This window comes from Oryza sativa, chromosome 1, assembly GCF_034140825.1.
Source record: "Oryza sativa Japonica Group chromosome 1, ASM3414082v1".
NCBI classification, from domain to species: Eukaryota; Viridiplantae; Streptophyta; class Magnoliopsida; order Poales; family Poaceae; genus Oryza; species Oryza sativa.
The window spans coordinates 33,071,006-33,209,297 of NC_089035.1; the positions used below are offsets into that span (position 1 = coordinate 33,071,006).

General features: G+C 42.3%; 16 protein-coding genes across 29 annotated transcripts; 4 read left to right on the forward strand and 12 right to left on the reverse strand.

Moving 5' to 3' along the window:
* Positions 1 to 4,885: 4,885 nt before the first annotated feature.
* On the forward strand, positions 4,886 to 11,210 carry LOC4325601 (protein PLASTID TRANSCRIPTIONALLY ACTIVE 12, chloroplastic-like). Of its 3 annotated transcripts, none has more exons than XR_010735113.1 (13): positions 4,886 to 5,057; positions 5,134 to 5,186; positions 5,309 to 5,980; positions 6,867 to 6,979; positions 7,351 to 7,613; positions 8,155 to 8,276; positions 8,528 to 8,605; positions 8,705 to 8,761; positions 8,942 to 9,010; positions 9,255 to 9,353; positions 9,655 to 9,790; positions 10,069 to 10,628; positions 10,741 to 11,210. XR_010735113.1 is itself a non-coding variant. In XM_015765845.2 (12 exons), the coding sequence occupies exons 1-11, from the start codon at positions 5,024 to 5,026 to the stop codon at positions 9,748 to 9,750; spliced, it is 1,656 nt and encodes a 551-aa protein (XP_015621331.1). In that variant the 5' UTR covers positions 4,886 to 5,023; the 3' UTR covers positions 9,751 to 9,790; positions 10,741 to 11,210. The 3 variants fall into 3 exon arrangements, 1 of the variants encoding a protein (XP_015621331.1); XR_001542440.3 differs by having other exon boundaries at positions 10,590 to 10,628; XM_015765845.2 differs by lacking the exon at positions 10,069 to 10,628.
* Positions 9,789 to 13,705, reverse strand: LOC4325602 (wax ester synthase/diacylglycerol acyltransferase 11). The gene is made up of 7 exons (XM_015765847.2): positions 13,323 to 13,705; positions 12,616 to 13,218; positions 11,835 to 11,901; positions 11,632 to 11,708; positions 11,282 to 11,497; positions 10,750 to 10,887; positions 9,789 to 10,209 (listed from the first exon to the last, which is right to left on the reverse strand). Exons 1-7 carry the CDS (start codon positions 13,608 to 13,610, stop codon positions 10,042 to 10,044), a joined length of 1,557 nt encoding a protein of 518 aa, XP_015621333.1. The 5' UTR covers positions 13,611 to 13,705; the 3' UTR covers positions 9,789 to 10,041.
* A 5,120-nt stretch (positions 13,706 to 18,825) lies between these two features.
* Positions 18,826 to 24,693, reverse strand: LOC4325603 (wax ester synthase/diacylglycerol acyltransferase 11). 2 transcript variants are annotated; one of them, XM_026021338.2, is made up of 6 exons: positions 24,306 to 24,693; positions 23,600 to 24,202; positions 21,456 to 21,518; positions 20,577 to 20,792; positions 20,041 to 20,178; positions 18,826 to 19,513 (listed from the first exon to the last, which is right to left on the reverse strand). In XM_026021338.2, the coding sequence occupies exons 1-6, from the start codon at positions 24,579 to 24,581 to the stop codon at positions 19,346 to 19,348; spliced, it is 1,464 nt and encodes a 487-aa protein (XP_025877123.1). In that variant the 5' UTR covers positions 24,582 to 24,693; the 3' UTR covers positions 18,826 to 19,345. The 2 variants fall into 2 exon arrangements, with proteins under 2 accessions (XP_025877123.1, XP_015629040.1); XM_015773554.3 differs by lacking the exon at positions 21,456 to 21,518.
* A 10,929-nt stretch (positions 24,694 to 35,622) lies between these two features.
* On the reverse strand, positions 35,623 to 37,562 carry LOC4325604 (tyrosine decarboxylase-like). The gene has a single exon (XM_015778446.2). It carries the CDS (start codon positions 37,442 to 37,444, stop codon positions 35,843 to 35,845), a length of 1,602 nt encoding a protein of 533 aa, XP_015633932.1. The 5' UTR covers positions 37,445 to 37,562; the 3' UTR covers positions 35,623 to 35,842.
* A 5,469-nt stretch (positions 37,563 to 43,031) lies between these two features.
* Positions 43,032 to 46,663, reverse strand: LOC4324608 (F-box protein At4g18380). The gene is made up of 2 exons (XM_015766690.3): positions 45,134 to 46,663; positions 43,032 to 43,463 (listed from the first exon to the last, which is right to left on the reverse strand). Exon 1 carries the CDS (start codon positions 46,364 to 46,366, stop codon positions 45,176 to 45,178), a length of 1,191 nt encoding a protein of 396 aa, XP_015622176.1. The 5' UTR covers positions 46,367 to 46,663; the 3' UTR covers positions 43,032 to 43,463; positions 45,134 to 45,175.
* A 1,639-nt stretch (positions 46,664 to 48,302) lies between these two features.
* On the reverse strand, positions 48,303 to 51,641 carry LOC4324609 (ABC transporter I family member 10). Of its 2 annotated transcripts, XM_015774459.3 has the most exons (5): positions 51,315 to 51,641; positions 50,693 to 50,779; positions 49,489 to 49,614; positions 49,288 to 49,410; positions 48,303 to 48,680 (listed from the first exon to the last, which is right to left on the reverse strand). In XM_015774459.3, the coding sequence occupies exons 1-5, from the start codon at positions 51,588 to 51,590 to the stop codon at positions 48,471 to 48,473; spliced, it is 822 nt and encodes a 273-aa protein (XP_015629945.1). In that variant the 5' UTR covers positions 51,591 to 51,641; the 3' UTR covers positions 48,303 to 48,470. The 2 variants fall into 2 exon arrangements, with proteins under 2 accessions (XP_015629945.1, XP_066160419.1); XM_066304322.1 differs by lacking the exon at positions 50,693 to 50,779.
* Positions 51,642 to 57,923: 6,282 nt separating this feature from the next.
* On the forward strand, positions 57,924 to 58,777 carry LOC4324610 (copper transporter 1-like). The gene has a single exon (NM_001428141.1). The coding sequence runs from the start codon at positions 57,972 to 57,974 to the stop codon at positions 58,455 to 58,457; it is 486 nt and encodes a 161-aa protein (NP_001415070.1). The 5' UTR covers positions 57,924 to 57,971; the 3' UTR covers positions 58,458 to 58,777.
* A 2,122-nt stretch (positions 58,778 to 60,899) lies between these two features.
* Positions 60,900 to 61,533, forward strand: LOC4324611 (copper transporter 3-like). Its single transcript, NM_001428140.1, has one exon. It carries the CDS (start codon positions 60,939 to 60,941, stop codon positions 61,389 to 61,391), a length of 453 nt encoding a protein of 150 aa, NP_001415069.1. The 5' UTR covers positions 60,900 to 60,938; the 3' UTR covers positions 61,392 to 61,533.
* An 8,008-nt stretch (positions 61,534 to 69,541) lies between these two features.
* Positions 69,542 to 70,678, reverse strand: LOC4324612 (protein LURP-one-related 5). Its single transcript, XM_015779362.3, has one exon. It carries the CDS (start codon positions 70,452 to 70,454, stop codon positions 69,771 to 69,773), a length of 684 nt encoding a protein of 227 aa, XP_015634848.1. The 5' UTR covers positions 70,455 to 70,678; the 3' UTR covers positions 69,542 to 69,770.
* A 2,830-nt stretch (positions 70,679 to 73,508) lies between these two features.
* On the reverse strand, positions 73,509 to 76,227 carry LOC4324613 (uncharacterized protein At2g39795, mitochondrial). 2 transcript variants are annotated; one of them, XM_015772612.3, is made up of 3 exons: positions 75,641 to 76,227; positions 74,261 to 74,428; positions 73,509 to 74,014 (listed from the first exon to the last, which is right to left on the reverse strand). In XM_015772612.3, the coding sequence occupies exons 1-3, from the start codon at positions 76,198 to 76,200 to the stop codon at positions 74,008 to 74,010; spliced, it is 735 nt and encodes a 244-aa protein (XP_015628098.1). In that variant the 5' UTR covers positions 76,201 to 76,227; the 3' UTR covers positions 73,509 to 74,007. The 2 variants fall into 2 exon arrangements, with proteins under 2 accessions (XP_015628098.1, XP_015628106.1); XM_015772620.3 differs by having other exon boundaries at positions 74,256 to 74,428.
* Positions 76,228 to 77,974: 1,747 nt separating this feature from the next.
* Positions 77,975 to 79,803, forward strand: LOC4324614 (fra a 1-associated protein). The gene is made up of 2 exons (XM_015757378.3): positions 77,975 to 78,258; positions 79,184 to 79,803. The coding sequence occupies exons 1-2, from the start codon at positions 78,047 to 78,049 to the stop codon at positions 79,566 to 79,568; spliced, it is 597 nt and encodes a 198-aa protein (XP_015612864.1). The 5' UTR covers positions 77,975 to 78,046; the 3' UTR covers positions 79,569 to 79,803.
* A 7,694-nt stretch (positions 79,804 to 87,497) lies between these two features.
* On the reverse strand, positions 87,498 to 104,326 carry LOC4324616 (ubiquitin C-terminal hydrolase 13). Its single transcript, XM_015757368.3, has 32 exons — positions 104,158 to 104,326; positions 103,881 to 103,959; positions 103,020 to 103,149; positions 102,780 to 102,937; positions 101,741 to 102,006; positions 101,450 to 101,668; positions 101,266 to 101,374; positions 101,052 to 101,167; positions 100,336 to 100,434; positions 99,356 to 99,465; positions 98,575 to 98,649; positions 97,464 to 97,542; positions 97,233 to 97,379; positions 97,081 to 97,161; positions 96,879 to 96,998; positions 95,609 to 95,731; positions 93,750 to 93,827; positions 93,528 to 93,616; positions 93,312 to 93,420; positions 93,149 to 93,217; positions 92,930 to 93,040; positions 91,223 to 91,278; positions 90,940 to 91,117; positions 90,755 to 90,856; positions 90,606 to 90,677; positions 90,474 to 90,539; positions 89,970 to 90,032; positions 89,616 to 89,690; positions 88,486 to 88,602; positions 88,233 to 88,313; positions 88,072 to 88,155; positions 87,498 to 87,996 (listed from the first exon to the last, which is right to left on the reverse strand). Exons 1-32 carry the CDS (start codon positions 104,185 to 104,187, stop codon positions 87,955 to 87,957), a joined length of 3,333 nt encoding a protein of 1,110 aa, XP_015612854.1. The 5' UTR covers positions 104,188 to 104,326; the 3' UTR covers positions 87,498 to 87,954.
* A 10,994-nt stretch (positions 104,327 to 115,320) lies between these two features.
* LOC4324619 (uncharacterized) lies at positions 115,321 to 120,750 on the reverse strand. Of its 4 annotated transcripts, none has more exons than XM_015766977.3 (12): positions 120,561 to 120,750; positions 119,283 to 119,540; positions 118,846 to 119,050; positions 118,673 to 118,763; positions 118,377 to 118,522; positions 117,869 to 118,112; positions 117,684 to 117,788; positions 117,267 to 117,449; positions 116,545 to 116,746; positions 115,906 to 116,389; positions 115,682 to 115,782; positions 115,321 to 115,457 (listed from the first exon to the last, which is right to left on the reverse strand). In XM_015766977.3, exons 2-12 carry the CDS (start codon positions 119,500 to 119,502, stop codon positions 115,444 to 115,446), a joined length of 1,995 nt encoding a protein of 664 aa, XP_015622463.1. In that variant the 5' UTR covers positions 119,503 to 119,540; positions 120,561 to 120,750; the 3' UTR covers positions 115,321 to 115,443. The 4 variants fall into 4 exon arrangements, with proteins under 4 accessions (XP_015622463.1, XP_015622462.1, XP_066161397.1 ...); XM_015766976.3 differs by having other exon boundaries at positions 119,283 to 119,550; XM_066305300.1 differs by having other exon boundaries at positions 119,283 to 119,753.
* Positions 120,751 to 121,498: 748 nt separating this feature from the next.
* Positions 121,499 to 126,656, reverse strand: LOC4324620 (double-stranded RNA-binding protein 1-like). 4 transcript variants are annotated; one of them, NM_001428143.1, is made up of 6 exons: positions 126,158 to 126,656; positions 124,012 to 124,259; positions 123,423 to 123,642; positions 122,972 to 123,124; positions 121,943 to 122,404; positions 121,499 to 121,851 (listed from the first exon to the last, which is right to left on the reverse strand). In NM_001428143.1, the coding sequence occupies exons 1-5, from the start codon at positions 126,399 to 126,401 to the stop codon at positions 121,944 to 121,946; spliced, it is 1,326 nt and encodes a 441-aa protein (NP_001415072.1). In that variant the 5' UTR covers positions 126,402 to 126,656; the 3' UTR covers positions 121,499 to 121,851; position 121,943. The 4 variants fall into 4 exon arrangements, with proteins under 4 accessions (NP_001415072.1, XP_015639215.1, XP_015639140.1 ...); XM_015783729.3 differs by having other exon boundaries at positions 121,534 to 121,851; positions 121,943 to 122,401; positions 122,978 to 123,124; positions 126,158 to 126,476; XM_015783654.3 differs by having other exon boundaries at positions 121,534 to 121,851; positions 122,978 to 123,124; positions 126,158 to 126,476.
* Positions 126,657 to 127,474: 818 nt separating this feature from the next.
* LOC4324706 (LOB domain-containing protein 20) lies at positions 127,475 to 131,886 on the reverse strand. Of its 2 annotated transcripts, XM_066304363.1 has the most exons (3): positions 131,248 to 131,886; positions 129,870 to 129,935; positions 127,475 to 127,926 (listed from the first exon to the last, which is right to left on the reverse strand). In XM_066304363.1, exons 1-3 carry the CDS (start codon positions 131,873 to 131,875, stop codon positions 127,580 to 127,582), a joined length of 1,041 nt encoding a protein of 346 aa, XP_066160460.1. In that variant the 5' UTR covers positions 131,876 to 131,886; the 3' UTR covers positions 127,475 to 127,579. The 2 variants fall into 2 exon arrangements, with proteins under 2 accessions (XP_066160460.1, XP_015630092.1); XM_015774606.3 differs by lacking the exons at positions 129,870 to 129,935; positions 131,248 to 131,886 and adding an exon at positions 128,108 to 128,653.
* An 806-nt stretch (positions 131,887 to 132,692) lies between these two features.
* On the reverse strand, positions 132,693 to 136,420 carry LOC9270266 (transcription initiation factor IIF subunit beta). Of its 2 annotated transcripts, none has more exons than XM_015774417.3 (6): positions 136,049 to 136,420; positions 135,140 to 135,248; positions 133,819 to 133,949; positions 133,645 to 133,719; positions 133,275 to 133,424; positions 132,693 to 133,146 (listed from the first exon to the last, which is right to left on the reverse strand). In XM_015774417.3, the coding sequence occupies exons 1-6, from the start codon at positions 136,286 to 136,288 to the stop codon at positions 133,021 to 133,023; spliced, it is 831 nt and encodes a 276-aa protein (XP_015629903.1). In that variant the 5' UTR covers positions 136,289 to 136,420; the 3' UTR covers positions 132,693 to 133,020. The 2 variants fall into 2 exon arrangements, with proteins under 2 accessions (XP_015629903.1, XP_015629827.1); XM_015774341.3 differs by having other exon boundaries at positions 133,275 to 133,427.
* Between the last annotated feature and the right edge of the window lie 1,872 nt (positions 136,421 to 138,292).

Genomic DNA, 138,292 nt, shown 5'->3' on the forward strand with positions numbered 1-138,292 from the left:
TATCTTGATCTGGCGAACAATTTTTTCTTACTGATGCTTCTCTTCCGTTTGGTAGTTGATTAATTTTCTTTGCAACTGTGTTAATGAGAATTGAGAGGAACAGAGAATCAAACAATTATTCTCAGCATCCACCTACTTTTGAGCAAAAGGTTGAGCAAAAGGACTTCGGCTAAATGTTCACATCTGTCGGAAAAGAGAAAAACTCTGGTGTGATCTGTTTGGCTGTGGTGACAGCCATATCCAGCTAAATATCATCACAATTCGCAACCGCTAAGCTTTGACACTTTGTACCAGTTTTTCTTTTTGTGTGGGAATGGGACGTCCTGAAAATTCATCGCCAACCTGTCGTACCATACGTGCTCTCCATGCATCCAGCTATATCTCATCCTGCAGGAAATTGTGCTTAGAAAAAGAATTGGGCGATGTCAGAAAAATAAATACACCGAATACCTTTTGGTCGTTTCTTCATCATTCGATTGTTTGCCAACCGCCAGAGCTTAGAGATTGCACTGGAAACACAAGGGAATATATCACGGTTTCTTGACAAACGAATATCACGGAGAGGGTTTACCTTTTCGTTTTAAAAGTAAGAACCGTATTTCATCAGTTTATGAAAAACCGACTGAAAATCAATAAAAAATGAAAATCAATAAAACCGATGACTTTTAGTAAACGTCGTACATAAACCGAGTAATACAGGTCGGCTTCCACAAACGGAATATCATTGGTTTTCATGCAAACCGATCGGTTTAGTGAACCTGATCACGGTTAGGACTTGAGAATTACTAGTGTATCCCTATCCTAGACTCCATTTCGTCTGTTCCACTTTCGTCCAGAACGAGCCGGTTTAGGCCATTCCTAACCCAATAACTAAGATGGTGTCTATAACATTAAATAAACTGCCACCTAGAATGAAAAATGATATGGCAAGTGAATAAATGAGGAAAGAGAAGGAAAATGTCTTGCATGCAACATGGTTTCTACACAACATTCAAGACATCATGTGAGATAAGTAGCATTAAATTTAAGTATGAAATAGTAGTGTTTGCATTGGGAGAGTAGTGTAGTTTCTTGATGATGTGGAGTGTATGGAAACTATGTCTAGTGTCTTGGGTTGTGACTGGTCTTAGAGGGCTTGATTAGCATATGCCGAATCCTGTCCCGGCCCATCACAGGTAAAGCCCATAAATTGGCCCATGCTAAACGAGGCCTTTGGAGGAGCGTGGAGACCGGCAGCCTGAATTTGAAGGAATTTTTTTTATTTATAATTTTTTTTATTAAAAGTTTTACAAAAATAATTTTCCATTTTGAAAATTAACGGAAATAGTCGCCTACCGCCCTCTGGGAGGGCGATTTTTAAAAATCGCCCTCCCAGAGGGCGGCGAAAATGACGTGGCAGACGGCCGTTCGCTCTCGGGCGACGGCCGTCAACGAAATTTGCAGGCGGCCCCCTTGCCGCCCTCCGCGAGGGCGATTTTCTACTGTGCGGGGGGCCGCCTGCAAATGGGCGGCGAGGGGGGGCATGGAATTTTGCAGGCGGCCCCCTTGCCGCCCTCCGCTAGGGCGATTTTGCACTGTGCGGGGGGCCGCCTGCAAATAGGCGGCGAGGGGGCATGGAATTTTGCAGGCGGCCCCCTTGCCGCCCTGGGGGAGGGCGATTTTGTACTGTGCTCTATATTTTTTTTATATAAATATCAATAGTTATCAAATCTTTTTATATTGAAAACTATACAAGATTAAAATATCCAAGACTGGTAAAATACAATTTTATTATTTTTTAGGGCATATTTGGAATGTTACCGTACAAATATTTTGTTAATGCCAAAATATAAGCAAGTTTTGGCACTACCAAATATTTGGTAAGGTAAAATTGCATTTGATCATATTTGGTTTGCTGCCAAAATGTAAAATTGTAGTGAATAATGTTGTACATAATCTCAATTCTAGATTACGTATTACCAATTAATAGGCTTCCATTTTCGTGTGTGGTGTGGTAGTGGGAAAGAAGATATGAAGAGGTTGCCTTCAGATTGTCAATTATATAGCGTCGTTTTCACTGCAATATATGTGAACTCAATGAGATACATTATTCATTAGATGTGACAAGACGATCACGCGTGGGCGTGATTCACTTTATGTCAACAGGCAGCGCCGAAAGTTGATAGTGATAACTCGAGCTGCCGCTTTTCATGTGTGCTGTTGTGGACTGTGCGCGCTACTGGATATGGCACTACCGTGAAGCGCCGAAAGTGTGTTGTTGTGAGCATAAGTTGTTCAAGCACCATACGAATGAAAAGAACTACGTAGACGAGACAAACACAAGTAGTACTGCAGTAGTAATAGCAAAAGTAGTACTGCTTTACAAGTTTGTAAGCCAAAAGAAACGGTCACATAAGGACTGAAGAGGTAGAACACTACTGACGATCATGTATAAGGCAAACGTTGGGCCTCATACGCACCACTGCAATGTGCACTCTCTCTAGGAACCAGTACCAGCTTTCAGTGTTCTCACTCTCTACAAATGCGAAAGCCATAGGTAGAACCTGGTTGTTCCCATCACACCCAATTGCTGTCAATATCTGACCTCGGTATTTACCTGTCATAAAAGTTCCATCTATGCATAGAACAGGTCGACAATGCACAAAAGCATTGATGCAAGCACCCAATGAGAAAAAGGCTCTTTGCAGCACACTCTTTGTTCGATCTTCAACCGATGTAAATGTATGTAGGTCATAGTAAGTATTATTATTCCTCTGGGCAATGGTGGCTAACAAACGAGGCAAATTATCATAAGAAGCTTCAAATGTGCCATACCTCATCTCAATGATCTTTTGTTTGGCTCTCCAGGCCTTTGCATAGCTTATGGTGTACTTGAATTTGTTCTCGATGTGCCTAATAATTGATTTTGGTTCAAAGCCAATGTTACCAACAACACTGCTGTACATCTCACTTGCCACAAAAGCTGAAGTGATGTTTCGGTGATACTTCTCCACCCCTTGTAAGTAGCACTTGTGCTCGGTCACAATGCTAACTTTCCAATAATCATTCCATTTACCCTTATATGCATGGACACGTCACGGACATTCTTCCTTCATGCACCTCACTTCATACACATAATTTGTTGACTTGACCACCCTAAACTCTCTCTGCAATGAAACTGCCCAATGCTTCACCGCCTCCTTCATCTCATCCTTATGAGCATACCTTGCACCCTCAATTACCTCGTTCTCCTTATACTCCCAGGGTACATGATCACCCTCTGATATAACAAGACCAGAGAAGTCCTCATTTGCCCAATCAGTGGCCATTACATCACCTTCCTCATCGGATGATGCGTCGTCCTCCGCTTGCTCATTATCCGAATCTTCCCTCTCCATTTCATCAACAATTATACCGACTCTCTCCCCCTCATCCGCCATGCCCATGGCCTGCTCCTCCCTTGGTTGATTTTCCTCATTTTGCATCGATGGTCCAACAACATCCCCTGCATTGCTAGGACCCTCCACATCTTCGGTTTGCATTGAAACATTTGTATCTTTCTCTTGTACCGACACAAATATAACGAGGGGCCATGACCGTTCAAAAGCCATTTCCACATACCGTCTCCAAGCAGCAGTGCTGTCCATCGGCATTAGTTCCCAAAAATAACCTTCTATTGCACGACTCACTACAACAGATACTGACATTGTGTAGACTTCTTGGTCTATTCTAAATCCTCTCAACAACCAACTATAAATTGACTCAAATGTTCTCTCCGCAGGCCTATCGATGCCCTTAGATGTCATTACAAAATCTGACAGATCAACACCATCTGGACCAAATCTAATATTTCCTTCACCGTGAACTATCTGAAATGTGACCTTACTTGACATTGTGCCTGATGAAAACAATAACTGCGTTAACCTCGCATTTCTGTACTACGCCCTAAGTTACATTCTCTACAATATTGTTCTCTAAATTTCTAAAAGTAGGTTACATTCTCCAGATCAAACTAAACTACATCTTACAATTAACACTACTGTCTATGTCTCAATTCATACTATTATATTCTATGCTCTGGATCTACACATATGTGCTGTGTGCTACAGATCTGCTAAAATATATGGAACTAAAACTAAAACGCAACATATGTACTCAAACGTAATATATTAGTACAAATGCAAAAGATGTATGGGAGCATACCTGTGATGAAGTGAGCGAACCAGCAGGGCTTCGCCGCTTCCCTTCTGCTGCCCTCCCCTCTCTCTCTCTTTCGTTTTTTTGGATTTTTAGTGAATATAATGAAATTTCACAGGGGAGGGGCTGGGCTTTATAGGGGGGAGGCAAAAATCGCCCTCCCCCAGGGCGGCAAGGGGGCCGCCTGCAAAATTCCATGCCCCCTCGCCGCCCATTTGCAGGCGGCCCCCCCGCACAGTGCAAAATCGCCCTAGCGGAGGGCGGCAAGGGGGCCGCCTGCAAAATTCCATGCCCCCCCTCGCCGCCCATTTGCAGGCGGCCCCCCGCACAGTAGAAAATCGCCCTCGCGGAGGGCGGCAAGGGGGCCGCCTGAAAAAATTCCATGCCCCCCCCGCCGCCCATTTGCAGGCGGCCCCCCGCACAGTAGAAAATCGCCCTCGCGGAGGGCGGCAAGGGGGCCGCCTGCAAATTTCGTTGACGGCCGTCGCCCGAGAGCGAACGGCCGTCTGCCACGTCATTTTCGCCGCCCTCTGGGAGGGCGATTTTTAAAAATCGCCCTCCCAGAGGGCTGTAGGCGACTATTTCCGTCAATTTTCAAAATGGAAAATTATTTTTGTAAAACTTTTAATAAAAAAAATTATAAATAAAAAAAATTCGAATTTGAAGTCCACCGGATAAACCCCGTGTTCCTCTTCGAAAACCTCTCCTTGTTATCCTGTCCCCTTCCGAAGACCAAACCGGCTACCTGAACTTCGGTGCGCGTCCATGGAGCTCAACCCATCCGCTTCCCTCCCCTAGCTCTCTCTCGTCCACCTCGGGTTCCAACCGCAGCATCGGAGGCGGAGCCATGGCGTCGTGCTCCCGCACTTGGCTCCTCCCAGGTGACCTCTCGCCCCTCATTTCCAACCGCCAATTCGCACGGCTCAAGCGAACTCACCTCCCTCCAATACTCCGCAGGCATGGCGCCGCAGGCCACCGCCCAGACTGTTCCTCGCCCCCTCCAGTCCTTGGTAACTCCTCCCCCATCGGAATGCCCGAGAAAATTGCTGAAATTTTACCGCGTTCCCGTGCTCCCAGTTGTCATGGGTGCTGAGTATTTTTTTATTTTGATTTGTGTTTGGTGCGTGCGCAGAAGGTGTTTGCTGGATTGCCTCACCGGAGAAGGGTGCTGTTTTCTGGTGTGTCGAGCAGAACGCGAAGAGGCAGGATCAGGAGCGTCAAGGACGACTCGCTCCATTTTGATCCATCTAAGATCGAGGCGCCACCGTACTCCAGTTACTTCGACTCCACGTCGGGCCAGCTCGAGCCGGCGTCGGGTGCTCGGGCAAGCATACCTGGGCAGGAGTACTGGCCGGAGGGCACTGCATCCCGCGTACGCGCTGCCCGTGCACCTGCACCGGTCGGGGAATCAGCTGGGACACCGTCGTTTGGTAAGAAGCCCGGGAGTAGAAGGAAAGGGTACAAGGAGCAGGTAGCATCAGCGACGGCAGGGAGAGGCACGGAGACCAGTGGAGATGAGGGAGAGTCGGTTGTGGCCATTGAGGCCTCATCAGATGAGACACTGGAGGAGACAAAGGATTCATTGGATGAGTACGTCGTTTATGAGATGCCCAAGGAAGAAAATTTGAGTGAATATGAGATGGACAAGATGATGGGACGGCCACACCCGTTCGTTGACCCGCAGAAGGCAATGTCTGTAGGGGAACCAAAATCTAGTGAAGAGCTGTGGTGGAACTGGAGGAGGAAGTCTGAGGAAAATGAAATGTGGTCAAGATGGCAGAGGAGGCGTCCAGATGTTGACACGGTTAGTTCTTGATTGGTTTGAACTTAATAAATGACTTATAAGTCTTTTTTACTTAAGTTTTTCTGCCTATTGTCACTTGTTAACATAACCTAGTAGCGAATATGATGTACACAGTATGGTTCTTATTCTCCACTCCTCCTGCTGCATGTCCACACCACAATTTTGAGGGTTTCAATTGTTTGTATGCTAGTCTTCGTATACCCTATTTTGATAGCACAAGGCACAAACACTAAGGTAGTACTCCCTCTGTCCCAAAATATAAGAACCTAGTATTGGATGGGACGCAGGATACTATATACTTTGGTTGGACACATCCCATTCGGTACTAGGTTCTTATATTTTTGGGACGGAGGGAGTACATGTAGTTTTGTGTGTGCCAAAATATCCAACCAAAGTATAGTGTTTGTAGTGCTAATATTTCCAGAAGCCACACAATGTCGTCATGATCATCGTATGCATCTTCTAGTGTATAAAAGATGCAAGCAGAGTAGTGTACACAGTGATGAGCTGGTATTTTTATTCTGGGAGTTCAAAATGAGATGAAATACTTAACCATATATCTTGGGTTCAGACAGAATTAGGTTCTTCATTAGCCTAGACTGGTAACATTTATAAGGATCTTCTGGGGTCATCTCTATTCCACGAATCCTAAAAGCTGTGTGGCTCAGTTGAACGCCTATTCCCCCATACTAAATCCACCACCTGGTAGATACACGTGCACAGCTTGCAGATGTGGCATTTCCTATACATGGCTTATCAATTTAATCTATATTGTTGGTTGATGTTTTTAACCTTTTTCATTATTCAGATTAGTGTTTCTTCTAACTTACAGCTCTGTGTCTTGTCAGTTATAATTTAAATTGTAACACTCATTTCATTATTGTAGGTCTTTGCAAAAGCAATGGCAGAAACTGGGCAGATCAAAATATTTGGGGACCACCCTACCAGAACAGAAGCTGCTCTTGCCAAGGCAAGAAGACATTTATTCAAAGAGGAAAGGTTGGCTGAATACTAGAAATTATTTTCTCAAAATTTAGTGATTTTGCTTTTCGTGGGTCTTCACCATATGTGAAAACCGTGCTTTTAATTTTAATATCTTCACCATATGTGCAATGATACTCTTTAAGCTTATGTAGACTCTTTAACTGACCTTTGGTATCCCCTCGTTGATTTATAACAAATATTTGATGGATGTTATTATGTCTAGTTGCCTACCTGCTGGTTTGTACTTCAATGTTACTTGTTATGACAGCAGAAAAAAATATTGACACAACGTCCTTTCAACATGATATTTTCACAGTATTCTTAAGGTATATAGTTCTATCTTGCCTTCCGTCCATTCTTATATTGGATATACAATGAAAACACAGGTTAGAAGCAGAACAAAGGAGACTAGAAGAAATAGGGCCAATAGCATACTATTCGGAATGGGTTGAAGCGTATAAAAACAAAGACACTTCACGAGAAGCTGTACAGAAACACTTTGAGGAGACTGGCGAAGATGAGAATACTCAACTTATAACAATGTTTCAACACCAAACTGCTGGGGAATTCCGTATCATGATGGGCACTGATGTTCGCATACAACGAGATCCTTTGGCAATGAGGATGCGGGAAGACCAGATCAAACAGAGTATATCTTCTTTTCTCAATCCTGATCATTTTATATTATTGACATCTACAAGCCGCTTTTGCTGAATTTATACATGGTCCATCCTACAATAGCTTCTTTCTTTAATCGTATTTATTCTGTTAAAATATATTGTATGATAAATCCTGGAAATTGAGCACATATTATGATCTTAACTTAGCACAGAAGTAGTGTTGGCATTTACCTGAGAATATATTTGGAACATCCAAACTACTTGTTAACTTCTATGGTTTGTTTTTGAAATAAATATGACAAACCAAACTTTGTTTCCTGTCCTGCTTATAGACTGGCATGATCCTGGAACGGAAGTCACTGGGTTTGAACACAACATGACATGTTTTCTCCAGTTTCACGTGGCACTGTTGTGACTGTTTGTATTTTTATGATATCTACATTGTTTCTGTATAAATGCACCTAAAATGGTCTATTAGAAATGTTTACAACTAGTATATTCAAACAAGTATTTCAGGTATACCCTGGTGCAGTTTACATGGGAATAATCTTTCCATATTAAAATATGCAGTTTGGGGTGGTGATCCTGTTTACCCAACCATTAACTACGTTCATGATCCTGACGAAGTAGCGGACTACAGGGGTCCAGAATTTCATGAGCCTACACCTGAAGTTGTACCTTACTTGATGGAGGTATGTCGTAGTGCTTCCACACAACTTATAGTATTTCACAATGTGCTGCCTAAAATTTACTGGATTCATGACGATGTATGGTTATTGATTTGGAAAGCCATGGCTGCATAAGTATATGTTACCTGTTGTTATTTATAACAGTACAATAGTATAGCACAGTACTAACAATGCCAGTCATGCGACAACTGGCGCTAAGCTGCTAATAGGACTGATGAAGCTCTAACATGATATATCGCCTTTCCCCTTTTAAGCATGGTATAATGATAACAAAGGAAGAGCTATATGCCCGTTTAAATGAAGAGATGGAAGACATCAATCAGGACATTACGGTATACGTTTAACTGTAACTCTGGTTTGGTATTAATTGAATGTTGAGAATAGGCATCACAAATACCTCTTTTACTTATCCTGTCTTACCTTCTTGACAGTATCTTCCTGAAGTCAGAGATCCCATGGCTACTGCTGTTGATATTGGGGAGCATTCTGTGAGTATCCATCCTAAATGCTTCTATTTTTTACCAAAACCTCTCAGTACAGGAGAAATAAAAAAAATGTAAATTCTGTTTCTTTGGGTTCATAACTGCAAAGTAATGCTAGATTATATAAAAGCTTCTCCATACAAACTTACGCGCATTTCACTGTGATGTTTTCTACTTTTCAAATAGTACAACGAAGATAGTGATGACGATGAGGAGGATGCTGACAAAGTTGTTGCGCAGCCTGAGTCACTAGAGGTATAATACTGTACTGTTTACTTGATGGAAATGCATGCAATCTGCGATTCTCAATGTAGCCTTGCGAATTTCTTCTTATTACTGGCAATGACAACAGATCTTTCAGTTCATATACATGCTTATTGGAAGCTGAATGCCTCTCTTGCTGTGCATGGAAATAGTTGATTTATTGATGAGATAGTTATCGATACTTGTCCTACTTGAAAGCTTGTCATTCCTTTGTATTATACTGCTTTACCAATAGGATGATGAAGATGATGGTGATGATGCTGAGGATGCTGAAGGGAAGGTCAGTCGTAATTGGAGTGTTCTAAAAACTACCGGACAGGCTGAAAATCCAAAGGTACCTTTTCATTATTATCAGTTCTGTTCTAATGGAAAAAGTTCAGCCTTTTGGCATTAATAAATGCTGAGCGAGTAGCATTCTTGCCAGTCCAGCAGTCCTATTCACTATCTTGCCTAATTATGTGCATATGGTTTAATTTTGTGTAAATTCATGGAAGTGTCTAATGCATGCATAGAGTTTGTAACTGTATCAACTCCCACTCCAAGCACGTAACGTACCCTGTCGTAAAGGATACATTCGTCAGTGATCACAACTCAGTAACTCACGGATGACTGCTTATTTCTTTCCGTTTTTCTAGGAAAAGTCGAAGAAAGATCAACTGTCGCTAAAAGAAGCTATTGCAGATTCTGAGAACTTGACTGATTTTCTTATGGACTTCGAAGAAGATGAGTAATATCTGGGCATTTACTTTACTATGCTGCACGTTACACATGGTAAGCAAAGTAAAGCATAGCAGACTACCATTTATTCTTAATTTTTCAGAGAATATTTAACCAAAAGCCAGAGCTTGTTCTCTGGAAACTTCTGATCATAAAGCATCTGATGGTTTTTATCTAGTCATTTGACTTTAGGTTTAGTTGCTACAGTGCATACAAATAGATACCACTTGCCAGTAGTATTTGATATTTGGATGGTACAATCATTCTTACGAATACATGCCTGTGTGCAATGATTAAATAGTGCCTTAAGCCTTCGTGTGATGCTTTCCTAGGCTCAAAGCTGCATCCTTTATCTGCCTGAGGGATTCGGAAAAATCATCCAAAAGCTCATGACAATCTGGAAATTGTGCCTCGTCCACGGCAAGATTTACCATCATGGTGTTAACGTAACTTTGAAAATTCACGGTTAAGGCCTGCACAAGCAAACCAAACATTTAGATGTAAACTACGTCTTGCTAATCGCATCTGTACCGAGATTCCATGACAAAGGGAAAAAAAATACTTTCACCATCTACAACGCTGAAGGATTATTCATCACTATGCACTTGTTATCCTTGTTATAAAAGTGTCATACAAGGGCTTAATTACTTCTTTTTTCAACAGATCAAAGCAATTAGTTTCAGTCAGATTACCTTATTTTCGCGATGACTTAGTGATATCTGCTAGACAGCTACCAGGCCATATTTCATGGGAAATTTTTGGTTTTTTTTTTCATTAGCAGATTTTTTTTTTCATACTGTTTTTGCCACTAAGCCAAGGATCATCTCACGTTCGTCATTCATTTGTTTTTTAGCCCTAGCGACAAAAGTGAGATACTCATAGCAAAAACAAGGTATCATCATTGCTTAGTGGCAAAAAAAACCCTTCCCTGTCATAGATTTGAGGATCTGACATACTAACAAGTTAATGCAATTATTTAATTCTATGGCAAATATGCATTTCAGGGAACTTACTTCTGGAGGTCCATAGCCGCTAGGGGCAATGAAGACAACTGGATGCCCACAAAACTCCACCTGTTCAACTGGGCCGATCATGTTGGAGAATGATATGGTAGTATGAGAGATCATACGATGGAAGATAGCAGCTGCTGCCTGTTTGATTCACAAGTTGCAATGATATTGGGAACAAAGAAATCCACAGGGGATGTTTTTTGGCGCATGGCTCAAAATTTGGCGCTGTAATGCTCTTTCTAGGAAACAAGGAAGTTAACCACTGCCAACAACTGGGACTGTACACAATTTCTAGTGAATATCACAATCTTGTACACCTACGATTGTATTTTCTTGATAACTAAATTAGCATGGTTAGACAGCAAATACTAAATCAGGTATTCAGTTATACTTGGAGTATCCTGAAATCTATTGTTTTGTGAACTAAACCAGTGCTTGTCAATAGAAACAAAGTGATTATCGCATTGCCTGCCAAGATAATAATATAAGGATCAAGTTGCTGATGAGGCGATAGTACAATAAAGGACAAATTTACCTTGAGCCCAAAAAGTTTGAGGATCACTTCTGCAGCTAAATGAGTGAATACCACTTCTAATGAGCTCTTCTTCCTATCAACAACCTTCTTTGCTTTCCGAACGTAGTCTAGTGGATCTTTGTGCACGCCTATGAAGAACGGGAGGATTATGAAACCAAGTGCATTTCCCCATTTCACTTCATCCTCTCTGCCAGAATTGATCATATCTACGTATGCCTGGCCATTGAAATGGGAAAGAAATCACAATAGATTTTACCAGTCCAAAATTGCTACCACTACAAGTATAGCAACAACAATGTTCGGTCCTGTGAGCTTAAATTGCCAATCTTGAATCCAAGTATAATTATTACATGCAGGCTTGTGGTTGGCCTCAAATTGACAAGGAGGATCGATCTCAAACGTATATCCTCGTCAGTGTCCATGTCACCTGCAAAGGAGAACAAGCAGCGTGGGAGTAAAGAACTACTGTATCAGCCAGGCCGCAATTTAAGAGCTACTGTATCAGCCAGGCAGCAGCTGCTGGAGCATGATTTTATTGGACGCAATTGGTCACCTGACTTCCGGTAGTAATAGCGCGACAGTGCAGAGTACGTGATCCCAACCAGCACATCATTGACCGTCTGCGAGAGTGCAGGCAAACATAAAGAGAGGAAATAAATCTCCCCAGAACTTTTGCTGAGGGTTCTGTCCTTTGCTACATTCAATTTGCAAGCAGGTGAAGTATAGAAATGGAGGGAAAATGATAGACAGAAAAAAATTCGTGTTTAATGATTATGTATACTAATATTTTATCCATTTTAAAATAAAAAATCTGATAATCGATATGGCATAATCTAGGAATACGAATCTAAAAAAATCTATTATAGAGACGGAGAGAGTAGGTCCTATGTGGAAGATATTATTACTTCTACAGACCGACAGTTTATAAGACAGCAACACTAGACCAAACTAACGAAAAACCATTAGTCTTAAAAATTTTATACTCTCTTTTTTCTTTTTTCACTTGTTAGCAGGATACTTTGACTACATGACTTCTAAAAGAGTATATGTAAAAAAATTTGTATTATCAAAGCATTTTGCATGCTAAATATAACTATACTATTTAAGTTCATAAAAACATCGTAATTTTATTTAAAAAGATACTGGTCAAAGATAATATCATACTAGTCAATATAGTGGAGTACTTCTAATCTTAGATCAAGGCTAGAAAGTGACAAAAAACGAAATTCCGTAAATCAATTCTAAAATTTTAATTTTAAAGTTTTCTGCAATTTATATGCCGCTATATACTCAAACAAACAGGCTCTCTAAGAACTAAAGAAAACATCGCTTACGCAGTTCATGGCGTTCTTGACGAGCTTGACGTCATCAAGGCTAAGCCCCCGGTGCACGATGCGCTTCCGCTGGAACTCCCCGTGCTTCACCCGCTTGAACAGCGTGTGCGGATCCTTGAGGAACATGGTCGTGGCGAAGAAGCTCGCGACGTCCACCACGGTGTGCCACGCCAGCGCGACGAACGACCAGAGCCACGCGGCGAACGCCAGCGCGCCCGCCGACGCCGGCGGCCTGGGCCGCGCGTAGATCGCGCCGGCGCGCGTCGGCAGCGGCGGCATGGCGGGCAGCCTCGCCGGGTCGGCGGCGCTGCGCGTGCACGCCATGAGGAGCGTGAGCAGCGACATGCCGTCCCCGAGGGAGTGGTGCACGCGGATCGCCGTGGTGGCCGCCGCCTCCGACGTCGGGAAGTCCAGCACGTGGAACTCCCACAGCGGCCGCGACTCGTCCATGGGCTTGGTGGACAGCGACGCCACGTAGTCCTCCACCGCCTTGTCCGGGTCGGCCGCCACCGCGTCCATGTCCAACTCCGGGTAGATGATGTGGTCGTCCAGGTTCACCGTCGTCCGCACCCACCGCGGGTTGCCGCCGTCCTCATCCGTCACCTGCACACGCACACACACGTACGTACCGTTCGTCAGATCAGCCCAAGCACCAGTGGCGAGCTCCTGGGCGCGCCGCCCGCGGTACGGCAGGTGTACGGACCGACCTGGATGCTGCGGAAGCGTGGGTAGCGCGCGAGCTGGGCGGCGATGCCGGCGCGGGCGACGGGGTCGTTCACCGGCGTGGCGATGCCGATCACCACGACGATGAAGAAGTCCTCCACGAGCCGCGCGGAGGGGCTGACGGGCTCCGGCGGCGTCGCCGCCGCAGCCCCCTTGCTGCCGCCGCCGCCGCCGTCGCCGACCCGGAACCCATTGCCGCCGTTGCTGCTCGTCGTGCGGACGGTGAGTTGCCGCTTCCGAAGGGCGGTGGCTGCGCCTGCACCCGCGTCCATCTCGTGTGGGCCGCGGCTTAACTGCGTCGCGCTAGCTAGAGAAAGTGTAGTGTAGTGAGCTGGTTTTGCATGGGCAATGCGCGCGTCCACCGCCTAGCTAGACCGAGAAACCTGTTCCGATATATAGGCCAGAAATGAGACGAGCGTTGTGTTGGTGGTAGTGCAGGGTATTCATGTGGGGACTGGGCGCGCGTCATCCGTCCGTGACCAGGGCCGACGATTCAACCAGGGGAAAAAAAAACAGGGCTCCCGTGAGGAAGCGGCATCTTGTCTCCGCCGGAAATAGAGCTCTTTGTTGTTGTAGAGTAGAGATATACAATATACATTGCGTGATCCAGTCTGTGTTTAGTTCACACCAAAATTGAAAGTTTGGTTGAAATTAGAACGATGTGACAGAAAAGTTGAAAGTTTGTGTGTGTAGGAAAGTTTTGATGTGATTGAAAAGTTGGAAGGTTGAAAAAAATATTTGTAACTAAACACCGGCCCAATTGATTTCTTTTATGCATCAAATTGTGAATATGTAATATTTAGTTGTTCGAATTATATGCTCTATAATGATAGACTATGGGCATATTCCGATTACTGCTAAAATATAAATATTTTTTAGAATTTGCCGATGTTAAAATTAGCAAGTTGACTATATTGCTAAAGTTTAATAGGATAAGCTAAATATATTGTTATCAAAATTCTTTAGGCGTTATTAATGTTTGGTAACAAACTTCATCATCCACGTGTTTGTGTTTTTTTTAAATGATATGGTTCAATGTCACAAATCTGAATAGGCTCTAGAACTTCATTGAAATAAGGATGGAAATATTTTTCTCGGCGAGAAATAAATTTTATTATCTTATTAAAGCAAAACCGTAGTTTCATCACCGATCGAACCGATGGACTGGTGACAGAGGGTTGACTAGGAGAACTGTGTCATGAGTCGTGACCGTACAGCCGCCAACTGCCAACGGAATGTGTTAATGCTACTAGCTTTCACGACAAATCGACGTGATTAATTATGCACGATGAGCTCGCCGGATGCGAGCTTGCGGGTCGGATTCCTAAATGTGATAGCGATCTTACATTCAGGCGATGGTGTCCAATGGCAGTTGGTCAAAACTTGCCTAGATGGTTCGAGATTTCTTATTAATGACGTGATATATACTCCTCAGGTTTCATTTTAATTGAAGTTTTAGACAATAACACGGTTTACAAAATATATTTTTGACCTTATTTTCCTATTATAATATACACAATAAATAAATACATGTTTACTTTTATTATATTGCTTTGAAAGACAATCTATACGTTGTTCTAGTTTCTTTAAACTAAATATTTTTAAAGTTATTGATGGTCAAATTTATAAAAGTTTGATCTTCCAAAACATCTTATTATAGAACCAGAGGGAGTATAGAAATGACTTGAATGATGTACCACTGTGCCGTGTGCCAGGTGTACTCGTATTTGTGAACGTACTAATGTTAATTAACGCGTACATCGTCCATATATGCTCAAGTCTCTCAGACTGATCTATACTGCTACCAATCACCTACATGATTTAATATGTACACAGTTCATGCCATGGCAAACGGAGATTTTATTATGGCCCTCTTTATTTAGGCTTAGGTTTATTGGCCTAGACTTTTAAGTTAACTTATTGGCTTATATGATTTATAAGACAATGGATTTAATGTCCTAAGTTTAGTGGTTGAGTCATACATCTACCTCACATAAGCCAAAAAAGCTTCTCCAACCTAGCTTTTGGCTTAATAGTGTTAAAGTGGCTTGTGGCTTCAAACAAGCCAAACGGAAAAGCTGCTTGTTTGTTTAGGTTTAGACTTTTCGACTTATAAATTGGCTTATAAATCTAAACTAAAGGGCTTATGTAGCTCCGCAGGCGTGAGGCTTCTTGTGTTTCCTTAATTAATTGCTAGTGCATCTTTGGAGTGCAAATATCTGCCAGCTTCATTGTGGGACACGAAAAATCCATGAACGGCCCAACGATATATAATTAATTCGCAGGCAAACACCCGTGTGCCTGCGGTGTGATTGTGTTCCTTTCAACTAGAATCAACGACAATTCGTGTTACTACGCGCAAACGAAATACGGAGTTACTAGGTACTCCATCTGGTTATAAATATTGAATATTTTAATTTTAAATTCTAGCCATCTACAATTTCTCAATTACAGCTTTTAAAAATAGGGTATAAGAAAATCGACAAATTTTGCTACAAGACATCAGAAATATGTATAATTTACTGATAGATATTGTAAAAACGTGTCATGGCTAAAAGACATCCTAGAAAATTAGTGATTTGCTGAAAATGACACTTCTGACTCGATTGGAGAGAGAAGTTCTTCAAATAGACAATAATATATCCCCCTAGGGTCACTTGCTTCAAACATGGTGTTGGAGTAAAAATTTAGAATTTATGGAACTCTAAATCTGCCACTACCATAAATACATCACTAGAGCATATATCATATTTCATCTTCAATTCTTTCTCGGGTAAGATATCTACCAACAAATTACACAATTTGAAGTGTCCTATAGCAAAATTTGTCATAAAAAATTGTCTTGAAAAATACTATTCTAATAGCATAAACCTATTATTAGTTTTTATAAATTTATTCTAGTTTAAAATTTATGATTAGAATTTTTAAAAACTTAATCAAATATTGTTCTGAATATTAAATATTTGTGACTAGCTAGAGTGAGTACAAGGAGTACAGTACAAGAGCAAATGTGTTTTACAGAGCATACTATATGCTTGGCCTCCATGCATGCTTATGTCTCAACGTCCTAGAAGGAGGCCTCGGGATTTGTTGGAAATTTGTCTCCCGAAATCTGGAGCTCTCCAAAACCACTTGAGTTTTTTTAATTGAATTTCAAATGAAATTTATCAAAATTTATGAAATTCGTCATATCACTGGCCTAGCACTAGCATCTTGACCCTTCAATGAAAGTGTGAACCTTAAGAGACTTACTCCCTCCGTCTCAAAAATACTCAACCTAGGAGAAGATGCGACCCTCATAGTACAACGAATCTAGACAACTTCTCTGTCACATCATCTCCTAGGTTAAGTTTTTTTTGACAGAGGGAGTATAAAATAAGCCCAAAAAAAGAGTCAGGGGTTAAGAACTCTAGTGAAAAAGTTTGTGGAATAAATAGACTTTATTTCCTAAATTTTATTAAAAATACTATCCTAAAGTACTACTCCCTCCGGTTTCAAAACTGTTAGACATTTTGAGATTTACTTGGTCACCAAAGACTTATTAGCCCTTGCATGTATACATACATTCCCAGGGATGGCAATGCTTCGATCCCCACATGCACAAAATTCAATGGTGGACTCAATCCACTAGACTACATTAGAGCAAGGCTAATAGGAACAAGTTTAAGTTTAATAGTATAGCCAACTACTAGCTCCAATTCATTTATAGTCAATCTAATAGCTCATTCGAGTTCGTGCTACAGCTGACTATAAATCTGTAGTCCGCTGCTCTTCTCTCTCCTTATTTATCTCCTTAAAATATGTTTATAGCTGGCTTATAGCCTGCTATTGTACCTGCTCTAATACAGCCGACCTTTTGGCTATAAGGTTTTTTGTGGTCTTCTCTCACCCACCCATATAATAGTTAGCTCTTTACAATTAATATAGGGCTCACTTGATTCTCTCATAGAGTTTCTTGGTTCTTATGTCCAAGTCGGTTGTAAGTTTACAGCCCACTTCTTCTCTCCTCAACATCAGCATTTAGTCGGCTTATAGCCTACTATTATACTTGCTCTTAGAATTTCAAGTATAATATGCAAACTACCGTATTTAATATGGGCATAATAGAGAATAGGCACCCAAATAAATCCCTCCTTGTATATGAGATCATGTCTAAAACGTTAAGATTATTTTTGAAACTGGAGGGAGTACTTCTCACTCCAACTACTGTCAATTTAAATTTCTCCCCATCTTACTTCTCAACCACCCTCTCTCTTCCAAAGACTGCTTTGTTTAACGAGGACGTATAGATCATTTACCTTCCTTCCCAATTTGTCTTATAAATGCTAGAATTGTTTAACGAGTCTGTTTCTTTGGGTTCATAACTGCAAAGTAATGTAGATTACATACAAGCTTCTCCATACAAACTTATGCGCATTTCACTGTGATGTTCTCTACTTTTCAAATAATACAACGAAGATAGTGATGATGAGGATGCTGACAAAGTTGTTGCGCAGCCTGAGTCACTAGAGGTATAATACTGTACTGTTTACTTGATGGAAATGCATGCAATCTGCGGTTCTCAAATTAGCCTTGCAAATTTCTTCTTATTACTGGCAGTGACAACAGATCTTTCAGTTCATATACACATGCTTATTGGAGGCTGAATGCCTCTCTTGCAGTACACATGGAAATAGTTGATTTATTGATGAGACAGGGAACTTAGCCCCGCAAACCCAATCTGAAATTTTCGCTCCATAGGAGATTTGAACTCAAGGGTATTTTTTTACCCGGCCTCTACATCCAATGGATATATACGGCCATTGAAATAGGGAACTTAGCCCCGCAAACAACCTAATCTGAAATTCGCTCCATAGGAGATTTGAACTCAGGACTTTGGGGTACTACTCAGGTCACTGTAACCACTAGGCTATATGCCCTTTCGTAGTTATCGATACTTGTCCTACTTGAAAGCTTGTCATTCCTTTGTATTATACTGCTTTACCAATAGGATGATGAAGATGATGGGGATGATGCTGAGGATGCTGAAGGGAAGGTCAGTCGTAATTGGAGTGTTCTAAAGACTGCCGGACATTCTGAAAAGCCAAAGGTACCTTTTCATTATTATCAGTTGTGTTCTAATGGAAAAAAGTGCAGCCTTTTGGCACTAACAAATGCTGAGCGTGTAGCATTCTTGCCAGTCCTATTCATGAGTCTTGCCTAATCATGTGCATATGGTTTAGAAAATTCATGGAAGTGTCTAATGCATGCATAGAGTTTGTAACTGTATCAACTCCCACTCCAAGCACGTAACGTACCCTGTCGTAATGGATACATTCGTCAGTGATCACAACTCAGTAACTCACGGAAAACTCGAAGAAAGATCAACTGTCACTAAAAGAAGCTATTGCAGATTCTGAGAACTTGACTGATTTTCTTATGGACTTTGAAGAAGATGAGTAATATCTGGGCATTTACTTTACTATGCTACACGTACGTTACACATGGTAAGCAAAGTAAAGCATAGCAGACCACCATTTATTCTTATTTTTTCAGAGAATATTTAACCAAAAGCCAGAGCTTGTTCTCTGGAAACTTCTGATCATAAAACATCTGATGGTTTCATTTGACTTTAGATTTAGTTGCTACAGTGCATACAAATAGATACCACTTACCAGTAGTATTAGATATTTGGATGGTACTCCCTCCGTACTCGTAAAGGAAGTCGTTTAGGACAGCGACACGGTCTATAAAGCACAACTTTAACTTCTTGTTTCTATAAAAATATTTATTGAAAAGTGATATATGTATGCTTTTATGAAAGTATTTTTCAAGATAATTTTATTCAAACTCAACAATTTGAGAGTTATTTATATCACTTTTCAAACTCAACAATTTGAGAGTTATTTATGATTTATATTTTCAAGGTTTGACTTAAATATTATCCTAAACGACTTCCTTTACGAGTACGGAGGGGGTACAATCATTCTTACGAATACATGCATGTGTGCAATGATTAAGTAGTGCCTTAAGCCTTGGTGTGATGCTTTCCTAGGCTCAAAGCTGCATCCTTTATCTGCCTGAGGGATTCGGAAAAATCATCCAAAAGCTCATGACAATCTGGAAATTGTGCCTCGTCCACGGCAAGATTTACCATCATGGTGTTAACGTAACTTTGAAAATTCACGGTTAAGGCCTACACAAGCAAACCAAACAGTTAGATGTAAATTAGGTCTTGCTCATCACATCTGTACCCAGATTCCATGACAAAGTGAAAAAAATACTTTCACCATCTACAACGCTGAAGGATTATTCATCACTATGCACTTGTTATCCTTGTTATAAAAGTGTCATACAAGGGCTTAATTACTTCTTTTTTCAACGGATCAAAGCAATTAGTTTCAGTCAGATTACCTTATTTTCGCGATGACTTAATGATATATGGTAGACAGCTACCAGGCTATATTTCATGGGAATTTTTTGGGTTTTTTTTTTTCATACTGTTTTTGCCACTAAGCCAAGGATCATCGCATGTTCTGACGTTCGTCATTCATTTGTTTTTTAGCCCTAGTGACAAAAGTGAGATGCTCATAGCAAAAACAAGGTATCATCATTCCTTAGTGGCAAAAAAACCCTTCCCTGTCATAGATTTGAGGATCTGACATACTAACAAGTTAATGCAATTATTTAATTCTAGGGCAAATATACATTTCAGGAACTTACTTCTGGAGGTCCATAGCCGCTAGGGGCAATGAAGACAACTGGATGCCCACAAAACTCCACCTGTTCAACTGGGCCGATCATGTTGGAGAATGATATGGTAGTATGAGAGATCATACGATGGAAGATAGCAGCTGCTGCCTGTTTGATTCACAAGTTGCAATGATATTAGGAACAAAGAAATCCACAGGGGATGTTTTTTTGGCGCATGACTCAAAATTTGGCGGTGTAATGCTCTTTCTAGGAAACAAGGAAGTTAGCCACTGCCAACAACTGGGACTGTACACAATTTCTAGTGAATATCACAATCTTGTACACCTACGAATTGTATTTTCTTGATAACTAAATTAGCATGGTTAGGCAGCAAATACTAAATCAGGTATTCAGTTATACTTGGAGTATCCTGAATTCTCGATTGTTTTTTGAATTAAACCAGTGCTTGTCAATAGAAACAAAGTGATTATCGCATTGCCTGCCAAGTTAATAATATAAGGATCAAGTTCCTGATGAGGCGATGGTACGATAAAGGACAAATTTACCTTGAGCCCAAAAAGTTTGAGGATCACTTCTGCAGCTAAATGAGTGAATACCACTTCTAACGAGCTCTTCTTCCTATCAACAACCTTCTTGGCTTTACGAACGTAGTCTAGTGGATCCTTGTGCATGCCTATGAAGAACGGGAGGATTATGAAACCAAGTGCGTTTCCCCATTTCACTTCATCCTCTCTGCCAGAATTGATCATATCTACGTATGCCTGTGGCCATAGAAATGGGAAAGAAATCATAATAGATTCTACCAGTCCAAAATTGCTACCACTACAAATATACTAGCAACAACAATGTTTGGTCCTGTGAGCTTAAATGGCCAATCTTGAGCCCAAGTGTAATTATTACATGCAGGCTTGTGGTTGGCCTCAAATTGACAAGGAGGATCGTTCTCAAACGTATATCCTCGTCAGTGTCCGTGTCACCTGCAAAGGAGAACAAGCAACGTGGTGCAAAGGAGAACAAGCAACATGGGAGTAAAGAACTAGTACTACTGTATCAGCCAGGCCGCAATTTAAGGTGGTGTTTGATCCAGAGATTTAAATTTAGTCTCTGTATTTAGACACTAATTTAGAGTATTAAATATAGACTACTTACAAAACTAATTACAAAAATGAAAGCTAATTCGCGAGACAAAATTTTTAAGCCTAATTAATCTATAATTAGAGAATATTTACTGTAACATCATATAGGTTAATCATGGATTAATTAGGCTCAATAGATTCGTCTCGCGAATTAGTCCAAGATTATGGATGGGTTTTATTAATAGTCTACATTTAATATTTATAATTAGTGTTCAAACATCCGATGTGATAGGGACTTAAAAAGTTATCAGCCAATCAGCAGCTGCTGTATCAGCCAAAATTGGTCACCTGACTTCCGTTAGTAATATCGTGACAGTGCAGAGTACGTGATCCCAACCAGCACATCATTGACTGTCTGCGAGAGTGCAGGCAAACATAAAGAGAATGAAATAAGGGCAGCTAAAATTGAAAGTTTAATTGAAATTAGAATGATGTGATGAAAAAGTTGAAAGTTTGTGTGTAGAAAAATTTTGATGTGATGAAAAAATTAGAAATTTGAAAAATTATTTTGGAACTAAACACAACGTAAATCTATTATTTTGGAACTAAACACAACGTAAATCTCCCCAGAGCTTTTGCTGAGGGCTCTGTCCTTTGCTACAGTCAACTTGCAAACAGGTGAAGTATAGAAATGGAGCGAAAATGATAGACAGAAAAAAAATTCGTGTTTAATGATATTTGTATACTAATATTTTATCCATTTTAAAATAAAAAATCTAATAAACAATATGACATACATATTCTAATAATACAAATATAAACAAATCTATTTCAGAGACGGAGAGAGCAGGTCCTATGTGGAAGATATTTTTACTGCTAAAGACCTACGGAGTACAGTTTATAAGACAGCGACACTCGACCAAACTAACGAAAAAACATTAGTCTCAAATTTTTACATTCCCTTTGTTCTTTTTTCACTTGTTAGCAGGATACTTTGACCACATGACTTCTAAAAGAGTATATGTAAAAAGATTTGTATTACCAAAGCATTTTAGATGCTAAATATAACTATACTATTTACGTTCATCAAAACAACGTAATTTTCTTTAAAAAGATACTGGTCAAAGATAATATCATACTCCTAGTCAATATAGTGGAGTACCTAATCTTAGATCAAGGCTACACTACTAGAAAAATAGTTTTTACACAGGCGGCCAAAAAGGTTTTCGCAGGCGGGGGAGTCATCCGCGGCTATCCCATCGCCTGTGAAAATAGGTTATTTTCGCATGCGGGTCCATGGCCCGCCTGCGAAAATAAAGCGAGGGAACAAAAAAAATCCGGCGCTACCCGCCGGCGCCGGCATCCTCCTCCGGCCGATGGCTCTCCACCTCCGTCCGGTGCCGTTACCCGAGGGCGAGGGGAGCGCCGCCTTTGCCGCCGCTGCTGGCCGGCTCCCCTCTTCCGTCCAGATCTGGGAGGGGAGTGGCCGGTGCTGTCTGCGCCGCCGCCGCCGTCGGCGTCTGGGGGGAAGGAAGTTGGTGCCCAGAGCCGCCGCCGCTCCTCTTGGCCGCCGCCTCCTCCTTGCGCGCATCGAGGCGCCGACGGCCGCCGGCTGCTCCTCTCCTTGCGCGCGCCGACCAGGCCATCGGTTCCTCTGACGTCGTCGCGGCCCCCTTCCTCTCGCCGCCGCCAACCTCCCGCCACCGCCGCCGCCGCACTCGTGGCCACCGCCCTCACCCCGCCCTCCGGCCGCTGGCCACCGCCCTCCGCCGCCGCCTCCAATGGTAGACGCCGCGCGCCCTACACCGCCGTCAGCGCCAGGGAGAGGAGGAGAGGTGAGGGGTGGGGAGAGGTGCGGGAGAGAGCTGAGAGGTGAGGGAAAGAGGACATAGAAAAAATCTAGGGTATGTAGCCTCTATTTGTATTCGCTATGTATTTTCGCAGGCGGACCATATTTTTGCAGGCGGACCACTTATATGGTCCGCCTGTGAAAGGCGGGCAGTGGGTTTCACCCCGATTTGTATTTTTGTAGGCATCTATTTGGCTCCAATGGTCATACCCGTCTGGAAAAATAAAAGACCAATGTTGCTAAAAATTACTCCCTCCATTTCATAATATAAAGCACAATTACTTTTTTTTAAATGTTCCATAATATAAGGTATGCATACATGTAGGCAATTAACTATGGCCCCTTCTCCATTAAATTATTATTTTTTAAAATCATGCACTCTCATGTTCCCTAATTCTATTAGATTCATGCATTGTATTTATTAGGATGATCCAAACTACAAGATGATAATAATTATTTCTTGGTCTTTTAGTTAGGGGTGGTTATGCCTTATATTTTGGAATGGATGGAATATTTTTCTAGTAGTGCTAGAAAGTGACCAAAAACGAAATTCTTAAATTTTAATTTTAAAGTTTTCTGCAATTTATATGCCGCTATACTCAAACAAACAGGCTCGCTAAGAACTAAAGAAAACATTGCTTACGCAGTTCATGGCGTTCTTGACGAGCTTGACGTCATCAAAGCTAAGCCCCCGGTGCACGATGCGCTTCCGCTGGAACTCCCCGTGCTTCACCCGCTTGAACAGCGTGTGCGGGTCCTTGAGGAACATGGTCGTGGCGAAGAAGCTCGCGACGTCCACCACGGTGTGCCACGCCAGCGCGACGAACGACCAGAGCCACGCAGCGAACGCCAGCGCGCCCGCCGACGCCGGCGGCCTGGGCCGCGCGTAGATCGCGCCGGTGCGCGTCGGCTGCGGCGGCATGGCGGGCAGCCTCGCCGGGTCGGCGGCGCTGCGGGTGCATGCCATGAGGAGCGTGAGCAGCGACATGCCGTCCCCGAGGGAGTGGTGCACGCGGATCGCCGTGGTGGCCGCCGCCTCCGACGTCGGGAAGTCCAGCACGTGGAACTCCCACAGCGGCCGCGACTCGTCCATGGGCTTGGTGGACAGCGACGCCACGTAGTCCTCCACCGCCTTGTCCGGGTCGGCCGCCACCGCGTCCATGTCCAGCTCCGGGTAGATGATGTGGTCGTCCACGTTCAGCGTCGTCCGCACCCACCGCGGGTTGCCGCCGTCCTCATCCGTCACCTGCACACGCGCGCACACACACACTCGTGCCGTTCGTCAGCTCAAGCACCAGCGGCGAGCTCATGGGCGCGCCGCGCGCGGCAAGGCAGGTGCACGGACCGACCTGGATGCTGCGGAAGCGTGGGTAGCGCGCGAACTGGGCGGCGATGCCGGCGCGGGCGACGGGGTCGTTCACCGGCGTGGCAATGCCGATCACCACGACGATGAAAAAGTCCTCCAGGAGCCGCGCGGAGGGGCTGACGGGCTCCGGCGGCGTCGCCGCCGCCGCCCCCTTGCCGCCGCCGACCCGGAACCCATTGCCGCCGTTGCTGCTCGTCGTGCGGACGGTGAGTTGCCGCTTCCGCAGGACGGTGTCGGTGTCTGCACCCGCCGCGTTCATCTCGTGTGGGCCGCGGCTTAACTGCGTCGCCCGTCGCGCGCTAGCTAGCTAGAGAAAGTGTAGTGTAGTGAGCTGAGCTGGTTTTGCATGGGCATGCGCGCGTCCACCGCCTAGCTAGACCGAAACACATGTTCCGATATATAGGCCAGAAATGAGACGAGTGGTGTGTTGGTGGTAGTGCAGGGTATTCATGTGGGGGACTGGGCGTTATCGGTCCGTCTCATTTCTGGTGGTAGTGCAGGGTATTCATGTGGGTACTGGGTGTTGAAAATACTGGACCTGGCCGACGGTTCAACCAGGGGGAAAAAAACAGGGCTCCCATGAGGAAGCGGCATCTTGTCTCCGCCGGAAATAGAGCTCTTTGTTATTGTAGAGTAGAAATATACAATATACCTTGCGTGCTCCAATTGATTTCTTTTATGCATCAAATTGTGAATATGTAATATTTAGTTGTTTGAATTATAGGCTTTATAATGATAGACTATGGGCATATTCAGATTACTGCTAAAATATAAATATTTTTTAGAATTTGCCAATGTTAAAATTAGCAAGTCGACTATACACTGCTAAAGTTTGATAGGATAAGCTAAATATGTTGTACCAAAATTCGTTAGGTATTATTAATATTTGGTAACAAACATCATGCATCCACGTGTTTGTGATTTTTTTTTTAAAAAAAATGATATGGTTCAATGTCACAAATCTGAATAGGCTTTAGAACTTCATTAAAATAAAGATGGAAATATCTTTTTAGGCGAGAAATAAATTTTCGGAGTATTATCTTTAAGCAAAACCGTAGTTTGATCGCCGATCGAACCGACGGACTGGTGAACAGAGGGTTTGACTAGGAGTACTGTGTCATGAGTCGTGACCGTACAGCCGCCAACTGCCAACAGAATGTGTTAATGCTACTAGCTTTCACAACAAATCGACGTGATTAATTATGCACGATGAGCTCGCCGTATGAGAGCTTGCGGGTCGGATTCCTAAATGTGATAGCGATCTTACGTACTCCACTACTCAAAGAAAGTCCTATAGCACAATTTTCAAGTCAAACCTTGAAAAATATAAATTATAAATAACTCTTAAGTTGTTGAGTAAATAGATTTGTCTTGAAAAATACTTTCATAAAAATATACATATATTACTTTTTAATAAATGTTTTTTTATAGAAGCAAGAAGTCAAAAGTTATATCTTTTTAATAAATATTTTTTTATAGAATCAAGAAGTCAAAGTTATATTTTGAAGACCGTGTCGCTGTTCTAAGGGCAAGTGCTATGGTAGATGTGACTATCACCTCTAAATTTATCTATTTTATTCACTCATGAATTAAGAGGCAACACATACAATGTATCACCTCTAACACACAAATACCAATATCTCTAATACTCTCACACACTTCTTGAAATTTGTGTGGAGGTTATCTCTTGATTTAGGGGTGGCTCATCTTCTCTCTCTCCACTTCTCTCCTCTACCTCATCACCCAATCTAATGTGGCATTTTTAGGGGCAACATATGAGATATTATAGTACTTGCTCTAAACGATTTCCTTTAAAAAACGGAGAGGAGTACAGGCTTGGCAGTTGGTAAAGCTTGCGTGGTTCAAGATTTCTTATTAATGACGTGATATAGAGATGACTTGAATGATGTACCACTGTGCCGTGTGCCATGAACGTACTAATGTTAATTAACGCGTACATCATCCATAAATGCTCGAGTCTCTCAGACTGATCTTATACTGCTACCAATCACCTACATGATTTAATATGTACACAGTTCATGCCATGTAGCTCCGCAGGCGTGAGGCTTATTGTGTTTCCTTAATTAATTGCTAGTGCATCTTCGGAGTGCAAATAGACTTTTATTTCCTAAACTTTATTAAAAATTGGTATAGTGGCCCGCGCAGATTGCGCGGCTAGTATCGTTACATTCTTTTATACAATATCATATATATTTTTATATTTTATTATTAAAATATATTAAAATTATAGCATAACTTTTAATTTTGTACCAACTTGACCAAACTAAGGCTGTGTTCGCTACCTCCAGATCCCAACCGGAATAGTAACACACGGAAAACGGAACAGTCCATTAGCACGTGATTAATTAAGTATTAGCTATTTTTTTAAAATGAATTAATTTGATTTTTTTAAACAACTTTCGTATAGAAACTTTTTGCAAAACACACACCTTTTAGCAGTTTGAAAAGCGTGCGCGTGGAAAACGAGGAAGAGGGGTTGGGAAAGGAGACATCCGAACACACCTTAACAGATGTGTAATATTCATATTGTATTTTATATACATGATATTTATTAATTATTTAATATTCTAATTTTAGTTAATTATAAATTGTATTCCTATATAAACTATAAACTCATATTCTAATATTTCTTATTTTTCAATTCCGAAGTCATGTTATTTACAAATTTTATTCCAATATGGACTCTAAACCGTTATTTCAATATTCCTTAGTTTAAAATCTCTAATTTCATTTATTTCTAAATTGTATTTCTATATAAACTCTAGACTCCTCTTTCAATATTTCTTATTTTTTAATTTTAAATTTTAGTTATTTCCAAATCTATCTGTTATATTTTTAAAACAGCTTTGAAAGGAGGCACCACGTTCGCTGTGGGGGCTAGAAATTCCCACATTAATCGGAGAAAAAGAAAAGGAGAGTCCAAGTAGAAATAAAAATTTAAAAATAGCTGAAATTCGGAATTAAAAATAAGAAATAGTGAAAGAAGAGTCCATATAAGAACCGAATATGAGATTAATCAAAATTTGGAATAAAAATAAAATAAAATCTAAAATTAGAAAAGAAAAGGAGAGTCCAAGTAGGTATACAATTTAAAAATAACTGAAATTCGGAATTAAAAATAAGGAATATTGAAAGAACAGTCCACATAGGAACCCAATACGAGATTAATTAAAATTAAGAATAAAAATAAAAATAAAATCCAAAATTAGCAAAAAATAAAAAATAGTTTAAGTATGAATACAATTTAAAATTAGCTGAAATTCGGAATTAAAAATAGGCAATATTGAAAGAAGAATCCATATAAGAACCCAATATAAGATTAATTAAAATTCAGAATAAAAAAATAAAATATTATCCAAAATTAGAAAAATTAAAAGAGAGTTCAAGTAGGAATACAATTTTGAAACAACTGAAATTGACAATAAAAATTTGAAAAAAAAAATTAGAAGAACAGAATACGATATTAATTAAAATTTGGAAAAAAATTCTGAAATTAGAAAAACAAAAACAAGATTTCAGTTAGGAATACAATTCATAAATACTCACTCTGTCCCATAACATAAGGGATTTTGAGTTTTTGTTTACACTGTTTGACCACTCGTCTTATTCAAAAAAAATTTGGAATCATTATTTTTTTTGAATTACTTTATTATCCAAAGTACTTTCAGCACAACTTTTTATTTTTTTATATTTGCACAATTTTTTTTGAATAAGACGAGTGGTCAAACAGTACACAACTTTTTATTTTTTTATATTTGCACAATTTTTTTTGAATAAGACGAGTGGTCAAACAGTACAAGCACAATTTATGTGACGGATGGAGTAACTAAAATTGGTTAAAAAGACTATTGAAAGAAAAGACCATCTAAAACACATGACGAAACCATCTAAAAGTAGGGTGGTGGCGGTTGATACGACATATAAAAACTGTTAATAAAACACCAAATAGAATCCTAATGACGATTAAAAGGAGGGACGACAGGCAAGCCGTGAAGCAACAGGCAAGGCCGTTTCCGGGACTTCTAGAAAGTAAAAAATATAAACCCCATTGATAATCATATTTAATTTTTAAAATCTCAATGACAATAAAAAGGAGAAGCAGCGGGCGGGGTGTAGAGGAGTATAGTTGCAGAGCCACCAACGTTTGGTGGGACGTCTAGAAAATATAAAATGAATTCCAACAATAGTTATGTTCGATTATTAGAATCCCAATGACAAGAAAGAGTAGGCGACGGACGGGCCGTAGAGGAGCGTAGTGGCATCGTTTGATGGGACTTCTAAAAAAATATAAAAAATGAAACTCAACAAGACAGTAAACTCTAAAAACTACAAGGTCCAATTTTTAAATGTTCGGAACTTCTAAAAAGTAAAAGAAAAAACAATGATAATCATGTTCGATTTTAAAATCTCAATGACAATAAAGAAGGGAGGCAACGGACGAGCCGTAGAGGAGTATAATGGCAAAGCTGCTGACGGTTTGGCGGGACTTATAGAAAGTAAAAATGAACCCAAAGGATAATTATGTTCGATTTTTAAAATCCCAATGACAATAAAGAGAAGAGACAGTGGATGGGCCGTAGAGGAGTATAATGGCAACATTTGACTGCGCATCTAGAAATTATAAAAATGAAACCCAACGTGACAATAAATTCTAAAAACTATAAGATCCAATTTTTAAAGGTTACCAGGAGAATGAATAGAAATAGTGGTAGATTGAGCAAGCAAATAAAGAAGGAGATGACAGAAGTAAAGGGTAGCAACTGGTGTGACTGTTAAAAACTATATAATAGAAACACGGGGATGATAAGGTTTGGTCTTTCAAAGTCTTAAGACAACGAGATAGCTATTTAATAAATTTTAAGTGAAATCATAAAAAAATATATGATTTTGTTTAGGTGCTAGCCACGCAATTGCGCGGGCCACCCAGCTAGTTGTGTTCATATATGGACTTTAGACTCTTTTTCTAGTATTTCTTTTTTTTTTCAATTTTGAACTTTAGCTTCATCTAAGTTGTATTTCATATGGACTCTAGATTCTTTTTCTAATATTTTTTTATTTTTAAATTTCTAGTTTTAGTTTTTTCTAAGCTGTATTTCTATATGGACTCTAAATTATACTTTTAATTTTTCTTATTTTTAATTTCGAAATTCAATTAGATCTAAATTTTATATGTTTTTCTATATGGACTCTAAACTTATCTTTCAATATTCTTTTTTTATTTTCGAATTTCAGTTATTTCTAAATTGTATTCATATATGGACTCTAGACTATTTTTTTTCAATATTCCTTAATTATTTCTAAGCTCTATATGGTCTCTCTAACCTCATCTTTTAATTTTTCTTATTTTTTGATTCCGGATTTTAGTTAGCTCCAAATTGTATTCGTATATGGACTCTAGTCTCTTCTTCCGATATTCCTTATTTTCTAATTCCGAATTTAAACTATTTTTAAATTGTATTTCTATATAGACTTTATTTTTCTTTTTCTCTGATTAATGTGAGAATTTCTAGGCCGTGAGAGTGAACGTGAAGGCCCATTTTTCTATTCCTTTAATAAGTTAATAAGTTAATAGATACTATCCTAAAGTACTGCTCCCTCCGGTTTCACAACTGTTGACATTTTGAGATTTACTTGGTCACCACAGAATTACTTACCCTTGTATGTATACATTCCAAGGATGGCAATGCTTCGAACCCAACATGCACAAAATTCAATGGTGGACTCAATCCACTAGACTACATTAGAATTAAGTATAATGTGCAAACTACCGTATTTAATATGGCATAATAGAGAATAGGCACCCAAATAAATCAATCCTTGTAAATGAGATCATATCTAAAACGCTAAGGGCTTATTCGGATCGGAGGGTAAACTCAGGAAAAACATAGGATCTGCATTCCTATGGATTCGGGTACTGTAGCAGCATTCGGATCAAAGGAATCCCCTGTAGGAAAATCAGAGGAAATTCGAAGGAAAATTTCCTTGGCCATCCATTCCACAGGAAAACAAACAATCCACTCCAACCTCTTTTTATTTTTCCTGTGCATGGGAACGAGGCAATCAACAAACTAATCTTCACAAGCTTCACTCCTCTGACACATGATGATTTTAGTTAGTGGGTAGGTTCTTTAAAAATTCCTATGTTTTTCCTACGCTCTATCCGAACGCATGTTTATATAGTATTCCTATGTTTTTCAATTCTCTGTTTTACACGTGCATTCCTATCATATTCCTATGATTTTCCTATTCCTGTGTTTTTTCAATCCTCCATTCCGAATAAGCCCTAAGATTTTTGAAACTGGAGAGTACTTCTCACTCCAACTACTGCCAATTTAAATCTCTTCTCCTTACTACTTCTCAACCACCCTCTCTCTTCCAAACACTGCTTGTTTAACGAGGACGTACTTCCTTCCCAATTTGTCTTATACTTTTTTTTAGATAAGGGTATTTTTACCCGGCCTCTACATCTAACCGGATATATACGGCCATTGAAATAGGGAACTTAGCCCCGCAAACAACCCAATCTAAAATTTACTCCATAGGAGATTTGAACTCAGGACCTTGGGGTACTACTCAGGTCACTATAACCACTAGGCTACATGCCCTTTCGTATTTGTCTTATAAATGTTAGAATTGTTTTTATAACAGAGGCAGAGCAAGTATCAACCAAAGATACTTCAGGGTGAGATATCAGTTTGAGTATATTTTAAGGGCATTAATTGGGATGAAACAAGGGCGCATTTAGGTTGTGTTTAGTTCACACCAGAATTGGAAGTTTGATTGAAATTGGAACGATGTGACGGAAAAGTTGAAAGTTTATGTGTGTAGGAAAGTTTTGATGTGATGGAAAAGTTGGAAGTTTGAAAAAAAGTTTGGAACTAAACACGGTGTCAAATGACAGAATTTTTCTGTGCATGTGAGAGATTAGACTATTATCGCACGTCGTTAAAAACATGGCAGGACCGCACAAGAACCATACAAGTACCCTTTTTTTTTTAAGATAAAGAGAGTTTTATTGATCTTAAACAATTACATCAAGATGATACAATTTCTCTAAGACCACTCTCGGCCTCTGCATAGTTAGGATGTACACAGCCTATCAATATTATAAAAGAAAAGGAAAAAAAAGCGACACAACTGCTACAACCGTGCCGCAGCGACTTACATCTACGAGTAATCTTCATCTCTTATCTCCACCAAAACAACACTTAGACTATCAAACGGACTCCCTTTAAAACAACGCCTCCAATGAGGAAATGACGTGCGCACGCGTCATCATTGTAATGTTCCAATCAACTAAGATCAGACCATAGGTTTTCACCTAGGGAAATTCTGTGAACTCTAGACAATGTCTTCAAGAAGGAAGAACATCCATTGCCAAGTACAACCAACTAAGGACAGACTTAGGGATTTAACCCCGGAGTTAAAGAATTAGTAACAAGTACCGCCTGAATGAAGCCCACTAGTATTGTTGCCCCCTTATTCCGAGACAGAACCTCCATACCCCAAACTTAACATAATCACAAAAGGCCACGAACATAATTACCTGCATCCTTCTATAGATATCCTTCGAAGATAATGTCGCGAGAAGCCAAAAAGGCACACACCCAAAATCCATAGGCCATAGCTAAATACCCTACGAAGATAATGTCGTGAGAAGCCAAAAAGGCACACGCCCAAAATCCATTGGGTAGATCTAAAGGATGAGATATAGATAAGCGATACCTTTAATCGAAGTCAAGCTGACGATGGTCTATGGTAGATCTGAACGCCACTGCCTTATGATGATGAAAACATCATCGCGAGAAGTAGCCACTAAAATGATGAGAAGAAAGTTGGCATCCGCCTCCTTCAATTGTAGCCTGCCATATTACCTTATCGGTCCCAAAATAGATCCCTCCACCACCATCCACAACGAACAGCTAGAGGGTCATAGGAACGAAAGAATCTACGAATCAGGCTGCCGGGTTGTGGCGACGAGTGTACTCTTCACCTCGAAACCCCAGAACACCTTTAGCGATCTGGGAAGCAAGATGAAGAACCACAAAGAGAAGCGTTTGGGGAGACGAGGCTTGCCGTCGACGAGTCTTGGTGGAACCACGCGACGAGGTGAAGGTTGCCATGGAGTCTGAACCCCTACCGGCACCAAGCGCATGGTGAGGAGAGCTTGGCGATGTCCACCTCCGCACTCGATCTTGAGCACGACGTGCCTGTCGCCCTGTTCCTGATGCCGCCACCGACAAATTCTTCCAGAATCGCTGATCAGCGCATGTCTGCATGATGCCCCACCGCCGCCTTCACTGCGCCCCGCACGGCAGCGCGCTCGGGCGGCGGCGAGACGGCTTCACTTAGGTGGTGTTTAGATCCAGGGACTTAACTTTAGTCCCTGTCTTTAGACACTAATTTAGAGTATTAAATATAAACTACTTACAAAACTAATTACATAAATAAAAGCTAATTCACGAGACAAATTTTTTAAGCCTAATTAATCTATAATTAGAGAATGTTTACTGTAGCATCACATAGGCTAATCATAGATTAATTAGGCTCATTAGATTCGTCTCGCAAATTAGTCCAAGATTATGGATGGGTTTTATTAATAGTCTACGTTTAATATTTATAATTAATTTTCAAACATCCGATGTGATAGGGACTTAAAAGTTTTCCCATCTAAACAGGCCTTAGCCGGATCGCCGATCCACGCTCTAATCACGGATCGGTGCGCTCGCTTCTGAAACGGCTACCTGACCGAATAATGACAGGCCCCGCTGTACCATACAAGTACAGTACAGCATGGAGTCAGTCAGACCGCCATCCTCCCTTGCGCCTAGTTCGGACGATTGTAATGAACGAGGATATCATTTGAATTTTGACTTTACTGAAACCGGATAAGGCCTTTGAACATAATCATTGGGGCTAGCAATTTAGGTCTACGTTTCTGATTGACCGCCTGATCCCGGCGGTTTCACCGTCTTTGACAAATTTTGAAAAAAAATTCCTGTTTTCGAAATCCTTCCCGAAAATTGATTTCGAGCCATATAGTAGACCCTGTTTAGTTCTAAAGTTTTTTTTTTAAACTTCTAACTTTCCATCAAAACAAACATTTTATACACACATAACTTTTCAGTCACATCGTTTCAATTTCAATCAAACTTCCAAACTTCAGTCTAAACTAAACACAGCCGTAATACCAAAAGATCGTGAAAATCAATCAGTTTTTGTCGGTAAAGTAAACCCTCAGCTTTTCTTCGTCGTTTTGACGTTTTGACTAGGAGCTGTCAAGTCTTTTTTATTTTTTGAGAACTAGGAGCTGTCAAGTCTACTCCGTCCATCTCAAAACAAGACAAACCATGGGTTTCCGTATCCAACGTTTAGCCGTCCATCTTATTTAAAAAAATATGAAAAAAATTAAAAAGACAAGTCACGCATAAAGTATTAATCATGTTTTATCATCTAACAACAATGAAAATAATAATTATAAAAAAAATTCATATAAGACAAACAGTCAAACGTTGGATACGGAAACCTAGGGTTTGTTTTTTTTAAGACAGTGGGAGTACTCGGCAAGTCGGCAGTAGCCAGTAGTACGACTAGCAAGTCATGAGGGTGTGGTTAGATCAAGGGTCTAAAGTTTAAACGTGTCACATCGGCTATTATATAGGATATCGTATAGGGTGTTCGGACACTAATAAAAAACTAATTACAGACTCCGTCAGTAAACCATGAAACAAATTTATTAAGTCTAATTAATCCGTCTGTTTACTATAGCATCACATTATCAAATCATGGAGCAATTAGGCTTAAAAGATTTGTTTCGTAAATTAGTCGCAATCTATGTAATTAGTTATTTTTTAGCCTATATTTAATACTTTATGCAGGTGTTCAAACATTCGATGTGACAGGGTAAAAAATTTTGGGGTGAGATCTAAACAAGGCTAGTTAATAAATAAAAAAGAAAACTATAAAGCGACCATGAAGGGGGTGTAGGATCGTAAAAGTAAACAATTCTATGCACGTCAACCATATCGGCATGTTCATTAGATCTGGCTGCGGCTGCAGCTTCTCTGCAGCAACAGTAGCTATTTACTGACAAAGCGAACATGGATATACATCGATAGAACAACTTGATATATGAGGATTAATTAATTTCATAGTGAAGAATGTTTTGGTGTCATAGGTGTTGATGGCCTTTGCCTATATTAGGGGATGCTCTTTTTTTTTTCCGAGAGGGGATGATCAAGTTAGAATGGAGAAAGTTCATCTTTTAGATTTGTTGATAATTTTTTTAACAAATATGTGAAGCTGACTTGATGCTTGATAGAATCATCCTACTAAAAGAATAATTAGTGATGAATATGAGCATCCATGTTAATTCTAATACTTAAATCCAGTGAACATATTCCACCACAAGAAATCTAACCAACCAGTTAAATTACACATACTTTTCTTATTTGAGCCAATTTCATCCGTAAAAATATTACAGTATATTTTTAGTGAGCTTATACGGAAAGATGGGAACAGTTGCGATTTTAATTCATTTACTAAAAAAATAAAATATACCGATGGTATTACAACTTAAAAAGGATGTAATTTAGTAGTTTATTCTTACAGGTTGTTCAACACGAATGTTACAAAACATATAGCGCATGGCCTGTACTCATTGCTAAGCTGGTAGATTGCCCTAACATTATACGCTCGTGAGCAACAGGGGCATGACAAATTTATGTGTCGAGACCAGCAATGAAAATGCAAATCAACTCCTATATTCTCAGTGTGTTGCTGCTGGTGTGTTTTTCAATCAACACATCTGCATAGTGGTTAGCACTAAAAAGAAGGTTCATCTTATATCAGATTTACTATCAATAGTGCTAGTAGTAATTATTGCACGTACCGTTGGTTTATTTGTAGCTTATGCGTGTATGACCGTGTTAGCGAAGTGATCAACGTGACGCATGTACATGGAACATGTTTTACGTTATTCGCATATTCGGAAAAGATCATTTACTTGTTTGAGTATTTTGCTAGACAAGTGACAAAAATATACCCCTTCCGTCCCAAAATATTTAACGCCGTTGACTTTTTTAAACATGTTTTACTGTTCGTCTTGATTATTTTTTTAAATAAGTAAAACTATATATATACATAAAAATATATTTAGTAATGAATCAAATGATATGAAAATAATTAATAATTACTTAAATTTTTTTGAATAAGACAAACGATCAAACATATTAAAAAAATCAACGGCGTTAAATATTTAAAAAAGTCACCTTGTAAAATTGTGATACAATCGGTATATTTTACTTATTTATAAATTATTCTATAATTCTTTTTTTAAATAATGCAACACAATTAATCTCTCTACTAATTTAGTCAAGAGATTAAGTGAAGAATATAATACGCAGCAGGATTATTTTGCCGTGTCAATCCGAAAAGCATAGTTTATCAATCTGCTTGGAGAAAACCATGCTTAATTTGGATCAAACCTACCGAGATGTTTTAGCCACGTTTACGAAGGATTGACGTGGCCCGCTCCTGGACAACCTTCCACGCTTCGCGGACATGGCGCTCCTCGGTGAGCGTGCTCCCGATGGCGCACCTGAGCATGTACACGCCACCCACCATGGCGGAGCTCATGTACGGCCCCGAGCTCGCCGCGTTCACCTCCTCCAGGAGCCTCCTGTTGAGCTCGTTTGCCGCCTTCTCGCCTCCGACGCCGACGCCGACGCCGAGTCTCTCCGGCGGCGACCGGAGGCGGAAGCACACCAGCGCGAACCGCCTCGGCGCCACCACCTCGAACCTCGCGTCGCCCCTCACCATGGCCTCGAACGCCGCGGCCATGGCGACGTGGGAGCGGACGTGGGAGCGGAGGCCCTCCACGCCGTAGCAGCGGAGCACGAGCCACACCTTGAGCGCGCGGAACCGCCGCGTCAGCGTGGTGCCCCAGTCCTTGTAGTCGACGACGTCGTGGCCCTCCGCCGCCGCGTCCCTGAGGATGTACTCCTGCTCCGTGCCCAGCGCCGCCACCAGCGCCGACGGCGCCGCCACCCACACCGCGCAGCAGTCGTTGTTGGCGAGGAGCCACTTGTGGGCGTTCATGCTGAGCGAGTCGACGGCCTCGGCGCCGGCGATCACGTCGCGGAACTCCGGGCACACCAGCGCCGACCCGGCGTACGCCGCGTCCACGTGCACCCACACGCCGCCGTGGCGCGCCGCGACGGCGCAGAGCTCGCGGACGGGGTCCACGGCGGTCGTCTGGGTGGTGCCCACCGTGGCGCACAGGAACAAGGGGACCAGCCCGGCGTCGACGTCGGCCTGCATGGCGGCATGCAGCGCGGTCGGCGAGAGCGCGAACACGTCGTCGCGGCACGTCGGTATCTCGCGGCAGTGCTCCCGCGGTATCCCGGCGATGCGCGCGGCCTTGCGGAACGCGAAGTGGGTCTGATCGGAGCAGTAGACGACGAGGTCGCCGATCCTCCTCGCGCCGATCTCCGCCAGCTTCCGGTCCCTCGCGGCGACGAGCGCGCAGAGGACGGCCTCGCACGACGTGCCCAGGATCGTGCCGCCGCCTCCGCCGGCGAACAGAAGGCTCTCCGGCAGGTGCAGCGCCCTGCCGAGCCAGTCCACGACCACCATCTCGAGCTCGGTGGCGGCCGGCGAGGCCGCCCACGTGAAAGGCACGACGTTGATGCCGGCCGCGAGCGCCTCGCCGAGGGCGCCGACGGTGCTGCTCGACGCCGGGAAGTGCGCGAAGTGGCGAGGGCTCTGCCAGTGCGTCACGCCAGGCAGGATGAGGTCGCGGACATCCCGCAGCGCCGCCGCAAACGCCTCGGGCTCCGGGCGGGACGGCGCGTCGGCGGGGAGCTGGCGGCGCAGGAAGCCGGGAGTGACGCTTGGGTGGACGGGGTAGTCGCCCAGGCCGGCGTAGTAGTCGGCGATGAAGTCGACGACCTGGTGGCCGAGCCGCCGGAACTCGTCAGCGTCGAGCAGTAGCGCGGTATCTGACGCCGCCGGCGTCGACGTCGTCGTCTCCACCTCCGGGATGGCACCATTCCGTGGGGCACCGCCATTGATGGTGTGGCAGTGCGAGGGTGGTGCCATCTGCGGGAACGGGCGTCGGTACGTGGCGGAATAGGCGGTATTAGCTACCAAATTTATTGGGCTCGCTAGCTAATGCTCTGGTCAATAATGTTAGCAATAGCTACACCAGCGTCGATCTACCCGTATAACTGTATCTCTCTATCTATCTCTATACTTAATGAGCAATGTGTGCCACATTAATTGGGAAAAAAAGTCAGATTATCGATTTAGGTCCTATTTTTTATCCCTCTCTCAAATAGCCAAATAGCCAAAAAAAAAATCTAAAAGGTGAGCTATTTGAGAACTATTTGAAAATAACCCATCTAAAAAAATATCCCACCCAAGGAGTGCTAATTTAAACTATTTTGGGTGGGGCCCACTAAAAAAATGCCTTTTATCTCTATCTCTTTTCATGGGAAGGTATATTAAAAGCCAAATAGCTCTCAAAATAACCCTTTGATCCGAACAACTTAGGGCTATTTTTTTTGGATGGCTATTTTCTTGTGCTAAAAAATAGCTCTCAAAATAACTCGTGACTAGTTCTCCAAACATGATCTTAGTTGGGTCACATACATTGTATTGCCATAAATGCACGTTAATTACTTCCTTCGTCCTAGAGTACCATAATAGAAGATGCGGTATCTATAACTTAGAACGGTATCTAAAATTCATTTTTTAATTTTTTATTATATTTATACTTTGTAGCAATAAAATTATAACCATTCTTGATAAAAAAAAAAAGATCATAACCATGTGGAAATCAAATGCCAATTATGCGATGCTATTTTTTTTTATCAAATGTGTCTCCAATTATAGCAATCAGCTGAAAAATATGTCAAAAAATTATAGCAAAACCGTTAAAAAAAATGAGATTAAAAGAAGCTTAGGTATAAGTGTGACCTACTACTACCTCCGTCCAGGGTTCACAATTCCGATGAAAACCGACGAATTTGCGGAAAACCGAGGTTTTGACGTGGCTCAAAAGTAGAAGCCATTTGGAATTTCGATGGGTTTCATCCAAATTAAAATTTAAATTGATAAAAAAGGAAAAAAATCAAATCAATTCCTATAAATGATATGATATTCATAGAACCTATATGGGTATAAATTTTCCAAAAAAATTAGTGTATTCCGTGTATTCTTGAACTTTACTGTAGAAAAGAGAATAATAACAATATTTTTAAAAAAATGAATACACTTTCTTGGACCGAATTCCATGTATTAGGCCTACTTAGTACATAGCCCAGATAATGATGTATAATAGAGAGAGGATGTGGTCTTGCACCTGATTTCGCTCGGAATTTCGCCCAAGCCAACCGGTTTTCGTGAGCATATCGATAAACTCAGGGAATTTGTATTCAAATTTTGGTTTATGAAATTTGTTCGAAATCTACCGGCTTTTCACCGGATTTCGCGAAAAACGTCATACTACCAGAGCCCGGAACGGAATGTCATCTCGGAATTGTAAACCCTGCCTCTATCCCAGCAAGTCACAAACAAAATAAATAATTATTCGATAACTTTTTTTAATAAGACGAATGATCAAAGGTTACAAACAAAAACTCAAGGCGGCAAGTATTTTGGGATGGAGGTAGTAACTAATAGTTCCCATTTTTTACTATTAATCATGAAAAATATAATGGCTCTAAACCGGGTAAAACATTGTCGACGTTTTAGGTCTCGACTACGGTATTTGTATGGTATGAGAATCGTCGGTACCAAGGTATATGCGAGATTGAGGTAAAAGAGACAGAGATAAGGATTTTATATAGGTTCGGGCCCCGTATGTGATAGGTAATAGCCCTACTCCTGTTGGCCGAAGCCGGTGTTGCTCTTTATTCATCTGAATCACACAAGTACAATATGTGAGATAACCTATCTATCCACCGTCAACTTGGTGGTATGGATAACCAACATGTAGTCGACGACAGGGTAATCTTCCTCCTCGAGTATTAGCCCATCGTAATCAAAGATGGCGCTAGATCCCTCTTGTTGGCCTCCGCAGGCACCATAAGGGGTCTGTTTAGGTTTATCCCTGATGTTAATGTCTAGTGACGTGTGTTGGCTTGTGTATTGTGTGTCTATCTATTGTTGTGTACTCTCTCCCCCTATGGGGTCTTGTATTTATACCCATAGATGTCCCTTTGTCCAAGTAGAACTAGGCAGACCAATATGGATACAATCTGAGTTGTCCTTATCATTTCCATATAGAACTCTACTTATCCTTCCTTATCCGGAACTCCTTCTATATACGAGGTATGATTTCATATAGGACTTAGTATATGGTGGGCGTCGCCGTGTTTACTCAACTACTATTAGATATGCGGTATCTATAACCGTCACAAACATGATGTTTGCTAATTCAAAATTTTGGGATAATTAAATGTTTGGGAAAAGTACTACTCCACTCTAAAACTCAGACCCCAAAAGGAGAACAATAATTGGTAGTACTAATTAATTCTCGAGTTTTGAAATATAACTAAATCACGAAGCATATTAAGGTAGTTTTTCAAAAGATTATTCACCAGATTATTACTGCAGATATTACACTTGTTTGTTAGATTAACTTAAATATTTTGAGAAATAAACTTTATAAATAGCATAGAACAAGTGGCATAATAAGCATTAAGGTGGAAGAATGTTTTTTTAGAAGTCATATGTTTAGAAACATGGAGTAAATAAATCAGGACAATAGTCCGGTCAAAAAGCTGGAAACAACGAGTCCAACACAAATACAACCAGAGACTTATTAGTTGCAAATTTTATAAATATTAATTAAAAATTATAATGGAGGGCGCAGTATAGTGAACTTTTTTTCCAGAGAAAGGTATTTTTTTTACCCGGCCTCTATATCCAACCGGATATATGCAGCCATTTTAATTTAGTAACTTAGTCTATCAAATAGGGAACTTAGCCCTCAAATAACCCAATCTAAAATTCGCTCCTAGGAAGATTTGAACTCATAACCTTACGGTATAGTGATCTGTTTGGGGGAAGTTATTATCTATAGTTAGTTTTTATGGTAGAACCCGTTGGACAGGCTTGAGAGGTAGTGGTTTTATTTTGTGGAGGATATCATAACACCAAAATTTGCAAATTTGAAGTCTACGTGTAATTTTGTACTCTGTCACTGAAAAATATAAGGCATGCATGTATTTGAAAAGTTGGTAGTTTTAAATTTGAAAGTTCCTTAATATGATGTTAACTTAATAGTCATTGATTATTACAAAAGAAATTAACAACCAAAGTTTAAAGTTGGGACTATTTTACACACTAATATGTCTTATATTTCTCGTTGGAGAGTAATCATTAAATTTATAATTATTGATAAAATAAAATTGTGCCTAGCACTTCAAGAAAGTAGATACATATACAACTTTCAATATAACTTAGATAAAAAGTGGAAGAAAATAACTGTACGAATGCACAGAGTACCTACCCGCCAGGTGATGGTAGTAGTAATTCAATAGAAGTGTTTGTTTTTCCGTACGTACACCCATTTAATATATGCAAAGTTCACGACAAAGATCTGAAACATTTTACTAGTAAGATAAATCAACATATATATGACATATCAATTTACAAATATGTAAATTCAAATTCAACTTATAGAAATAGATAATAAAAATAACAAATATCAATTGCCAATAGTATGCACTTTTTATAGTTGTATTTATTATTTTGCGGAGTAATATATTATATTTTTTAGTAATATATTATATATTAATTTATGTTATTACTTTTTTAAAAAATAATGACTTTTTGGGTGGCACATATAACCGAGTGTACGCTTTGTCGGCTGAAAAAAATAAGTTTCATTCATTGGTTATTTCCATATATGAGCATGCATTGTACCACCGCGACTGGTATGAGACATGATCAACTCTGAAAACCCATTTTTTTATACATATGGAGTGCCACTAGAGTCTGGACCATGCACCGATGCACAGGACCGGAAGCGGGTAGTGGTTATCTGCCTAGGCATCGAGCATGAATTATACTCTCTCCATCTAAATATTACTTTTTGGTTTTTTCTTTCAAAAGTTTAAGATCTATTTGTAATATTTATGAGCTAAATTAAATCAAAATCCAAGAAGTTATTTTAGTACTTATTGGTTTTTATCACATGGTAAATGAGTTAATTATATTTTAGTTTTGGTGACAAAAGAATAAATAGATTTTAGACATTTGGATGGAGTAATAAATAAATGTTCTCCTCCTAACTAGACGATGAAAAGCGGTCGAGTGGAGTGGCATTGAGTTGCATGCGCAGAGAGCCAGATCAGGAGATCGAGCTAGCTACTTCCTCTATCTTATAAGGAATTTAGGTGAAATTGACACATCATAATACTACGAATATGGACATCAAGCCTCTTTCAGTGGCCCGAAAGGTCTCGAGAATAGTATGTAAAGTACTCCAATAAAATTACGGGTGCCATGCAGTGTCTCCAGCAGGTGCAAGTGCACAAGATAAAAGAGAGAAGTGAATAGGGTGGCGCACGATCTTGCTAGAATAGCAATGAGTACTAGGTCTAATGCTGAGTGGAGGCTATGTGCCCCAGCACAAATCCTAAACTTATTAAACCAAGAATGCAACCCTTTATTCCGTCATTAATAAAGCTCTCTCTTTAATGTAAAAAAAAATGTAAAGTACTCCAATGGAATGCCCAGTCCCCGATCGAAATGTAGTTATCGCGTGGTTGTGCCTGTGTCCCGCCGGCAGAGCACGAGCGACACCGGAACGAAACGAGAGGCAGCGCGTGTGAACAGTTGTTCGTACGTGCCGTCATGCGCAGGTCATACCTGGCGTGATCACTTCAACGTTACTTTGGGAGGTTTTTGCTAATTAACCATCGTTCGGCGCCCAAAAAGGTTTTTACCAAAGATAATCGAATTTTACTGAGTTATACTGCGGCTACCTAGCTACGCCTCGTTCGGAGTAGAAGTAAAACGCATGGCCCGCAGGCCATAGCCAGGTTGGGCAAATTATCTATCGCCAGGTCAAGTGCCCAGGTCATCACTCCTCAGGTGGTGCACTGGTGCTCGATGCCTCGATCCAATGCCAGTACGGGTATACTGCTCAGTGCTTGCCTGTAGTTGAGCATGCAGCCGGCCGCTCTGCCAGGCTCATTCAATTGGGTCCGGCCGGCGTGTCGGCTGACAAGTCTGCAGCACTGTACATCTGGGCCAGCTTCAATTCGGTCAAGAGTTGCTGAACTAGATCCGTCCTGCGTTTCGGCCTTTAGGCCTGTCTTGCACAGACAGAAAACCCGTCCCGATGGCACAGGATTTATTTGGTTATCTCCGACTAGATGGCACAGAACGGCAACAACGATGTCAGATTAGTTTTCGCACGACCCGTTTCACGAGTGCTGGATCTGTTGCAAGAGTGAACGCTATAAATGTGCTATTGACGTACTAGAACTAGAAGAACTGCGTAGTAGCATACTCATACCATTACCAGTGACATTCTGGGTCACCCGGAGCTACCCCACTCATCATTTCATCAACAAATCCGTAAATCTTGATACGGCACTTGCTCGATTCAAGAAATCAGGAGTTCAGCGCACAAGGCACGTAGGTTTCTATACTGTAGTCACGCACTCCCTTTTATCCAATAAAAGAAAAAGTCAGTCGGGAAGTAACTTTGTAGTCTGATACACAAAAGGTTACAAGGTCACATGAGGCAGCACGGCTCAAACTTTTCTGGAAAGCAGAGCATGTTTTGTCCATAATTTGATACAGAGCTAACAGCACAGTGCGGGCAACTAAAAGCAAAAAATGACACTATTAAATCTAATAATCGATGGGGCCTCCTCGTAGAAGAGACAATCAACAGATGCGTTGTCTGCATGACCGGGCACTCCAACCTCATGTGTAGATGTATTTCATGGCATTTCTTCAGGGTGCTTTTGCTGCAGATAACACATTCCATTCCAACTCTATGCCAAACAGCCCAACATAAACAGGTGTATATACTTACAGATGCCTGATGTCCACCATGACTCCTAGATACGTCTCAATAGCATCCCATCATATCCTGGAAGTAATGGTGAAAATGAGTTCAGTAAAACATTCCAATGGAGCAAACTAACAATCACAAAATTTTGCACTAGCAGAATATAACAAGGCCTGTAAAAAATAATGTATCGTCTTCACCAAGAAACACCCCAGTCGTTCTATAATCTGGTAAAGGACACCCTGACACGCATAAGCATGAAATGCAGTAGGAAACGAAATTATCAATTGCAAACGTGCACCGGCAATATCTAGGAACAGATCCTTGCTTGATGTCAATAATGATGAAGAACCTTAGTCTGACTGGCATACTAACAAGATGAAGGCATTGCTAGCCATGTTCAAAATGAAGGATTTTAGAATAGTCATAATGAAGGACTTCAGAATATCGAGGCACAACAGATTAGGGTTCTGATTTTAGGATATCGACCCACAACATAGTTGGCTTCTGACTTCAAGTCACCAAGCACTATCTCGCTACCCCAATGAGAACACAACCTCCTAGCACTCACAAGTAATCCCCAGTTTAGTCCTACAAGGTAACAATTCAAAAATCTTCGAATACTTGGTAAAAGTGTCCTGCTCATGATATCAAGGAAAATGAAAGTAAAATGGCATATCAGAATATCTGGAGACCACATGAACAATCCTCCATATGATAACCCTCCTATATCTTGTTACTTTTTTTTCTTTTTGGCATCAACCATGCCAAGTTGCCAACAGGGTTACAGGGCAACGTCAAGCACATGGTGTTTACTGCAAATTAATTAGGACCAGCTCAGTACATAATCCAGGCAAGCCTGCCTTAACAGAAGTAAAGCTCTGCCCTATTGTGCTGTTCTAACATAAGTATGTACTAGACTACTTTACGAAAATGTTTTCCATCCTGGTCAATCCAAATTGCCTCATCTCTTATATCACAAACTACTGAAACTACTCTGTTCATAAACCAAATAGAGTCAAAACACCAGAAAACAATTAAACTTGACAAGTTAAATATAGGGAACCGGTCAGTTGGCCTCAATGCCTGAAAACAGAATAGGAGAATTCATAATTAGCTATTTTGTTGGCACATTTCATTTGTAGAATATTAAATCCCCAATGTTGTTTCCGTTGATCAAGAATTCATGCATGTTGCAGTTACATCATCGAGGACTGGTTAGGCTATACCCATGGATCAACAAGCCACTACTCATGGTTATATCTATAAGACTTCATTGATTAAAACTAATTGGTTATAGTCATCATTGATCATGTATAATAGGACCTCACAATACTTTTCACATCAAAAACTGAATACTGGATATCTTTTTGCAAAATTTAGTGCCAACTAGAATATAGGTTTTCAAGAATTAGAGTATGATTCAAAGTAATTGGTCAGAATGAGCACAAAAAATTAATACAACATGTTGTTTGATCAGTCAAAGGAATTTAACAGAATCACTTGTATAGCTTGTAAAACAGAATTATGATCCTTTATCTCTGAAACTAATCCAGAAACCCATAAATAGAGACATAAACTTAATATAATGACAACTGACTCTCACTTCAAAATTTTCTTTAGATAAATAAAGTAGCCAACTAGTCATGCATTAGATAAAACAGAGTAGTTTCTGGAATATTGCGCATCACCTATATGTTGGTAGCAATTCTATTCCATAATCACATCAAGTGGTTTAAGTGGTAATTTACCTCCCCAAAGTGTAGAGCTCTCTGAAGCTGCCTCTCTGATGGTCAGAATGAGTTCATTTCAAGACTATATGTCCGCCGCTTGAGAAGCACCTGTGCCGCTGTTCGATATGGCTCCTCAAAGGCATCTAAAATCCAGCTAGCTCCTGTCGGGCCAGCAACCTCAATTCCTCCCCCTTCCCTTAGAACATCCTCGCTTGGTCTGATTGCTACCAGTGTAGCACCCTTAAGCAGTTGGCCCCCAGGAAGCTCAATATGCGGAGCGTACCATAGCCGCATACTAAGTGCTGGCATGAGTGTGCGGTGCGAGTTCCCAGAAGCTGACACAGGCCGCACACGCAGCTCCTGCAGCTGCCTCTTGTCCATAGTGAGGACGCCCTGCCCATCAGCATCCGTCAGGTCCAAGCTCTCGAGTGTTGAGTGATCTGCGATGATTGGCTGCAGCAAGTAATGCCGTGCCGAAGCAGCGATGAGTGAGCTGATCGTCCAGACAACACGGAGCTTAAGCCCTCCATTCGTATAGAGTGACTCTGGGATGTTCCCTAATTCATCGGGCTCTCTGCTGGAATCGGGAGAGGCAGCCGAGCTGTCTGCAGCAGTTGGGGGCGGCGCGGCCGGTGGTGGGGGTGGCTTCGACGTTACAGATGACGCGCCGAGTATGACACAGCTGCCGAGGGTGGAACCAAAGTCAGCCTTCCACTTGAGGAGCACGCCGTCCTCGATGCCGAGCTCGCCGGTGGGCAGCTCGATGTGGAGGCGGCGCAGCTCCTTGAAGGAGCGGAGGACCTCAGACGGCGAATGGTGGGAGACGTCCGCGGCGGCAGGAGCCGGTGCGGCGGGCGGGGCAGCGGAGCGACGGGAGACGGTCGCCGCGGCCGGGGAGAGGATCTGCCCGAGTGCCTGGATGGGCCTGACGATGCCGCCGAGCACCAGGCGCGCGAGATGCGCGAGCGCGCCGCGCCCCCGCGCGGCGGGAGGTCCCCCCTCCGCCGCCGCAGCGGCCTGCGCGGAGCCCGCCGACGAGGGGGGCGGGTCGTCGGATATGACGCAGTCGACGCGGACGAACACCGAGTCGACGAGGGGGACGAGCGCGTGGAACCGCCGCGAGACGAGCGCGCATCGCCCCAGCGCCTTCACGTCGCCGATGCGGCCGAACACGTCGAGGAGCACCTCGTCGGGCAGCCGCTCGAACTGGTCCCCCAACCCCTCCTCCTCCCCACCCTCGTGCCCTTCCATCCTAAACACCGGCAACAGCAGCAGCGGCGGCGGCAGCTCGCAGATCGGGATCCGGAGGCTTCGGCGCTGGGCTTGGGGGGGGGGGGGGGGGGGCGTGGCGAGTGTGTGAGCCTGAGCCAGTCGCGAGAGAGCTGGAGAGGGGAATTTTTTTGGTGGAATCGAGCGAGGGTGAGGAGGAGTTAGCCACGCACGCACACCACACGCACGGCACACCACCGGCCCACCGCACGGCACGGCGGCTGAGCGTGAGGCGAGGTGGGGGTTTGGCTTTGGCTCGTGTGGTGTGGTGTGGTGGGCGTGGGCGACGTGTCCGCCTCACCCGCTGTGGGCTCACGGCCTTTTTTCCCCCCCGGTGCGCGCGTACTACGGGAGCACGGCACACGGTGACACAGGGCACCGCGTCTCGTGGGACGATGCGAGGTTTCCACCGGGAGGAAAGATCTACTAGTGGCTACGTCACGTCGCCTTCGGCCGAAAATTCCGACGGCAACTGCTCCGTCCGTCCGACCCACCGCGACCAATTGGGGTTGGGTGTTGGATCCGTAGCCGGTGTTCCGTCGTGGGCTGTGCGCGCTTCACATCGTCGACGTCGAGCCGCGCGAGGGGAGCAAGCAACGGGTGATCTCGCTTCTGTCGCTCGCTGTGTGTGTTGTTTTGTGGTGGCGTGCAAGGAAGTACAACTCGCGGCAAACCTGATAAAGCGATGGAGACCGGACTGGACGGGGTGTGGTCGGTAGATCCCCACGGAGCCGTCTGATCTCCACACCGACGGGGCGGATGTACCTCTCTCTCTGTGAGAAAACAATTTGTCTGATGCATCTCATCCTCAGGTGCTTGGACTTTCTTCGCCTGGATTGGTGGGAGGAGGGATTCTTACTCTTAACAGCGAAGACCTGATTAAATTAATCCATGTTGTTGTCGGAAGGAACCATCAGCTTAATCATCGGAAGCGACTAGTGGCCAGCTTGCGAGCATCTCCACAGTTGACGCTGCAGCTCATCGCTCGAGTCGACCTGGCAACGTGCTGCCGATCTCTGCATCCGTGCAAAGCCGATTCATGCGAGGGAACAGCCGTCAAAAATGCTTACCGCTGCGGGGTACCGGATTAGGCATGATTTGGGCGCACGAGATGTGTAATCATGCGTAAATGTAATCGATGGAGGCTTCGGCGTCAAGCGACCTATAGTAAAATGGAGTGGATCTTCTTTCTTTTCCCTTGTTTTTTTTTCTTTTTTGGCTTCAGGGGTCAATCGTGTGCGTCAGCTCGAGTGTGATTGGAGCATGCGTCCAGAGAATGAATGAATGAGTGAATACTTGATTAGATTTGCCTTTGGCTGTGTTGTGTCATCTGTGTGACGCAACGCAATGGCGACCACGCCAGATAACTTCCCGGACTTATCACACACGTCTCTAGTACCCTACTACAGTATTTCTCAATTTTGCGAAAGAAAAAAGGTAGAATAGGTGCCAGCTTTAATTTTGCCAAACAAAAAGGTAGCACCTTCCAAGCCTCTAGCTTATTTCTCAATTTTGCCAACCAAAAAGGTAGAACAACTTCTCAATTTTGCCAAAGAAAAAGGTTGGCCAATTTCTCAATTTTGCCAATGAAAAAGGTAGAACAGGTGGTAGCTTCTTAGTTTGGCCACCGTGCTACGTGAGCAGCTATTGTGCCGGTCCTCATTTGTAATTGTACCTTGGGTTGGATCTCTCAGCCGGGAAGAACAAAATTGGCTCAGGTATTCTGCTGCTTCAGTGTGAAGTGAAGTGGCACGTCAACATGACACACACCACCTCACTGGGGTCATGTATGTAACACAGGAAAACTGCTGCTTAGGCAATTCCCAAATTTTCCAGGCTTAACATACTCAAACGTGAATTGTGAAACCCAGAGCTGTGGCAGAATTTGAACATCTAGGCCCTACATGACAACTCAAAATGCCCAAATCGACATTGCTATAAGTAAAGAGCAAGAGAGTAGAATACAGCTTGGAATTGAGGTAAGAAATTTGCGGGGAAATAGCCTAAAAAAATAAACTGATTTTCAACAATATGATGTGTACAGGAGTAGGCAAATTTCCCCATAGCTTCATATTCATTCCAAGTATCAAAGCTCAAAGTGACCGAAGTAGCGGGCTTGCTTTTTCTTTATATATTTGGATATTGTAGACACATCACCTTGAATAATTGTCTGGCCATCTTCCATATAAATAGCACCATCAGCATATCTGAGTTCTTCCAGTCGATGGGTCACCCACAATGCTGAAACCTCCCCACCAGCACCTACAGATTTCCTTACCGCCTTGATAACACCCATCTACAATTTGATGAAAGAAAGAGTAGAACGCTCATTTTAGTCACAGTGTCATTACCAGAGCGGAGTAATACATGCTACTAAAGAGTACATATTAGAAACAGAAAAATATGAATCGAGATTTCAACAAGGGGTAAAGTTGTGTTTAGCCATAGCTTTTGAGGTATGATGGCCACTCAACAAATGTGAATAAAGAAAAGAAAATTGCATTTGTAGAAGCAAAGCTACACAATTGTTTAGTTGTTTAAATAATAAATCGATCTGGGGTTTTTCAGTGATGTGGTTAATCATTGTTCTCCTCAGCATAATATTTAGTTACCTCGTGATCAATTACTACCTCTGTTTTTTAATATATGACGTTGTTGACTTTTTGACAAGCGTTTGATCATTAGTTTTATTGAAAATTTTTGTGCAAATATATAACAAATTAAGTCATTCTTAAAGAACATTTGACGATAAATCAAGTCATAATAAAATATAATTACATAATTTTTTGAATAAGATGAATGTTCAAACGTTTCTCAAAAAATCAACAACGTCGTATATTAAAAAGTGGAGGGAGTATTTGAGTACAACTGATTAGAAACAAGAACATGCATTATATTTATACCTGGTCGTATTCATCCAAGAATGTGGTCAGCTCATCCAGTAGTAGTACTTTGGATGCTTCAGCTAAAGCACCGGCAATTGCAACTCTCTGCTTCTGCCCGCCACTCAGAGTTTGGATTGGCCTCTGTGTTGGATGAAGGATGTTTGTGAACCTTGTGCAGACAATAGATTATAATCCAAAAGGAGCATGTCAGCTGCCTACTTGAGAGTAGCTTAACATTCCCACAGCATCCAGTGATTGTGATACTCTTGACCTAACCTCATCCAACGAAAGGTTGAGCTTACCAAGACCAAATGCAACATCTGATTCCACTGTCGGCATCACAACCTGCATTCAAAGAACGTAACTTAATATGTACCAGAAAGCTTGATCTAATTTGACATGAATGTGTCATTAAGCAATCTTCCTCCAATGCATCAAGAGTCAAAAAAATAACATTCTATAGTTGCTAGTAATATGATGCAAATACAGTCTAGCAATATCTTAATGAACATTTATATGTTCAAATTTAGTTCAGGGGAAACTCAGCAAACAGCACAACTGTATAGTTTTCAAAGGAACTAAAATATCAACACCTTATGTATCCAATTAGCTATAAAATTCTTAGTCCAAAGAGTTTACTAAGTTCTGAGTTAGGAATTACTTTCACACCCAAGTTTGTGAATGAAGATTAATGAGGAACACAGAACTAGATTCATTAAGACAATCATGTAGCACAAAATTTCTTGCTTGGTGAAACTAAATCTATTATGGGCAACAGTTAAGAGTGAACTCATCAGATTACAGTACAATTTACGAATTAGTATGTCTATGTATGTCGTTTCTTTTCAAAGACTTATATAATGTTGTCGAACTTAGTAGGATAGTTAACTAAGCTCTCAAATACTCCCTCCATCCCAATATAAGTGCAACCTAGTACAGATGTGACATATCCTAGTACAAATGTCTGTCCAGATTTGTAGTCGTGGGATATATCACATTTGTACTAGGTTACACTTATATTGGGATGGAGGGAGTATGAGTATTACCTTAAAATACATAAAGCTGGATGAGTTATATTGGTCGGTGAAGTAAAGCCTAAATATTGCAGAAGTACTTATAAAGAAAAACTGGACCTTGGTACTTTAACCGATGAATAGTTATTCAACAGGGTTACTAAGACTATGGCCAACATGCTTATACAGTCCAAAACGAATATGCAAGCAAGGAACATTGGAACCGAGACACTTCAATTTGCTGCAGAGTATCAATAAATACCAGATAGAAAAGAACAAAGATTTTCATGAATTCCATTTTCTAACTAGCATAATACACGTTATGTGAATGCAATTTTAACATTGTTGTATTCCATTTGAGAACGGAGTGAAATTTCAGATAAACACTAAAGCAGAATATAAGTGACAACCTGGTGATCGGGATTTTGGAAGACATAGCTGCATGGCCTGTTAATATACACTGTACCAGAAGAAGGATTTAAAAATCCTGCCAAAACCTAGAGAAAACATTCGGTTAACATCCCATTAAGGAGCTGTACTAAGAAATTCAGACCAATTTTGATAGTCCGGTAGCCTAATTAGGCAAGTAAATATTGTACAGCATTATAATAAAATTTATAGAACTTCTCCTCTGTCTTTTTTACTTTCTCATCCAGTCATCCTATATCATTCTATTCTGGGTGAGCATATCACAAAAAGTTGCTAATCTGATTGTGCCATCTGGTCCATTCATCCAAATAGTCAAATGTGCTTGATGCTCCACTCCTGAGATTCTATACAATGCTCACTCACTGGTTAGCCCAAGATACATACTAGTGGTTCTCGAATTAAAACATCCATCGGCTCCTGACGGTATACGAAAATTTCCTGGAGCAAGATATCAAAGAATGTGGTCCATGGGCACAATCTAATACTACAACTAAACTTTTGCCTACTCCATGAGCAAAAACGCTCAGGGCACGAACAAAATACACATGAAAAGCACAAGGACGACGCCCTCTTCAGTTCAGGGGGGTAAAGAAGATGAAGAACCTTGAGAAGGGTGGACTTGCCGCAGCCGTTGGGGCCGAGGAGCATCCAGAGCTGACCCGGAGGGACGCGGAGGGAGCAGTCCTTGAGCACCGGCAGCACCCGCCCCCGCCGAGTCGTCACCGACAACTCGACGCCCTGGCCCTCGATGGCCGGCGTGGGTAGGGACGACGCGAGGACACGGAGGCGGTGGCGAGGGCGGGATACGAGGGCGGCTCGGCCGGGGTCGTGGGGGCAGCGGCAGATGGCGGAGGTGCCGCCGGCGAAGGCGTGCGCCATCTCTGCGAGAGAAGTGAGAGCGGTAGATGGAGGCTTGTGGCCTTGGGGGCCCGGTTCTCCAGAAGACCAGAAGGCTATAAGGCCAGATGCCCACAAGTCCATTGGTTGATGGGCCGATTTGGGGCTTTGGGGGCAGAGAGTGCGGATACCATCCTGTGCTCCTACTGTAGTTCGTGGAAACGGATTCTCTAACTTTGTTTAGGGCCTGTTTGGTACAGCTCCAGCTCCACCCCTCCTGGAGTTGGAGCTCAGCCAAACAGTTTCAGCTTCACCAAAACTGGGAGTGGAGTTGGGTGGAGTTCTCTCACAAAATATACTAGAGTTGTGGAGCTGGGTTTAGGCAGCTCCACAACTCCACTCCAGACTCAACTCCTGGAGCAATATTTAGGAGTTAGAGCTGTACCAAACAGGCCCTTAGTTTACAGTTGTGCCACTTATATGTGGGCTCCACTTTGTTATGATCCACATCTCAGTAGTACAACTACAAACTGTACAAAGTTAGAGGAGTCTTTTCTCTAGTTTGTGTATTTGCGGTTCCTCTTACAAGAAAAACACAGCCACAGAGACCATGTGGTACATTTTCCATTCACAAAAAAGAAAGAGAATAAACCATAAAAAAAGAACGGGCTTTTTATTACCTGAAACAAATATGTGAAAGATTTCCAATCATGTAATCTCTCCGTCTCAAAATATAACAACTTTTAGCTCTTATGATTTGATGTGACCATGGCTACTACGGATACATCCGTTGCTCACCTCATGGATGGACAACAAGATATCAAGTTCGAGTCCTCCAAGTCTCAAAATCCAATTCGGCCACCTACTACCCTGCTGACTTCAAACGGCCGCCGAAGCTCCATACGACCTCCGTTTTCGGCCCGTGAGTACTTGATGGAAAGCTCTCGGAGTCCTCTTTCCAATGCATCAAGCCTCATTGCCAAATTCCATCTCAGTCGGCAGCAACTGAAGAAACAAGGTGCTGCGACACCTGTAATGGGACTATGGGCTTGTAACTTCATTTGGGACCCCGGCCCAGGTGGGGCCCATGTGGGGTGCGCCCCAAGCTGGTGGAGCACGACCCTAGGCACCCCTAGGTCATCCTCCCACCCCTATATATAGCTAGTTACCCCTTCAGGGTTTCTGGGGTTTTGTTAGAATAAAGTTTAGCCATTGCTACTTGCTTGCAGCGCGCGTGTCGGCTAGACCGTCCGTCTGCTTGTTCTTCGGAACCCCAACTTATCATTTGTATTGAATTCCTATTTGCAATATCAGATTGCTTTTATCTTGTTCTTGCTTGTTTCTTCGATTTGCTTGCAGGAATAGGGTTGATCTGCACCGGCAAGATCAACAACCCACGGAGAGGTGTATCGATCGCTAAGGCGCAACACAACGTCTCGTACGGTTGTAGTCGGATCGTCAACGTTTCTCCCAAATCGTAGTTATCACAACTCACCGAAAGATCGGGCCAACAACAGCCTTGAGTGTCGAGAGGAACTCAGGGTTCATCAGGTGGTATCAGAGCTTTCGTTGCTCGGTGAATTTTTATCTTCCTAACCAGAAAATAGCCATACAAAAAAATCGTATCATTTACCTAGCCATATTGTGCCATTGCATTGTTCTTTTCAGTTTTTGCTTTGTTGAATTTTGTGTTGCATTGTCACATCGTGTTGCTGGTCTTAGCGTCTAGTTTGTTTAGAGTTTCAAGTTCTGGTCACGTTTTGTACCACAATCGTCGCTGCCACCGTGTCTCTGTTGTTGTCGGGACCTACGAAAACGGAATCGGCCCGCTGCCACGGTTTTGTTTTTGTAGTTTTCAGAATTTTTTATCGGTCAGTTTTGGAGTTGCCTTTAGGATTTGCTTGAGTTTCTGGTTTGCCCGTGAATAGATCGGCCTGCGCTTGTTGCCGGTGTAGAGAGGAGGAAGAAGAATTTCCAAATCTGTTTTTGGAAGTATGAGAGTTTAATCTGGAAAGAAATAGTAGATCAGATTGATTGAAATCAGTTTCCCTTTTTCTCTCACCATAACCGGACTCCTAGGTAGTGCCGCATCCTTCCTTTCCTCACCCACCACCACCCCGGGTCCGCGACCAGGCCGAGTCCGAGTGTCTCCTCTCGGTCACGGTTTCAATCTATACCGTGATCTTGCATACTGCTTGGTGAAAATTTTTCGAGTATCGGATTGAAAATCCTTTTGCAAAAACGGAACCTACAGGACGAGAGGATTCCATTATTGTATAGTTCTAATTTTGGGTTTTAACTTTTACATTTGAGTCCCTATAAATTTTGTATTTATGTTTGAGTCCCTGTAATCTTACATTGAGGTCCTTGAATCTGTTTTTGTAAAATAAAATCAAAAAAAAAGAAAGAAAAAAAAAAGGCAGAAAGGTGCATAAAAAAAGAAGAAAAGAAAAGCCGCACCCAAAAAAAAAAGAAAAGGAAACAAAAAAAAAGAAAGAAGAAAGAAAGAAAAGAGAAAATATTGTTATGTTTGAGCTGAACTTCATATATCAGAGTTGTGCATGAGTTGTTCCTAGTGCTATCTTGTGGTATCATTTGTGTCTAGGCTCGCGTCTCTAGTACGTTCTAGCCTAGGACCAGCACGGTGCTTGACTTTGAACAATTATTCAATTTTGCATTCTCTGATTTGAGCATTTGCTATTCCTTTGCTACATATTTAAGCCTACCCAGAGCTCCACAGATTTGATTGCAGCCGTACAACAAGTGTTCGCCAAGGCATCGATACATCCAACCTCCATTGGGGTGCTTGGTTGAGTCGGTGTATGTCACCATTCCGCTTGCATTGGTAAGATCTTGTAAGAGCTTGGTTAAAAGCTTGAGTGTGTGTGATTTTTGAGCTGCCACTACCTAGTAGTTAATAGGAACGCGCATATTTTTGTGTATGTTTCTTGTTTTCTACTAACAATGGCAGGGATACGCAAGATAATTGGGGATAGCTGTGCTCACCATCGACATCTTCGTCGAGACATGAGGAGTGATCAACATGACCTTTATGAGGTAAGTGACGATGTTCTAGGTAAGATCAAATCTGCACTGCCTTATTTCGAGGGAAACTATAATCCTCATGCTTACATTAATTGGGAGCTAGCGGTTGATAGTGAATTTCAAAAGCATGTCTTGTCTGAGAAACAAAAGGTTATGTGTGCCTCTAGTGTTTTAGTTAAACATGCTTCTAATGATTGGAAACATCTTTGTAGGCATAACAAAATACCACAATCTTGGAAAGACCTGAAATGATATTTTAGAGATGTTTATGTTCCCATGTATTATGCTGATATTCTGCTCAACAAACTGCAATGTTTAAAACAAGATACCAAAAGTGTTACTTCATATTATCATGATATGCATGCTTGTTTATTACGTTGTGGCTTAGATGAATGTGAAGAAGCTACAGAATTGAGGTTTTTATGTGGACTTAACAAAGAAATTCAGGACATGCTTGCTTGTGAAAAGTATAGATCTCTTTCTCATTTGTTACAATTTGCTTGCAATGCTGAAAGTAAAATAGAGGAGGATATGAAAAAGAAACACGCTATGTCTTTGCCTCCAATTACTAACTATTTGTAGGAAGTGCGTAATCACGAAAAGGAGGAGAGAGACATGAAAGAGCCACCAATTCCATTGTTCACACTCAAGTTTGAGACACCTCCATCATCTAAAGAGGACATCCAAGGTAAAGTAAATGGTACTGAAATTAATCAAGGTGAGTGCATTATTAACGAAGTAAATTTGTTCACTTTTCATGCAAAAGTAGAGCAACCGTTAGTGGAACCAAATGCTGGAATTCCTTTGTCACAAGTTGATTTACTCGCTGTTCCTTGTGATAAAGAAGAGTTGTGTGATAATGCTTCACTTATATCCATGCCACAACTAGTGAATGAGCATGCTATTCCTAGTGTTTCTTTGTGTGCTGATTTTAAGCATGCTGTTCACATTGCTAATGAAGTTGAGGAACGTAAATTGCTATCTTCTTTAAATACTTTGGGCTATGTTCAGTTTGATGATTTTTGTGAGCTCGATAATTTGAAGGAGAAATTATTTGCTAAGTCTGATTTGCCACGTCCAACTAATGCTATTTTTCATATCTTTGGCAAATATAATGATAGAGGAATATATTTGGTGCATAGAGTTTTCATTTGTTCGGATTTAGAGAAACATGTTATTGCTAATCACACTACTTCGAGTTTCTCTAGTTTTGATTGGATGAAACAGGTTATTTTGAATGGACTATGTGAAGAACACCATATGGAAAAACCGAGGACGGTTTTCCGTGAAGAAGGGGAGGATGATGTGACCATGACTACTACGGATACATCCGTTGCTCACCTCATGGATGGACAACAAGATATCAAGTTCGAGTCCTCCAAGTGCCAAAATCCAATTCGGCCACCTGCTACACTGCTAACTTCAAACGGCCGCCGAAACTCCATACGACCTCCGTTTTCGGCCCGTGAGTACTTGATGGAAAGCTCTCGGAGTCCTCTTTCCAATGCATCAAGCCTCATTGCCAAATTCCATCTCAGTCGGCAGCAACTGAAGAAACAAGGTGCTGCGACACCTGTAATGGGACTATGGGCTTGTAACTTCATTTGGGACCCCGGCCCAGGTGGGGCCCATGTGGGGTGCACCCCAAGCTAGTGGAGCACGACCCTAGGCACTCCTAGGTCGTCCTCCCACCCCTATATATAGCTAGTTACCCCTTCAGGGTTTCTAGGGTTTTGTTAGATTAAAGTTTAGCCATTGCTACTTGCTTGCAGCGCGCGTGTCGGCTAGACCGTCCGTCTGCTTGTTCTTCGGAACCCCAACTTATCATTTGTATTGAATTCCTATTTGCAATATCAGATTACTTTTATCTTGTTCTTGCTTGTTTCTTCGATTTGCTTGCAGGAATAGGGTTGATCTGCACCGGCAAGATCAACAACCCACGGAGAGGTGTATCGATCGCTAAGGCGCAACACAACGTCTCGTACGGTTGTAGTCGGATCGTCAACGTTTCTCCCAAATCGTAGTTATCACAACTCACCGAAAGATCGGGCCAACAACAGTCTTGAGTGTCGAGAGGAACTCAGGGTTCATCATGATTTGTCCTAAAATATAACAACTTCTCTACCAACATTCTCTTTCCAACCAATCACAACCCTTAACCGTTCACTTTTCACACATATCTTCACTACTCATCCAATCATAACTTTCCACCATTCACCTCTACCTACTTTCTTAATAACCGTACCCAACTCTATAACTTCTTATATTCTGGAACGGAGGGAGTATAAGAAGAATGTAAGATGTTACTCTCTCGATTCTAAAATATAGTAACGTAGAACAATGGTTTTATTCATAATACTATTATATATCTAATCTAATCTTAAATTACTATATATTTGGGACTGAGGGGGTATTACATTTTTATGGCTCTTATATCACCTAGTAAAACTAAAATGAGCGGATAACAATAAGGTAAGTATAGTTTAACTGATTAGGTTTTTTTTTTTTAAATCTGTTTACCCTAGTTCAAGTTTTAAACTTGATATGAGTGTTCATATATATTTATGTCTAATTAAATTATCCTGTTTCGGAGGTGATTAACTAGAACCCGTGTAGAGCACATTATTTTTCCTATAAAAAGGGAACAGAATAGTATCAGGTACATTTTTGCTAGAGCGATGTTCAAAATTTCCAACGTTTATGTTGAAAGTGCACGTTCGTCGAAAGTGCGAAATTGTCATTTGCAAACCGCAAAATTCTTCGACACGGTGCAAAGAAGTCCATATGGCTTACATAAGATTATGTGACGACGCCGTTTTGCAAGTATAGATCATATCGCACGCTTGCTTAAGTCAATGTACATCCTTCCATTTTGATGAAGAGAGACGATGCATTAACAGTTCCAAATATAGTTCAGTTAGTTATCCCCTCAGCTGAGAAGCAAAGGTCAACTCTTTCCTAATTAAAAGATCTTCTCTCGATCGGTTCTCGCCATTCATCCCAGATCGGAGATTCCGTGGCTATCATCCCACTGTACCACTGGCTGCTTATTAATCGGCAAGAGAGGCTCGCAGCGGCTCAATGCACCTGGTCCACCCAGCCTAGCCACAACCGGTCCAATCCAAACTCTCTAAACACAGGAGTAGCGGCGTGTACATGCGCCAACTGCCCACGCGGCCGCTGTCAAGTTGTTGGCCGCCAACTCTTCGCCTCGCTCCCGTGTGTAGTACGGTAAACGGTGTACTACCACTTGCCCTGACGTACGTACTACACGCGCCCCGGTGAGCCGGTCCAATATATACACGTCGTACTCCCGAGAGGCCGAGACGCGCCGGCAGAGAGCAAGCAGATCAATTGCCAAATATCTCGCTATCAGCTATGGACATGGGAGGGCACGACATGGGCGGCATGTCCCCGCCGGCGGCCGGGGCGGCGGCGCAGGGCGGCATGGGCGCCATGAAGTCGATGAGGTACACGCACATGACCTTCTTCTGGGGCAAGAACTCGGAGGTGCTCTTCACCATGTGGCCCGGCACGAGGGGGGGCATGTACGCGCTGGCGCTCATCTTCGTCTTCGCGCTGGCCGTCATCGTCGAGTTCCTCGGCAGCCGCAGGGCGGACGCCTGCCTCGCCGCACTGGCGCGGCGCGCCCCGGCGGCGGGCGGGCTCGCGCGCGCGGCCGTGCACACGGTGCGCGTCGGCGTGGCGTACCTGCTCATGCTCGCGCTCATGTCGTTCAACGGCGGGGTGTTCCTCGTGGCCGTTGCCGGCCACGCCGCGGGGTTCCTGGCGTTCCGCGCCGGCCTGTGCGGCGGCCCCGCGCAGGTGGAGGAGGACCGCAAGAACGACCCGGCCTGCTGCTAGTAGCCGCCTCGTCGACGTTGGTGTGTACTGTGAGCGATCGATTCGGTTCGGTGGACGTTGGTTTGATGCTTGCATGTGTTTGTGTAATTGTGTATATTGTTCGCGGTCGGTTGGATGAGTTGTTTGGCTGGTTTTCTTTCGTCTGTATCATTGTATGGCTCAAAAACGTGACATGAAAAAGGCTCCTGATGGTCCATCTCTCAAGTTGAAATCTGAAAAGTTCCGGTGCCGTGAAACTGTAATCGTGCAATCCGCTATCTATCACTTGTTTCATTGATGATTCACCCTGGCTGTAATTTCAATTCTAATAAATTGATTATGGTGCGCTTATGTAAATGTCCTTGTCTTTAAAAAGAAATGTAAATGTCCTTCAAACAATTCTTGTTTTGTTTTGCATCTGTATGTGCTAGTTGGCACAAAACTGTTCTGCATTGGTTTGTTTCTACCTTCCTCTTTTGTGTTGCTGACCCAAAATTGCTCCTCTGCATGCACCGGAGTTCATGTTGCTGAATTTCTCATGCCACTGTATTGTCCATTTTTTGCTGGTAAAAAGCACTGAACTACTGACTGGATTGGCAATTCCATGAATGATGATTAGCTCTACCGAAACAGTATGCTACCCTGAAAGTACTGTCTTACTGCCTCTATAAGTTTGCTTTGCTCCATCGATTTGACGCTCTATGGGTTATCCTTCACGTTCTCCCATCTTCTTTCCTGCTGCACCATGGGCCACCGCCAGTGGTAAATTCTCTGAGACGCAAAACAGAGCGCATATGCAGCAAACATTTCAAAAGGTTACCGGTAGATAGATTGGTACTCCATCCAAAAGACAGCACCCTTAGTGCTTTAAGTCTTTTTGTTTGCTCCGCTCGCGTCACCACTTTTAGTAGTACAAGAACACACTTTACTTCCTATGTAGTACTACCATCTCCTTTTTCTCCTTTTGAAGATCTTCATGTTTCTATGGCTGCTGTTGAAAAGCACAGGTGTTCTTCCACATGTGGAAGAACAAAAATCTCTCAAAGTTGAGCTGCTAAAAAAAAATTAAATCAAAATATATCAAACCGGAGTCTGTACAATACTATTACATACTCGAGTCCAGTTGATTCTTAAGCTGCGTCAGAGATTGGCTGTCAACCTGCTGCTGTTTAATTTGTTACATTATCCACCGCTATATTTTAGAGATAATGCACTGCTAAACAACCCAAATAATGGTTTTTTATGCACCCAACTGAACAAAAGTTAATCAATTTCACCACATAATTGTACTACTAAATCGGGCTGAACACTTCGCGGAGGGGCAATTATAATTGGTCAGTTGTGTGTGGTTCAGACTTAAAATCTGGCCACTTGTAAATTCTACAATTTCGTCTTGACAGTGGAAGCCTCCGAAGGAAACCTTTTTCCGCCCATGCCGTACGATGGATTTTCCTCGTTGACATTCTGCGCCCAACGCACAGCATGGCATGTCGTTCTCCATAAACGTACACACAAAAAAAAGCACCAAATTGGCTTCAAGATAAGGTCGTGGAAGCGTGCTACGGGGGATGATTTGTCTGGTGGAATCTAAGGCCTCCATAAATGATCTGTTACCAGAATACCTGCCGTACATAGGATGATTAGAGCAGGTACAATAGTAGCCTATAAGTCAGCTATAAACATATTTTAAAGTGATAAAGAAAAAGAGAGAAGAGCAGCGGGCTACATATCTGTAGCCAGCTGCAGCACGGGCTCCAAGATGTAATGCGTGTATAACAGGTGGGACCAAGTATTAATAGTATAGTAAGCAACTATTGTATGAATTAGCTATTATATTGGCTATAGATGATTTAGAGCTATTAGTGGGCTGCTATATTGACCTTGCTCTTATTCCTTCATTCAATTGATCCATCCATAAGACCATGATTATTATCCATCTCAAGAGGGAAAATGGCCAGTAAGCTGTAAGCCCAATCAAGTCCAAGCCCGATCATCTGTTGGGCCTAATTTGATCTCACTTTTTTTTTTCATCTCTAATGGTCCTGTGACAATAGCCAGATTCTGCAACTCATGAAAACCTCGAATTGCGAGGTCCTCGATTTGCGCACCTGTTCAGTTATACTAATCCATACTTATAAAGGAAATCATTTAGGACAATGTTTAAGTCAAACCTTAGAAATATAAATCATGAATAACTCTCAAATTGTTGAGTTTGAAAATATAAAAATTATATATATAGATTTATCTTGAAAAATACTTTCATAAAAGTTTACATATAGCACTTTTCAATAAATATTTTTATAGAAATAAGAAGTCAAAGTTGTATTTTGTAGACCGTGTCACTGTCCTAAACGACTTCCATTACGAACATAGAGAGAGTACTACGTACCAGTACGTACCTGTACTACACGCTCGCCGCCGCATATATCTATACTTGCACGGCGTGTGGATGACGGATCAAACCAAACACACCCGTGCACGCGGAGATCAGGAGCATCTGCAATGGCGGACATGGGAAGGCACGGCATGGCCATGGCCATGGCGCCTGCGGCGGCTGGCGGCGCGGGCAGGAGGAAGCGGTACATGCACATGACGTTTTACTGGGGCAAGAACTCGGAGATCCTCTTCACCGGGTGGCCGGGCGCCAGCGGCGGCATGTACGCGCTGGCGCTCGCCGCCGTCTTCGCTCTGGCCGTGCTCCTCGAGTTCCTCGGCTCCCCCCGCGTGCAGGAGTCCTCCTCCCTCGGCAGCAGGCGGCGGCGCGCGACGGCGGCGGCGGTGCACGCGGTGCGCGTCGGGCTGGCGTACCTGCTCATGCTCGCGCTCATGTCGTTCAACGTCGGCGTGCTCCTCGCGGCCGTCGCCGGGCACGCGGCGGGGTTCTTGGCGTTCAGGGCGGGCCTGTGCGGCGGCGGGTACAAGAAGGGAGAGCTCGCGCCTGCGGCGTGCTGCTAGATGTGGTTGCCATGGCGCAAGACAAAAGCGAATATATTTGTTTTCGAAAATTTAGATAAGGATTTTGAGTGCGGATCTGCTCTTGAATCTACGCTAAAATCTATATTTGTTATCCTCACAATGGAAAAGAAAATTCAATGTTAGGGTAGGGATGTACTCGATCACGTCGATCGTGAACTGATAGCCCCCGTTGTTGGATTCGGTGTTTGCATGTGTACCTTCGATCCTATTTGAAGAATCCATAACCCTAACTGTTAAACCCCCAAGCAGTGCTTCTTTCATATTTCCCATTATCTGCAGAATTAAACCACAGTGGTAGCCCAAGAGGCCGAGAGGCCCGAGAAGGCAAATAAGTGGAGGCCCGTAATAAGTCGAATTTCTGATATGTTGTCCCGACGAACTCATGACGACATGAAAGCTAACTACTGGAGTAATTAGTTGCATTGCTGCAAGGTACTTTGGTTAGCCAGGCCCACAATCTGAGTCACATGTCACCTTCTTTTAGCTCTTTATTAATACTTTTCATGCATTTGTGTTTGTACTTTTCTTTATAATGAAATATATACCGGTCTTAGTTTCAAAGAAACTATAGCTAATTGTTAATTTGTTATAGAATTTGTAAGACGAATGACTTCGCTTGATAAAATCGTAGCTTAACTAAAAAAATTACTTATTAGAATACCACCTTAAAGACATAGGTTATCTCTATTTATAGATGGTAAGATCTGCATAACCATTGTTTTCCCAAACGGTTTACTCAAACCAGGAACATAATCTATGAAATCAATGATCGATTATTGTGTCGACTGAATACCTCTAAGAAGGTCACAACAACTACGATATTGCTATCGCCATTCTAAGCATCTAAAACTATATTTTTTTACTCGGACAGTTCACCCCAAGGCATTAAGGTAACGGAGAGGATGTTAGCAACATTGCCCATAGACATTGTCAATGTTGGTGCTCCCAATATTGACGGCCTTGGTCCCATATCTACGACGATCTGAACTCAACCTCCTCCCCTACGTTTAGTGGCATCATCAACTTTCCTAAGCACAATGACGGCGATGATGGTCGAACCTGAATTGGAGGGGCTAGTGATGACGTGCATGGGCAAATGTTGTCCAGATCCATATGGTGCCAGTGGCAAAGGAGACCTGCAGTGGTAGAGATGATCACCTAGATGATGTTGGAAGCCTGACAGGCAACTCAGGCGCAAAGGAGTCGCAACCTCCCCCATCTCCTCCCTGCCTTCAACGCGCTAGACAAAAAGGGGTCGTGTTGCCTTCGGATCATCGATGGCCTTATATATGTACATGTATTTGTATGAATTAGAACTTAAATTTTTTAAAACCGGTTTACAATTATCATTATGTTGAATGTTGATCCCTTTGTATTTTATATGTTTTAAACTTTTCGGTTTTCTCATAATTTTGGTTCGTCATGATAGGAACATGGCTTTTATATTTATTTTAAGCTGGTACCAAGCATATGCAAAACCGTTTGGGTCACCTAATACCAATCTCCAACGGTTTCGTTGATAAATGTTCATTTGGTACTGCCCAAAACCGGTATAATTCAGATAAGATTTTACTGAAAATTTGGATTTTGGTTTGATGACATTTAAACTTGGTTTGTTTATCGAGCGGTTCTTGAATCTCGATTTAAGTCGAGTACTCGCGATAACTGAGTAATTACAGCCTCAAGGCTCACAGGCTCACAGTCCTCACCGTACTAGCACTAGTAGATATAAGTTTCTCATATATCTATTATCTATCTATCTATCTATCTATTTCTATCTATCTATCTATTATATACTAAAAGTCCATTAAACTTCCTACAAATACTCTCAAGCTGCCACGTGGCACTACTATAAACGATCCTAGACCGCCATGTGGCAATGTCTAATCTCGCCGTCGATTCCATTAGATTAGATTAGATGTATTTTATTTAAAAAGAAACTAATACCTTACTGTTGGCAGGGAAAAAAACATAAATACTCCATAAGTACGTACGTACTATATAGAAAACAATAAAACTTAACTTCTCTTCATCGGTTCGCTTGGAAAAGAGCGGCTTACTTACGAATCTACGATTTGTGAGGGAGGAAAAAAAACGTACCAGCGTATTTACGATAAAATAAATAAAGCCAAAAACCACGTGACACTGCTACAAACGTTCCTAGACCGCCATGTGGCAATATCTAATCTCGCCGTCGATTTTCACTTAAATTGGTGGACCCGATAATTTAGACCATTAGATTAGATTAGATGTATTTTATTTAAAAAGAAACTAATAGCTTACTGTTGGCAGGGAAAAAACATAAATACTCCATGAGTACGTACGTACTATGTAGAAAACAATAAAGCTTAACTTCTCTTCATCGGTTCGCTTGGAAAAGAGCGGCTTACTTACGAATCTACGATTCGTGAGGGAGGAAAAAAACGTACCAGCGTATTTACGATAAAAAAAATAAAGCCAAAAAATATACGTATATAGTACCATCGAAAAAATCAAAAATAGAATTTTCTACATATAAAAATAAAATATATTATTCCACAAATATGCATCAACTAGACCCGTCATAAAAAATATAAAATATCAAATCTAACCGTCGATTTTCACTTAAATTGGTGGCTCCTATACCGTCACATGCCACTCTAATAAATTTATAATTCTAAAATAAATTTAACAATCAGTTTTCTTTTAATCTGGTGGACCCATTATTTTTTACCATTTAATTTATAATAAAAATAGCCAAGCCAATTTATCTCAAAAGGCCCACATAACCCACATAGGTGCATGTAAGTACGTACGTACTTCATGCATGGTCCCACGTCCATCTTATCTCTTTTCTTTTCTTTTTCGCTCACAACAATAAAAACCAAATTAATTATTCCAACTCATAGATATTAACTCCAGCCTATATATATGCAAAAATATATGTACGTACCAGTAATATATTATATTTTTTATATATTATAGATATTATTTAGTACGTTGGGCCACACATCCCTTTTTTTCTTTTTTCTTTTAGACTCACATGACATAAAACCCAAATTAATATTAGTAATTATATATAAAAGTCTAATAGACTTTCTACAAACGCTCCTAAACTGTCATGGGGCATCTTCAAATGCTCCTAAGCCATCACGTGGCACTCTAATAAATTAAAAAAAAATATAAATCCTGAGAAAAGAACATCTAACATCCACTTTCACTTAAATTGATAGGCTAATTATTTTAACCATCAGATTTAATCTCATATAAACAAAGAGATGGAAAGAAAGACCACGTACCTTCCCCACCTCTCTCCTCAGTCGTTACGTTCGCCCTCTCCCCACGTATGCCCCTCTCTCTCTCCCTCCCCTCTATGTATAATTCATTTTTCCTGTATTAGCTAACGGGGGGAATTTGATTAAAAATTTTTTAACATTCGTAACACCTAAATCATATACCTAAAAAATAAACATCTAACCTTAAATTTTTTTTATTAAAATTAGTGGACATAACACTTCAAGCCATTAGATTAGATTTAATTTTTCTCATCCTTAAAAAAAAGACGTCCATCCTCCCCTCCGTTTTCTTTTAGGAAATCCTCTACGTTTTTTTCCTTCCATTCTCTCTCTATGAAAGATTTTGCAACAATAAATTTTAAATAAGTATACTTCTAAATACATATTATTTGCAACAGTAAATTTTAAATAATACTAACTTTTTAACTTTAAAATTATACGTTCAATTTTTGATCTATTTGTACCATTGTGTTATTTATGATTAAAATCACAATTAGAATTTAAGACACATGTTGACTATATTTTAACTTGTAAAATTATATTCATTTAAGTTTTGTTGAGACCCTTTACATGTTATTCAAACATATATGAACAATTATTAAAAGAAAGTGACATTATATATTATTTCATCATATATCACTTCACTGGCATGCATAACTAAAACAGATTTATGAACTTCAAAAAGTTCTAAAAATTCTGAATTATGAGAAAAACAAAATATAGATTATACCATAATTTGATGCATCACAAAACATGCATAACTAAATAAGATTTACTTAAAAAATAATCAGTCAGATCCTAGCTGTTTGTCCACCTATATACATTCCGAGCTTAAGATAGAAATGACCTATTATGTACCAAATTCTACTTGATAAGGAAATAGAAATTATATGGAAGTAAACATAAAGCTAAATTTTCTTTCTGTATAACATGATAATATAACGGTAATGTTCAACTTCGGAACAAGCAAGCAAAAGCTGCATGTGTATTTGTCCTGTGTATCTATATATTATATATGAAAAATCCATTAAACTTCCTAGAAAACTCTCAAGCCACCACGTGAGACTCCTACCAATGCTCCTAAGCTGCCACGTGGCACTATAATAAATTAGATAAAACCTTACAAATTTTGAGAAAAAAGAAAAAAAAATCCAACCCTCGATTTTCATTTAATTCGGCAGACCCACTATTTTTAAATCATTAGATTAGATTTATTTAAAATGCATCTCATTCTCACATGTACAATACGTACTACTATCCACCGGATTGAGAAAAAAAATCTCCCGAGCATGTACATACTACGCATCGTCCACCCGTCCCTAATAAACTTATCAATAACTAATAAACTTATCAATAATGTTGGATTATTTCTTGAGAAACAAAGTGCGCTCACAACGCACGCACACTCACCCCTACGAACGCACACATGCACACTCTACCCCCTATGAGTACCTCTGAGAGATTGTGCCGACATATTTTGAGATGACAAAGTCACCATGATTGTCTCGCTGTCGATGGGTACGTTGTCTACCACTGAAAGAATTTATCAAGTCTGGGATTTGAAGACAAGTGGGCAATTTCCACCACAAGGAACCTAACCAGTTAAGCTATGTTCAATTCAAAATAATGTTGGATATTAAAACAACCATGATTTTTAAGCTACACTTTTAGAATACTCCTATGCCTTTTAAACCAGTGAAACTATTATTTTTAATCATTAGATCTATCTTATATAAGAAAAACAAGCGTGTATTCATGGTACATCACATTTCAAAAATATTATTGTGCAATTGTATTCACGTTAGATTGCGTAGAACCTCTTACCCACTCTACATGAAATGTTTATAGATGGATTGTCTCTCAAACTATATCAATTATATTAGGCTATATAAAATTTAGTGGAGCTTTATGTCCCACCAAATTCATCCTCTAATAAACCAGGATAATATATGTGCAATAAAAAAAATAAAAACACACTTCTTTTGCTTTACACTTACTTTTACTTTCGTTGAAATATTTTCAAAAGAAAATAAGTCTACCTTCTTTTCAAATGATGAAGAAGATTATAAATAACTAATATTACTTAAATATGATATAATATAAAACTAATAGGTTAAAAATTATAAAAGTAACTAATGCTAACAAAAACAATTTACGGAGAAATTGGGGTAGATGTTCTCCGGTTAATATATCGCTTTTAGTGTCTCAAACTTAGCGTAAGACGCATGCCCATGCATTTGCGCGGGCTACCTTCCTAGTTATCTATAAAAAAAAAGGTAGAGAAGTTTCTAGCAAGAATCCTAATGCTAAATCAAAATGAGAGAAGAAATGAAACAAGCATGACACTACTAGTTTATAATTAGGTATACTGACGTAGTGACAGAGTAATTCTGATCAATGCGCATGCAGATCACATACACAATACCAGTTGCTTATGATCTATTATTTATATATAAAAAAAACATATCAACGGTTTACGTAATGCGAAGTCGAGAACACGTTTCTTCTGGACCACGACTTGGAGCCACTTTGTTCCTCAGGTAAACTCAGTGTCCACGTGAAAGTATTGACAAGTTGTCAAGCAGGAACAAAAGCTGCAGCGTACATACGAGAACAACGAACCATTTCCCCACTTTTCACTATCTCCAAGCGCATCAGTCCCGCCGGCCCTTTTCGATAAAGTTCAAGTCGTTTTCCATCGCATTTTGCACCCATGAATGCGTTAACCCAACGAAAATATGGCTCGTGGCCGTACGTGAGCGCATGACCTGCGTGCGCACGCATGTCACTGCCCGATCGATCAGTCACACACTCACACGGTCACACCGCGCGCGGCCCCGGGCCACCCGCGTTGCCATCGACCCCGCCGACCTGCCTGCGTGCGGTCTACCTCGAGGGCGCGACGCCACCCCACCCATCCGTCCGTCTCGCTTGCCACGACGCGACGCGACACAACGATCTACCGATGCTGCCGGTTGCCTCTCGCTCGGACGCGCGGGCGGAGCGGCGCGTTGGCCATATATACACCGCGATTGGCCGGGCGGGGGGTCACCAACCCACCCATTCTCCTGTACACATGCGGTGCGCGGCAGCGACCGATTAAGCAGGAAAAGCGGGGTACCGCACGCGCGAGCGGCGCGACACAATAATTGAGCCGTGCCGTGGCGCGCGCTGGCGCTGGCGCCGCTGTGTCTGTCGCTGGTGTGATGTGAGCGGTGGGTGCTCGTGGCCTCGTGGGGTTTATCCGGGTCCGCGCGCTACAAAAGCTGTAGCGGAGATTGTGATGTAGTACGATCTACTTCAGTACTATCACAAAAACATTATCGCCATGTGTTAGCTCAAAAAAGGGAGATCAGACCGTATCATCTTGTCGAGAGCATATGTGGAAAGACAGAGTGTACATGCATAGAAGATGCGAAATTCGTGTTTTTTAAACGTGGGTAGACGATCGATTTGGTCAGTGCAGGGATTTCAGGCGAATAATGGAGTGTCCAAGCTGGTCGTGCATCGTATCGACTGACGTGAAAAAAAAGGGGTGCAGAAAAAAGAAATTCGCGTGCACATTTGCATGTGTGTATAAACTAATGAAAGTGTGTTCCATATGGTTAGTATATTTGCTGTATTTTAGTGTATTATAGGTTCATCAATCTGCTATAATGGTCGTTTTTTATGCCAAGATTCTCCGCAATGCGCTCCCATGCATGCCTGATTTCAGCGCTACAGTCGACAATGCTCTCTGCCATTGTTTTTCTTTTTGTTGGGATATGGTCATTGCTATTAAGGAGTAATAACGTATTTGTTCGTCGCAACGTGGCTCACGAAATTGAGACATCATACGTGCAGTCTGCATCGTGCATTTTTCCTACCGTGGGATCCATTTGGACCTGCTCGAGCAATCTCTGCCACGAAAAATATTCTCTGTCGGAAAAAATCCATGTCATCCTAAACTTTGAAGAGAAGTTTGTTTAGTATCTTAAACTGTAAAACTAGGTATATATGACCCTTTAAACCTTACAATATTAATAATATTGTTCATATAGCCAGACGGTATTATTTTGTTTTCTAAGTGTCATAGATGTTGTAAAATTTTTACTATATGACTTGCACATTGGACATATATGTTAACAATTTAAAGGGTTATGTAGATGGTGTATTGCATAATATGTAGGGTTGTCTAGTTTGAAGGTTTGGGGTGATGGATAGACTTTCATTCGAGAAAAGCACAGGGCACGTGCGGAACTTTTCCTTCTTCATTCCACAACTTGCAGGCTGCAGCTCGCAAAGGGTGACTGGCTTCAGTTCACTGCCACACAATGTTTTCTACCATGTTGACTTCAACGGAAGCCTTATATTCTTGTGCTCTCAGCAAAGCTGTTGAGGTGGATCACCAAAGTGGCCGGTGAACACAAAGTCCAAGCTAGTATTGAAAATGAACTGTGCCCAGATTCCAGAATAGAAAAACGAAGCAGGGATGCATAATCTGATGAACAAGAAAGCTCGAAGAATCCATCAAACCCTCAATGAACATCCCGGTCGCGCACCATCGCTCCATTTTTTGCTTTGCCTCTGGGGCTGTGGAATCACAGGCATAGGTAGTTTTCAGAAATCAAGACATCTGTCTCCGTCGTCTCCTGCGCCGATGTAACGATGATGCAACCCTCTGGGTAGAAACGGCTCAAGCGATCTGATAGGATTGTCGCTATAGCTTGGAAATCCCGCCCTTTAAATTCCGATAATATGTAATGGCACGCCGCTTGCTGTGCCCGATCCTCTATGTATGAACCTTTAATTTGCTCACTTTCAATGGAAAATTTAGGTGGAGAATCTCTCTCCTCCGGTGATTACTCCAAAAAAAAAAAAAAGGCTTCAAGAATCCACACATTCATCTGCCATTCTGGCGATTGCTATGTATACAAACTAAAAACTTCGAAATAAGTTGCATAACACGTATTGCACATTGCCGTTTTCTCCGGAGCAAAGGCGTACACACCAACACGCACAAACAAAACAAAAGAGGAAAATTGCGATCAGCAAGAACGCAGCGCTATACACAAAAAGACCAAGAAGCGCACGGTTCGTTCCATCACCAAATCATGGCGCGGTTGGTTTCCTCTCCGGCGTTGCCGTCGGCCTCGTCGCCGGCGATCTGATCGAGCACGAGGACGATCGCCATGGCGAACGCCGCGTCGAACCCGGCGCCCACCCGCAGGACGAACACGTCCCTGCCCATGACCACCCGCGCCCCCTCGTCCACCTTCCTCCTGATCTCTGCCACCACCGCCGCCTCCCCGCCTGACTCGGCCTTGGGCGCCACCACGCGGCAGCACCGCCGCGGGAAGGAGCCATCGACGCGGAGGAGCTCGGCGGCAGCAGCGTGGGTAGACGAGAAGGAGGCGGGGAGCGGGGCGAGGAGCTCGACGACAGCGCCGGCCGCGGCGCCGCCGAGGATGGAGGAGCGGCGAGCAGAGAAGAGAGGCTTCTGGCCGTCGGCGCGGGCGCCGAGGTAGCCCTCCCAGCGTTGGTGCAGGGACGGGCGGCGGCGGCGCACGGTGATGAGCGCCTCTCCGGCGGGGCCGAGGAGCGCGAGCTCGCCGGCGGAGGCGGCTCCCCCTCCGTGGCCGCGGCCGTAGGTGTCGGCGCGGAAGGCGAGGCCGCCGGTGCGGTGGTCGTAGGCCGCGAAGCCGTCGCCGGGGGAGAAGTGGGAGGTCTTGCGCACCGTGAGCACCCGCTCCTCCGCGGAGCAGTACTCCTCGCCCACGATCGCCATTGCCGCTGCGCTAGCTAGCTGCTTGCTTGCTTGCTTGCGTTGCTCTGGCTCGCTCGCGTCGCGTGCTTGTCTGCGCGGCGAGGTTTGCAGGCTTAAGTAGAGAGATGGAGTGAGGAGCTCCTGTATCGCTTGATACTGTAAATTCGTATGGAAGCCACTTACGAAAGTAGTGTTTCACGTGAAAACGTGAAATATCCAATATATATATATTAATTAGCCCTGATTACTTTCACTTCGAATGCTTTCCAACAGAAAAAAAAAACCGGTGTTGTCTCATGCCCATGCATACGTGAATGACGTGTATGCATAATGCAGGCTAGTTTCTCCGTGCCAGCTGTTGGCTTGGCTTGAGCTTTGAGCGACGACTCGCTCGCGCGCTTGCCAAGATATCCAACTAGGCGTGGCCGTAGAGTATGGGACACAGAGCACGGAACGGAACAGCGGCGAGGTACGAGGTGCATGCCGTGCGTAGCGATGCGGTACAGTGTACGTATGTACGTGCGCCCTGCGGAGACCATACCCTTCCTCCACCGACTCGATCCCATACCGTCGAGTGCTCGCGACGAGGTCGATCGGCTGCCGCTGACTTTAGTTTTAGACGAACGGCAAGGTCGATCAATACGTTAACGGGTGCGCGGGGGTGCATGCATCAGCATCATTGTGCGCGCGAGCTTAGAGATAGTATAGCCAACTACTGGCTCTAAACCATCTATAGCTAATCTAATAGCCTATTTATATAATAGTTAGATATAAAAATATACTATACCATTAATACTCGGTTCCACATCTCATATACACATAATGTCTTGAAGTCCGTATTGCAGCCGGCTATAAATTTGTAGCCCGCTTTCTTCTCTTTCTTCTCTTTTTTTCTCGATATGTGGTTATAGCTTACTATTGTACCTGCTTTTAGAGCAAGTTTAATAGTATAGCCCACCGCTAGCTCTAATTCATTTATAGCCTATCTAATAGGCAATTCATACAATAGTTGCTTACTATACTATTAACATATGATCCCACCTGTTATACACACATTGTGTCTTATAGTTCGTGTTGCAGCTAGCTACAGATCTGTAGCCCGCTGCTATTTTCTCTTATCTTTTATCTTATTAAAATATGTTTATAGCTGGTTAATAGTCTTTTATTGTACCTGCTATAGCTCCACACCGAGTCAACTATCAACGACATGGACGTGATTTTATAGCTAGCCTGGCCTGGTAGAGGTAGGCTCGATCGGGTCGCCCGTAGCGGGAGTGAGTGTGAGTTGCATTGGGTATGGAGTACAGTACTGTACTTGTGCAGTGTGTGGTGGTGCGTATATTTAGGTGATCTAGTGGATGAAGAACGACCGAAATTGACGTGAGTTTTTGGCTTATGTGTATGGAGATTGAACTTTTGCGCGTCGAAAGATGTTGATAGGTGGAATCGATGATAAGACGATGATGCGTATGCTTTGAACAAACTCGATCGTTCTCCTTCGGTAGTAGTGTCGCGCTCGAATTTTATAAGAGTTCCCTAGCCAGTTTCCCATAGTACTCATAATTCTACTCTCCTACAAAAAGGAGGTACTAGAATTCAAGGCAAAAACTGATTACACTTCATAGTAATAATCCAATCCAATCCAATATCGATGAAAGCATAAGCATACTCCGTATATGACACGTGATGAATCTCCCAACGAAGACGTGTACTCCCTCCGTTTTATAATGTAAGTCATTCTAGCATTTCTCACATTCATATTGATGTTAATGAGAAATACTAGAATGACTTAGATTGTGAAACGGAGGAAATGAATCTAGCTAGATATCTCGCTAGATTCATTAACATCAATATGAATGTGAGAAATGCTAGAATGACTTAAGATTGTGAAACGGAGGAAGTATAAAAGTCGTCTCCTGCATGAATGTCTCCAGAAGTCTTCTGCATGGCCACCGGATACGTGTATCGTCGATCCAGATACACAGTATGGTTCCCTGCTTCGGTGACACTGACGCGCCTATATCACGCCAAAGATCTCCGTTTTCACCCTCACGCGCGGTCCCACGTCCCAATCGGTGGCTGAATCAGCAACACCCGATCACGTCACGTCACGTCCTCATCACCGGCCGGCCGAGGCTTGGCTCCCTCCCAGCCCCATATCCCAGGGGTCCCCATGCCCCCCGCGCAAGCTCGGAAATATCGCGGCGAAAAGCCACCAAACTCTCGGATCCGTCCGTCCTGGCGCGGGCGTCTCTCTCCTTCGGGCAGGTTAGATTCGAGCTGACGCGAGCGCGATACATCCCCCGCACCGCACGCACGCACGCAGCTCCCCCGCACCGCACGCACGCACGCAGCTCCCCCGCACCGCACGCACGCACGCCCTCTTCGGCTACGCGCCACGTTCCCGCGCGAGCGGTGAGCGAGACGCTGCCACGAGGATACGGCTACGCGAAGCAGGCGTGGTGCGATACTGCGATCCCCTAGGGGGCCCGATGCCGTTCTAGTTGCCCGGACATTGGGGGGCAGTTAGGAATTTAGGGCCTACAACTACAAGTAAAACGAAGGAAAAATCTCGATTTCAATTGTCAAACGTGCCTGTGGCAGCTGATTACGTGGTGGCATGGAAAGCAACACTTATTTGAACCTTTTCTCGAACTCATCTGCAACTCTGCAAGGCTGTTCCTGGTCACTGTAACCTCTTCTCATTGTTTCGTTCATCAAGACATCAACGTTCACCAGTGAGCAAATCCTAGAGACGGGCGGATCTACCAGAGTAGACTACAGCATGGCATATGTACGGGCCGAAGTTTTGGATTGTGTGGGCTGCCGGGCTGGGTCGAGAGGTCGAGGTAAGCCAGGAGATTGCCCTCTTTTATATGGCCCACGCTCCAAGAAATCCAGGCATCCAACCAAGCTTCAGCACGGCAGGTTACGGCTTACCAACCAATCGACCTCCATCTCCTGCCGTGGATTTTGTTGTTTCTGCCTGCAAAGACCCAGCATGATACGGTTCATTCCTTCTCTACACCACGAGTATCATCGGTGCAATTGGAAATAGTATCATCATCAGTGTAATTGGAAATGGAACCGAAAGGAGTCATATTCATCTGTAATCTTGTACAGTTCTCTATACCCCCAACTCCCCAAGTGATTGTGTTGTAATCATCTAATGATGGCCTTTCTATAAAAGTTGGGGATGTGCTCTCTTACAAAAATTACCAATAGTTTCCGGCTCCTTCAGGCTAATTTTGTAACCCTATAGCCATGATTATAGGAAGGATGCATAAATTGTTCAAGTGCATGGTTATATCGTAATGCACAACTAATGGTAGAGCATCCAATCACAGGAATATTGAAAACTCACGCTAGTAATCCTACACATCAAGCCCTCCAGTGACGATCTACTCCCCAGGGGCTTAGTTAAACTAAACAGAACGAAGAAACCCCCACTAATGCAATATCGTGTGCCGCATTTGCTTTATTGTAGCATAGCTCCAAATCTTCTGGGTTTTCTCAAACAGGCAAGAAACATTCCTAGTATCGCCTCCCCGATGTGATCTTCAGCAAGATGTTATTAACATCTGAAAAGTATAAAATTGGAGTCAGATCTTCACACCACATGATGCAACAGTAACGACTAAGTTTATATTGAGACAACTATTTGTTTAACAGAAGTGCTACTTTTCTTTTGTGAAAATACAGATAAAATTCCATAACAGCCTAATATAGCATATGCTGTACAATCAACTGCAGCTTTCCCTATCGATAAGAAACTTGTACAAAGCAAAAAAACACACAAGATTCAACAGATAATGTGACGACCTTACTCAGACTTTGGCTCACTGATCAGTGTACCCACACTCTTGAACCAGCGTATGAGATTGCGGTGATCCTTCACATACAGCCAAGCTTGTAGGAAAGGGAAGAGTTTCTCATTTATACCACGGGCCTCGATGTAATGATGGAATGCATCACGCACATTCTCATCCAATTCTCTGTCAATCAAAGAGAAGATAATTATTCATGATCAGTAAAAAGCAGTACATCAACATCCAGGGCTAACATATGTGTTTGTACTGTATCGTCCAGGACAAGCACCATACACAGCGGACTTAGTCTTATACATGTAATAAACATCAAATGAATTATTGATACCCATCCATGAGAGAAACAAACGACCACAATCCAAATAGCTAAGCAAACTTTCAGTTATTGCAAGATAGTAAAAGGCTTTTAAAGATGTGCTTGGATCACTGGACTTATATTCGGGGTTTTAATATTACTTTTAGTACTTTTTGTGCATTGTGCACTGCACAACTGAGCCAAACTGTGAGGCATGTGCATACATATTTAAGGCACATGATATCAGTAACTTAACCAATTATGCAACATGTAAGATTCATATTACTGGGTAAATGTAGCCACTGTTACATAGATCAAAACATTTTTTGGTCATGGTACCTAAGCATCTATGACGTATCACTAGCCATTTGATAAGTGTTTTAAAAGGATTTGTTTTATTTAGCTCTCTCAACATGTAAACATCTCTGTAAATTATGGTGATCATTATTTGTATGCATATATGGTAACCGGTGTAGTGACTGAGAAAATTGATTTAACTGATAGGAGAAACTAAATACCCATAGGAGTACAGAGTTTTGAGCATGCTAGTACATCTGAAATTTTACATGTTTCAAACTCAATTAGCACTAGTAAGGACAACGAAAATATTCTTCCTTTATACACATTAAACAATAGGTAATCCACAGCTTGAGATAAAATATTTACGAACACCACCTGAAAGGCTGAAAGACTACTGTTATACTTCATAGACCTTAAAAGTTAGTACACATCATAAACTCCCACACCTCAAGTGAAAGTATTACAGAACATAAAACACTGGGCACCTGAACTGCCACCATCCTTCATGATTAGGCTAACGCAACTATTTTTACAAAACTATGGTATGCAACAGCTAACAAAATATGCCCTAAAGCCCCATTCTAACCACTAAATTAGTATTAAGATCGCACCTGCTAGGCATTCACTCATTCTAGATCAATTGCTTTCTGATCAGGTTATACTAGCGCCACCAGTCAGATTACCCAAAGCCCCAAAAATTTACTAAAATGCTTGCTTACAAACTGAACCAAACAAGTAATTCACAGAATGAGAACGAATTTCGCTGATTTGGAAGAAAAACTCACTGGAAGATACGGCCCTGGTACCCGTCACCGCCCTTCCCAGCCAAACCCGCCGTCCCAGACTCGGCAGTCTTCGGCCGGAGGCAGACGGAATGGATCCCCACGGCGTCGGGGTACAGCCCGCACAGGAACTGCAGCGACTTGCTGCTCCCTGGCCTGGAGATGTCGACGTGGAGGAAAAGCTGGCTAATCGACTCGCTCACCCCACCCCCGCCGCCGTCGTCGTCGTCCGAGTCGTAGTCGGCGCCGGGGGGCATGATGTTGGCGAGCCTGGCGACGGAGATTGAGATCTCCTCGCCGGCATCCCCGTACCCGCGGCGGAGCACGGGGCCGGATGCCTGGTCCAGGGCGCCCTTGACGATCGTGTAGGGCTTGGGCGGGCTGATCTTGGGCGGGGGCGTCATCTTGGAGACCTCGAGGAAGTGCTCCTTGAGGGAGCGGAGGATGATGGAGTTCACGGCGGAGGAGGAGGCGGCCGCGGCGGCGGCGGCGGCGGAGGAGGAGTATGGTGAGGTGGAGAGGGCATGGCGAAAGAAGGTAGACGCGGCGGCGCGGCGGAACATCGTGAGAAGGGAGGAGCCGAAGGGTTTAGGAGGAACGGGAAACGGTATGGAAGCTGAGGTTTTTAGGTTACCCGGGGTTTCAGATCAGTTTTTTTTTCCTCTTGAACCTACTCTCTCCCCGTCCAAAAAAAATCAAACTCGCACAAGTATCTGGACATCCCTCCTAGGTTATTTTTTTCTTTAACGGAGATAGTACAGTATAAACACCAGATGCAGAGACAAGCACTTACCTTAAAAACGTATATATACACATCCTATCCTTACAAGCATCTTAAAAGACCACGGGCATATTTGAGATTAACAAAGTCACCGCGGGCAGATCTCTCACTGAAACACACACGAGAGCATCCCCGAAAGATTGGGTCGGCATCGCTTGAGAGTTGAGATTGTCGAAGTCACCACGGTCCCCTCGTTGAAATGTACATGCGCACACCTTAACCTTATGAGGTGCTCCGGAAAACTGGGTCGATATATTTTGAGATCGACGAAGTTATCACAGGCCCCTTGCTAGAGCACACACGATCACCCCCAGAAGACTGGACCGATATATGTATTGATGAAGTCATCATGGATCAACATTGTTGATGGGTACGTTACCTACCGCTGAAAGAATAATTAGCTGTAAATATGATCACACATGTCAAGTATAGTACTTAACCCAGGTAAGTTAGTCCCACCATAAGAAACTAACGAGTTAAGTTCGTATTTTATCATATCAGTTCATTTTGGTAATATCAATTGCAGTTGTTGCACGAAAATTAGTACTACTTTTGTCACGGTTAAAATTTGCAGGTTACACTACAATGAATTCGGAAAAATTTAACTAGAACAAATACTTCATATGAAAAATAGGTCAATTTCTTTAAAATTCCCATGAAATTCGTCCAAATCGAATAGGCTCTAAAATTATATAGTGCGTTTCAGACGGTGAACTCACCACACACAACATGTCATTTGTTCTACATGGATTTATAGCCGACCGTATGCTTTCTAGAGTTAACAAATACTTCCTCCGTTTCACAATGTAAGACTTTCTAGCATTCCCCACATTTATATAGATGTTACTGAATCTAAACATATATACGTTTCTAGGTTTATTAACGTATATATGAATATGAGTAATGCTAGAAAGTCTTACAATATAAAACGGAGGGAATACAATATAAAATGTTCGCCGATTTTATTTAGACGGTACGAACTAGTCAATGTCACACTAAAATAAGATTTTATGTGTAGCCATTGCCTATTTACAAATTGTAATATCAGATAGAAACCCTTCGGTGTGTTCAGCAAATGGGTTATGACTTATGATTGGTGGGATTGAGAAGAAAAATAGATAAATGTTTAGGATTAAATGTGTTGTAAAGAATAGATGACTAAGATACAGTAATATTACCTTTAGAGTGTCTGATATTATTCTCCTGTCCTATTTACCAAACAATCCCTTTGAGTGTGGTTTTCAGTAACCCTACCTTTTTTTGGTTAAAGAAAAAAAAATGAAAACTAAGGCTGTGTTTTTAACTGGATCCAAAGTTTGGATTTTGATTGAAATTGAAGATGATGTGACTGAAAAGTTGTGTATGTATGACAAGTTGATGTGATGGAAAAGGACTGAAGTTTGGATTCAAATTTTGGATCTAGACACAGCCTAAGTAGTAGGAGAAACGTGGTTGGTCACGATGTGCATACGCCTCCGGCCTTCCACATCCTTCCAGAAACGAGCCGGCCGGATTGCTCTCCAAGCCAAACACGGCCCAGAGAGGCGAGAGCCCCCACACCGCCAAACCCGACCCGGAAATCAACTGCACACGCTCCGATCCCCTCTCTCCAGATCGATTCGGACCCCATGGGTTGGCGTTGGCACGACGACGGCGATGACGGCGGCCGCGGCCTGGGCGACATCCCCGACCTCGCCGGCGGCGGCGGAGGCGGAGATGGGGAGCGCTGCGCCACGCGCCGGGTGGTGCAGTCTCGGTGCCACACGGAGGAGGTGGAGCCCGGCCGCTTCGTCCGCAAGTGCGAGAAGACCGAGCAGCTCCTCCGCGACTGCGTCGGCAGGTATATACATATACTCCATGGCCTCGCGCTTTTCCCTGATCTGTTCCTTCTTTTCCTGCGAGGATCCCCTCTTTGCATATTACTGTTCGTTGTTTTAGTGATGAATTGGTGATAACATGTCATGCGCAGTTGTGTTACTATTAGTCCCGTGTATGATTGTGAGCTGTGTATAGCCGCCTCTCTGTGGACGATTTTCGTGAGTCTGTCCTCGCTGATTTGATACAAACACGAATTCATTAAGAATGGGGAATGTGCCGTGATGATCGAGACGTTTGAGTTCTGTGGTGAATAGTATGATCAAATGTGTGTAATAACTTGGGCTTTTGAATTTTGGTAGCTAATTAGATATGGAATTTCTATCCAGTTTTAGGTGCCCGTGCCATCGACATGGGTTAAAAGTTATTGTGGGCTATTTTGCGCTCAACTTGTTAATCAACAAATTTTGGACGGAGGCAGTACTTTGTAGGCATGGGGTAAATTTGTATGATACACTTGTTGCTTGAAGATGTTCGTGAACTCATGGGATTTCTAGACACCTACAACCAATTACATTACAGTGTTATTATATTCTAACGATATGTAAAGAGCAGCTGTGTTCGTGTTGTCTACACTAAAGATTCAACAACTAGTGGTCATCATCAAACCGATAGCATATCCTCATTTTGCAGGATTTTGAAAACTCACATCTCGTTAGCATCCTTCCTTTTATTTCTTCACATGCCTCATGTTAAACTTTTAAGTGCATGAAACCCAAATTTCTGTATTTCGTAGCTCCTTGTAACCAATGTACAACACTATGATTAGTATTCTGGATAGATTTTGTACTTCCCAAAGTATTTTGGTTGTTGACAAGCTATTACAATAATCTGATGGATAACCTACCATACATTATTTCTCCTAACCGATCACAATAATCTTCTTCTAGGCCCTCTGAACTGGTGGAATCAAAAACTGAAAATACTGAAGAAGACGTCACAGATGAAATGAAAAGCGGGTCACTATCTCTTGGTTTTCCGACCAATGAGCCCTTTGCATTTCCTGGACTTCGCAGTGACATAGAAGCTCTTGAGAAAGGCCTTTTCGGGAGCATTGGTAGCTTTCTGGATGATGCTGAGAGGATGACCAATGATTTCTTGAAGTCTTTTGGTGTCCCTTCCATCAATGAAAGGGAGTCGAGCTCATTTGATGGACAACCTACAGGCAGGCACATTGGTGGACAACCTGCAGGCAGGCACATTGAGGAAGGTACTGCAAAGGACACTAAACAGAACGACTACGCAGAATTCAGCAGCAAGATTACAGATGTGTAAGGATCTACAGTTAGCTGACGCACCTTTGGGAGCAGCTTGCCAATTTTGTATTTTGAACATCTCCATGGTTGTAATTGGAAGGGGAAGGATCAGTTTGACTGTTTTATAAGCAGAGTCGTCTGAAGTCTGAAGTGTTGCGCTTATAAGAACAATTGTGTATATTACTGTTTTAGATAAGCCTGTTTGTGTTCCTCAACAATGAGATCAATTATGGATGGTTTTTTTCTCTGCTTAAGTTTGGTCATGGATAATGCAATGCATTGTTGTTTCTGCGTTCTGCTGCTCTTGGCTTCAACTGAAATATTTGGGGGCCAAAGGGGCAGAGACTCTGGCACCCTGATGCGCGATTGCCCATGCCCATCCTAGCTAATCCATTTGTGCGTTCTTTCAAAGGAGATTGGGGAGATTGTGACTCGTTTTCCACGCGCACGCTTCCCAAACTACTAAACGGTGTGTATTTTGCAAAAAATTTCTATATGAAAGTTGCTTTAAAAAATCATATTAGTCTATTTTTAAAATTTAAAATAGTTAATACTTAATTAATTATGCGCTAATGACATATAAGTCTCTTCAGGATGGGCTGGGGCCTGGGGATAGGAAATTCTCCGATCCCCTGTTTTTCTCAACTTTACCTTCACGTGGTCTTCGAAGCAATTTCAAGTTGCTATGATGCTTCTAGATATCTGAAATATGGACCTGCACAGTGTCACGGTGAACGCTCCTCTGATATTTCGGTAAAACTACGAAAGCTCGTAGCTACTTCCTCTCTCCTAAAACAAATCCACTCTTAGCATCCTATCCCAAGACAACTTTAGTTGTAAGGATAAAATAAACAAAGTGTCCCTTATTTATAGGAAAATAATATTAATAGATGGATAAAGGGTATTAAAATATGGTGAGATAATCCCTTATTTCTCTATGGTATATGAGCTGCAGATGCTAGATGCCTGGTGAGGTATGTACGCTTTCTTATTATGAAACATGTATATCATCTCGATTTTTCGATGTTTCTATGCCAATAATTCGAAACAGAAGATTTCTCCTCCGTTCATTTGAAAGTCTGGTTTCAGACGTAAGCTACCAAAAGGATGAAATTTTTTAAGATAATACCAAAAGGATGAAATGCTTGGTAACTCGGGCTAGGTGCTTAGAGTAACCAGAACCTGCACACTACTTTATCCTACGCTTTCTATATAAGTACAACCACTAACTAGTGAGGATAAGACATCATCAAAATAAACCTAACCTGGGAATATAGGGTAGGTTTGGTTTGCTACCTATCAAAGATTTGGTAGTACCAAATGTTTGGCAAATTTTGGTATTATCATTCTTTTTTGGTATCCTTGGTTGGGTAAATATGTTTGGATTACTACCAATATGAAGTCAAAACTAGAAATTGAGCACGCCTATTGGCGCACTTGTTTTAAACCCCATGAATTTGTTTTCGTGTTATTAAAAAATATTATGTTTGTTGAAAAAGCAACGTCCTCAAATTTTGACATCTTAAATTATTAAATTGTAAATATCATATTAATAGATTTTTGATGAAAACTCTTCTATATAGTTGTGTTTTAATTTTTATAGTCTAGAAAACAATGATAAAATATGTGTAATAGAGTCTGTTGATTTTTAAAATGATATTATTTTAAATACACAGGTAATATAAATTTTGCAAAGTTTTATAAGAATTAGTTAAATTTTATTGAAACTTGAGAAAAAAAAAGTACATTCGAATAAAATTTCAATCAACTTTTAATTTAAAATTTAGGGGCAATTGTATTTTTACCCTGTTTTAATGTCTAACTTCCAATTTGACCCTGTTATTTTAAGTTTGCTTATTTGACCCTCTTTTTAAAAAATAAAGATCAAACTTGACCCTATTCTGTGAAAGCAACTTAACGGTGTTAACTCATGACAAAAGTACCATTTATACCCTTGCTTGTTTGACCCTTCTTTATTGAAAGTTTTTGTTTATTTATCCAGGTTTAACAAATTTTGACCTAGGTTTGATAAATTTAACATAGGTTTCACAATTTGTCTTAAATTTGATGAATTTTGACATATATTTGATAGCTTTTTGAAAATTTTGACTTAGATATGATATATTTTTTTACAAAATTGACATACACTTCACAGATTTGATAAAATTTTGACAACATAAATCTCAAACTATATATTCCAAGAAAAACACAAACGCCATGAGGCTAACCAGATGTGTCTCGAGTCCAAGCTGCTCAATCTACCGCAGCTGCTACGCGCCGCCGTGAGAATACTCACCGTGTTGCCGTTGCGGCCGCACCTGCGCGTCGTCGTGGCCGCACCTACGCGCTGCTGCAGCTCCCACATGCCGCTTTCGCTCCCTCCGTGCGCCGTCGCCGCTAAAGTTCCCACTACGTGCTGCCTCCGCCGCTGCTGCACTCGCGTGTAGCCGCCGCAGCTCCTGCGCACCATCGCCGTCGAACTCTTCTCCGCGCGTCGCCTCCGCAGCTCCTGCTGCCGCCGCCGCCGGTGAAGACCACTCCGCGCGCCGCCGCCACAGCCCCCACCGAGTGCCGCCTCCGCATCTCTGTCTCCACAGCTCCTGCCGGCTGCCGCCGCCGCCGCCGAAGTCCTCTCTGCGTGCCGCCACCGCAGCCCCCACCGAGCGCCGCCTTCGTAGCTCCTATCGCGCGCCGCCGCCACAGCCCCGCCGCGCAGCGCCTCTGTAGCCCCCACGCGCGCCGCCGAGAAGGCCCGGCCGGCTGGGGTGAAGTAGACTGGTGAGAAATTTGGGGATATAATTGATTTGGTAGTCAGGGGCATTTTAGTCAGTTCAGATTATAAAATAATTTTTTTCGGTGCACTAAGTAAACCCTAACTGTACAGTGAAAATAGGGCCAAACGGCAGTTCCGATTTCTAAAAGTAGGGTCAAATAAGTAAAGTTGAAAAAGTACGGTCATATTAGTAGTTAGACTTTAAAATAGGGTCAAATGAGCAATTGTCCTTAAAAAAAGTAGCAAATCACATTATTACGGAAATCCTTAAATTTCTGTTTTTTCTAACCACATTATTTAGGGTTTCTTTCTTTTTGTAAAATTATAGTTGAGTTTTCTATTAAATGATAAAATTGATCATTGATATTTTTTGTAAAGGTGTTCTAAAGGAGCTACCGTACTCATCATTTTTTCTAGTACCACATGAAAAGTTACAATCGTATAGATTTTGTGCCATAAACACTTACTCCCTCTGTTCCAGAATATAATAAGTTTTAGAGTTGGGCCCGGTTATTAAGAAAGTAGGTAGAAGTGATTGGTGGAGGGTTGTGATTGGATGAATAATGGAGGTAGGTGGGAAAAGTGAATGGTGGAGGATTGTGATTTGTTGGGAAGAAAATGTCGGTTGAGAAGTTATTATATTTTGAAACAAATCCTAAGGGTTAAAAGTTGTTATATTTTAGGACGGATGAAGTATTTACCATCACGCACACGGGAGGGTTACCTTTCATCTTCTTTAAAAGCCAGGTAATCTCTCAAATGACCAGGCAATGTATTGAGTTTTCTAGAGATTTATTATAGGTATATGTGCACAGGAGACATACTTTCCAACACACATATACTGCACCTCTTTACCTTTAAATGAACACATGGCAGTTTTCTAAAGAAGCCTTTACTAAATACTAGCCAGTAAAGTCGTGCGTTCGCATGACTATGCCTTCCCACCTATTAAATGCAATATATTGATTATAATTATATTGTAAATAAGTTCTTAAAGAACATATTTTGTAGGAACTAGGAAGTTTATCTATTATAAACAATATTTGTGATCATAAATAATTAACATGCCTAGCATGTAAAATTTGTCGTAAATATTAATATTAGCATATGTTCTCAACTTTGTATATTATTAGCAGGTATTATATTTTAATTATTAGTCCAAGTAATTTTTAAACATTTATATTAAAGCATTAATTTCTGAACATTCGAAGAACCGTGTTCTGTATTGTTGGAAGGGAACACACCACGCTTGGAAAAAGCATTAGTTTTTTTTTCTAACATTCTTTTTCGAGCTTAACTCCAGATGCTCCCCTTTTCTGATCAAAGTAAAATGACTATGCTTTTATTATTCCCATGTTTTCTTCCGATCCTTCCATTGGAAGTGTCATGAATCTTCTCCTGCCCTCTATATTTCTAACCAATCCTTTCCAAATCCAACGGCACATCTTAAAAGCATACCTGGCTCAAATCAAAATGCGAATAAACATTTTACGTTCATTGTATGATGACGACGACGACGACGACGACGACGATGATTTAGTGTGCACGTGGCTCAATAGGAGGCTAGATATTTGGCCCTTAAATCGGTTATAGAGATTTAATATTACAGAGGAGAAAATTTAGATTAGTGCCAAATTTACTTGAGGCATTACCGATTTGTTTGCTACAATCCAAACACCTAACATTACTATTCAAGCTGCCAATAAATTGGTTGGACACATTTTGGTAGTAATCCAAAATAGCTAAATTCAATTGTCGCTATATAGTTCTGTATTTTCACCCATCTTTACGTGACGCTAGACAAGTCGGCAGCAACATCACACGAGTTATTGTCACCACATTCATTCTTACGGTTTTATATGAATTCCTGTAGTAAAGCGTGAAGTATCATCGGGTTTACTTTTATTCTGAAGTGAGAAAAAATTGCCCAAAAAAGATAGCAACCAAGCAACTCGACTTAGCAAAGGGGGGGGGGGGCATGTTTGGGGCACGCATTGCGCTTGCAACAAAACTTTGGCTGCTGCTATGTCTGCTGCTATGTCTGGGATAATCAGTTGGCACAAATTGATGAATTCGAAAAGGAGGCCCCATGAGCTGCTAGGATACTATGTTAGATTGTAGGAAAGAGATCCTATGAGATTTTTTCAGTTTAATTTAATAGTTGTATAAATTATATGTAGCTATTCTATAAGAAAACATGATAATAATAATAGAGTAAATTGTACCAGCGGTCCTTAAACTTGTAAGCAGATTTCACCTAGGTACACGAACCTGCAAAGCGTGCATCGAGATCCCTAAATGTAGTTTATTGTATCATCTCGGTCCAAAGTCCTGTTTGACCGTGGTTTTACCAGTGTTCACCTAGTCGCTAAACGCTAGTCGGACGGCCACCTACTGACTAGCGACTAGGCTGATTAGGCGGCGACTAGACGGATTAGGCGAATTAGACATTTTTTTCTATTTCTTTCACGCAAAAATACTGATTCTAGATATTCGGTACTCGGTAAATATAGGCATTTAGGCAAATAGCATAAATCATAGTTAAGTTCAGAAATCATCAAGTCCATACAACGCACTGACACTGCACACGAAGCATTGGGTTTAGTACAAATCTATAGGGATAGCGAACACATCAGTATAGCCACTGTACATGCACATCATAATTCATAAATCATAACTTTATAGATCTGAGGGGCTGGAGCTAGGAGAGAGGAAGAAAAATTTATCTAGAACTGGAAGAACAGAGAAGGTGAGGTGGTGGAGGGGAGCCTGATCCCCTGATGGCCTGATCTAGGGTTGGCGTAGGCTGCTTGAGTGGTTCCGTGCTTGACTGCTTCAATCGGTGTGTTTGCCACCTTCCATTGACAGCAAGGATGAAGGATGAGATGGAGAGCAGGAGCAGCAGAGGAGGGGGAAGAACGTGGAGCAGCAGAGGAGGAGAGGGAAGAACATAGCGGCGCGGTGGAAGATCGATGGGCACGGCGACGGAGCCGTCGCTCGTGGCGGTGTGAAAAAAGGGGGTAGGCAGGGATTGCGCTCTCTCTCCAGGCTCTCAAATAAGGCAACCTAAATCCCCTTCTATACCGAGTCGGTCCCGCGTGGCGCTTCTAAATTTTATCACGCCCAAATTTTGATTTCTATCGCCTAGTCGCCGCCTAGACGCACTGTCCCTTTGTCTAATTGCGCTCAGGCACCGTCCTGTCCAGGCCGCCTAGAACCGTCTAGGCGGTAAATCGACTAATTCACTGCCTAAGGTGTAAACTGGACAAATTGTCGCCGACTAGCGATTAATCACCGTTTAGACAGGCTAGGCGGCCGTTTAGGCGAACATTGGGTTTTACTTACGTGGCATGCTACATGGATGGTGATGACATGGCGAAATTTTCCCTCCTTTTTTTACCTGCTCTGCCTTCACTATGCATGTCGAGTCGCCGGTCGGCTTTGCCCGTAGGCCAACGACGGATGGATTCGGCAGGACAACGGATTCTGCAGCGGCAGTGTTCGGCATGAGTGGATCCGGCGTCAGCCAGTCAACACGTTGCGCGGACCAAGCCGAAGGCGCTAAGGCATGGGGGCTCGGTTCCAAATGGAGGTGCTCCTATCTCCTATCGTCCCTAGTGGATTTGTAGCCTCCGTCCCTCAAGGAGGGAGGATCCGACGCAGGTGACACAAGGAAATGACATATCCTATGTTGTTGTTCCGCTAACATGAAGGGATGACAGATATGGCAGCACCAGGGTCGGACGGGACCGACGTTGCTGTCAGCCACAAGCGCTCCGATGTGAGGCTCCACATTGCTCTGCGTCGTGTCCTCATCCGTGCCATCCATGCCGCCACCTAAACCGAATCGAAGGGAAAGAGATCTTAGCCAAGTTGGAGCGGCAACGCTCGCAGAGGAGGGAGTAGAAGCAGCATCCCAAGAAGAAGTAACATGCTAGTAGCATCACCATGATGCCCGCCAGTGCAGGCATCCGCCGACACCCATCTCTCCGGTCGCGAGCTCCTCCATTAGCTCAAGCCCGTCACTCCTCCCAGCTTAAATCATGTCGGATCAAGCCACAACCTATCCGAAGTCATCATCCCCAGCCACCGCTCTGCCGTTGGGCCAACCCCGTTGCTAGCGCATCTACCTTCGGTGGTCGGCGTCGTCTCTCTCGCTGCCTCCCTCTCCCTTTGCTGTTGTCGTCAATGCGGTCGTTGCTCATCATCACAGCCGCCGTTGGTACATCCAGCAGTGAAGGAAGAAGAGAAGAAGAATGGGAGAATAAGAACAGGAAAAGGAAAATTTGTTCGTGTCATCGTTCACATAGGATGCCACGTAGGCAAGCCACAGTCAAACGAGACTCTGGACCAGAATTAATACAATAAACCAAGTTTATAGATCTTGATGCCATGGATTAGCCCTGCACAAAAATTGCAATGGTAACTCATGTATACTCTTATTTTGCAGTCGTCGCTAAAACCTATCTTATGCAGGCAAATGAAGCCCAACAACACTTAATTTAGGAATAACAGCACTTCATAATCAATTCGTAGCTAGCACGCAAATGAAGCCCAACAACACTTAATTTAGGAATAACAGCACTTCATAATCAATTCGTAGCTAGCACTACCAAGATAGGTGAAATGTGGAAAGACAGCCTACTCTGAATACCGTACTCTACCACAACGTTTTCTACTTCATTTTGCCATCAGCAAAACACACACTGCCTACAAGGGCAAAACAAAATATTGCTTGCAAACTATGCACGCACACGGCGTTTCTGAATTGTGTAGACTAATCACATGTGTGTTTTTAGGGTAACACATCAAACTATTCACCGACTCTTACAATCGTCTACTAATAAAAAAAAATAAAACCAAGGGAACCGAAACCAAGATCGAGATACAATTTTTTTGAAACGCTTTCTTTCACAAGTCTGTGTGCTACCATATTCGCGACGAACCCACCTCAGTTTCACCTCAGTTTCAAACCCTAGAAATAAAGCCAGGGGAACCGAAACTTGACCCCTGGTCAAGATACAATTTTTTGAAACACCTTTTTTTCGCATGTCTGTGTGCTACTATATTCGCCAAACCCACCTCAGCTTCAAACCCTAGAAGTCATCAAAATGGCTGAGATCTTGGATGATCACCCCATGGACCGACCTTTTAAGCTCACTTTGTTTCACCATATTGGCACCCTCCCAAGGAGACAATTTTCTCAAAATGTGTAGTTTAACGTTACAAACGAAAACAGATTCCCCTTTCGATTTAAACCTGAAATAGATTTCGATCATATTATGTGGGCATCAACAGTTATCCCACAAAACCCCATGGTGAAACAAAAACCACTGGGATGATCAGCCCATGCCCAATATACAGCTTTCAGAATCTACCTAAAAACAACTAAGAATTCCAACATTAAAGAACCCTGTACACCCAACCAGATGGAAAATTTCTTTCAACCGACCACACCAGACTGTGCAACGCCTTCTTGCGCAGACCAAAATAATGACTATATGTCTAGAAGAAGACAATGAACTTTGCCGGGTGAGGAATAAATTAAGGTGCTCTTGATGATCTCATTAGCTTGTACTACGGCAGGTGAGAGCTCTGGATACATCACATAAATGTGATAATTTAACCACCTCTAGTTGAAAATCTTCACAGCCTTATCGAAAGAATTGCGGTTCTGTAATTTATTCAAATTGTTGTCAGAAAATGCCCACTGTTCACATGTCAGTTAGTAGGAGTCATAAGCGTATACCTGATTGGACAAGCATGACCTTTTTGGGGTGACGTCTGAGTGCTCAAGTCCTAGGCATTGTTCCCATGGTCCATAAACATCTTTCTATATTAAATAAACAAGGCAGAAAAAAATTATTTGAGAATAATCCGACTCAACTCTTAAAAGAGAATTTAACCCACCTGGAATCGGCTCAATACGATATCTGAATCTTGAAAGTATTCACCAGCCAGGCGATTGTGAGCAATATAAGCAAATTTCCACTGATCAAAGTAGCTCACGTCAGATAGTATCCAATATATGATACAGCAGAAAAGGTAATTGAAAAGATCACTAAAGGTTTACACTGTAGCACCAGCCTCACCAACAGTAAACAAGCAGTAATAAAGTAATACAAAATCGATCGTGTATGAGATGAAAGGTTGAAATAATTACCTTCGCAAACTGCTCATCAGAAACCAGAAGTTTCTTCTGAATACGCACTTTGATATCTGATAATGTCTCACCATCACGGATAAGAAAGAAGAAAGGTTCTCCGTAGTAATCAATGTGCTGGAAAGATTGAGACAAATGATTCAATAAGAGAAATCCCAGGTCGCCGTTGCTTCTCTCAAATGGCACGCAAGAAAACAAACGTCACAAAAAACAAAGAATTGGAGCGAGAATCAGAGATGCACTCTGAAGAAAATACAGAACATGCTCAGGCAAATGGAACGATGCTTCATAATAGAACCATAAACCAGCATAGGAATTGAGAGGCACTGATCATTGAGGTCAGCTTAGTAAGTGACGTTACACCTTTAGGCAGCATTCAGTTGTGTCCATTGGAGGACTATATAGTGGCCCATTATTACAGATAAAATGCAACGACCTGGTTGTTTACAATGAAATGAAATGACACAATAAATGCTTCAGTCATCTCTTGACGAGACAATGCCTAAGAAAGTACCAAACAGTTTGAGCTTATCCAGGAAGACAGTTAAAACGTGGATAGATATTTCCAACATTGACTGAGCATGTTCACGCTCAACCCTTCCAAGGCCAAAGCCATATTTCCCATTACACGTTTCCCATGTAAACAAGCTAAAGTACAACGACTAGTCAGTCCACCATGTAAAGTAGCAAACCTCAATAATTTCTACTATGTTCTTAATCACTGTGACAAGTGGGACAGCTAATACTTTAGAGATGACTGTTTCATCACGCTTAGATCAAAGAAGGCTGAAATGGGATTTACTCTGAACTATATCCAGAATCATGATGTCGTGAACATTGACATGTTCCTCAAAACTGGTCTTAAATATATGACACCATTGACTCTAATTCATTTGATTATCCATCTTTTCTAGAAATATCTGTGCAAATAGATAAACATTCGAGGCACACTTAAATTACTTTGATGACAGATCAAGCGGTACTCTTCACATGACTTAACTAAGTAATTGAATAAATATTGCTGGACATAGTTTGAGGACGAAGTCAATTGTGTTGTATATTAAAAACCAGAGGGAGTACCAAATGACTACAAGCAGTATTGAAACATTAGGTTCTAAATATATAAATACCTGTTTTTCTATGATGAAGTGACAGACATGAACCAAACGGTCTCGCACACCAGCATTTTTCTCTTCTTCAGGAACCTGACCAACAGAAAAGGAATATGTGGAGAAAAGGTAGCTAATTATGTACACTAATTAACAACATGTTCAGTTTGAGTGGGTTATTCCATGGATGATTTATTCCAACATGAGATGACCACATTTTATTGTGTCATCTTATTACAGGGGATGACGTGTTGATGAGCCCACTCATTTTAACAAAGCATGCCCAACTGTAGGTCATTTGCTTTGTAGCCTGAACTTCAGATTGCTTAAAGGACAGAACATCTCAATAAAGTTTCCGTATAAGCAAATGCTTACCTCTTCAACACATAACAGTCCATTGAATTCATTAACTGAAATTTTCTCCGAAGGTTGATACACCTGAAAAATTAACGAGGCAAGTGATTGATCATGCATAAAAGAGGTATTTTCAACCACTATTAAGTATACGTGTACCTTGATGAAAGAATAGAAAATATTGTTTTCTACGATGAAAGCAGGGATGAAACTTTACATGGTAAAATGAAATCATGACGTGAGCATTATGTGTTTTTCTTAAAGAGCATATGACGTGATTTTTGGTAAAACTTGGAAGAGTCAGGCAAAACCTGCCAGGTTGACTACCTTTCGTAATCAAAGTGAAAGAAAAAATCTATCAACTCAAACAGAGAGATCTTTGTTATTTTACAGCAGGAACTGATTTTCTACAACAATACAACCCTCCAGTTTCAGAAACGAGCTTTGCAGTATTTTTTTTTTGTGTGTAATGGTCTCTACCCTAAGAATAAGCCTTTAAGAATTACAGAAGAACTGTTGAAATACCTTGCGTATCTTGTTTTTGTAGACCTCAAATAACCGGAATTCAGCATCACTATAAGATAACTCAACCTGAAAAAAAATCATTAAATTGCCATGCACACACAACACTTGAAAGAAAACTAGCAGTTGATTCACCTTGGATTTCATGTCCTCAATCAAATCAGACATAGTGCTACCTTTTGGCAACCGTATAAAGTGAGATGACACCTGATAAGTAAGCATTAGCACAGGACATGATCAGAAATATAGAAGTGGTTACAAGCACAAAACGAGTTCAAACAAACCTCATTGTTTGTAGCATGATAAAAGGCAACTCTCAATGTTATCAGATCTTGCAGTACTGGCAAAGGGATGTCCAGTATCTCATAATACAATATGTCAGACATCTGCCAAACCAAAGGAAGCGCAAGTAATTTCATGTAAAAGGCACAAAAGAAGTTGCTCAGAATACTCCATAAAGCTGCCAAACCTGATTGCCATTCCTTAGCATGTCCGAAAGATGATCAAGACCTCTATACTTAATGTAGTGAGATTTGGGCATCTGTGAATACGGGAGGTGTTGTGTAAGGCGGAGTTTGGAAGGATCATCGAGTCCAAGTTGATTAGCAACTTTTTCAACAACATCATCATACGTGAAACGCTTTGAACTTCACAAATATGAAAATAGGAGGGGAAAAAAACAGTGAGTCATATCACAGACAAAGGAGGTATGTCAGTTATTATATGTATGTTCAAATATTCCTGGCACATACAGCTCCAAAGTGAAGTCATCATCTTTTGGATTCTCAAGTAATCTGAAGTGGACAACCTGTAGATAACAACAATAAATTCCACTTGTGGGAAATAATAAATGAAATATACAGAAAATTCAGACAGGAATCTGTTTTTTTGCGAAAAGGAATTATTTGAAAGGGTAGTTGTTCCATGTTTCACTACAGATACCATAAACCTTAATGAAGCAGCGCCCAACACCCTACAGACACACATATTTCTTCCATTGCACAATGTCATTGACTTTTCAGGAAGACCACATATATATTTAAAATCATACAGCCTTGCCAACATAATTCAGCTTTCCAGAAAGGGAAAAATAACTACATGGTTCTGATATTCTTTACTCTCTTCTTACAGCTCCAATCTAGAGCTCTACGCTCAAACATGTTAAACTTAGGGATGAAGTGTGACTGAGAATAGAGATCCGACAGGAGCTATCGGATGTGAATACATAAAACATATCTATTTTTAAGAGAGTATTTTGTAATGGATGGAGCACTGGAGCATGACACAAGAAAACTGTTTGCTCCATATACCAGTATGCTTACATAGTGAACAAAATAGACATTACAGTGGCTAGTGGCACAAACCACAACAAATGAATTGCATAAAAAAAAAGGAGGAATAAAAAAAATCAAAGGAGCTAAAAGAAATATAGCAGTGTATCAAGACAGAGAATGTATTAGCAGAAAAGAGCTAAAAAAGAGAAGCTATAGATATTAGAATTTGATCACATTTAGGAGGCTTGCACTGAAATATGGTCACAACAATTCTCTTTGTTCAAGTGATAAAGTTAACATAATTATTTGTGTGATTACACATATTTCATTCCTTAAAATTAGCTGGCGGTTATGGTGTAAAGTGCCTTTCTTTCTCGGTTTCTCCAAGCAGGCCATATTGGTTATATTGGCAAATGGCAATGTACACACCCCAAACCATGTCACCCACAAGCACACCCAACATGCAAACAGGACAGCACCATACCACCAACTTGGGCAAAGGTATGTTCCCTATGGAAAAACATACAAGACAAACAAAGCCAGACTACTCTACTGGTAATATTCTAATCCATGAAGAAGTAAGGAATTCCATGTTCAAACGTATCAATCCAAACAAAGATTATGCTAACAATTTAACAGGGCATAGAAAAAAAATGATAATACGACTACCCGAGCTAACCGGCTGTTCTGCACTGTTCTTTACTTCTTTTTCTTTCCTTTTGGCTCGGTGGGTCAGAGTGGCTAGGCTTTGCCAGAAGGATCATCGTTTTGGTAAGCTTGCCTCACCAACTAGCTAATCAGACCGAGGTCTTACTCCTCACCAGCTGAGCCGTTATTTTCCTTTTAGCAATCCTAATATTAGAAGTAGCTTGACTTTACTCTTTTTTTTTCAATTCTGAAATAGCCTTCAGCCCACTGGTACCAGTGGTGCCTTGATCACTTGAAAGTGAGGCTGTTGGAAAGTTTGTCTCTAGTCTATCCCATTATCCCATTCGCGAGTTATTCGACTTCTTTTTCTTAATTAGCAGATTTTAGTTATTGGCATCCATAAGGATAATGGGGAAAACAGAACAAGCAAAGGTCTGTTGCAACTGTTACTGACTGAAGGACAAAAAAAGAAGATAAGATAACAGTCCACAGAAAAATGAAAAAGCATCAATTCATCCCCAGGACAGATATATTTACCTGTCTATTTTGGATATATTCAAAGAAAGATGGCACATCGGCACAGCGATAGTGGTCCAACTTTTCTGGAGAACAACGTTTTTGGTAGCATATAATGTCACCATCTTCAAGCTTAAATCAACACCAGACAGTCAAACAGGATAAGTAAAATGACAACTAAAACTCTTGGAAAGCTAAACTAAATCTGTTAGAAAAAAACAAAATATTAATAGAACAAACCTGGCTTGAAAGGAAGGAATCATTAATGTTAATAGGTTCACACATTACACTTGGCTCGAACATTACTTCCTACAAAAAATTAGGGAAATAAATTGCAGTTTTACAACTCCTCAAATGGTGCCTAACTAAAATAGTCAAGTAGAACCAGTAACTAAAAACTAACCTCATACAGTTCAATATCTTCATCTGACTGAAACCCTGCCATCTCTTGCAATTTTTGCACTATATCAGCTGGCTTCCCTGATGCTTTCACAAGAAGTTTTCCAACATATCTATTTCATAATAACAGGGATAATATCCATGCAGCTTGGTCAGGTAACCCATAGAAGTAAATTAAATAAATAAATAGCTATATGCATATACAAGAGATAGGAACAACCTTAGCTCTTCCTTTTCAGGATCATACAGCTTGAAGAATATTAATATGTCATCCTTTGTCTTTGGAGGCACAGAAATAGGATGATTTTCCTGTACACATGTCATAATCTGGGTTAAATTGTCCACAAGTAAACCAAGATCAATGAACTTTGGCTAAACAAGTAGCACAACACAATTGAGTAGATGACTTAGCAAATAAAAAGCACTTTAGTAAGTAGTTAACCTGTCCCAATGCAACCTCCAAGAACAGTTTCAACTCAGAATTGAGTGATTTATTTGATGGATCTGTAAGGTGTCCAATCTGCAGAAACAAAATTTATTAATTGCGAGTCAAGAGAGCTGATAGATGAAATAAATGGAAGCTAAAGACAAACACAAAAACAAAGTAGATCTCTAAATTGAATCAAGTAATGTTAATAGGTAGATAAGCTTAATCAAAGTGCAATATCCACACGCCTGGTTGGTTGGTTGCACTATTAACTCATAAATCTAACCAAGATATAATAATATACCTGAATCCTCGCATATAGAAACTGTCTGTGTATTCTGTATACATAACTACTAGTTCCACAAAATGAGTGCAAGGTACCAATCTCTGTTTCAGTACACTCAAACCATGTATTTCACAAGAGTTCTTTACTTGAACAGTTTAAAAGAACAGAAAATGCCCGCTGCTCCTAGGGGCATCCCCTCAACTCCAACGTTGGAGAATTGGGAAAACTGGATAAGTTCCCTAAAAAGCAACTTTATGGTGCAAATTATGTTATGTGCGCATACCAAGTTTCACAGGCAAATTCAACCATACTATGAATAAACTGGACTATGAAGTTATGCATATGTGGAACACTTGATGACCTACAGCCAAGAAACTTTTGGGGTTAGGAACAGTGCACATCCATTATCCACAAACTGGACTATGGTGCCTCCCATATGAAATCATATTTGATCTCTTATATCCTCTTACCCAGTTTATCACTCCCACCACTGACACCTTACTTAACCAAACTTCATCTATTCTATACTCATTTAAAAAGACCATGGGTCTTTAAATGGTAATGAAGTGCCACATACATCCCTAAACTTGAAGATATAAGTTGGCAAGCATTGTGATCTGGCTCACTTCAGTCATCACTTTGGACATGGCTAAAAGTGTTGATGTGGGGATGAAATAGTGTTGTGAAGTCAACAAAGTACTCCCTTGTTGCACAACACTTTAATTGTGGTTTCGCATAGTTTTAGTTTGACCACTCCCATTTTATAAATACTAGTACCAATATGCCCTTCCATTGTAAGGGGCGAGGCTCATATAATTAAGGATGGGTTAGGAGGGCAATTGAACTCGGAGCGTGCGGTGGGAGTAGAATGAAAGGAGTGGAGAACAACTCCACTTTTAAAGTGGTAGAGAAAACTATACTCCCTCTGTTTCATATTATAAGAGGCTTTGACTTTTTTCCTAGTCAAACTTTTTTAGTTTGACTAAATTTGTAGAAAAATATCATAACATTCCCAATACAAAACAAACATATTATCAAAATATATTCAATGTTATATTTAATGGAACTAATTTGGTGTTGTAGATGTTGCTAAATTTTTATAAACTTAGTCAAACATAAAGAAGTTTGACTAGGAAAAAAGTCAAAACAACTTATTATAATATGAAATGGAGGGAGTAGGTATTAAAAAGTACACCATATTGCTAAAGTGTGTTACATGGTAAATATATAAAAAAAAAATAAGCCCACTCATCACAATCAGACGATTTAAAAGATCATACTCCCTCCGACCCAAAATAAGTTAGATCTCCAGAGTTCAAACTTTGTGACAGAATGAGTTCATTTCTACTCTGTAACCTACCCTCGGTCCACAAATACAGAAGTTTTACTCCTTCAATACCCCTTGCCTACCCAATCACCAATACCCTAAAGTTGCATCGCAATGCGAGGAATGCTTTTATTTTGGGACACAGGGAGTAAGTTCATACATAATGGAAGAAATCAAGGCTGATGATTTCATGTAGGTAGCATGGACAGTTACTGTCAAGCAAGGTAATATGATGTTAATTAATGCCAATATTGCACTTACACTAGATGCTTCCTCCTGGAGAGTCAACGGGCGTACGGGTCTAAATGTGTGGTTCTGTCGCTTAGCCCATAACCAAAATCGTTGGGATTGTACAGGAATACCAAATTCTTTTGATAAATCGACCTGTCAAGAAAGCATATTTCAATCAGAACACCACATTTTTTGCTATCATGATAAAATTCCAGTATGAACAAAATGTTCAGATTTTGATGCAACAAACACCAAGCAGATCCCCAACAAAGCAACTGAAGTCAAACAACAGCGCAATATAATTTGTTCCAGTTTTCTACTTGCAATAAAGAAATAATAATAACAGCATACACATATTCAATCAAGTAGACATTATGTTTTCAGTAAATAATATATTCCAAACATGGGACTTCAAACAATTTCTCCGAGAGACTGGTTATAACTGAAAAGAAAATGAGCTAGTCTGTTTCTTATACTATTTTGATTTCAACACTGTATCAGATCAATAATGGAGATTACATGTATTCCAGAGAGCCAGCAAAGATAGGCAACCAAAGAAAGAAATCTTTGACCATGTTATTAGGCTTATGAATATAAGAATCTGATCTAACCCAGTATGAACTCTCTTCATAACTCATTATTTGTTAGAAAATCATATTTGAGGCGTATATTTGTGTGTATGAAAAATCTAAAGCACAGCTGTTTGCTTCACCTATGGATAGTCAAACCAGCGAAACTCAACATGCAATTAGACTTAACTTGTTTGTTTATTGTCTTTTGGGGTTTGTGTTTGTACTGTTTCCAGTTTTCTTTCTTCTTTAATGAAATGATATGCAGTTCTCCTGCGTATTTGAGAAAAAAAAAATCATTGTATTGATATATTCAAGTTATCTTTGGTGAATGGTGTTGAATAGCATTTCCATGCAACAAACATATACATGTAGGTTCGACAATGTGTTGCTCTCACAGAATATCCATAGACTATGTTTGTTGTACTCTTAGTTGGTCTATTTTTACAGAGTCAACAAGATCGATCAAAGCTAAACACCTGTGAAAGATTCACCAAACTACACAATCGGGCTTATAAGCTAATAATGAAATAATGTTACTCACTTTAAATTTAAGAATGGAAAACTAAAATACCAGAATTCAAGAAAGTACTGGAAAATAAAATAAAATAAATTGTAGCGTAGTTATGGGGCATCATCAATGCAATACAATTCTGTGCATATCGTATATTCATTAGATATACACATTTTGATATATCATGGATGACAAATGAGGCTCAGCAAAAAGTTACCTTGGCCTGGTTTATTGTCAAATGTTTAGGTGCCCGAAGGCTTTGGATGTTGTCATAATCCACAAGATCAAAATATATATGTTTTCCAATTTGCTCTGCAAAATCAGAATCTCGGGCAACCTAGAAAATGAAGCACTAAGTGAGGAGCAACTAGAATGATAGCATTTTCAGATAATGTAACGTATCAAATAAAGAGGTAAACCTTTAATGCAGTGAACATGTGGGCCTCTGCTTTCTCCTTTTTCTTATACTCTCTTTCTTCATTTTCTTTTCTCAACCTAATCTGGTAAAGGTTTTCATGACATCAGAACAAGTTCTGTGATACCCAAGAAAAGAAAAGGGAAGAAGTATTACCTTAAGGTGTTCTGGTATGTCGTTTTCATCTAAATTGCAAATAATTTTTTCTCTGTCACTTTCACGAATGTACACAAGCATGTAAGCATTTGAATGCTTAGTAAACCTAAGCGGGGTGGTATTCAATCCAGGATTGGTATGTGGGAGCTGTAACAGAAAAAAAAGACATTAATAAAACTAATAGAAGTAAAAGGCCGACTTGGGGCTTCCAGTGTTCATGTGTGTATATACCTCTTCCTCGCCACCGTATTGCTCCTCTAATGCCCGCTTCATGTCTTCTTTTGTCACTCGTTCATCATCAAACTTGTACCTAAATTGTGAAAGTACAAAACATTACATAAATTCATCAAATGACTGTCCAATGGAATGCTAAAAAATTGAAGATAGAAAGGCAGGGCATTATTAGCAACAAAGCAATCGTCTAACAAGCTTATCTTCAAACTAATGTTAACAAAAATGGAATGATCCTTTACAAAGTCATTAAGGATATTCATGCAAATCACATCAATCCATAAAAAGAACTCCTGCAAGCACAACAAAAATAAGATATCTCTTTTTAAGCCTAGTAATGTAGGTCTTGCCCTCTAATGCGAATCAGATGTTCAACAAAAAATATTAGCCATAGAACTGATTCAGCAACAAGTCACTGACTTGCCAAAACAGTACCTGATGTGCATTGTGTATTCTTGCTTCATTGGAACAAATTAATTATAATATTGATGTACGAGTAATATTTTTTTGTTTCTGAAAAAGTTACTACCCAATACAAGACGACAGCAGTCATGTCAACAGGGGAAAAAGAAAATAGGAAAGCGTATACCTATTTTCTAGTAATACGTTCATGCTAATTATTGACCATTTATGTATACCTATTAATGCAAAAGGATCAGATTTTGTATTCTTATGTTTTTTATGAAGAAATAAACAAGAAATTATTTGCTAGGAGAATCAAAAAATATACCTATTCAAAAAGTTTAACATCTAAAGCTACAGAACATACCGTTGTGATTCACAATGTCATTAAAGCATAAGTCCTTTTCTAAATAAATAACATTTGACTATGACTAAAATGAAGTAATGAACTGCTGTGAATGATAAAACACAGCATACTGTATTACTGTTTCACAACGAGAAAGAGAGGATATCATTAAAATAGGATATCATTGCAGCCATGTTTAAAAAAATGAAAAGCAGGGAGTAGGTTTTTATATCATATTTCATGGATCAACTTATCCGTTGATGATTAGCCAACTAGGATGAAAATAAGACGATTAACTATAAAGGAATATCTCAAGTATGTTATAAAGTTCATAGAGCTTCCACTATTTAAACTTAGATGTACCATATATCTGAAAGTGCCGGGCGTATAAAGGCGTAGTAGTGTCCACCATGACCACCACCACTATGAACAAGTACGCTGCATTCAAAACAAGTTGTTAAGACTAGTGTAAGGGTCCAAAGCACTTGTCGATAACAACAGAAACTCCAATGTATGCTCAGCCAGGACAAGCTAAACTGAGAAATGCTTCCTATACACAATCCAAAAACTTCACAAGTAAAGGGTGTAGAAGAAATTGTCTAAGTTCTCTGCCTGAAAATAGCATGTGACATGACTGACCACTGACATTTGTAACAGCTATGTAACACAAATTGCGTGTCAATGCACAAACAAGACATACAAGGGACCATATCAGTATATACACACTGGCCACAACTTCAAACTGGAACGAGTGAGACCAAAGTAATTACTAAAGAAAACAAGGTGGTCATTCCTAACATTGGTTGCAGAGTTTAAGCGCAGCAGGCTGGCTGTGGGCCATAGGATACAGGAGAAAAACAGCAGTGCAGCTGAAGCCTCAGCTAGCTGATGCATGCACTGCAACAGTCTTGAACACATGTCTTTGATAGTCTTTTTTTTTTCCTAATAATATGTTGGTGTAAAAATATGGTGATATCATGGTACTTTAATTGTCAAAAATATATTTCTCTGTGACAACTTCTACATGTGCCAGTAATCAAAATTTTAGAACATCAACAGCAAGCAAGTACAGGATAACTGACAGAGTATAACATACTACAAAGCAAAACAGAAAACATAAATCACATGGAGAGCTTGGAACTACCTGTGTAGAGTATAGAGGTTACGCACCCTCCTGTCAGCTTCTGGAGAGAGGTATTTTCCATCATCCTTGTCAAGATCTAATTGTAATGGGAACTCATAGCGGTCATTTATCTACATTGTCCAAATTAGTTTAGTTTAACCAGTGCAGGAAAAAATTGTGTGTATAAAGTATTTTGCATGTTTCCCTCAAAAGTAAAAGATACAGTTGAGCCTCCAAACTTTAGCAAGCCTACTTTTAAGCAACTAAATAAGGAATTTTCAAGCCAGTGAGAAGATATTAATCCGAGATATTGCAAGCGAACTCCCTCGTTTTCAACATTTGAAGCACCAGGTTCTATCTAATTTTTAGCCTTAAAAAAAGGAACTTCCTGAGGATCACCCAAGTAAATAAACAAAATAAGGTGTCAATGGCATGTGCAGCACTGTAGCAAATTTATTTTCTGCTTGTTTTGTTGCTCACACTTTCATCAAGAAATATAGAAAGTACTCCTAGCCTACAGCGCATCTAGAAGGTTTTTCGTGTGGAGATGGGATATTCAGGAGACAAATTAAAATATGTTCTGGTGCATGTAAGCCATTGACCATTATGTTGAAATGAGGACACACACATAAAAAAAATACAAGAAGCGGAAACCATAATTGCATTAAGAAAGATCTTCTGTTACAAAAGGACATTGCAAATGCGACATCATTATTTGTCCTCTCATGGCTGCCCATGTTATATTTCAGAATTTTAAAAGCAAGTCAAGGAAATGAAGCTAAATTTCAAGGGGGAATTCTCCATATCTTGACAGCTAAGGCTCTTATCATGCAAAACACAATTTGGAAAATCTAGTTTTCCATGTCCTTGATATGTGAGACTACATTATGAAAAGTTCGTTTGTAGCCTATGTTAAATATTAGCAAGCGCCACAATGAAAAGGATAAATCATAGATGAAATCTAGAAACAAGCCAGAGAAAATATAGAGTGAATTTCAGACCTTAACCATGGTATCCCGCACAAAATCATATTCAAACCGCTTTAATTGAACTTGCAGGACTGGAGGGAAGTCAATAAAAAGCATCCCTTTCTTGGCATCCTGAAAAGAGAGGACGAAAATGTTCTGAAGCACACAATCTAAAAAGTCACTTCATTACCAAGTAATTTGTATGTGTCAAAGCACATTTTCCTTATCAAGAATCTAGCATTAAAGTATACTTAAAAAAATTATAGATCAACCAGAGGTGGAAAATAATATTGATGTGCTATGTCACTGGCATGGTCACATTCAAATATGATGACACTTTTTCAATTGATACATCCGTGCACGCTGGGGATAGTGAATAATAATACTACCCAACCACTCAACATAGATTCAACAATGTGCAACTCAGTGGGTGAGCCATGAGCATATGATATTTACATAAGTTACCCTTAGGATGGGAAAACCAACATCCTAGCTTGTCCTTGTGGATGTGCCAGAATTTAACTAAAAGCCAGGCCTACCCACATGGATGGGCTGGGACCAAATCAAACCTTAGATAATATATGAATAGGTTTAACACAGCTCATGTGAAAGATCAATATGGAATTGTGCATAACAACATAGGAAAAGTGTTGCCTAAAATGAATTCAGCTGCAAAGAAATATTTAAATCCAAACATTGGTAAATGTGGCATTTGAAGGTTCTAGATCTCAAATGTCAGTGGGACCAACCTGCAAACCATGTTTCTCAGACTGGTATTTATTATCACCTTCCAATCTCTCTACTTCAACATACTTATCAAATGATGCATAAACATCTGAACAGCCCTTGACATCAAGTGCAAGATCTAGAAAAGAGTTACGAAAATACATGATAAATCTACAATCATGATGAATAGATAAAAACAATAAAGAAACAAGGTCCAGATTTCACCTTGTCACCTACCATAGAATGATTCTTTCCTTGTAGATTTGTAGTCAACATTAATGCACTCAATATAATTCATATGATGACCTTCAAATAGCTGTTGAATTGTCCCTTCCACAGTAGTTCCCTGAATCGAGAGAGTAGTTGTACATTGATGAAACACTATTTATTATCTTACATATAACAAAAATAAATGTCCAACCTTCATTTTGTTTTCCAGTTTTTCGCAGAGAACACGATTCAGTTCTTGAACATCATGCTGCAGGAAAGAATCAACGGTATCCCATCCAAAAGATTTGGTAAGCTCTTTTGTAGAAACACTATTGTCACTATGCTGAAGTTTGCAGAAAAGACTTTGCAAAGCCAAAGGGATGCTCCCGCAAGGTGTATCATTCTCTGTAGTTGGCATATGGTATACAGCCTAAAATATCATTCTCTGTATCAGCCTCGCATCATAGGATTCATTTAAGAGAATTTACAAATTTAGCCTCACCTTTCGGAAGTACGGAATATGGTAAAGCGTCTGAAGAAGAGAATTCATGTAGCATGTAGCCCCTTGATTCTTAAGGCCAACATAGCCAGTCTCCTTTTTGGAATCATAATTCCAGAAATCAACTATTTTACGCACAGCAACCTCAGCCTCAATAATGCATTTATCATTCACAATATAACCTTTAGTCGGATCATATAGATCTCCTAAATGCATAAAAGAAGTGAAGCCCCAATCACTTTCCCGAGTACTGAAATGATGTGCTGCTTCTGTGGAGGGGAAGGAAACTCATGAATAACGACTGGTGAAATTCATAAAGTATTGTGCTTAAAACTAAAGCTTTATATGTAAGTTGAATTAAAAAACTATTGCACGCAAGCAGAAAATTTCTCTCAACTAACATGGAGAAGAAAAAACTGGCAAGCTAGTTTATTTAATATCTTATTTTCTCAATTTTTCATGCTGATCTGAGGGGGATTAAAAACAATCCTGTGACATACATTTCAGGAGAATATATCTATGTGATTGTATATTGCATCAAAATATATTAACTTTCAGGGCATAACATAAGATAGTAGAGCAGCCGTTTAAACGTATCCTCTCAAAAGGCCATCTGTTTTACTTTAGGAAAACCAAGCTAGATTAATCCTATATATAAAGTAGTTAATGCTAATCTTCTCTTCTCTCATGAAGCCACATCATCTCAATTGTTTCTAGAGATCATTCATCTACAGTGCAATTCCATCTTCTCTCATGAAGCTTATCACATCACCTCAATTGGTTTTAGCATTTGGATCATTGATCTATTATTTCTCTTCTCTTATATACACGATCTTAATACTTCTAGCATTGGAGGATCTAAGATAAATGTAATTATTTGTAAAGCACATGAAGTCAATTTGTTAATTTGGCTACAAAGCAAATTCAGTTTGTACCACACTTTTACTTTTTATATCATACAAAATATTGCTAGCAATCTCAAACTAAACAATAACACTTTCAGATAAGCATATCTAATCAGGCAAGAGATAACAGGAATTACCTTTTCTTAGTGAGTACTTGCTGTCTAACTGGTTGATCACAGCAAGGCTGAACTGTGCATATTTACTCCATCCATGAGGCTGTTCATTTGCGTCAGCAATATCTAGGTACATCGAAAGGGACTGTACACTGTTTCCAGTTGGAAAAACTAACACCCGCCTGCAAGGAGGTATAGGAGCACCAAATTAAGCTACGACTAGTGGTGCATGATAAGAAGCAACAAAAAACCGTTTTTACTCACCATTTGTGCCCCCCAACCACAAAAACATCAGAGTACAGCTTTCTGTGATTCGAAAAATCTTCAATGGTCCACGTAAATCTGGACGTAGAGGTTTCTGGTACCTGCTCGTTCTCAACTGTTGATCCAGAGTCTGCAAGATGAAATAAATATGTTAAACAACAAAAGTAACATGATAAACAATTGCATGACTCTAGTGTCACATGCACCGGTGAAAATTAGCATATGCCCATTTTTCAATGACCTGATAACGACAGGTATACCAGTACCACCACAAAAAACAACCAACACACAACCAGGAAAGAAAAAAAACAAACAGAGCATGTTCAGTAGATTGGAATATTACTCTTTTCAAGTTCCAGGTTTCTTAGCCAGCATCTGGAATTCTGCATTGTTTTTTTTCCTTAGCATCAACCAATAGTACAGGACTACAGGACATGTTTATCACCTTATAATCAAAGAGCTAAAACCATCTGGAAACAAACCGCACATTCTTCAATAGTTAACTTACAAACCGCACATTCTTCAATAGTTAACTAGACTTATTTTTTGGGAGAACAAGCCCGAGGACTCCTACTGACCCTGGCGACCTCCCAGTAGAGTTCAGTAATTCTTACAAAACCTATTGTTTGCGAGTACCGAAAAAACTAAATACCAGAAGTTTGCAAGTACAGCGTGAATGCACGATTCATAATTAATGTTTTGGGCAGTGGTTCTAGAGACTAGTCGCATCCCATGAAACATACTATGAAAAAATGGCCTGAGTTAACACCCTAAAAAAATATAACCCAATTAATAACAAAGCTTGACAAACAGATCAGATTAAATTCAGAGGAAAAATATAAAAACACAGAGAAATCTCACCTTCCATCGGCTGAGGTCCCTCAACAACAACATCCTGGTCTGGCACCAGCATCTCCTCATCCTGGTCCTGCTGCAGGAGCTGCAAACAACAGGACATGCAACCAAAACCCAAACCTTTGTAAATCTCCACCGCATCTCAGTAAAAAAAAACACCCAAACCCTAATAGAAACCATCTCGAAGCGCACAACCATCTACGCCTACCGAACCGCAAAGCACTCTGACCAAACGCGGAGCAGGGCAATGGTGTGCGAGTCGCGGGGAGATGCCAGGCTTTACCTCGGGTGCGCGCGGGGTCACCATGGTCATCTACCACGGCGGCGGCCCGGCGAACGGGGGTAGAACCGGATCGCGGCGATCGCCGCGCGGGGGGAGGGGATCTCCTCTAGGGTTTAGGGAGATTTAGGGAGAAGCGCGGGTGGAGGATGCGGAGAGGGGGAAAGAAACCGGAAGGGGCGCGTGCTAACCCTGCTTTATAAAGCGCGTGTGACTGGGACGCGGGGAGGTTTCGGTCTTTTGGATGGGTGGTGTTGGAACCTGGGAGTCGTAGGTTACTAGGAAAGTTGTTTGCAACCGAGAAAAACATTACTCCCACCGTTCAAAAATACTACGAGTATTTTTAGATTTTGACACAGTTTTCAAAATGTTACTATAACCAACAATATATATAAAAATAAAATATTTTAAATAAAAAGAGCTGTATATTATGTTAGTTTGTTTAATGACAAATCTAGTAACATCTATTTTACATGATTGATGTTTTTTATTTTTTCTATTATAATAGTCAAAGTTAAAAATGTTTGACTTGACACTATGCTAGAATTGCTTATGTTTTGGGACAGAGGGAGTACTAATTTCGTTACAAATTATTGATACATGATACTCCCTTCGTTCTATAATATAGCAACCTACTACCGGATATGACACTTTATAGTGCAACGAATTTAGACATGTTTCCTACCAGATTCATTGTACTGTAAAGTGTCACATCCGATACTAGGTTGCTATATTATGGGACGGAGGGAGTATCATTTATATGTGCAGATGGTTTAATAATAAACTTCACGGAAAGTTGTTAATATCGTTCATAATTTTATTCAGGTCGTGTATTGCAACGTGACGGAGCGTGGGGCTCCTCACCGGGAGACCGCGCTGGCCCCCCTTTGCCGGTTCGGCCGGGGACCCTGGGTGAGACTCTAAGCTCCCAATCTGTGGAAGGTTCGCGAGACAGGAAGCACACAAGACGCCGGCGATGTATACAGGTTCGGGCCGCTGAGAAGCGTAATACCCTACTCCTGTGTTTTGGTGGATCTGTGTATGAAGAAGCTACAAAGTGCGAGCCAGCCCCCGATTGTTCTAGGATCGTTCTTTTTCTTCTTTTTTCCTCTCTAAGTGGGCAAGGTCCTCCTTTTATATCTCAAGGGGATACCACATGCACCATCTCTCCCTCTCTTTCTTTTGTGTGGGGACTCATCCTCTCTTCCCTCCAACTTGACTTCTCTTCATTAATGGACGGAGATTTGTATGGCTGCCGTCCGAATGACCTTCTGATGGGACGGCCCATACCTACCTCCACTTCCGCCGGAAGCAGGCGCGACGTGGGAACATGGCTGTCTGCTGACGACATGACCATTGTTAGACCGGTCACAAATCGGTCATTCTTGTCCACCACGTGTCAGTTTAACAATCTGCATGTTCGCCCTTCTTCATACAATATCTTGCCTGTAATGGTTAGGATGAAGCCTGGCATATATCTGACCGGAACCAACGTGCCATCTCCAGGAGCTAACACGCCGGCTCCGGCTAGGGACGAGTGCTTGGAGGCTCTCGTCCTGACGGGATGGGGCAAGGCGTGCGTCAGACCGCCTGTCGCCACCTAACCCACGATCTGACCGGTCTGTGACTGGTCACTGACCGGATAAACGAGCGCGCTGCACTGCGTTACATGCGGCGTGACGCGCTCGTCCAAACCGCAATAAATGTGGTTAGGTGAGCCCCGCTATGCTCACCTACCCCATATACGCGGCGCAAAACCCACAAGGGGTCGGGGCGCCTCGGCCCTCGGGGCCGAGACGGGAGCGGTCCGACCCCTCGGGGAGACAAAGAGAAGGGCGGCCGTATCACCCTCGGGCCCGACCCCCCCGAGGGTGCCAGGCCACGTGGGCGATTGTGTCTGCCTCAAGCCTCTAGCCATGATACTCCCGGTCCCATGTCACCGACACAACGGATGAAAGTTATTTTAATCGTATTATTGTTAGAATTTTTTTCCTAAAAAGTATATGAAATTTTTAATTTAATAGTATTGGTATCTAATTCGGAACCTTTATTGGGATGATGCCAGCATCTTGTATGTTGCTTTCTTATGGCTTGGCGAGAATTCTGAAGTAATTAGGAGTCCGACTCTCATCCTAAGTTAGCATGTGAATTTTTTAAAAAGGTTCATTATATAACTTCTTATGTATTTCCAAAGGGACTATCTAAAAACTGCTGCAAGTTTTTTAGGAAAAAAAATTAAATATAACTATAGTATAATTGTATTATAATTCCATTGTAACTATAATATAACATGTATATAAGTATTAGAATAATATATGTGTCGACGTTTGATATCACGACTACGGTATTTTGCATAGTATGCAGATCGTTGGTACCAGGGTATGTGCGAGATTGAAGTAAAAGAGATGGAGACAAGGATTTTTATACAAGTTCGTGAATCTGACAGGTATTAACCTACTCCTGTTGGCCGAAGCTAGTGTTGCTCATTTATTCATCTGAATCACACAAGTACAATAATTGGGATAACCCATGCGGCATGGATAACCAACTCGTAGTCAACGACAGGGTAGTCTTCCTCCTCGAATCCACACTCGGCCAGATCAGAGATAGCGCTAGATCCCTCTTGTTGGCCTCCCCAGACACCATATTAGGTTTGTCTAGGCTTATCTCTGATGTCGATATCCGGCGGCTTGTCTTGGCGTGTGTTGGCTTGTATTGATCTATGTTGATCAGTTGCTGTTGCGTGCCCTCTCTCCCACTAGGGGGTCTTGTATTTATACCCATAGATGCCCCATTATCCAAGTAGTACTAGGGAGACCAATATTGATACAATCCGGATAGTCCTTGTCATTTCCATATAGAACTATTTGTTCTTCCTTATCCGGAACTCCTTCTATATACGAGGTATGATTCCGTATAAGACTTAGTACATGGTGGACCCTGCCGAGCTTAGTCAACTACTATTAGGTATGTGGTATCCATAACAATGATAATATGCAACTTTATATCTAACTTATATAGATATTACAATGTAGTTACAGTGCAGCTATGCTGTAGGTACAATGTAACTATAGTGTAATTGCATTGTAGTTACACTATAACTACACTATAGTTACAGTCCACTAATGCACCATCATATCAAATTGATGGAGAAAATTTCTGGCCTAAAATCCTAACCATCGAAATAAAAAGGGTGAATAACCAACATGGTCCTTCAACTTTCGATTAAGGATTTAGTCCCTGACATTTCGTATTGTCCAAACAAATCCCTAAAATTCATTGTGTGATTTACTATAGTCCTTGGACCCTCTAAAAATGACATGTGTACATGCCGCATCATCTATGCATGCAAATTAAATTTTTAAATGTCCATTATACCCTTACGTTTTCACAGGAAATAAAGAAAAACTATTGAGAAAACAAAAGGGTTTTGACCATTGCCAAAAAGATATAGCATTGGTAACCACATTGTTTTATGATTGCATCTTCGTATTTTTCCCTTTGTTTTTATTTTCTTTTTTTTTCAAGAAAATGTAAGGTTAAAATTGACATTTAAATGTTTAACTTTACATGCATGAATGACGCGGCATTTTCACGTGGCGTTTTAAGTGGGTCCAAGGACTATGTTAAGTCATGTGATAATTTTTAAGGACATGTTTGGACATTATGAAACATCAAGGACTAATTCGACATCTAAGCAAAAGTTGAAGGACTAAACTGCATATTCACCCAAATAAAAAGGATGATCAGATTGTTGGAGACATGCTACGAGGATTTATACATGATCAGCTCGTAGGGCGCCGCTTGGTCAGACTTGACAATGAAGAAAATTACTTATTTTTCCGTGTCATAATTTTTAAGGACATATTTGGACATTATAAAACATCAAGAACTAATTCGACCTCTAAGCAAAAGTTGAAATACTAAACTGCATATTCACCCAAATAAAAAGGATGATCCGATTGTTGGAGACATGCTACGAGGATTTATACATGATCCCAGCTCGTAGGGTGCCGCTTGGTCAGACTTGACAACGAAGAAAGTTACTTATTTTTCCGCGTCATATATAGTTTCATGCGATTAACACCCGTGATGTACTTTAATTTGATACATTTTAACCTGAGACGTATAATAGCTATTTGGTGGCTTGAAAATATGAGCGATTTTCCAGGGAAAATCTATCGAATAATTTTTAGATAGTCCTTTTGAGAATTGCAAAAAAAAGTGTCGTAAATTTTTTAGAGCATATAGACTGATAATAGACAAGGTACTTAATGACAATTTCTTTTGGAACATATATATACAGCTGCAATATAATAGTAACAATTACATCTATACCAACCTAGTAATATAATCTTGGTGGACGAGGTTCGCCATCCTTCAACATAGGGGAGACCTTGCAAAGGAATGGCCCCTGTGGCTGGCCATGTACCACAGCCGTGCGCCACAGCATCACAGGTAGTTGACCGCAGCAATCATCCAATCTCACCTGCACCTCCAACGACACCCGCTCGTGCCGCCGCCGCTGGCTCTCCATACGCTCGTAGAGCTCGCTGGGTATCCCCAGTCCGTCGCTGGTCGCCACGATTGGCACGGAGCTGACCACCTGCCCCGGCACGCAGAACCCGCCGGGGAGGTCGACGTGGCCGAGCTGCACGCCTGCGTACGACACCGCCGCGCTGGCTCGGCTGGTGCAGAACGGCCGGCGCGTGGCTTCGTTATCGACGCGGAGGGTGACGTTGAAGACGGGCGCGGCCAACGCGCTGGGGCCCCTCTCGAGCCCCTCGATGCCGGGCACCTTCACCCAGAAATCGGGCGTCTTGTAGCCGTATACGCTAGCCCAGCACCCGTACACCGGGAGCGCTAAGCAAATCGCCATAAGGATCACCGTGACAGCGCATTGTATATGCGGATGGCCGTCCAGGCAATCGCGGCGGCGATCCTCATCTTCAACGAGGCCGGCGCCCATGGGTGGCAAGTAGATGAGACCTCGGCGAACAGGAGAGGCAGGGAGATATAGATCGAAATCAATCGAGGACGTAGCGTACCAGACTTGGCTTTTGATGGGTACACGTACGTTTGTTATTGCAAAAAGTAGATCGAGCACGTTAATTTGTTTGTTCATGGTTATCATGGTAGTAGTTCGCAAGGGACAAGAACTTCTATGCACAAACGTAATCAAGGCCATAATTCGGTTGGAACTGATCAAATCAATCATCGACTCCGATACAAACTGATCGTTTGAAATTATCCCATGCCGCCAAATCGCCAATACGGCAATACCACGGTAACAAAATAAACCAATTACAATAACTCAAACCACGGGCAAGCCGACGAGTCGGATCCTTGCTCATCCAACGTAACTTTACAAATAATTAATCTGTCAGGAACGTGTCTGGCAGCGTAGGCTGGCGAGGTGACTTCGTCGAACGCCTTCACGTCGATGTCGAGCACCAGCGCGCCCGACGAACGCCACTCCGAGGCCATGCGGCCGCGGAGGCGCTCCGACAGCCCCACGCCCTGGCCCCGCGCCACCACCTCCACGTCCCTCTCCCGCCGCCCCGCCGCGCAGTCGCGCGGCTCCGCGTGCGCCCACCCGAGAGCCACGCCCGAGTACAGCACGGTCACGGCCGCGCGGTCGACGCACGCGCCGTTCGCCGTCCCGAGCGTCACCCTGAACGCCGGCGAGACAGCGGCGCCCGCGCTGCCCGGGTCGATGCCCTCGTAGCCGGCGATGCTGACGGAGAAGGCGTCGTGGTCGTGGTAGTACCTCCCGCCCAGCGTGGGCGTCGCCGCCGGCCGCGTCGTGGTGGAGAAGAAGGCGAACGTGGAAAGGAACATGGTTAGCCCCAGCAAACCAAGTGTCCACAGGAGGCAAGCTTGGGAGCAACGACGGCCAGACGCCTCGTCGTGTTCGCGCAGATCGCCCTGGAGAGCATGGTATGGCGCCGCGGCCTCCGCAGCTTGGAGGTCGAGGTCTTCCCCATGAGCCATGATTAGCATGCAATTAGCACGTTCAACAATGCTACCAGGTTTACGTTCGACTGGAGATTTTATAGTAGAGTCCAAGAAAATTAGGGTCTATTTAGCCGGTTTTATATTCGATTCCGTGATTAGTTCCGAACTTCCGATCGATCGAACAACAATTTGATTCCATCCATGTATGGAAATCCTTCCCCTTGCGATATATGATTACCGCAACCATATACCTCAAGACGTGCTACAAGTTAACGTGTGTACCAATCAGAGTCGGGACCAACTTACCAAGGCGTCCAGAGTTTCTTGTGCCATGGCGTTTTACTAACCAAAGTCCTGAGTTCTGGGTGAAGCCGTGAAGGTACCCCGACATCGAGGCCTCGAGGGGCTCGAGACGGACACACACGTTTCCATCGGCGCGGCCGCACCTCACAATTCACAAAGCAAAGGTATAGTACAACAGTAAGCCAGCTATAACCACATATTGAGAAAAAAAGAGAAGAGGGAGAAGAAAGCGGGTTACAGATTTGTAGCCGGCTGTAACACGGACTCCAAGACGTTATATGTGTATGAGAGGTGGAACCGAGTATTAATGGTATAGTATATTTTTATAGCTAACTATTGTATAAATGGGCTATTAGATTAGCTATAGATGATTTGGAGCCAACAGTTAGCTACACTATTAAACTTGCTCTTAGTGCGGATCGATGTGATGGCTGGATTTAAAGTAGAAATAGAAATTCCAGGGATTAATGTGAGGTAAATTTGTTTGGTTTGCTTTTGTTTTAAGGCTGTCCTCGGTAGGGAGAGTGAACTCTCCCTCCAAACACGTAAAAGGAGGTGGTTCATTAGAGTAGGTACAATAGCAGCGGGCTACAGATCGTAGCCAGCTGCAGTACGGACTCTAAGACGTAACGTGCGTATGATAGGTAGGACCATATATTAATAGTATGGTAAGCACCTATTGTATGAATTGACTATTACATTGGCTATAGATGATTTGGAGCTAGCAGTGGGCTATTCTATTAAACTTGCTCTAAGAGCAGGTACAATAGCAGGCTATAAGCCAGCTGCAGACATATTTTAAGGAGATAAATAAGGAGAGAGAAGAGCAGCGGGCTACAGATTTATAGCCAGCTGTAACACGGACTCCAAGAAGCAATGTGTGTATGATAGATGGGACCATGTATTAATACTGTAGTATATAACTATTGTATAAATGAGCTATTAGATTGGCTATAGATGAGTTGGAGCTAGTAGTTGGCTATACTGTTAAACTTGCTCTAATAGGATTTGACACCGCATCACATACACTGACCACGTGGGTGATTTGAAAGGAGAGAAATGATAAAGATCGGTTTCAACCGCCGTACTTCCTCCGTCCAAAAAAAAAAGAATCTAGAATTGGAGATGATCGTGTGATACATAATAGTACAACGAATCTGGACAACACTAAGTTAGTTTTTTATGAGACGTAGGGAGTAGGTCTGTGGCAACAACTGTTTGAAGCGATTGCGGAGGAAGCAACACAATGTCAATTACTGGAGTACTACTTCTATATAGCTGAGGTTGAAAGCTCACGCCGTGGCGCGGTGAGGTGTGTAGCGAGGTTCACCTCGAATTCGAGGTGTGATGAAATCGCGTTTTTTTGGACGAAGGGAGTAGTTTCAACTTTCACGTCATCAGCTAGTGAGAGTAGTAATCCGGCGTTGTCCTTCGGTCTCACTGTAACACTATTTGGGTCATGCACTCATGTGGGCTGGTGTCTAGTTTCATGTGACCGGTGTGGCGTGGCGTGCATGCCGAACACACGCAATCACAAACATCTCACGCATCTTTTAGGGAATAAATGAAATGATATATTTGCAAACAAAAAATAATTTATAAATATAACTTGTATACATGTTCTTAACAATTTAAAAACAAATACTGAAAAATAAATTTCGATGAAAAAACCCCAAAATCAACTCCAAAATTAAGGGTGTATTTAGTTGGGAAAAGAAAATTTTTGTGTGTCACATCGGACGTTTGACCGGATGTCGAAAGGGGTTTTCGGACACGAATGAAAAAACTAATTTCAGAACTCGTCGGGAAACCGCGAGACGAATCTTTTGAGCCTAATTAAGCCGTCATTAGCACATGTGGGTTACTGTATCACTTATGGATAATCACAGACTAATTAGGCTCAAAAGATTCGTCTCGTTATTTCCCCTATAACTGTGCAATTAGATTTTCTTTTTATTTATATTTAATACTCCATGTATGTGTCTAAAGATTCGATGTGATGTTTTTGGAAAAACTTTTTGGGAACTAAACGGGCCCTAATAGTGAAAATTTCAATTTTGGCTGATGAGCCAGCATAAGAAAAAGGTGAGGCCCAACGGTCTGATGCTCGCTTTCTCCAAACTCATCAAACGTGTATAAATAAATCGAAATAATTTGGTGATTGTATGGTGCAAATTAGCAAGTATCTCGCAAAAAGAAGAAAAACTCAACCGAGTATTCCAGTTGTACGAGGGAAAAAAAAGATAGAAGAAATTCCGATACATCAACGCAATTTTGTGGAATTTTACCAACAACATATTTAAACTACGTAAAATAAGCATGAATGTATGGTCGATATATATGGTAAGAGATACTCACATAGGTAAGGTGTGCGTCTGTACGGGTAAATGTGCTTGCGTGCATTCATAGGATGAATATATCCACATTATGAACGTCTGCATTCATACTGTGTATTTTTAAAAATATGTCCACTTGAGAATCCAAGTTCAAGTTTAAAATCTTTTTTAGATAATGGTAAAAATTCAGGTTTAAAATCTGACATGGGTTACTCATATTTATGGTTAAATTATCTTTTTAGTGATTAAAGACATACAGTACCTGTCAAGAACCAGATGTATGTGGTGATTGAAGGTGTTCATAGTGGTAAATGTGCACACATATATAAGCGTCTCGCTTTGTAACTTTCTTTTATGGAAAAAAAACATATGCGGACTTTGTTAAAAAAAATAGTACAAATGCACAATCTACCAATCTTAATATATGGACTTTGTACACAAACAACAGTAGTACAAATATACAATCTACTAATATTAATTAATCAGTTTGCAGTGTGCCTACTAATTTCTATGCGAAAGCTAAAGTTATCGGCGAAAACCAAGGGCAAGACGGCGACTCCGACCCTCGCCCATCCGTCCTCACCTTACACAGCATCACCCTGTCAGGGATGTGGTAGGTAGCGTGCACCGGGTAGGTGTCCTCGTCGAAGATCTTCACGTCGACGTCGAGCTCCAGCGCGCCCGATCGACGAGCGCCGCCATTCCGACGCCATGCGCGCGCGGAGGCGATCCGACAGCCCCACTCCCTGGCCCCGCGCCACCACCTCCACGTCCCTCTCCAAGCGCCCCGCCGCGCAGTCGCGCGGCTCCGCGCGCGCCCAACCCAGCGCCACGCCCGAGTACAGCACGGTCACGGCCGCGCGGTCCACGCACGCGCCGTTCGCCGTCCCGAGCGTCACCCTGAACTCCGGCGACACCGTGGCGGCCGGCCTGCCCAGGTCGATGCCCTCGTAGCCGGCGAGGCGCACGGAGAAGGCGTCGAGGTCGTGGTCGCGGAACATGCTGTTCCACTGCCCGTACGCCATGAGCGATAATAAGAGAGTGGCGAGGAAGGTCGCGAGTAGAAAGTACCGTAGACATGGGCGCCTGTCCAGGCAATCGCCGTGGCCGTCGTCATCTAACGCTATGCCGGCGCCCATGATCTAGCCGCTAAGACGTACTAGGATGCAGCGAGAAAAAAGTCAGGACCTGTCCTGGATTTGGTACGTTACTTATAAGACTCTGTGGGACATGGTGATCACGTTCGGTAGTGTTGCCGTTTTGTGATTGGATTCAACGACCCTATTATATTTGATCCATTGGAGATCTTGTCGAACGTAACTAGCTAGTATTAAAGCATGCATGCATGGCAGCTCATGGGCTCATGGCGATCAAGACCAGTCGAAGCAGCGGCGGCAGCGACGTACCATGCTGTCGAGGGCGCCGATCCGCGCGAACAAGAAGCGCCTGTGGTAGTCGTCGCTCCTCGCGAGCTTGCCTCCTGTGGACACTGGGTTTGCTGGGGCCAACTGTGCTGCCCTGCTGCTATCCACGAGGCCGGCCACGACGACGCTGCGCGGGAGTACGGCTACCGGAGGCCCGAAGTCTGGGTACGACCAGTCTTACCTTTTCCGTTACGAGTTACGACCAGTCTTTTATAAGTAACGTACAGGTGTACGTGCCTATCCAGGTCCGGTCCTGATACTGTTAATTTCTCGCCGCATCGTTTTAGCGGTTAGAGTCATGGGCGCCGACATGGCGGAAGATGACGACGACCACGGCAATTGCCTGGACAGGCGCCCATGTCTACGATACTTTCTACTAGCGACCTTCATCGCGACTCTCTTATCGCTCATAGCGTACGGGCAGTGGAACAGCATGTACGGCTACCGGAAGCCCGACTTCTGGGTGAAGGTGCCCGGCATCGAGGGGCTCGAGAGGGCCGGCGCGGCGGCAGCGGCGCCCGTCTTCAACTCACCCTCCGCGTCGACAACGAGGCCACGCGCCGCGCGTTCTGCGCCGGCCGGGCCAGCGCGGCGGTGTCGTACGCTGGCGTGCAGCTCGCGCACGCCGACCTCCCGGGCGGGTTCTGCGTGCCGGGGCAGGCGGTCGGCTCCGTGCCGATCGTGGCGACCAGCGACGGGGTGGGGATACCCGGCGAGCTGTACGAGCGCATGGAGAGCCAGCGGCGGCGGCGCGAGCGCGTGTCGCTGGAGGTGGAGGTGAGGATGGAGGATTGCTGCGGCCGGCTGCCTGTGACGTTGTGGTGCACGGCCGTGCTGCATGGCCAGCCAGAGGGGCCCTTCCTTTGCCCCTTCGCCTATATGGCCAAGGGTGGTGAGCCTAGGCCATGTCTTAGTTGTGGTTGTTAACTTATTATTACGGTGTTTAAGGGCATTTGCAATGTGAATATCATAATGCAACAAACTATTCTAGATAGATATATATTCACAATGTAAGTCATTCTAGCATTTTTCTACATTCATATTGATGTTAATGAATCTAGATAGATATATATGTCTAGATTCATTAATAACAATATAAATGTGAAAAATGCTAGAATGACTTACATTAGGAAACGGAGGGAGTATGATTCAAACCCATCAATTTCTTACCCACATTTTAATATTCCTTTACTTTCTGTGGAGTGTCACATGGTACGGAGAGTAAAGAAGTGCTGTAGGCCCATCAGTATTTGCAGAGCATAATCCATCTACTTTGTCCTCCCTAGATAAAAATGCTCTATTATAACCACACATAATTTGGTAAAACCGTGAAAGAACAAATCTGCTTATCACCCACTGACCCACCTAGCTTTAGGGATAAATGCATCTTTGCAATCAAAAAATCTCCATAGAGCTAGTACATACAACGTATAACGATGGAGGCATGGAGCACTTGATGTGGAACCATACTACGACTAGGAAAGGGCAACTCGAGTTAAAATATACCTATGCCCGAAGCATGCATCAGTATTACTGACAGTACCAAACTCAACACAACGTATATCATCCCCCCATTCCTATCTCTCAGTCTGTCAGCACCAGAGAACCTGAAAACATGAAACAATATGAAGGTCAAACCACAAAGCATTGATTCGAACTAGTGTGCCTTTCAGATTTTTAGGATTAGATTTTGAGCTGCATTAGTGTGGATGATTGATGAAATTACTTACCCTGGCTGCGATGAATTTATTGTCAAACCAAAACCAAAAGGGAAGAGTGGATCATAGTGTAGGTCACCAACATTCATGGGCAGCTGGTCAACAGACTTGAACCAAGTGCGTGGGAGCTTCCCGGTGAAGCCATAGTCCCCAAACAGTACATCCGCAACACCCTGACCTTCTGTTCCAGGAAGCCAAGCTGCGACGAGCGCTTCCATCATTGGAAGATATGGTTCAATGACAACAGGCCGACCAGAGATGATAACCACTGCACACTTAGCTGTGGAACACACTGTTCGGATTGTGTCTGTACCAGGGTCTAGGATGGTGAGTTCTGGGTCATCACCTGTTGTTTCAGCATATGTTCGCTCACCAACAACAACAATAGCGAATGAGAAGTCATTGTTTTTCATGAAGCTTTCATCAGGGTTCTCAGAGTAGACAACATGTGTTGAATCAGCGACAGTGGACTTTATGGCCTCAAGAATTGTTGTACCTGAACAGAATAAATGCATTTAATTATTACAGTAAGGAAAAAAAATCAAAATAGCTTTTCTTAAGTATAGTTGAATTTAGCAAATAAGAACCTGAAATAGTAGATTTATTCGTTTTAAAAGAAAAGAATATATGATATATAGAAAAAACACATACCTACAGTAATATCTCCACTACCTCCGATCCATTCAATTGACCACCCGCCACATTGGTAGCCCAAATTGCTAGCATGGCTTCCAGCTACAAGGATACTTCTAGCTTTCTTTGGTAGAGGCAGGAATTGTTGATTGGGAGAGTTGCCGTTTTTTAATAGAACAAGTGATTTCCTGACGGCTTCTCTAGCCAAATCTCTGTGCTCCTGTTAAATTAGTTACTCATTTACTTGGATGATTTCCAAACTTGTCAATTGTGTAGAGTAATTTTCACGAAACTACAGATACTTTGATCAAATTATCAGAAAACTACAGATTTAACTTGATACATCACAAAACTACAGATTTAACACTAAATTTATCACAAAACTACAAATTTAAGGTAGAATATCACAAAACTACAGATTTAGTAACAAAGTTATCACAAAACTACAGGTTTAATGATAATTTAATCACAAAATTTAAAACAATTATAAGTCCAACATAACATTAGTGCTAAGGATTTAAACCCCAAAATTTGTAGTTTTGTGATAATAATTTTATTATTAAATCTGTAGTTTTGCGATACTTAGCCTTAAACTTATAGTTGTGTGATAAATTTATTGTTAAATATGTAGTTCTGTGTTACATCACTTTAAATCTATGGTTTTGTGATAATTTAACCAAAGTATTTGTAGTTTTGTGAAATTTACTCTGTGGAGTATACAGCATGTTGTAGTTATCAACCTTCTTTCCAAGCTGATCTGCGAAGCTAAGATCAGCTAAAGGGTTCTCGAATAGGCCCATTATAAATTTGACTCGAAGGATACGCCTGACAGCATCATCAATTCTGCTCATATTGATAATACCCTTCTTAACAAGAGATGTCACATCATCAATGTATTGGGTGTAATTGAATGGCACCATGACCTGTTATGGAGATGAAATGATGTATTCTTTTTTTCTGAATAAAAAGAACGAAATAAACTTCCAGCTTAATATTGGTATAATAAGTATTAAGACTTCCCCCCACAAAAAAAAAGTAGTAAGACCAGTTCCACTTCCAGTATCATGATATGAATGTTGACTAAAATTAAACTAAACCATGCTTATTGTAGCTAGTATGAAAATATGAACTAATCTTCTTGAAAGAAATTCACATACCATATCAATACCAGCATTTATTCCAGCTTGCACAGAGTAAGTATAATTTGCATCAGGTGGTGACGTTATCCTGTCTATTCCTAGCCAATCTGATATCACAAATCCCTGCGATCAGAGAGCATGAAGAGTCAGTTTTTTATCACATAAGAGGAATTTTAAATAAGTTGCTTATTATTAATACTAACTCTAAAATGCAATTTGGATTTCAGGTAGCCAGTAACCAGATCATGATTGGCATGCATTTTGACACCATTCAAGCTTGAATAGGAAACCATAACAGTAGCAACACCCTTTATAATAGAGTCATAATATGGGGGCATGTGAATGCCTAGAAGCCCATGTTCATCAGTGATCGTGTTGTTCTCATTGATTCCATTATGAGTTCCACCATCACCAACAAAGTGCTTAGCACAAGCAGCAACTTTATCCCTGTTAAAAGCCATAAGCTGAGACATAAGACAGAAAACCTTCACATTGCAACTTGACATTGACATTGATTATTTTCCTATAGCTTTTGCAATGTAGATGTGCCACTAACTATTACATACGTATGTATGTAAAAAGTATATTGTTAATAAAAGGTGCTCATTTAGGCCGATAAGCTTTACTTATTTAGGTCAACATGCACATGCTCCATACAATGGCCTACATCTACAATATCATTTATAGCACCAATGAGAAAAAATATCTTACTTCCCAGCAATATAAGGAACTCCCTTGGTATGATTTATTGGGATATCTCCTTGTAGACCAAGTATAATGTCTGTCATCTGCTGGACTACCCTGTGGTCTTCACTGTAGCTCTCATAACATCGGCCCCATCGTGGATCTCGACAAACCTGAACCAAATTGTATGAAGCATTTTTGGTCAACAAAGCTCTTAATGAATCAAGAATGGTACATATAGCCATATACTCATGCAATTGCAACATGCTCCACTGAAGATCCAATGCATAACAGCAACAATACTACAGCGTGCGTGTGCTTACTGCAATACATGGAGCAAAGGTGTACGGAATGCCTGTTGCCCGTACTTCAAGAGCAGTTGCTTCGCCGATCCTCCTTACGAGGTCAGGATCCCTAATACAAAGAAAGATAATGTTTGACACGCACTCACACAACAAAATGAATACACGAAAGTATAGATTATTAGAACACATGCCTTGTAGCTCCAAGCCCAATGTTGTGAGGAAATAGGGTGGCATTGTAGACATTGTTATTACCATGAACTGCATCAATGCCGTAGATCATAGGTATTCCTAGACGTGTTGACAAGGCGCCTTTCTGGAATTCATTTACCATGTTCACCCAAACTGCAGGAGTAGCCTGGGGAGCAGGGACACTTCCACCACCACTCAATACACTACCTAGAAAACAACACAAAAAATTATAATTGAGGTGCGCATAGCCACAACTTTGCAGATGACAATGCCATAATGGTAGCTTTAGCTCAATAGTGTCAGAAGAAGGCTTCACTAATCATTATTCTTCTATTTCAAACAACCTCATCAGAAGCAAGACAGCAAATATTCCACATGTCAGTCAAATAAAGTTCACTTACGTACAGATCTACTTAGTAAGAGTTGATAAAGGACTTACCTATGAAGTAGTTTTTCATGACATCTGCAGATGCAACCCCACGTTCAATCTGTGTCATTTGGCCAATTTTTTCTGCAAGAGTCATCCTACTGATAAGGTCCTTGATTCTAGTGTTGGTGGGTTGCTTTGGATCCAGGTACTTCATGTATGCTGCATCTCCCGTTGAGGTAAACCATAGGAGCAGAAGAACGCATGCCAAAGAAATTTTGGGACATATCATGCCTGAGAATTTCCAAATATTTCTCCCGAATTCTTAACCTGATAGGTCCTGGTGAAAATCAACAAAAGTAGCATGGCAGAAAGCTAAAATCAAGAAAGAAGATCGGGAAATGAAGTGCCTCAATGTGAATTTGCAAAACTAGGACTAAGCCCTGACTAACTTCCTAGAAACAAGGCGCATTATGCGTTTTCTCTGTGGAAATAATCAAGGACTGAGGCTGACACAGCACCAATCATGCATTGCCGTTTCACCTTGAATTCAGAAAAAATACGGTTAGTTCTTCCAGCTTATATTAGTCACATATCATGCATTCTGTTTGCATGCTTGGTCTTCCATAGAGGGGAAATAAAACATGGAGCGATCGCATTCATTTTAGCCTCTCTATTACTGTCCATACATGTGCAATTCCAGGTCTATGTGCCATAATGCACTTAAAAACAGATGTAAGTACATTGAGAATTTGCATTCACTTTAGCCTCCCCACCCCCAAATCAGAACTACTATCCATACAAGTGCATTTTACATGTCCAAACATCAATAAACAGGCTAACAGAGGTACCTCAGGTACTACACTGGGCACAAAAGGCGTTTTCGGCAGGTCAATGATCGTGACCTTCAGACCATGCATGTGAAGAACTGTATCACTAATTCCCACTTCCCAGCAAAATATATTAAAAAAGCTAAATTGATACTCCTAGCATCATCACCCGTCGCTGTGCTCAAATAAACCCCAAATAAACTAACTCAACAGATCAATGGACATGACCCAGCGACCAAAAAACCATCAATGTCAAAAACATTCCCTTGGTCTTTAAAGACAGAATTCCCCCATAGCCAACCGGAGTATCTTCTACAGACTGTCACGGCCACCGCCAAATCCATAGTAGAAAAAAAAAAGGGCGAGAAGTGACACCGCCCAAATCTCACTCCTAGTACAATATTAACCGATCTAGGAAGGCGAGCAACATGCAGCAGCTGTGGCCGGCGGCCGTGGTGATTGCTTGGAACTTGGAAGCGAGGTTAGAAGAGTAAAGTTGGGGTTTTTTTGCTCCCCTTACCTCGGAGCAGCGAAACGCGAAGGGGGGCGATGCGGCCGGCGTCTGCTCCCTACTGCGAGCTGAGCCTGAGCTGCTGAGCTCACCACCTTCCTCTCATACACGACGTCAGTGACACGAGGCCGAGCTCAGGGAGAGAAGCGGAAGAGAACAGCGGCGCTCTGCTCGCTGTGGTGTCCGGTGGTTAACGCGCACCGTTGGACTGGGTAGACCGGCGTCATTAATGCTGCTGTGTTGTGTTGTGAGCTGGAAGGCGGGATATATGGAGGCGTATCCACGTTCGTATTACGTATACGACCAAAGTCATATATAACCAGGGAGAATTTACTATTTGCCACTCTCTCAAAATGCCAGTGCTCAAATGCCACTCTCCCAAATTTTCATTCCCAAATGCCACCCGGGCCCACATGTCAGCCTCACTCATCATCGGGTCCCGCATCACTTTTGTTTGAATAGAGAGTGAGGCTGACATATGGGCCCGGGTGGCATTTGGGAATGAAAATTTGGGAGAGTGGCATTTGAGCACTGGCATTTTGAGAGAGTGGCAAATAGTAAATTCTCCCTATATAACCACATTTTTTTAGAGAAAGATATTTTTTACCCGCCCTATTTATCCAACCGGATATATGCAATATAGCCCCGTTCGCACGCTCGCCAGTCGGCACGGTGTTTTGGGGAAAGTAGAAGAAACATGGCAAAGCAATAACGGGGACTCCTTCCAGGCACGTTTAGAACATTATCTTGCATAGGAAATTCATGCAAACGTCCCTTAAAACAGGGATCGATTTCTAAACTGGAGCCCTTTTTCCTCTTGGAAATTGTCTCTCAACTGGAGGCTAGAGAAAATATGAAGGAAAAAAATGCCCTTTGACATGCCTGCATGGAAGTTTCATAGGCATATCAGCAACTCAGCGTCTCAACAAAATGAAAAAAATGATGTATTCAGCAAGGAAGCACGAAAACCTCAAACAACCGATAGTCCAACAAAGTTAAGTTGTTTTTTTATATAAAAAAAACATATAACACGGTTAATTAAGGTTGGGAACTATAATAGAAGTTCAATTCACGTTGCTGCTAAGATAGTTGGGCAACTAATTAGGTAGATACGATACAAGAGTTCATCCGTCTAAACATCGAAGCTAATAACCATGGTTCCTGCAGCATGGACATGTTCCGTTTGCCAGCTAGCACTACGCCTGAGGTAAATTAAACTTGGCAGAAGCTACAACTTCACAAAAGCACCGGCTCCAGTTCTTGTCTACCGCAACGTTCCTAAGGCGTAGTTTTCTTCTGCCTGCATTTGGAGAGGGAACAACTTCATTAGCGAGCAGACAACGGACAGGAACAAGTTAAAATTTGAGGCAAAATTGCGAAGTTCAGAATACCTTAATGGTTGAGAGTAGGTAGGCTGACTGCCACCCAAACATCGTCACTGAAAGGAAGAACGGTCGCGCCCTCCGGCAATACCAGGTCAGGACGGCGTGGATAGACCTGGACTCGGTTAGTTAACAAGGAGCAGCCGCATCCAGTAGAACTGACAGTACTGGCTGAGGCTAAGGGGACAGAGCCGCATCCAGTAGAATTGACAGTACTGGCTGAGGCTAAGGGGTCAGAGCCGCATCCACTAGAACTGACAGTACTGGTTGAGGCTACAGGGGCTGAGTAGGCATCTTCCAACGGTGTGAGCTCCGGAGACGAGTCCATTACTTCAAGCACGGTCTTTGGCTCTGGAAAGGCCGGTTTCTCATCTTTGAACTCACAAGGTTGGATATGTACATCAGCGCAGTTTGTAGACTTAGCAATTGGAAGGGGATTAGTGGAGCCAAGGGAGTGATAATCACGATCTGCTGCAAATTAACCATACAGAAAAAGCACATAACCACAATAGTCCAAGAGTTTCATATACGCAAAATGAAGCATACAAGATCACTGATTCACAGGCTCACAGCATGCCAAATGCACATAAGAGAACTAACAACCATACAAAAGTAGAACAAAAGCAAAGGTAAATGATTTATATGTGTTTCGTGGCATGCAGAACTTGTTAACTAATACCATGACCAATTGCAGCAGGAATGCATGATCACTGAAGAAAAGCCACAGCAAAGCAGAAGAAATTAAGCTCATGCCAATGGCACAATAAAGAATATGGGATGCATTCATGCATATACAACAATTCTAAAACCAGACACAGTACATTAGTACCTCCTAAATGAATAAGATTCACAATTAACTAAGTATGTAACTAGATGTTGAATACTTGTATTGAAATATAACATTCTTAAACAGTACATCGAACCAGAAAATGGATTCAAAAGAAGACCCACACTAAGCTAAGTTTCTGCATGCCAATTATTTTAAGTGCAAATATAACATGAACAGAAGGGGAAAAGGAAGGTAGCAAGAAAGCTCACTAGCACCAGTTGCACTGTGGCTTGTAGCTGTTGATGCTAGGGGAACTGAAAAAACAGGTTCTGCAATCTTGACTTGTCCAGCAGATATGTGCACTGTTCCTTGTCCCAAATGCGGTCCTCTTAGAACAGTGGAAGAAAGAGCATTTTTTCTTCCTAAAAGACACAAAAATAATAATAATTATAGATGATCTTGAAGGTAAAGTCTGGTATGACAGCTGATGTATTGGAGCTGCCAAGTACCCAACACATACTAGGATACTGGCTAGTACCGCAGTCAATGTTTCAAAATATTGAGATAATAATTGGCAGAGTCGAATTTAACTAAAACAAAATTTCTAAATTGAAATACCAGTTTTGTAACAAACTAGTCAAGAGAACTACAACCCTAAAGGTACTTGGCAGGTTTGCTCCTAATCCGAGTCTCATTATTTCAGTAGCTTAAATGACTTACTGTCTTCAAAATGTTGAAAAGCAACCCTAGCAGCATTCATCTCTGCTTGCTTCTTAGTATTTGCTGGTTCTCCCTGAAAACTTCCATCCTGAAATACCACAGTTGATTTGAACATAGGTACCTGCACTGATCCATCTGAAGTTGTGCTGTAGACAGGCAAGGAAAAGCCATGTTTCTGAGCTAATTCTTGTAGAAGATTCTTGTATGACAATGGCTGGACCTATAAGGTAGAAAAAGGCATCAAATTAGTACGGAAATTGAGCAAGCACTGTTTTACTGCATACTAGATAACTAGAACATACACTTTGGTAATTATTTTATTTATAAGCACTCAAGGAGTCAAGGATTCCCTTTAAAAAAGTATTTCCCCCTATATTTACATTGTACAATTAAGGTAGACCAAAACTCACTGTTTCAGTATGTACCAGAGGAACAAGTTAATGGTTTTGGTTTACTTATTGCATTGCTCCTGGGTATTCTCTAACTACCCCCTTAAAATAGGTAAAACATAAGCCCAAAGTCTACTGATAATACAAAGAGACATTGATGGTTCGTTAGTAAATAGTGAATTGTAATAAGCTTGACTAACCGGCACTTGCTCCGATGAGCTTGCTTCTTGAGGTAAGGACATAAGAGCAAGTTTTGCTGCAGCGGATTCAGCCTCCTTAACTGTGTGAAAGTATTCCGGACTTTCAAATGCTTTGCCATCTACAGTCACTACTGACTTGAACCGAGATGCATGACCTGGACCTTCCCGAATTGTTTGGTACGAAGGCAACAGTTTGCCCTTCTTCTGAGCATAAATTTGCAACTGACTTTTGTAAGAAGATTGGTTTTCTGCAATAGGAAAAATCATTCAATATGAGAAATATAGAGAATATAAAAGTGAAAAACAACAATTTTCTTACACCATGCCAGTACACGGTGCTCTTAGACCCCGCAACTACAAATGTTACCTATTATATACTAAAAGTCCATCAAACATCGATTGGAATCCCTAAGAAAAAAATAGATAAGTACGATAGAAAATCCCAGAGAAAGAACAACATCCAACCGTTGATTTTGTGGACCATAGTTCAGATTATAACAGGTATTGGATACTAATTCAAGCCACATGGACCATAGTGCATGGAAAATGGTTTCACCAGAAGACAACAAACTAAAGATTACTGCATGGACATCTCAGCATGGAATGCTACTATAATAGTTTAGACTTTGAGTTACAGGCACACATCCATGTCTTTTAGAAATGATGATTCATACTGCAATATATTGATGTGCATGCCTGTGCGACATTCGCTGCAATACATTTGCAATACTGTAAACATTCAGTAGCATGCGACAAGACACAAGAAAGAACTTAGCGTAATGTACTAGTATTGATCAAGAATATTGCAATGTATAGATCGTTTTTACTGAACATAAAATTGTGTTCTTTGTATTTCATTGCAATCTAACATGGATGCACAAGAAGGATGAGAAATATGAGCTAATTAATTTCGACAGTCCTCACGGGCACATTACAGTAGCAACATTGAAGTGTTATTTAATAATGGATCTATTTAATCTCTATAGTTTTATCATTTTCCCATCTGATCTAAGTGTTTTCTAACATTATGTTATAAGGATCAGGACAATTAGGACAAAGTAAGCCGAGATCTCCATTTCCAACATTCACGAACTCAATTAAATCCAACCTTTCCATGTCAGTGCTTGTACACCAGTTAGAAAAAAAAAGATAATGTACATATCCCCAACATCTAAATTGTTCCACAAACAAACACATGTGATCCTTTTCGCAGATCACAGGCGCTGAACAAATAAGCTAGACAATGCAGCTAATTACGCAAGCCAAAATAAGTTGTTTCAAATATATATTTGTTCGAAGGCATCTTTTAGAAGTTCCAATGATAATATTCAAATATACAATGACTAGTCGGAAAAAAAATCTATGTCACAAGTTCAAAACAAGAGTAACAGACACAAAAAGAAGCTCACACATATTATGCATATATAAGCATTAGCGGGGTTTTTTTTACTTCTTTAAAATAAAGGAGTTTCATGAAACATTAAATAAGGTTCCCATGCATGTGCTCGACCTTCCTTCCTATAGTTTAGTAATAATAATCAACAAAGATGCACATGAACTTATGAAAAAAACTGATCCACAAAGAAAAGACAATCCGTTCTTTATGCTCTCACCAAACTTTTGCTACCTTCAGGAATCGACTAGCTATTATGGTGCAAGATTTCATTGGGGCATTGAGTGGAGTGCAGTAACTCTTCTTCAATGCCAAATCAAAGACTGATGTGTACCGGTGAGTACATCTACCTACATGAACGCTTTGTACTACTCCTACTTTTTCAAGTGGGAAGTTGATGAGCAATTGAGCATTTCCCTTCGCTGCAATTTACCATTAATCTGTAATCAGTTCACTGTTCACCTGTAAACTTTGCAGTCGCCAAGAAACTAACTCTCGGTTTGCCATTTCACACAAAAAAAATCCCAGTAAATAACCAAATGGTTCGTGCCTCTTTCTTCAGGCCTCCCATCAAAGGTAAAGAATTCGCAGTTAACTCAAACTACAAGCAACCAAATTACCCAAATCTAGTCCTCCTACCGCTCCCCGAGGTTCGATTCCTATATGAAGGAAGGTTCCACCGAAAAATCCAAGGAACAAAGAAATGCGGGGGATTTTTTTTTTATTTTTTTCCGCACGGAAGATGGCACTCACCGGAGGGAGGGGGAGGCGGCGGCAGCGGGAGGGAGGAGAGGTGGTCGAAGGCGGCCTTGGCGGCGATGTTGTGCGCCTCCTTGGCCGACCGCGCGGCGTCTTCCGGCGTGCGGAACTCCACGCCGTTGACGGAGACGGTGGCGCCGAAGAGCGGGGCGTGGGCGGGGCCCGCGCACCGGTGGGTGTACTCCGGCGGCGCCCACCGCCGCTGCTGGCACAGCTCCTGCAGCCGCGACTTGTACATCCTCGCGGTCGCGGCGATCAAATCGAGAGCTCTCCCGTACGAATTTTTGATTGGATGGGGTTTGGGTTCGGTGGCGTTCCTCTCGCCTCGATCCCCCTCCCTTTTTAGCCTTCACGACGGAGTAGTGCCTTTCTTTGGTCCCCTGCACTGGACTTGGACTGAGCCCACGAGATCTCATCTATTAAAACTTCCAGTACTTTGATAGTGTGGGAGCCGAATCCTCTGCATTTAGTTGTAGCTTCTGCAGAGGAACCTATATTATGCACATAAGTTTTCTCGTATACATAGGAGGTGTTCTCTCAAAAATATAAAAATATAAGTCCCTCTTCTAGGGATTTATGGTTTTGTGTGTCTCTCCCAAACACCCCCATATTATGCACATCAACTACTAAATTTCACTAGAAAATCTAGAAAAAAAATTATATATATACTTTTAGTAGTATTGTATTTATGTGTGAAGTCTCATCTTGAAATCCATTATATACAGGGAGCAACAAAAAAGACAGAATCTCACATATTTATACTCTCAAAACTGTTATAATTTTTTTATCCTTTTTTGGCTAAAATATAATGAATTTGAGATTATGACTTTACACATAAGTATAATACTATTAGAAGTGTTTGTACAATTTTTTTCTATATTTTTTTAATAAAATTTGTTAATTGGTGTGTAAATGAGAAGATTTGTGTAGATAGGATAGGATAGGATCATAGGATAGACATTTGATGCTTCTCTCCATGAAAGTCATCCTCTCTATCTTCATCTTCTGATATTTCCCACGAGTTTATGCTAAACATACCGAAAATCAGTTAAAAGGACTGACTTTAAGTCAACATCGTGCGAAAACCAGCAAAAATTGATTGGTTTTTAGAAATCAACAACCAATAGTTTCACTTTCACAAAACACAGTGCGGTTTTGATGAGAACGGATCGGTTTTTGTGAACACTGGATTATTTCATTTTTGGCTCCTAGTTTGGATCGCTACCATTCATAGTTTTTTCATAATTCACAGGGTAAAAAGGCGCATATAAAATGTATAATTTTCACGAACATGAAATTCGCGTGAAGGAATTGATCAAATTAGAATACGGATATTCATGATTGATGATCCCACGCAATTCTCAAATCACACAATGTGGTCCAACTCAAGAGTGAATGTACTAGCCACAGAGACACCTAATCATGCAATTGCACAGGTAATTTTACAGCTGCCGTTGTCCTACACTGTCCGAGAAGAGGTTCATGTCTCGGTGGCCCTCGTCTTCCTCCCGCTGCAGTGGCTGCGAGAGCTGGAGAGACTCTAGTCCCCTCAGCGCGGCGGGCTCCGCGTCCATGAAATCCACGGCGTGCGGGAGGTCGTCGTAGTTCACCACCACCTGGTTCAGCGTGGACGCCGCGGAGTGCGCCGGCTGCAGCACGACGAAGTGCTGCGGCGGCGTGTCGGGGTGCGCGCTCGCCAAGGCCACCCGCAGGTTGAAGAGCTGAGACTCCAGGACGGAGAGCTGCCCTTGCAGGAGAGATACCTGTCGTCTCGCGTAATGGAGTTTCGAATCAGAAGAACGGAATTTTTCATAGGGGTCAATATTATTTGTGTCAGTTTGTGTTTGTGACATGAATTTGTTCTTGATTTATGACTGGTAGAGGAGGCTGTGAATTGTGTGTGTTCGTTGCTGTTCCAGTTTTCAAACAGATCGTGTGCGCCACCTGGTGCTGGAGCGCGAGGATGGTGCCGACGCTGCCGTAGACGGGGTCGGCGATGCGGGCCTGGGCCTCGTAGCAGACCGTGCGCGCCGCTTCCCGGCGCAGCGCGGCGGGCACCCGGGACAGCAGCTTCGCCACGTTGCTGGCGCCGAACACCCTGTGCACGGCGGCGAACTCCGCCGCGCCGCGCTCCCTCCCTCTCCCTCCTACGCCCGCCCCCACCCCGCTGCCGCCGCATCCGCTGAAGTGCGGCGCGAACACGCACCCCGGGACGCACCGGCGCCGCAGGAACTTGCACGCCCCGCACGGCGCCCCGGGCCCCGCCGACGACGCCTCCTCCGCCTGCAGGCCCGCGCCGCTAGCTGGCCGCTCCACGGCGCCCCGGCGCTTGCTGCTGCCGGGTGGCTGCGCTGCATGCATGTGTGCGTGCGTGTGCGCCAGCGCCAGCGCCCGCGCGCGGGGGTACCAAGGCGGAAGTGAGGGGTTTTTAAAATGGGCGCGCGCGTGGCGCGCCACTGAGCCGTGGCGGCCCGGCGCGTGGGCGCGCGCGGCGCGGCGTGGCCAATCGTCTTGTTACCGAGGCACGCAAGATTTATGAGGGCCATGTCGCGCGGAGGCGCTCCTCATGCGGGTGCTGCGCGTGCGGATCTCACGGGGAGAGGGAAGAGGAGGGTGTTAGCTCGGGAGTCGTTTATGCCATATAGCCCAAGACCCCAAGTGATGCTGCCATGTACCGGGATGCTTCAAGCTCACAGGCACACAGCTCAGACAGCAAAATCCTAGGATTCTTCAGTAAAAGACTCAATTGACATATGGATCAGGAATACGGGATCATAGGACAGCACATATGCGAAGCCCGATCGTGTTACTCTGACAACACTTGCAAAGCTAGTGCAAATGGAACATGGGGCATGGGCAATGGTGGCATTGGCATAAGCTGCGGTTGCTGCACAGAGGAAACAAACGCTAGGGAAAGCGGAAACGGAAGTGTGCTTTGGATAAAGGATTGCAACGGCACAAGGTTGTTTTTCTGTTGAGTCCTCCACTCTCTCCAGGAGTCTTCTTTGTCAAAGGATTCATCTTCATCACCTCCTGACTCCTGAAGCGGGAAATGCATGCCCAACTGCCAGCATGAATTGCATTTTACTAGTAGGATTTAAGAACATCCCTACCAAAAGACTCTCTACCCTCCGGTAACTTGCGGTACACTATGCTATGAGCAAAGAATGCATAGCTTGCAAGTCGTTTTCTCAGAGTGTCAGATAAAAGTTACAGAATGGGTCATGAAAACGGCCAAGGCAGCATGCATAGTGTACACTGAATTTGTGAAAGCACTAGTCATCACTCATCAGGTACTGAGGTACCGTCTACTCGTCCTGATGCCATGCCAATATTATTCTGGCAGCACCACATCAGGAAATTCTCAATTACAAATGATGGCATTATGTCTCTTCCGAAGGAAGTAGGCCGGAACAGCACAAGCTACCGCAAAAGCACGGCAAGCCATTCGGCCTAAGTCTAGCATCACCATAACTGAAGGTGAGCTCTTCTCCTTCGATGATATCTCTAGCAGCAAAAAAGCAGAGTCTTGGGAGCAATGAGCCTGAGCTCCTAACTAAGACAGGATGCAGGTTGCCTCCATCACACGAATGATTGATAAAACGAGCCACATTCCCCACTTTCGTTGCATCAATGTTAACTCTTAGGCATGCTTTTCCAGAAGGTAGATGCTCCCGTATGACAATGAGTGCAGGAGAGAGCTTACCGACAGAGGCAAGCTCATCATATAGCCCCTGCCGCCTCCTTGCTTCTTCAGTTGTCAAAAGCTCACCTATAATAAAAAATAGACATGATAGTCAAAGTAAGTTACAATAGCTTAGATATCAATTCCAATAGTCAAATACTCAAATTATAGAGCAGAGCAAAATGGAAATCACAAAAAAAAATGAGTTTAAACGGAGATGGCATAAGGATAATGTCCAATCAGCCCCATCCAATTATTACAAATCATAAAACCATTGCATCATCTTTCCTGTTAATAACTATGAAATGATGGCCAGATATAGTCAATCCTCCTGCTACAAGCCTACAACAACCAAACCTAAGAACAACTGAAACAGTGTAAACAATTTGCAGTGCAAATCTTCCCTACCCAGAAAAGAATTCAAATGCTAGTAAAGCACAAATAATGAGCATATTACAGTTTTAGTAAAAGAATGACACTTTAATCCTAATGAATACTGATGGAAAGCATGAGTAAGCCTATGGCAACCGCATAAGAATTTGGCAAGGTGATAAAGATGATGAGCAGTCACAACAATCTTCAATGACCCAGGGTGTTCATTTCCAAACTACAGTTTTCTTAACAACAAAGTACACAAATAATGACAAGGCAATTGTAAATCCCCATGTGACCTCTTGCAAAGCTGTATTGCCGGTGCATGTCTGAACTATTGTGTTCCGATAAGCCGGAAACTTGATATTTCTTAGTCTAAATCTATAACCTTAATTATGTATACTGATACCTATTTCCAACCACATTTACACCCAAAATGCATGATTCTTTAATCTCCTATGATGCCTGACTGCAAATGCTCTTGACATGAATTCCTGGGTACATTAGTAAGAGCTTGCCCTCTAAGAACTAGGATTATATGTATAAAAGGAATGTTAAAACCTATCTTTGTTGTAGAAAATAATGGAACATGGGCTATCCATATGAGAAGAAAAGAGCTGCACTCTGAGCAACTAATTATTGAGTTGTCTCATTTCCTTGATGCGTTGAAATGATCGAATAGCAACAACACAACAACACAACCACCTAAAATACAAGGAGAGAGATATATAGCACTACTATGCCATGTTGAGATGCAACCAGAGCCCAGCTGCATAGGAACGCAGAGGCATCTCCCAAACCATTCATTTTCTGTAATATCTTTCTACACCGCCATTTCTAATGGATATAGAAGGATGAAACGAAATCAACAACTTTCGGTAAAAGAATTAACATATGACATCGCTTTCCTCATTACGATTCACTGGTGCAATAACAAGGCAAATTTGGCATGGAGCATTTATGGTGTGATAAATTTTACAGATCATTTTATAATTTATACGGAGTAGAGGGGAAAGAGTTGCATTACCAGCATACTCGCAAACGAACTGCCCGCGGCGAAGGACCTCGGCGGCGTGCAGCCCCCACCCTTTCTCCCGGTGGCGCACGACGCGCAGCCGCACCGTGACGCCGAGCTGGGTCCGCCGGTTCCCGCACGAGGGCCCGCACGCGCACCCGTCGCCGCACTCCCTGAGGCTCCCCATCCCCGCCTCCGACCCCAAGCCGACCGCCTCAGCCTCCGGGTCAGCGCACGGGCACCCCCGCGCGCCGCCGCACGCCCCCTGAGCGCACGCGCACCCGGACGAGGGGAACCCGCCTAGGTCGGAGCGAGGCCATGTGGGGCCTGGCGGTCGTGCCCACGTGCGCCCCCACGGCTGGGCGCGGCGGGGTGAGGCGGAGGCGGAGGACGGGGTGAGGGAGAAGGGGGTGTAGAGGAAGTAGGCGTAGGGCTTGCCGTCGACGAGGTTGTCGAAGGGGATGGGGTGAGGCTCCAGCCCGTGCGCCGCGTCGGCGGCGCGGCCGGCGCTGACGCTGGAAGCGGCCGCACGCAGGGCGCGGCTGGCGGAGGCCGCAGCGGCGAGGTCTTGCGGCGGCAGCCACGGCAAGACCAGCTCGGCCAACTCGCCGACGGCGCCGGGCGTTGCTGAGTTTCTCATTTGAGCATTTTGGAATGGAACAGACGGTATATCCAGTTATCTATAGTTTCATCTGCACTAGAATGAGCTCGACTCGTTGATTCGTTGCGAGTTCGATGTTCGGGAGGTACCAAATTTTGTGATCTCGACGAAATTTGAAAACAACAAATTGCACCTATCAAAATTTTGACTATGCCAAGGTTTGCCCGGATTTTGGCGCTAAGGCTGTGTTTAGTTCTATGCTAAAATTAGAAGTTTGAAAAAATTAAAATAATGTGACAGAAAAGTTGGAAGTTTGTGTGTGTAAGAAAGTTCGATGTGATGTAAAAGTTAGAAGTTTGAAAAAAAAAGATTAAAATCTAAACAGGGCCTAACAAATGATGACAAGATCTATTTATGCAACAAGATATACATGGTAGTTTCATAAATTTTGACAATTTGACCTTTTGCAAAAACTATTTTTACAAATGAACCGCCGCCAAAACTTATTTCAAAAATAACCTTTTGTTTAGCGCCAAATCATGTGGCGCTGAATTTAGACACCTCAGCACCAAATAGCGTGGCGCTGAATGTGCGTTAGCACGCTGACTTAGCCTCCCATCCGCGATAGTACGGCATTCAGCGCCAGTTGACGTGGCGCTGAGGTGTCTAAATTCAGCGCCGGGTGATTTGACGCTGAAAAAAAGTATCATTTTTGAAATAAGTTTTGGCAACGGTTTATTTGTAAAATTAAAATTAGTTTTTTAAAAGGGTCAAAAATTTGTGTGGTACTATTGCAGTACTGCAAGGGATCTCAGTTGGTTTCGTCCCAGCCTGACATCCATGGAAAAGAGGGATATGCAGGGAAGAGTAGGTCAAGGTGTTTAATGATCATGAAAATCATCATGTTAGTTTGCCTAGAAGAGCTAAAATACATTATACACACAAATTTCAACATCCTTGTTTCTAAACTCTGATGGACACGAATATATCGAGTCCCCGAAATCTGGGTCTAAGATATGGCCGCCAGTAACACCAAAAGATGTATCGCTTGATGCGTACAAAATATGTTTCTCAAGAAACAAACTATAAACGAAGTATCCAAGATTTCCTTGAACGCAGCAAGTAACGGATTGGAGTCCACACTGGACGAGGACTCCTATCTAGTAGACCGAAGCATAAGACTTCTAAGTAGCAGTAGCATCAGCGTCCTCTGTAGATTTCTTGTATTCAGGCTTAAGTTCATGCGTCCCTTGATTTGGACCCCTTTTGTTGTAGAAACACAGATCATTCAATATCTCCTTCAAGAATTGCTGCACAGAAACAAGCCGGGAGAGTTGAGGCTTTGATATCAGAACATGCAATAACTAGAGTTGGTGCTAGCAATTTCTTAACAAATGCTCCACCCTCGGCATAATTAGGATAACTTGAGAAAAAATACCTCTGGTTGATCAGTTTCTTGCATGAGATTCTTAAGAGACCAATTCGGCTGCCTCTCAAAAAGCTTGAATAAGATATTTTCCAGTTCCCTGCGATCCCTTCTCGTTCTTTTCATGTCTGATGGTTTTACTGGTAGTGGCTTCTTCTCCTTCTGCTGGGAAAAAAAAACTTACAATAGATTATAGACCCTTCATTATAGATCTACATTGCCAATAGAAAGATTGGTTTAAAAAAAGTAAGTTAAAATGTTTCTGCGGAGCAGTTGATAGTTGAGGGGAAAAGGAACTGTGCTAGTTAACAGGATCCGATAAACTATCAACATAGGAAAAAAAATACATGAAACATGGCATTGTTATCTGAAGAAAGATTACTTTTGGACCAGAAGACATCAGACCCACCAAGCCAGGCAACGGCCTCATGCTCATTCCATTGTCATTCGCAAGTACCTAAAAACAGACAAGGGCAAAAGGTGAATCTGTACAATAAATACTTCTACCATATGAAGCAGATCAATATGGCATATATAATATCATAAAAACTCCTACCATCAATTTTCTATTTTTAATCATAGATTTTTGAGTCCTCTCACGACATAACTTCCCATAGTTCACAAGATTATCGCTGTGCGGTTCCATGTCAAATTTGTGCCCGACTTTCCCTTCGCATGAAAGCTTCCCTGTAACAAGGAGTTGATGATTTAGTGTATCAAATAAGTTAATACTATGTTTACAGAGCAAACAGATTGCAATCCATGTTATCTTCAAGCCGTGAAAAATACTATCAACACAAAGCCTTCCTAACCCAAATATGAAATGAAGAAGCATAGTCCTTCCCATAAGGTCGCTATAGCATATGTAGTAGAGGAGATTATACCACAATGACTTCAAAATACAGCAAATAAAATGCCAATAAGACTTTACAAGGTATAACACCAAAAAGAACTGAATGAAAAAATTGTTGAAATGGCAAGAACATGACAAAAGAAAATGTTTGTTGCCCTTGAACTTCTTCCACGTAACAGAATTAGCAAAGCTAAAACCAAAGAATTCATCAACCACATATGGGATATTCAATGTAGCATGATCCTGTGCCAACCAAATCTTTATGCAAACACCTATGTGATGAATGCACGTAAGATATGTCGGTAGACGCAAGCCATATGAAGTTTCCAGCAGACAGCAGAACTTCAAGGAGGTCCTCAGTAATGCAGAAATTGAGTAAATTAAGAATTGAAACATCAATAATGTGTTCCGATAAAAATTCCAGATCATATACAAACTTATAGAAAAAGAAGATAGTTTCATACGTTGAGAACACAGTTTCAATAGTGTATTAGAACAAAAAAAAATATTGATAGTAACAACATCAACGTTTGATGAAAAGCCAATATGTAGATAGTAATCAGAACCTGATCCAAGGCAATTACCCACAGACACCCCCATACAAATAGTGAGATCATAACCCAGAACTCTATAACTAAATGACCTCTCCCATCTGGCTCAGTGCATTAAAGTCTAGGAAAGTACGAATGCAGATTATATTTTACATATTCCCAGATGATATTCCAAAAATGGGCAATATGTATTTTTTTGTTGCTCACCCACCTAGTAGTGGTCGCATGACCTAAACAATCCAATTAAGCAGCCTAACCAGCAAGTATACAGTTACAGGTAGTGCACCAATTCCTTCGATATAGCTTAGTAATACGGCTTAGTAGACCATTTGAACAACGCTATTCCTAGACTGTATTTGGAATAAAAATGAACTGCACATCAACCATGAGAAATTGCTAGTGATAAAGTCTCACATATCAAAGGAGAAATACATGCAAGCATCGTAAATAAAGAGAAAGCCTGGTATTCTTACCTTGGTTGGATTCAGAAAAGACACACATTGGCACAAAATCCTTGAACATGTTCAAGGAGTAACTCTTTGGTGTATTGCCATTGCCTGTTTGAGCCATCTCCATCTTGAACTGTTATTTCACTAACAACATATAAGAAACAGGCACTGGGTGTGTGTACAAGTATAGAAGCCGTAAGTCAATTTCTACTATTATACAAGAATACAGAAAATGCAAATCCATGACAGTAGCTTCTGCTTTTAAGGCATGAACATATCTAAACGTCAAGGAAACAAGGATGTAATCCTAACTATGCTGCAACATAACAAATCATTTGAAGTTAATTACAAAGTTACATTCTGTTAAAACCTTTTAAGATTCATTTTGGTTTCAAACGCTCAAACAGTAGTTGGTTTATGCCTCCAAATTGCTTTGGGCTTTTCTCCCAAAAACTATAAGAAGAATTGTAGTATAATCATTTATCAAAGAAATATATTCTGCAACAACACATGTACTAATTGCTTGAATTCAAAAATGTTTAAGTTGCAACAAGATTGCTTAGCCACCATGGCCAGTGAAATACACAATACAGAGTTAACCAATGATGAGATGGAAATTGAAGCAAACTGTCTAGTGTTAGCATTTAAAAGCACAAAATCAATAGCAATGATCCATTGGTCTTGTTTTGGATTTCAGAATGTGGCAATCTATGATAAAGCAACCAATCAACTTAACCTTCCACATCAAACAGGTCCCCCAATCCAAATCAAACCGCTACATCTCGCCCCAACCATTGAACTACCCTAAAAATTGAAGCAGCATAATAGAAGGGGGAAACGAAACCACCCTCCACGTGCACGAATAAATCGACCGAGCGCACGGAACAGGAGCGAACAGCGTGGGCCGGGAGGAGAGACGGATCAACGGCTTGCCTGGAGCTGCTGATCTTCGGAGCGGAGCGGGTCGAGGGAGACGATGACCTTGGCGACGACGGGGTTAGGGTTCGCGTTGGAGTTGGAGTTGGCGCCAGCGGCGGCGTCCGAGGAGGAGGAGGAGGAGGCGGCGGCGGTGGCGGCCTCCTGCCAGGCGCGGGAGACGACGGTCGGGCACTTCATGAGCCACACGGAGCGGTCGGCCCGGGCCGTCTCCAGATTCTTCGCCTCCTCCGCCATCGCCGTGGGGATGGAGGCAGGAAACTCAGCTGAGTGAAATCCTTCCGGTTCGCTGGTTGTGTGGGTCGATGGGGGTGGTTCGGCGAGGAGGACGAGAAGGCGGAGAAATTGTGAGATTGGAGCAAATTGATCGGCTAAAACCTGGATCCTGGATCATTAATAAGGGTGATGGGGAATTGGGGATTGAGACGGAGACGGTAGCGCAAGCGCAAGCATCTGCTTGGGCCGCGATATGTCGGTTAACCGAAAGTCTATTGTAGGCCGTAACTAATATGTGGGCTGGTCTCTTCGAACATGTTGGCACCACCGCGGTACCGGACCCAAAACTCCTCCTCTATTATTTCGGAAAGGAAAAGGTACGTGCCGGTGACATGGGACCGGGGATATCTTGACTAGAGGTTTGGGGCAGCCGCGGTCACCCACGTGGCCTGACCCCCTCGGGGGGGTCGGGCCCGAGGGTGATGAGGCCGCCCCACCCTCTATCTCCCCGAGGGGTCGGGCCGCTCCCGTTTCGACCCCCCGAGGGCTGGGGCGCCCCGACCCCCTGAGGGTTTGGCGCCACGTGTGTGGGTTAGGTGAGCACAGCGGCGCTCACCTAACCGCGTTTATTGTGGGTTGGACGAGCGCCTCACGCCGCATTTAATGCAGCATAGCGCATGCTTATCCGGTCCGTGATCGGTCGCAGTGTGTGACCGGTCACAGACCGGTCAGATCGCGGGTTAGGTGGCAACAGGCGGCCTGACACACGCCTCGCCCCGTCCCGTCGGAATGATGAGAGCCTCCAGACACTCGTCCCTAGCCGGAGCCGGCGTGGGAACTCCTGGAGTTGGCACGTCAGCCCCGGCCAGATACATTCCAGGCTTCATCGCAACCATTGCAAGGAGGTCATTGTATGAAGAAGGGCATACGTGTAGCATGCTAAACTGACGCGTGGTGGACAAGAATGACCGGTCTGTGACTGGTCTGACGCCGGTCGCGTCATCAGCAAACAACCGTGCTTCCACGTTGCACCTGCTTCCGGCGGAGTGGAGGTTGGTATGACCCATCCCATCGGAGGGTCATTCGGACAGCAGCCATTGTAAATCTCCGCCCATTAATGAGGGAGGACAGGGTTATCCCGGTGTCAGACGAAGGTACAAGCCAAGTTTTGGTCAAAGTAGGATGGGTCCCCACCCAAAAGAAGGGTAGGTAGAAATGGTGTATGTGGTATCCCCTTGAGATATACAAGGAGGACCATGCCTACCAAAAGAGGGGACGGACGGAAGGAGAAAAAAAGGAGAGAGGACCGGAGCTGGTAGACTGGAGAAAAGAGGAGGGAGAGGGGCTCTAGAGTTTGAACTCTCTTGCTCTCCAGCTCTTTGTAACTCCTTCATACACAGATCCACCAGAACACAGGAGTAGGGTATTACGCTTCTCAGCGGCCCGAACCTGTCTACATCGCTCGTGTCTTGCGCATTTGCTCTTTCGCGAACCATTCCACAGATCAAGGGCTTAGAACCTCACCCAGCGCCCCCGGCCGAACCGGCAAAGGGGGGCCCGCGCGGTCTCCCGGTGAGGAGCCCCACGCTCCGTCAGTACGAATTACACCCGAACTATCGCGGCCGTCCGAATTACCCCCCTGAACCACAAAATCGGACATTCTTCACCCCCAACTATGCAAACCGGACGAATTACCCCCCTCGACCCAATCCGCGGTGGTTTTGGATAACGTGGCGTACACGTGGCAGTCCAGTCATCATTCTATTTATTTTAAAAAATGTGGGACCCACATGTCATACTCTCTCTCTTCTATCTCTCTCACACACTTTCTCTCTCTCTCCTCTCGGCAATGGCGGAGGCAGCGAGCGCGGGGAGGCGAGGCGAGGTGACGGCGGAGGCAGCGAGCGCGGAGGCGAGACGAGTGGCGACGGCGAGGCGAGCAGCGGGGCAGGGCAGGGAGGAGGCGAGCGGCGGCGGGAGCTCGCGCTTCTCGAGGAGAGGCGAGACGGCGGCGGAGGAGGCGGG

Bases quoted from the DNA above. Each gene is read 5' to 3' on its own strand.
- LOC4324706 (XM_066304363.1), bottom strand. From the start codon at position 131,875: ATGAGAAACTCAGCAACGCCCGGCGCCGTCGGCGAGTTGGCCGAGCTG. The intron at 129,936-131,247 runs GTAATGCAACTC...TTTTTATTATAG, and splicing joins GTTCGTTTGCGAGTATGCTG to GTGAGCTTTTGACAACTGAA. The intron at 127,927-129,869 runs GTAAGCTCTCTC...GCGAGACGACAG, and splicing joins TGATGAGCTTGCCTCTGTCG to GTATCTCTCCTGCAAGGGCA.
- LOC4324619 (XM_015766977.3), bottom strand. From the start codon at position 119,502: ATGATATGTCCCAAAATTTCTTTGGCATGCGTTCTTCTGCTCCTATGG. The intron at 118,764-118,845 runs GCATGTGTTCTA...TCTTTGTATTAG, and splicing joins ATTGGGCTTGGAGCTACAAG to GGATCCTGACCTCGTAAGGA. The intron at 115,783-115,905 runs GTAAGTAATTTC...TCATGTTTTCAG, and splicing joins ATAAATTCATCGCAGCCAGG to GTTCTCTGGTGCTGACAGAC.
- LOC4324608 (XM_015766690.3), bottom strand. From the start codon at position 46,366: ATGGAAGGGCACGAGGGTGGGGAGGAGGAGGGGTTGGGGGACCAGTTC.
- LOC4324613 (XM_015772612.3), bottom strand. From the start codon at position 76,200: ATGTTCCGCCGCGCCGCCGCGTCTACCTTCTTTCGCCATGCCCTCTCC. The intron at 74,429-75,640 runs GTGAGTTTTTCT...TTTGATTGACAG, and splicing joins TACCAGGGCCGTATCTTCCA to AGAATTGGATGAGAATGTGC.
- LOC4325604 (XM_015778446.2), bottom strand. From the start codon at position 37,444: ATGGCACCACCCTCGCACTGCCACACCATCAATGGCGGTGCCCCACGG.
- LOC4324611 (NM_001428140.1), top strand. From the start codon at position 60,939: ATGGCGGACATGGGAAGGCACGGCATGGCCATGGCCATGGCGCCTGCG.
- LOC4324614 (XM_015757378.3), top strand. From the start codon at position 78,047: ATGGGTTGGCGTTGGCACGACGACGGCGATGACGGCGGCCGCGGCCTG. The intron at 78,259-79,183 runs GTATATACATAT...ATCTTCTTCTAG, and splicing joins CTCCGCGACTGCGTCGGCAG to GCCCTCTGAACTGGTGGAAT.
- LOC4324620 (NM_001428143.1), bottom strand. From the start codon at position 126,401: ATGTACAAGTCGCGGCTGCAGGAGCTGTGCCAGCAGCGGCGGTGGGCG. The intron at 123,643-124,011 runs GTTAGTCAAGCT...TCTACCTTATAG, and splicing joins GCTCATCGGAGCAAGTGCCG to GTCCAGCCATTGTCATACAA. The intron at 123,125-123,422 runs GTAAGTCATTTA...TGTGTCTTTTAG, and splicing joins TTTTCAACATTTTGAAGACA to GAAGAAAAAATGCTCTTTCT.
- LOC4325602 (XM_015765847.2), bottom strand. From the start codon at position 13,610: ATGGACGCGGGTGCAGGCGCAGCCACCGCCCTTCGGAAGCGGCAACTC. The intron at 13,219-13,322 runs GTCGGTCCGTAC...GTGCGTGTGCAG, and splicing joins CACGCTTCCGCAGCATCCAG to GTGACGGATGAGGACGGCGG. The intron at 10,888-11,281 runs GTAAATTTGTCC...TGAATCAAACAG, and splicing joins TCAAACTTTTTGGGCTCAAG to GCAGCAGCTGCTATCTTCCA.
- LOC4325601 (XM_015765845.2), top strand. From the start codon at position 5,024: ATGGCGTCGTGCTCCCGCACTTGGCTCCTCCCAG. The intron at 5,058-5,133 runs GTGACCTCTCGC...AATACTCCGCAG, and splicing joins CCGCACTTGGCTCCTCCCAG to GCATGGCGCCGCAGGCCACC. The intron at 7,614-8,154 runs GTATATCTTCTT...TAAAATATGCAG, and splicing joins GGAAGACCAGATCAAACAGA to TTTGGGGTGGTGATCCTGTT.
- LOC4324609 (XM_015774459.3), bottom strand. From the start codon at position 51,590: ATGGCGCACGCCTTCGCCGGCGGCACCTCCGCCATCTGCCGCTGCCCC. The intron at 49,615-50,692 runs GTTGTCACTTAT...CTTTGAATGCAG, and splicing joins TCCAAAATCCCGATCACCAG to GTTGTGATGCCGACAGTGGA. The intron at 48,681-49,287 runs GTATAAATATAA...ATCAAATTGTAG, and splicing joins TCTTGGATGAATACGACCAG to ATGGGTGTTATCAAGGCGGT.
- LOC4324616 (XM_015757368.3), bottom strand. From the start codon at position 104,187: ATGACCATGGTGACCCCGCGCGCACCCGAG. The intron at 103,960-104,157 runs GTAAAGCCTGGC...TGTTGTTTGCAG, and splicing joins TGACCCCGCGCGCACCCGAG to CTCCTGCAGCAGGACCAGGA. The intron at 100,435-101,051 runs GTTGGTCCCACT...CTCTCTTTTCAG, and splicing joins CTGAGAAACATGGTTTGCAG to GATGCCAAGAAAGGGATGCT.
- LOC4325603 (XM_026021338.2), bottom strand. From the start codon at position 24,581: ATGAACGCGGCGGGTGCAGACACCGACACCGTCCTGCGGAAGCGGCAA. The intron at 20,793-21,455 runs GTGACCAATTTT...CTATGGCCACAG, and splicing joins ATATTACTAACGGAAGTCAG to GCATACGTAGATATGATCAA. The intron at 19,514-20,040 runs GTAAGTTCCTGA...TTGCTTGTGTAG, and splicing joins GCGGCTATGGACCTCCAGAA to GCCTTAACCGTGAATTTTCA.
- LOC9270266 (XM_015774341.3), bottom strand. From the start codon at position 136,288: ATGGCGGAGGAGGCGAAGAATCTGGAGACGGCCCGGGCCGACCGCTCC. The intron at 133,950-135,139 runs GTAAGAATACCA...TCCTTGTTACAG, and splicing joins CTTTTCTGAATCCAACCAAG to GGAAGCTTTCATGCGAAGGG. The intron at 133,428-133,644 runs GTAATCTTTCTT...TTTTTTTCCCAG, and splicing joins TGATGTCTTCTGGTCCAAAA to CAGAAGGAGAAGAAGCCACT.
- LOC4324610 (NM_001428141.1), top strand. From the start codon at position 57,972: ATGGACATGGGAGGGCACGACATGGGCGGCATGTCCCCGCCGGCGGCC.
- LOC4324612 (XM_015779362.3), bottom strand. From the start codon at position 70,454: ATGGCGATCGTGGGCGAGGAGTACTGCTCCGCGGAGGAGCGGGTGCTC.